The 144,179-nt window shown below is 47.6% G+C and overlaps 1 long non-coding RNA gene across 2 annotated transcripts; it reads right to left on the bottom strand.

Moving 5' to 3' along the window:
• Window positions 1-36,913: 36,913 nt before the first annotated feature.
• On the bottom strand, window positions 36,914-118,392 carry LOC144824971 (uncharacterized). 2 transcript variants are annotated; one of them, XR_013609214.1, is made up of 3 exons: window positions 118,289-118,392; window positions 117,866-117,929; window positions 36,914-39,996 (listed from the first exon to the last, which is right to left on the bottom strand). It is a non-coding gene; the product is annotated as an uncharacterized LOC144824971 (long non-coding RNA). The 2 variants fall into 2 exon arrangements; XR_013609215.1 differs by lacking the exon at window positions 36,914-39,996 and adding an exon at window positions 115,866-117,684.
• Window positions 118,393-144,179: the final 25,787 nt, after the last annotated feature.

Raw genomic sequence — 144,179 nt, 5'->3', positions numbered from 1 at the left:
ACTAAGGTTCCTATTAAGGACATGAATAAGCTCACACGTAATTGATCGAGAGAGAGGAATATGGCACACTGACTACGGGGGGTGGGTTAAAGGGTGGGACAGCTCGGCTGGGGGAATGTTATATATAAAAGGTGTCTTGTTGAAACTGTGCTGATATCCTGGCCTACTGGCTAATGCTTTGATTGATTTTGCCTTGTATTGTACCTTCTACACTGGACTGCCAATAAAAATAGTTTTTACAAAAAAAAAAAATAAGAGGCACACAATAGGCTCTTTGTAAAACTGAAAACCTACTTTTGTAAACCTAGCTTAGGAAAAAGAAGAATTCAAGCCAAAAAACCAGAGAGCTGGTATGACGGCTCCTGTCGCCAAGCTAGGAGAGAGTTGGGTCTAGCCCTAAAAACCAAAGATATGGGTTCATTAAGATTGGCTCGTTCAAACTATAGGCTCAAGCAACATATCGCTAAAAAGGCTTGGGAAGAGGGCCTGTGGCAGGATTTGAAAGTGGCGTGCTCTGCCTAGAACCCCAAACTTTTTTGGGAAATTTTTTAAATGGGATAGGGGAGGACATCGAGAGAGTCCCCATAAAAATGTTGATCGTAATTCTTGGGTTGGCTACTTTAAGCCCCAATACGCTGCTATTGCTAATGGTAATAGCAAAAAAGCTTTTGTCCATACTGTGTATAAGGATCCTATTTTTTCTCAGAGTGATGTGGACAGGGCATTGGATCAGGTCACTGAGGGCCGTGCTACCGGCATGGATTGTGTCCCCGCGGATTTATTTCTGAACAACAGAGGGCGTTGGTGATTATATATCTTGTATTTGGCAAATGCCATAGCCCAAGGGATGGAAGTACCTATCTCATGGAAAGGGGCAGAAATAGTGCTGGTGTATAAAAAGGGTGATAAGTCGCTCGCAGCCAACTATAGACCAATAAGTCTAATTGACTGTTTACAAAAAATTATGGGACGGCTAGTTTTGGAAAGAATCCAGACCTGGATGGATAATGACAATATTTTGAGTCACCTACAGTCTGGTTTCCGCCCAAAAACAAGTACCATAGACCAGGTCTTCCGGTTCAATATGTTATACTGGCGTACCGTGGTCCTGGAAAAGGGTACCTTGTATGCCGTTTTTGTCGACTTAAAAGCGGCTTTCGACCTGGTCCCTCGTAACATACTATGGAAAGTCCTAGCGGAGCTGGGGATGGCACCTGAACTGCTGAGTTTGACTGTCCGTCTGCATGAGGACACCTTCGCTCGGGTCCAGTGGGGTTGCCAGGGGGAGGTTACAGAGCCCTTTCCGGCACAGCGTGTAGTGAGGCAAGGATGCGTTATGGCACCAACCTTATTCTCGCTCTTCGTGAATGGGGTTGTGGATTTCCTCTCCCTGGTCTCGACTGATGCCCCCGCGATGTCTGGCGAGCGGGTTCCGATCCTCATGTTCGCGGACGACATGCTCATCATTTCAAAGACTCCGAGTGGACTCCAGCAAGCACTGAAGCGGTTTGAAGTTTTTTGTTTGAATAGGGGCCTAGAAATAAACACGACAAAAACCAAGAATATGGTCCTGTCTGGCCGTAAAACGTGCGGGTCCAATAGACCCTTCAAAGGGGTGATCAATATGAACGGTTCCCCGCTGGAGCGGGTAGACGCCTTCACCTACCTGGGGGTTACCCTTCAGAAAGACTTGGGGTGGTCTAGCCAATTGGATATTGCGGTGCTAAAACTCCGCCAGCAGGCAGGTATCCTTTTGAGAAAATTCACCTCCTCAACATCGAAGCCTATTAGCCCCTTAATGGAGGTATACGGGATGAAGGTTTTAGGTTCGGCCCTTTATGGAGCCGAACTTTGGGGTTTCGAAGATCTAAAAAAGTTAACGCTAGCAGAAAATGAATTTCTACGAAAAGCTACTAGCGTCCCCATAAGTACCCCGTTAAAACCACTAATGTGGGACCTCGGAAAAAAGGCAGTCCAGGATCTTGCCTTTCTGCGGCCATTACTGTATTGGCGCCGTTTATGGACCACAGAAGAATTACAGCACTATGCCCAGGGACTAAGGGAGATAATGGCTAAAGACCCATGCCATAGAGTACACTGGCTGAAGGCCAACAGATCAATACTGTTCAAATTGGGAATGAGGGAACTATGGGAGGATCCGGAAAACGCCCAATTCCCCTAAAAAAAATCACTAAAAGAAAAGTATTGGGAGATGGTCATTGCTGAAGAGAGGTCAGATGGTCTCCCCTCGCACTTAACTGGTCGTTTAATGGATATTAAAGCCCATCCTCATCTGGAACAATATTGGGACATAATTGGTAAACAACAGGACCGAAAGCTTTATTTCCAGCTTAGGGTAGGATCGCTACCAATAAGATCCTTTACAGTAAAATGGGCAGAAAAAAATGGTAACGACAGATGTCCCAAGTGTGGGGAGGAACAAGAGTCACTAAGTCATTTTTTATTCTTTTGTCCTTTGTATACTGACCCCAGAACGATGTGGATTAAGCCTATATGTAAACTGCTTGGGATACATAAACATGCTGAGGCTCTGAGAATTCTATCTACAGACCCGACGCCTAGAATTGCTGTTGCAGTGGCTAAATTCCTGAAATGGGCTTGGGTAATCCGCGCAAAATACATAGCGATAACTATATAAAGATTAAGTTGTACTCACCTATGTATAATGGGGTTAACTTCTGCGAATTTGTGTGCAATTCTCCCCTAGACAAATGTATATTGATTAAATGATTTTAGACATTTTTAAATTGTAATTCGGCAATAGTCCATTGTAGTTTAATACTCTTTTTAATATTTATTGTATGGCTTTTTAAATTGTCTTTTTTTATTAATAATTGTGTATTATATGTATACTTTTATGACTTAATTGTTGAATAAAGTTTGTGAAATGGTATTTGGGAGACCGATGAACATTTGGGGAGTTCCTTAGCCACTCACATTACACGATGTACCTTGTGTTCTGATGAATAATTACTTGGCACAGTTAACTCACAGTTTGATCTTTATCCATCATCAGGTTCGAGAAGCTCTCCCTGACAGATCTACAGGTGAGGCCCACGAACTCCGGCCCGGTGACCATGTGATGGTCAAAGTCTTCGATAGGTTGAACAGTTTGGAGCCAAAGGGGCGAGGACCGGAGCAGGTGCTCCTAGCGACAAGGACAGCGGTTCGAGTGACAAACAGAAAGAACTGGGTTCATAGCACTCACTGTAAGCGAGTGTCGCCTACCTTGGTGGAACCTGCAGTGCTGACCGACCATCGAGAGATTCTGGAAACGGAAAAAGACCACGCTATCTCACCTGACAAATCTGAGGAAGTCTTCCCCGACCACACGATTGCTGGAGTATACCAATACCAACTGAGACCAAGGAAAGAATCTGCAGTGTTGAGCTACCGTCCTGGGTTGGTAAAACGGAGTGCCGATGTGGCAAGGAGGGGGATCAGTCCTGCGTAGTGACACCCGTCTAGACCCTCGGTGAAGAAATCAACCGCTGCCCAGGGCAAAGAGCTCCATGTCATTGAAACGATTGTTTCAATGTCAAAGTGATCATGTCTGCAGAGAGATCAACGGTTGCTAAGATCTGTAATAAGAAGACCATTTGTGCTGTAGGATTTGTTGTTGCTGTGGTGGCTATAGCAGTAATAACCTGGTTTGTTAAGAAAGTGGTTCCTGCTCGACACCTTTTGATCGCCACTACTCCAGTACCAGTTGAGCATCATTATTTTACACTTCCCTACCATGAGCAGAAGAATCGACAATCCTACCTGAACAACAAATTCATTCAAATGCTACATCACACTCACAATGCCACAAATACTACCGACGGTTGGGTGTGTGGGATGATACCCGCTCACCAAAAGAAATTAGGAACACCCTTTATTCCTCTTCCTTTCTCACACAATGGTTCTTGCCAAGCCTGGTTTGCGCTTTTGTTTGCTGCTGAAAGGGCTAACTTCACACGGATGACAGTAGGACGGATTAATTATCACCTCAATAAAGTGTGTTATCCTGATGAAAATGGTTATCCTCAAGCTAAAGGCACTAAATGGGAATGGGAGGAGTACCAACCTGACAATATTTCTGCACCATATGTTTTCACAAATATGGGAACTATAAAGAACAATGGACCTTTTGTGATTTCTGTTACCAGAGCTAAAGCAGACTTGTGTATAAGTATTATTGGGAGAATTCCAGTGGGTAGAAGTGAGTGTACTCTGGTTTTGACTATTGAAGTTGCCAATAACAGCAGTTTCACAACCTCACAACCTCACATAATACATATTTTGTCTGCTATAACATGGGATATTACCAACTACCTGTTGGATGGTCGGGAGTATGTTACGTGTCTTTTTTGTTGCCCCCTGTGTTTCTGGCACCTGTGCCGTATCATCGAGATTTTAAGCTGTATAATGATATTTCCAAGAACAGAAATAAGAGGACAATAAGTATTGATGAAGTTGCCCAGACTGACACCGCTTTGCAACAATATGTTGATTTCAATTTGGGCTTGTTTTTCTTAGTGGGTGCTGCATAAGATGCAGAAAGATAAGACGATTTACTCGTGTTGTAGAAGCTGTTACCAATCAGACAGCTATGGCACTTTAGATAACAGAAGAGCTGCAAGTTGCGAGCACTCCAAAATCGTATGGTTCTTGACGTGATTTTGGCTGATCGAGGTGGTGCATGTTGCATCATCGACAGCAGTTGTTGTGTCTACATCCCATATAACTCACCTTCAGTATATGATGCAATATCAAAACTGCATAAGATTGCTGAGGAGATTCATCCAGAGACTGGTACATGGACTTTTTCAAGTTGGATGTGGACACTCTTTGTCACTTGGGGCTGGAAGCTATTGAGTATCCTATGTATACTATTGGTGGTATTATTTACATGCTGTGTATGTATACAATGTGGTCACATGCTTTGCTCCATTTGCATCACTGCTTGCACACCTGCTAAGAGAAATGTGGCAGAAGTAAAAGCCCAACAAATGCTGAGTAAAGAGGTCACTGAAATGATGAACATCAATGTACAGGATGCATATTTAGATTACCCTAGATAAACTAATGTCTTCAGCTAATGCTAAAAGGGTTGTCTGTTGTAAGTTGGCAGCGATCAGGGTTAGCATTTAGCTGAAGCCATCTTGTATTTGGGAGCCATCTTGTCTGCCATTTGCTGCCACGTGCTCACCATGTGCTCTGTCCTACCTTACTGTTGTTTGCTCTTATATTCTGCCTAGGAACAAACTATATTTAGCTTCTTCCACTTTGCACATGCTCAGTTGAGCTTGCAGCTGTCCATGCAGCTGTCTGTAGTCTGTAACTGTCAGGATGTGTTTAACTAGAACTAGCAACTTTTAGCTCCTCCCACTTGTTGACTGTACATTTTCTGTATAACCTTATATGTACCTAAAACCATCTTCTTGTACTTGTACCGCCTTCTTTTGAGCCCCTGTGTGGATATAAAAGGACCATGCTCCTTCTGTTCAGTGTGATACTTCATACACTACCGAAGGGTTTTGTGTGAATGTAGTTCCACCCAATGAGGTTAATAAATACTTTGTTTTATATTCCAGTTTCCGTGCCAACTTCTATCCTATTGGTCTGAGGACTTTGTGCAGAGAAGGGCCAATCCCTAGCACTGGTAGGAATTGCTGAGGCCCATCACCACATTATTGAAAACAAAATGCACCACATACATCCCCTCACAAATTAATAACTCACCTTTCAAATTGATTTGTAGATTAAGAAATATATCAGTCACATACCAGATGTTCTTATATAGAATCTCTGTATTATACATCTCTTAGGAAAACCAAAGAATGGCAAACTTTCCCTCTCATTCTGCACACATGTACATGTAAATATCGAATCACATTGCTTCCCACATTAATTCAAAAGCAAACATGCATTTATATTGGTTACACATTTCAAGCCTTTCCAATTGACATAAGTTTCAACCCTACCCCAATCTGCGTTCTGCCTGTTACCATAGTAACAGTTCTTGAAACACTCAACTCTGCACACAAGTCACAAGTTCAGCACACAATGTTGCTAATCAAAACAGCAATTGTTGACTTTTCAAGATATCACCTTATCCTATGTAATGTTCCTTTCTAACAGTTTTTGTTAACCAATAAGAAACATGCTTTTAAAAAACAGAAACATGCACCCTAATTTTCAGTCTTGAATGTTCTCAAACAACCAATCCTTTCTCTTCTTTTTTCAAAATTGCATCTTATCCACCCTTTTAGAAAAATCTTAGTTTTCAAACTGCCATTTCATTTTCAGAGACCATCTGAGTGCATCCAGACCTCCTTTCAAAATACTTAGAGTATGGATTGTGGGACACAGCTATAATGTTGGAGCCAAAGGTATGCAGAAAATAAAGGAATGGACAAAGACCTAGCTTTGCCAAATGAAAACATTAAATGGATTGGACAAAGAGGGTTAAAGTGGCACCAATTGATGCCATTGGTTAAATCCTTTTTACATCTCCAACACCCTGACCTCATAATTGTGCACTGTGGTGGCAATGACCAAGGCACTTTGACTGGAGTAGGTCTGGAAATGCTTATGAAGGACACCTTTGGAGAACTGATGTCAATTTTCCCCCTAACTGCCTTTGTCTATTCTAACATATGCCAAAGGCAGAAATGGAACTGGTCCAATCAATTTTATCCACAGATTGAGAAAGCTAGGAAACATGTCAATAAATCTGTTTATGCTTTTCTCCGAGAATATAGGATGGGGTCCATTTACCACAACAATCTGCGTTTCAATATGGATGGTATCTATAGGAGAGATGGTATACATTTTACAGAGGAAGGTAACAGAGTCTTCCTCATCAACTTCAGACTCTGCATAGGTACTTACTTGTAGGAACCAAAATGTCTCAATAAACAAAAGGGCTCTTTTTGGAGTCACCCAAGATCTAAACACATAAGCTTGATGTATATTTAAAAAATATTACTTTTTTTGCTTGGAGAAGCGCACCCAATGCATCAGAGTTGTGCACCCAATGCGTAGAAGTCGTGCTCCAAACGCATTTGAGTCGTGCACTCTACACGTTAGTAATCGTGCATCCAACGCGGGCACACCAGGGGGCCACACTGAGCGCCACGCTGGGTGCGTGACTCCCAATTTTACTGTAAAAAAGATAGCCCCTATCACTAATTTCTATTATCCAAGGGGACCCCATCGCCTGGGGCTTATATAAAATGTTGGGAACTGTGGGGGGAGCCCGAATGCCCCCATGGTCCCAGCCGGCTCCCCGTGTCCTTCGGGAGCCGGAATTGCTTTTCCACATGGGGAGCTGTTAACATGCAGCTCCCCGTTTGGAAAAGCAATATGGTTTGGATTTTGAAAGAGAGAGCAGGTTTCCCTGCTCTCTCTTTCAAAATCCAAACCAAGTTTGCTATCGGAGAGCGGGAGCCACAAGACTCCCGCCCTCCCATAGCAAACAGCAGTGTCCCGGGGGTGAGCACCCCAAGACACTGCAGGAGCTGGCCCTGGGGGTGGCGGTCCCCAGGGCACTCGAGGGCTCCAGGAGGGGTGCCACGCAGCCCCCCTCCCACAACACATAAAGCCCCGTGGCTTGGGAGGGCCATTGAGCCCCCCACCCACAACTTTTACTGGGAGGGGCCTTCGAGCCCCTCTCAACAATTTATTTTGTAGCCCCAGGGAGTGGCGGTCCCCGGGGAAGGGGGGGGGCCCTTTAGGCCCCCATAAAATGTAATAATTTTGCCCTCAGGATTTGCCCCCCCGGGGGCTAATTATTAAAGAAGCTCCGTTTTATTTTTATTTTTTTTACGGCAGGATCCGCGCACCCTGGGCGCACTTTGCCGTTTAAAAAAATACAGAATTGGCCCTGGGGGTCCTTGTGGGACCCCCTAAGCAGGTCTAGAGGGTCATGGTAATTATTCTACCCTGCCCCCTTTATACATTTTGCACACTTGTTCCACTGACTTCTTCAGCCTCGGTTCTACCGAGGCACAAAATGGCTGCCAACACTTCCTGGTTTCGAATGTTGACAACCACTTGACAGTCAATTAGCATTCAGCGCGTGATCGGGACAGTGCGCTTAGAGTGCGCTCAGGATGCGCGGATCCACCACTGCCATAGATATATATATGTATACTCACAAAAGGAATGGTGGTAGTGTTCCCCTAACAAAAGGGAAAACGTCAGCACATAAGATAATATCTTTCACAGAAAAAGTTTTAAACGTGTAGTACAAAATGCAGTAATTATTGCATAGCCTGCAATGGGTGCTCTTATGGCCTGATGTACACCCACCACCAGGAGTGTAAAAAGGCACAAAGTGCCTAGAGAACAAGAAAAAATGAAACCAGGCCACTCAGCACTCCACCTATTGTCTAATTAATATATATTCTAGGAAATCCTAGATCTGTGTTCAGATTCTGTCAAAACCAGTTAATCTATCTTACGTTAGTCCACAATTATAGATATGTAATGTCCAATAGTATTCCACAAAACTCCAAATTCAGAGATCCAAGCCACGTCGTATTCTTCCAAAATTTTATTATTGTAAATCCATAATTATATAACAACTTCACAGCTCACACCGCCGACACGTGTTTCGTCTCGCAGAGACTTTTTCATGGCAAAGAAGATAAAAGTGTAAGTAGAAATGTTGTCACGGATCCGCTTTGAGTAGATCGGAATATGTTCACCCAACTGTAGCTCCTCAATTATGATAGAGATGGAAAAATTGCGCCCACAATTCCTCTCCTCATGAATAAAACTGTGTGGAGTTTCTTCTAATGTTCGTTGTATTTAGCAGTTGGCAGTTGGCAAATAAATAGTGTCGAAGCTAGATACGCTTTATCCGAATAATGGGACACCTATCCACAACGGCCCTGGAGGTCGGCTGACTTTCGACACCGTAGAGACTTACCAAGGTTTCTATTCACGTACGCTTAGATATTAAAGAGGGACCCACACCCAGTACATACGTACTATATACAAAAACGGGCATATATTTCCCTACAGTACGCTGTAGTACAGTGATCCAAATCTCCCCATGAAGTCACAGTGCTGCGGCTGCAGCGGCACATAGCCTTCCTTGGATGCGGCAGTCTGGAGTCTTCCTGATACCTTTACATTTCAGAATTCGCCCATGTAGCTCCAGACAACTTGACAGGGGGTCCCCCAAGCATGCCAAGGGCTTCACATGCAAAACACACCAGGTAAGACAGCTTCTTCGGAAGGAATCAAAGGGACACGGTGGGGAATCAGGAAAGGAACTTTATTGAAGCTGTTGGCATGACGCGTTTCGACGAGTATGCCTTTATCAAATGCCGTTCAACAGCCAGGTTTCCATTCAATCTTGCTTAAAAATGTTCGTGTGCACCACGTGATTGGTCACAGTCCAGCTGCGCTGAGTTTGATGTTCGAGTCTCGCTGCAGTCCACATTGCGGAACTCCAGCTCACAGCATGCATCTTCCTTGCTAGCTGGGTGAGTGTCTCAACTCCGCTTAATCCCGCAGTGGGGGATGATAGTTGGATAGGAGCACTATTGCGAAAGGTCGAATTGATGCAAACACACAGTGCTGTGGCAAAAACAAGTCTTTCTCATTTGTCCCCATACGCTCAGCCGCATATGCCCAGGTCCGGCCAGCCCTGAGATTAGGGTACAGTGATCCAAATCACCCCATGAAGGCACGGTGCTGCGCCTGCAGCAGCACAGAGCCATCCTTGGATGCGGTGGTCTGGAATCTTCCCGATACCTCGGTATACATTTCAGAATTCGCCCATGTAGCTCCAGACAACTTGACAGGCGGGTCCCCCAAACACACCAAGGGCTTCACGTGCAAAACACACCAGGTAAGACTGCTTAATAAGAAGGAATCAGAGGGACACGGCAGGGAATCAGGAAAGGAACTTTATTGAAGCTGTTGGCATGGCACGTTTCGGCGAGTATGCCTTTATCAAATGCCGTTCAACAACCAGGTTTCCATTCAATCTTGCTTAAAAATTTTCGAGCGCACCACGTGATTGGTCACAGTCCAGCTGCGCTGATTTTGATGTTCGAGTCTCGTTGCATATATCTCCAAATGAAGGTTGCCCAAAGAAGGAATGCCACACAGGTAAGTATTTCTCCAGACATTTTACTGCAGGCTACAGACGTGCACATTGTATCCTTGGCCACACGAAGGTTCAATACGCCAGATGCATTTCAGGATTTTCCTTTCTCAAAGGCATTAAAATCTCAAGTGAGACGTCTTTGAGTTCAGTTAAATACATTCTGTCATAGTAGACGTGGCCTCCAGGGATTCTGGTACACGTAGTTTTACAGTTACCGTGCTTCAGTAAGTGTGTCTCTTTATCAATGTTTCTTACAAAGTGCTTACCACAGTGGGTTGGTGCCAAAGTTTCAATGCACTATGGCTGCTTTCTTCTGCCCGCAGCATTAGAATACCTCCCATTGCGGTGATCATCTGTCACACCGCTGGTCCATTTTGCATGGCGGGGCATTCCTGTGAGGTATTCCATTGCTGCGGGTAGAAGAAACGGGGTTGGACATCCTCTGGGGACCTACCGAAGTTTCACACCAGAGCAGGGGCTGTTAGCCCCTGCAACCGGTTTGAACTGGGCTATGCACAGGGACACCAAATGTGCCCCCAGTGCTGACTTCAAAGCACTCTCAGAGTGCACCCACCGAGCCCCAATACACAAAAGCCTGTCTGGGAGTTGGTTACACCTCCCTGTGACAGGAAACCTATTGCCCAGGCCTCCCCAGCCGGAGTTTTGTCCAGCAGCAGGAGGCCAGACTTGTGTCTGTGGCTGCAGCATCCATTTTGTGATGCCAGGGCTCTTTTAAACTATTACCAGTTAGACAAGTGTATACATGTCCCTCCCTCTAGAAGGGTGGAATTTTACCCCCGCCGCCAGGACTGGCGGGGGGGGGGGGCAGGATTACAAAGTGTTTGACACCAAACAAGACATGTTTCCATGCAGCCATTCCAAAATTAGCATTTACCGCGAGGTTATAATGCACTTAAGAGTATATGGTCTGGCTGCATCACAGAACAATATACAGGGATGCAGGCAGGAGAAGGCCTGCATGCAGTGTGCACTGTTCCAAAGAAATAACTATATTTCAATAATAAATCAACAATTTAAATGAAAAATGAACACTGTAGGAGAGTAGGGTCTGCGATCCTATGGTCACCCCATTTTTTGCTTTTTGCTTCACTGGTTTTCAACTTAATGTGGCTGTGGGCCTGCTAATCAGACCCACAGCCCTGCTGTTCTCTCTCTAAATTCACAACCATGTACTTTAGGTACATCACAAATTTGTATTGGGTCACCTTATGAGCCCCTGTACAGAGTACTATAGGTACCCAGGGCATAGGTGCATCCAAGGCCTACCAGGGGCTGCAGCATATCTTTTGCCACCCCTGGCTGCCCATCCAAACTGACACAACTGGCTGATAACTCAGCTGGGGCAAGGTCGTGTAATCACCCCTTTGCTTAGATATAGCATACCTATGTCTAACCTTATATCTGGACACATATACACCTATAAGTCACTTCCATGGCAGGCCTTAACAATCCTGGAGGCAGAGTGCTTGGTTTTATGTGACATGGTGCTCTAGCATGAGCTGAGCCTGTCTGCAGCTTTCGGAACCATATCCTTATAGCTGTTCTGAGATATTGCCATACCATATACTCTCAAGAGCATTATAATCCTCGCGGTTAGATGCTATCTTTGGTTTGGCTTTATCAAAGCATGTCGTGTAAGGTGTCATACGCTTTGGAATACTACCCCCTCGCCAGTTCTGGCAACGGGGGTAGCATTCTACCCTTCTAGAGGGAGAAGAAATGTTACTAACCTTAAACCCAGTTAAAGTTAACCAGAGCCTCAGCATCACAACATGGATGCTGCTGCCACAGACACAAGTCTGGCCTCCTACTGCTGGCCGAAACTCTGGCAGGGGAGGCCTGGACAATAGGCTTCCTGTCACAGGGAGGTGCTAGCACCACCCCAGACAGGAGATAGTGGATTGGGGCAGGGAGGGCTGAATGAAACCAGACACTGCCTGGGGCACACAAGGGGTCCCATGCATAGCCCAGTTCAAACCGGTGCTGGGGCACTCCAGCCCCAGCTCTGGCACGAAACTGGACAAAGGGAAAGGGGTGTAACCACCCACTTCCTGGGTCCCATCAATAGGAGGGACCTAGTAGGTAATCCAGTCCTTGATTTGGAATAAAGGTAGGAGCTGTGTCCATAGACTTTAGATAATCCTGACTGAAACTTTGAAATGGAACTCTGGACCCTTCAACATCCTACTTGACGTAGAAGACTGAAGAATCTCCCTTGTGGTCAAGGAGTGACCACCCTACACAAGCAGGCACCATCAGCGCTCAAAGGTTTGCTTTGTTGTTGCTCCTGCCGGAGCTCGAATGACAGAGACCAACAAGAACTGGACTTCCAGACATCCAACAGCCCGATCCACAGCCACAGCAATGCTGAGACCGGTGGAGGCGACGTGAGACGTGGGACCGGCCATTTTGGAAAGCCAGCAAAGTGCTTCCCGTGCAGCTCCCGAGGCACCCTCGAAGCTGTGCATTGGGGATTGAGAAGCCCCAGCCCCGCGCAGCTTTTGCACCTAAGATCACCTTTCCCCACTCACTGAGTGCTGCGTGGGGCACTTTTGCATTTTTTTGCACTTGACGTGTCTTTCCCGTTGGCTAGTGTAAATTTACCAAATCGGAAGATTTACTGATTCGGCAAATTTACTGAATCGGAAAATTTACCAATTCTGTAAATTTTCCGAATCAGCAAATATTCCGAATCGGTAAATTTACTGAATCGGTAAATAAGAAATGCTAAAAATTGACATTTGAGATGTAGGTACCCTCTAAAATACCGAATTTACATGAAATGTGGTATTTAAGAGTCTGTATTTACCATGGATTCAAATCAGGTGGTAACCAGGTGCAGGCTATAAAAGAGTGCCTAAAAAACAACTGTTTGACCAGGATGGCGGCATTCTACGTGATTGCGAGGCGGCTACGGCTCCAGGCAGAAGGAGAGAGGGTCCGGAGAAGGGAGGAGCAGGTCTACAGGCACAGAATCACCCTATTCCAACTGACTGAGCCAGAGATTATACAAAGGTACAGGCTACACCCCCAAACCATCCTGGAGCTGATCAGGGACCTCCACCCACTTCTGGAGCACCCAACCCCAAGGGCGCACGCCATCCCACCCCATATGCAGGTGCTGTGTAGTCTACACCTGCTTGCCTCTGGGAGTTTCCAGAGTGTGGTTGCTGCAGTAGGTGGGGTGTTCCAGAGCTGTCTGTCACGTTTTTTTAGGAAATTCTTAGAGGCCATGATGCAGATAATGCATCTTTACATCAGCTTCCCTGCAATGCACGCAGAACAGCTCAGGACCAAGACAGAGTTCTATCAAATGGCACATTTCCCCAACGTCATTGGCTGTATTGATGGCACCCATATACCAATATGTCCACCTGCGGCCACAGAGTACATTTATAGGAACAGGAAGTCTACCCACACCATAAATGTACAGGTAATCTGTGATGCAAAGTACATCATCACGGACATAGTTGCCAAGTTTCCTAGAAGTACCCACGACTCATACATCTTTCAAAATAGTGGAATTTACACACGCCTGACTGCGGGGGGATTTGGCGAAGGATACCTGCTAGGTAAAACACTGTGACACACTCCCTTGATACATATTGCAGATGTATGTGTATGTGTGGATGTGTAATATCTTTTTCTGTTACCAATAGGGGATAGTGCATATGGGGTCCGGTTTTTCATCCTTGCTCCCTACTTCAACCCTTCAACCCCCAGCCCGAGGAGATACAACAGGGCACGCAAATCTACCAGGAACATTGTGGAGTGCACCTTTGGGCTGTGGAAAAGCAGGTTCCGCTGCCTCCACAAAAGTGGAGGGGCACGCCAGTACACACCAGTGACCTGCTTCAAGATGATTGCAACCTGTGCAATGTTGCACAACCTTGCCATGAAGAAGGGCACCAAGGTGGAATTATCAGATTATGAGGACAATGATGACGAACACAGGAATACAGGAGCGGTAGTATACTGTAAAAGTAGATGGAACATTCGCAGTACCTATTAAAAGGTCATGGACTCGCATAAACTACATAACGATATCAATTAAGAACAATGTAAGCTAATACCGCGGTACTAAAATGAGAAAATATTTTATACTTGGATTCTACAAATATATGGCCATACGCTAGTGATACGTGTTACAAAAATGCACAACAAATAAACTGTTGGTAGCTATACAAGTACTACTTTTACAGTATACTACCGCTCCTGTATTCAGGAGACCTGGTAACCATGTGCCCTTCGATAAACATTGCTCCTGAATACACATATATTTAGTAAATAAATGTACGGATTACGTTTATCTTCCCTAGACACAGAACGGGTTGCACATAAACTCAAAGACATTTTGCAGAACCAGAACAGTATACTTGGACTTCACACGCAGAGGTAGATAAGTTAAATACCATGTAGAAATTCAATGCAACAGTTTAGTTGGTTCAAACAAGGTCTATTGCTTATATGATCCAAATTATATCAGATAGATGAAAGTCCCCACTTATGTTTTCTTCTCAATTGACCACTTGCTAATATCAAGTCTATCAGCTGGAATCTTATTTAGACATTGTCTCAATTTGGTCAATCTGAATTTTTTCATTTTAACTGAGGACGTTTATTATGAGTTCAGCTATAGATACCTTGACTGATTATTCCTCCAGTGTCTATCTACCTTTTACAGTGTATACATATAACTGAAATTTATACGTGTTTTTATATTTCTAGGACATTGCCCCTGACGAAGGGAATATAATTTCCCGAAATGCATTGGGCCACGCATCTCCTTAAATCATCAGTTATTTGATAACATATGATACAAAGTGTTTCTAGTTCATTTGATGTTTATGTAAACAGGATTTCATAGTTTGTCAGTAAACCATTTTTTTAAAAATTGTTTTTATTGTTGCATCCACAGAATAAAGATTGCAAGTGTATACATTCGTCGGTGCAGCGTCAACATTCAGCCACAACCAACCGCTAGCGCAACTTTTCATTTTTTCTTTTTTGCTAAACATAACTTCTAACTTTAAAGGTCATTGATTGGATATTATAGCATCGTTCAGGTTAAACATTGCTTTGCTAATCAGTAACAGTATAGCGGTTAGTGCCTCGTACCCCTCAGTTCACTTATGTATTATCTCAGCTAGGAGGGCACGGGAGATCCTGGAGCTCTCCCCGTCATATCACACTCCCACCTCCCTTCCCATTCCTACTCAATTTCATCCTCCTCCCCAGAGCTATCCATGTCTTCCTCCTCTGGCAGTGGCTCACACAGATCCCCCCTATATGTGTTCCAGGGTGACCATAGTTTGTTCCATTTACGTGGGTTGGCTCTGTGTTGATATACCGCCCTTTCTACCATCATGAGCATATCCATGTTTCTACACCACTGTGTTAGGGTTGGCGCTTCAGATGCCCCCCATTTTTGCGCTATGTCTCGCTTTGCCAACATCATTCCGATAACCACCCATTTTCGTCCGTGTGGCGTCAGGTTGTTTGGGCCCCATATATTCAACAAACAAACTCTAGGGTCAGGCGTGACTGGGATTTGTAAAGTTTGGGCGACAGTGCGCGTCACACGCCGCCAGTACTCTACCATGCTGGCACAAGACCACAGGGTATGGAACAATGTGCCCTCCTCCCCGCAGTTTCTCAAGCAGTACGGGTGGTCTGCCCTCTGGATTTTATGTAGGGTAGTGCGCGTGTAGTATACTCGGTGTAGTATTTTAAATTGCACTAGCCGAAATCTTGCCGAGATACCGGCTTCTTTGGGTGACGCCATTGCAGCGTTCCAATTCGTCTCATCCATCTCCCCTACTTCGTCCTCCCATTTCTCTTTCAGTTTCTGCAACGGGTCGGGCAGATTGTTTATCAGCTGGTCTTCCAGCGGGGCCGACTCTGGGACATTAGTACCTGGCTCTATTGCTGTCATTAATGCGTGTCGCATCTGTATGTGTCGGTATGTCTCAGTAATGCCCAGATCGTATTGCTCCCTCAGAGTCTCAAATGGAACCACTCCGTCCTTTGTCCACACATCACCCACAGTGGAAATCCCGATGTTGTCCCATTGAGTAAAACCTTTACTGTGCCTCAAATTACCCAGGGTTTTGGAGTCCCACAGGGGTGTAAGTCGTGTAATCACACCCTCCCACTTTAAACGTGTTTGGGCTTTATGCCACAGCGTCACAGTGTGTCTAGTTGGGCCGCTCAGTTTTGCCGTCAGTCCCTTGTTGTAGAGTGGGGCCAGAAGGGTGTTAGTACCTAGCTGACGTCTGTCTGCTAAATATGCCGGGTCGTCCTGTGGTCCATGTATCCATTGGTTGACCACCTTGAGGTGGGCCGCCCAGTAGTAAAGTTCCAAGTTCGGGAGTGCTATCCCCCCACTGTACCAGTCCCTAATCAGTTTAATATGCGCGATCCTAGGTGGTTTAGTCCCCCATAATAGGCCAGACAGTTGACTCGATATCTGTCGGAAGAACGACGATGGGACCATCGCTGGCGTGTTCTCCAAGACATTAGGAAACGGGGCAGCGCCATCATCTTGAATAGCGCCGCTCTGCCTAATAATGTTAACGGGAGGGTCTTCCAGTGTCGCACATCCGATTTCAACCTTTCGAGCAGCGGCCTTAGATTTAGGTCCTGAAAGGTCATGTGATCACGTGTGATTTGGATCCCTAAGTACCTGAAAGAAGCGGTCTCCAGCATCAGTGGGCATTCCTCACCTAGGACCGGCAGTGTCCCGTGCAGCATGTAAAGCACCGATTTCGTCCAGTTGATTTTGTACCCCGAGGCTATCCTGTGTCTCTCACACAACGCCAGTAACACCGGAATACCCGCTGTTAGGTCCGTTAAGTATATCAACATATCGTCGGCATATAGTGATACCCTTGTCCTCCCAGTCTTCTCCCCAATTTATGCCCCGCAGTAGCCGGGTGGTCCTAATGACAGTGGCCAAAGGTTCCAGCACTAAGGCGAACAGTAGCGGTGAAAGTGGGCAGCCTTGTCTCGTACCCCTCGCTAATGGTATTTCTCTCGAGATGTGGCCATTTGCTGTCACTCGCGCCACAGGGTTTTTATACAGTAGCCTAATCCATGTTATGAATTTCGGGCCGACTCCCATCCGTTCTAGGACCGCGAAGAGATAGCTCAATTCTACAAGGTCAAACGCCATTTTGGCGTCAAGCGAACGGATTGCTGCTGGTTCTGTCAATAACGGGGCTCGTGCCATCACCCCATACAATCGTCTGAGATTCAGCACCGTACTCCTGTGCGGCATAAATCCTGACTGGTCCGGATGTATTAAGCGCACCAGATGAGGCAACAATCTGTTGGCCAATAGTTTTGCCAGGATTTTGCTTTCGGCGTTAAGGAGGGATATCGGATGGTATGTGCCGCATTCCTCAGGTGGTTTGCCGGGTTTCGGGATTGGGATTATGGTCGCCGCACGTTGGTCGGGTGGCAATTGTCCCTGTTCCAGACTTTCCTTAAACATGTTAAGTAGGGGTGTGGAGAGCGTCTCCGACATGGTTTTGTACCATTCAATCGGTATCCCATTGGGACCTAGCGCTTTCCCCGAGTGCAGTGCTGCGATAGCTATCTGTATCTCCTCAGCGGTCAGGTCTGTTTCCAGCTCTTCCACGTCGTCCTGTGACAAGGTGCGAGTGGGTATTCCCATGAGAGATGTCTCTGCCATCTCCCGTGTAACATCGATTTCAGGGGAGTAAACTGTTTGGAAATGGTCTGCCAGGAGTTCAACTATCAGTGACGGGCGGGTTTGTAGCATACCTGCAGGATCCTTCAATTGCAATATATTCCTCTGACCACCCCGTTTCTTCTCCAGCCATGCAAGGAGCCTACCAGCTTTGTCACCTACATTGTATATCCTGTGCGCTGTGGTCGCTATGTTATCTACTACTCTGTGGCGTATATGGTCGGTATGACGCTGCTGCCACAGCCGGAGCGTGTGTAGCGTGTCCCTCGTCGGGTCAGCCTCATGGCCTTCAGTAGCCCTGGCGAGTTTGTCTTCTAGGTCTAATAGTTCCTGTTTTTGGGTGCGCTTATATCTCGTGATAGTGGAGATAGCCTGCCCTCGAAGAACCGTTTTGTAGGCCTCCCACAAAACAGAGGGAGACGCTACCGACCTTTCGTTCTCAGCGAGGTAAGACCTCGTTTCTCTTTTCAGTGTTTTAGCCACTTGCGGTACCCTAAGGCACCCCGGGTAGATCGGGTAGATGCGCTTCCGGGTCCGCTCAGGATTGGAAAGAACCAGCGTCAACGGGGAGTGATCTGAGACACCCCTTGGCTTAATTTGCACGTCATCGATAGCGAGAAGACCGTGTCCCAGTGTTAGGAAATAGTCGATCCGTGATAGGCTATCATGGACCGCCGAGTGGTATGTGTACTGCTGGTCATTCGGGTGGAACTGCCTCCAGAGATCTACCAAACCCTGTGCTTCCAGGAAGCCATGCAGCCGGGAAGGCCCGGGGGTCTGTGTTCGCACCGGGAATCTGTCACGTGTGTTGTGTACCACCGCGTTAAAGTCCCCTCCTAAGATGAGATCCCCCTCCGGGAGTTCTAACAGAAATCTCCCTAGTTCTGGGAGAGCGACTGCGTGCAGTGCCGGCGGAATATACACCGAGACCACATTTAGCGGCCTTCCCTCCCACTGTCCATGTGTCGCTGCAAAGCGTCCCTGCGTGTCTACTTTTGTGGATTGGACTATGAACCGAGAAGAGTGGTGCATGAGAATCCCTGTACCACGGGACCCCCTAGTGAATGCTGAGTGAACAATCATACGGTAGCCTTTCCTGTCTAGGGCTTGCGTTGCTGTGCTGGTCAAGTGCGTTTCCTGTAGTAGGACTAGGGCTGGACTCAATCTTTTTATGCTTTGCAACACTAATCCTCGTTTGACCTTGTCCCCCAGCCCCCTCACATTTCATGTCATGAGTTGCAACGGTGTCACCCGCCCCAGTGTAGAATCCCCCCTCCCTGCTTCAGCTCGTGTGGTGTGTGCCATAGCGTCTGTGGTAGAAAGTATGTATTTGCCGCATTGACTGCGTTCGAAGGAGTCGCCAGGTTCCAGCTATACTACGTGCATGTGTCATAGAATTCTAATCTTGACCAGTGTAACAGTCTAAAAATTGCATAACCTCCCAACCCCCAACTCCCCCCCTCCCTACCCCCCTGCTAAACGGACTTAGAACTGCCCGCCCCCCCAACTCAGCAGAGTGCCTGACCCAAGCCCAAAACACAGTACTTGCTCGCTGGGATGAAGGACTCTCCGGAGTCGGCGGCCCCCCTCCTTGGCCACGGAGGACCTCTGCCCAGTGTCCTTGGCGGCTCGCCCGGTCAGCGTTGCAATCGGCCTACGGAGGCCACATCAGGAAGTCATTGTTCTTCGTTATCTTCTGTGTCTGGTATGTCGTTTAGAGGGGAGTGCATTTCCGCTTCTCCTCCGGATGCCTGGGAGCCCGGACGGGATCCGTTGGTGCGGTGCTTGTTCGGTCTGTTAGAACAGCGAGGGTGCCCCGTTGGTCTCCAGCCTTCCAGCAAGTCCTGTGCTGCCTCCGGCGTGTCAAAGAACCATGTTTTATTGTCTGCCACTATCCTTAGTTTGGCTGGAAAGAGCATTGAATAAGGAATCTCTCTTGCCCTAAGCTCTTTTTTTACTTCAAAGAATGTCCTCCTTCTACGTGCAACCTCCGCCGTGTAGTCTGGAAAGAATGCCAAGGTGGAGTTCTGGAGTTTGATGGGGGGCGAGTTTCTTTTTTTTTTTTTTTTTTTTTGAAAAAACCTTTATTTAGCAAAGTATGGAAATACAGATTCTCGACTACAACCCCTCGGGCCGGCCAAGAAAACATCACAAGGTATAGCATATTACACAGCTCATCAGCCGACAACCAGGGGTCCGGCAGCCATGGTAAGAAAATCGTTAAGTTCCAAACGACAGGATACGAGCGGTTTCATTTTATAACATTCAAACAACAAAAGAAACAAGGCTGCACTCCGATCAGTATGGTTGTTACATATGTGGCAGGAAGAAGCGGTCAGACAACAATATAATAGACAGGAGATGGTTCAGGGAGGGAGGGACAGAACGGGAGCCCAGAGCAAGTGGAAATATTGATAAATCTGTACATGTGAGAGCCGAAGTGTACTGTCAGGGGGAACAAGGAGCATCAGGGGGATCTACGAGGGGGGGTTCACAAATGTCCCCACGGAATGCATTCCACAGGTTCCATATCCTACCCCACTTTCGGGGCCTGCCACGGGAAATGTAGACAATTTTCTCACTGAACATGCACCAGTCCATGTTATCTTCCCACCCGGAAACCAAGGGTGCCCTCTGAGACCCCCATAACTGCGCAATGTCCCTCTTCGCGATCATGTTGCCCAGAGTCACCCATTGAGTCTGAGCAACATTACAGTCGGTCGTTTCCCACACATTCAATAGACAGCGCTTAGGTTCAGGTAGTGTGATGTATTCCTATAGGTTCTGAATCGATCCCCCTATTCCTGACCCTATTCTGGTTAAACAAACCAACAAGTTAACTAACAGTCAGCCCATGAGGCAGAAAACCCCCATGATGCAGATACCGTTATCTGACGCAGTCACACTACGGCACAGGAACGTGTTATCTGATTAGGTCATAACGCTTGCGATCTAATTAGACAAGCGATATTCCTCCAGCCCCTGATAAGGCATACGGAGTTCTCATAACAAATCAAACCTATGACAACCTGGGCAAAACCCTGCGGCCATTGTTTTGATTTCACCGAGAACTTCAGCAAAAGAATGTGCTAACGAGCAAGTCGTATGACATCCTTATTGACGTATCTATGTCCATCCTTACGTCAATCTCGGCACCTTAAAGGTATAAATATTACCGATATTGCCCTATGCAAACACACACGGTGGTGACGAGACGGAGCAGCCATACTTGCCGAAGCCCAGAGCAGAGCAGACCCCGCTGGCGCAGCCCCGCCTTCCTGACGCGCTGAGAGAAGCTGCTTTCTCCTGCCGAGAAATCCAGCACCGGCGTTTCTGGGTAGCCCTCGCAGGCAGCCTGGAATATCGAGACCAGAGACCAGAGATACCATCCCTCATTCAACCTAGATTCCAGGTACAGAACTGAATAACCCCTCACAGAGAATTCTTTAGTTATTCACTTGGCAAAAACAAACTTTACTTAAACTGTAACTTTCTATTCCCGCCCACGTATTAGGCTTAGGTCAGGTACACGGAGTAGGCGTATTTAGAAACACCAGTTGAGTACGTTTAGTCAAATGTATATGTGTATATAATATATTTTATTCATTTTAAAACATCTTATGGCTTAGAAACCATATCAATGTTTTTACAGTATTATTTTATACTATTGCTTTTAATGTATGCACTTTACTTAGCTATAAGTATTGCAATAATATCGATCCATTTCTCTTGTATGAGAAAAGAGACTGATCAATAAATAACACCTTTTTATTGAACACGCCCGTCTCTTCCTTTTCTCTACAATCTGATGAGACTAAGAATGCACGTACTGACTGAGTAAAATAAATTGCCTTTTGTTCACACGACTCTCGAGATATACTCTTGATTAGGGGAGAGCAAAGTTGTCATGTTCTATGGTTGTCAGAAACTAAATCCCTTCTTGTCTAATCAGGGAAGTTAAGTCCTTCCTGAACATTCGAGAAAGTTTCTAGTGAACTCTGAGCTAGCTGGCAAACCCAAAACTTTAAGTCTAGTATCGACAGTAGTAGACCTAGTTAACGTCTGGTCTAGGCCTTTACTGCTGTAGGTATTATTCCAATGCGCAGAGCCTATTGGGATGATAGGAACTACACTACAGTAGCAGCCGAACATTCGTGACTTCATTCATCACTTCATGCACTCCCCTCCAGAAGGACTCAACCACCGGGCACTCCCATACAATATGGAGGAAAGTAGCAAGCATACCACAACCCCGCCGACACAATCCATCATCAGAAAAACCCATACGCATCAGTCGGGGACCAGTGACATAGACTCGGTGCAGGACTTTCAGTTGAACAAGTCGCAGGCGCGCCGGAATCGCAACCTCTTTAGGAGAGGACACCGCAGCCTGCCAATCCTCATCGTCTAGCTCCAGCCCATCGGCAGTCTAGGCGCCACGCAAATGGACAAGCAAGTCCGACCGAACATTAATAAGTTTTTTGTAAATAAGAGAAATAGTGCTGTCTGGAACATGACCGTCCAGCACCCTATCCTCCAGAGGGGAACTCTCCGGAACATCAGAACCGGTCGGAAAAACCGACCCAACGGCATGGCGAACCTGAAAATATCGAAAAAATTCCGAGTCATGCAGACCATACTCTTGCTGTAGTTCCGCAAAGGTCTTCACTCTATCCTTAACCCAAAGATCGCTCAATTTACTAATCCCGATGAGGTCCCATCTATCGAACCCCTTCGACGTCCATAGTTCACCCAGCCTCTCCGCAGCAAATAAAGGGGTCGCCCTGGTAAGCCTATCCGACCACCCGGTAGCCGCGGTCGCGCTGCTCCAAACCCGCACCGCCACTGCCGTGGGACCCGTCAAGTTCCTCCTAGCACTCCTAGAATAAAATGCCCTGTAGTAATCCCCCCCAGGTAAGAGCCATCGGTCCATTTCAAAAGCCGGGTTCGGGACAGGACCATGCATAGCATGATTCACAGCACTCAACTGGGATGCCCAATAATATCGTCGTATGTCAGGTAATGCAATGCCCCCGTCATACCAGGGTAGCGTGAGTTTAGCCAGTGCTATACGGGGCCGACCAGCCCACACCAGCTTCCTCTGGAGGCACTCTATTTCACGAAAATAGTGAGCCGGCACCAAATCTAGCGTGTTTTGTACGGCATACAGGAACCGGGGGAGGGACATCATTTTGAACAGCGCCACACGTCCCAAGGGGGAGAGAGGCAGATTGCACCACGCCGCAACGTCCGACCGGAGCCGAGCGAGCGGAGGCAGCAAGTTCCGATCATAACGCAGCACAGGGTCAAGTGAAATATAAATCCCCAAATATTTAAAACCATCAGTACAGACCGGGATCGGACATATTCGGGGCAGAGAAAGAGGGTCACTAGTGAGCGGAAAGATACAGGATTTAGACCAATTGATAACCAACCCGGAGTTGCGGCCAAAAGAGCGCAATACGTCAATAAGAACTCCCAGCGATTTGCGGGGGGACGTCAAATATAACAGGATGTCATCAGCATAAAGAGAGACTCGGTCTTCAAAATCCAGAGACCAACGTATACCGTTCAGAGAGGGTTCCCACCGAAGCCAGGCGGCCAGCGGTTCAAGCGCAAGCGCAAACAACAACGGCGACAAAGGACAACCCTGCCTCATGCCACAACCGAGAGCGAAGGGCGCCGAGGCTCTGCCATTAACCACCACCTGCGCAAGCGGCTGTTCATACAGGAGTTTAACCCAAGTGATGAATTTAGGGCCAAAACCGAACTTGGCGAGGGCGGCCCACAAATACGGCCACTCAACCGTGTCAAAGGCCATCGAAGCATCAAGAGAAACCAAGATGGCCGGCTCACGAAGAGATCCCGCCCTCGCGACGACGCCATGTAGACGGCGAAGATTGAGAGCAGTATTGCGCTGGGGGATAAAACCGGACTGATCTGGGTGAACCAGTCCGCTGATCACCGTGACCAGTCGATTTGCCAGTATTTTTGCCAATATCTTCGGTTCAGCGTTCAGAAGGGAGATTGGACGATACGATGAGCAACGCTTGCGGGGCTTACCATCTTTATGAATGACCACAATGGAAGCCAGCCTCTGGTCCCTGGGGCCGCAAACATACGCAGCAAATACGGCGCCATTTTGTCTGGACACAATTTATACAACTCAACCGGTATACCATTAGGGCCCGAAAGCCTTCCCCGAGCGAAGGGAGCGAATGGCAAGCGCAACCTCATCGGCGGAAAAATCAGCCTCCATTAACACCTCGTCCGACTCCGAGAGACTGGGCAACACAAGGTCACGAAGTAACAAGCACGAGTCCTCCTCCGGGAGGCCCGAAACCGGGGCATATACGACCCGAAAATGCTGAGCAAACACCTCAACTATCTCCACCGGGTCCACGACTCGCACTCCATCATCTCTCTCAATCACTGGCACCACACGATTCAATCTGTCTCTCCTGTCCAGCCACGCAAGCAATTTCCCGGCCTTATCACCCACATCATAAAGTCGCCCTTGCTGCATGCGATGCATCGCCTCAGCAGCGGCAGTCACAAGTGCCCTGTATTCAGTTTGCTTAAGAGCCAAAACATGCAGAAATCTGAGGCGTCACTGCAGCCTCCAACCGCCCCTCGAGCACCGCAATCTCAGATTCCAAACGCACCACCTCCTCTTGGTTGCGCCGTTTCTCATCGGCCACAAGGGACAAGGTCTGACCTCGGATCACCGTCTTGTAGGCCTCCCACAATGAAACCGGGGAGGAGACAGAACCCTCATTTTCTGCAAAGTAATAGTCCACACATTTGACCACCTCGGATCTGAGTCTAGGGTTCTGAAAGTGCCACGGATTGATCGGGGCGATACGGCCCCCGTCCCCAAACAAACGTCTAAGTGAAACCATATCGGGGAATGGTCCGAGATCCCCCTAGCCAAGTGTCTGATTTCACGCACCGAGGCCAACTGCACCATAGGCACGACAATATAATCAAGTCTCGAGAGACTACCGTGAGCCCCCGAATGAAAGGTATACTGAAGTTGGCCAGGGTGCAGCTGCCTCCAACAATCGGCCAACCCAAAGGCATCAAGGAATTTCCCCAACCACAACTGCGATGCAGGGAGGAGACGGGGGGGGCTACGATCACTCTCACCATTTGCCACTGAATTGAAATCGCCACCCAGCACAAGCAAGCCCTCGGGCAGGCCCAGAATGACCTTGCCCAAGTCAGCGAACGTGGTAGACTGCAGCCCAGGCGGAACATAAATAGACAGTATGGAGATCAATTTCCCCTCCCATCTCCCGGTAACGCCAGCATAGCGGCCCCTATCATCTAACAGTGTGGTATCCACCTCCAAGGGAAGGGAATTCCTGACCAGGATACCAGCCCCCCTCGTTCCCGAGGTGAAGCCGGAGTGCGCCACCAGACGATAGCCTCTCCTGTGCAAAGCGTGGCACGTGTTGCCCACCAAATGGGTCTCCTGAAGCAGGACCACATCCGGGGAGCACCTCTTCAAGTATTGCAGCACAATCCCACGTTTTATCCTGTCCCCAAGACCATTAACATTCCAGCTCAAAACCCTAAGCCCCCTACCCCCCATCCCTGAAGCAAACCGACCGCACTCCCCACCTCGAAACAGTCATGTGAAAGCAAGTGATAAACAGAGCACAGCCTCGAAACAAACAAGAAGAAAAAAGCCCCCCCCACCCCCAAGGAACCCAACAGTGTCGAACCCCCCACCCTGCACCCCTGCGGTAGACCCAAAAGCCACCCCAACTTGCAGTGTGCCTGTCGCCCCATTAAACTAACCTACAGAAAGAGAGAAAGAAATCCCCAGAGGAGGAAGACCCCTGAGACCCCTCCACACCCCCGGGCAGTCACATAATACTCAAAACACAGTCCGGCAGCCCCTGCGATGTAATCCGGCTCGCCAACGTAGACTCACTGCTCCTGGTCCTCCACTCCTCCCTCGGCCCCTCCCGAGTCTTCCGGGCCATCGGTACGCTTCGGTAAAGTGTCCAACCAGTCACTCACCACCTCAGGGCGGTCGAAGAAAAAGGCACGCTCAGCATGTTCGATCCTCAGGCGGGCCGGGAAAAGCATGGCATACTTCAGTCCCAGGTCCCTGAGGCGCCTCTTCACGCACGTAAAGCCCATCCTCTGTTTCCGGACAGCTTGCGTGAAGTCTGGATAGAAACTTATGGAAGCGTTCTCAAATTTAATGGGCCCAGTGGTTCGCGATGCCTGCAGGATAGCGTCTCTATCGCGAAAGTTAAATAGTCTAGCTATAATAGGCCGTGGAGCGGCACCCAGCTTCGGCTTGCCTCCCGGAACACGATGGGCCCTTTCGACCGCAAAAAATTTACTTAGGCCCTTCGCCGCCAGATGCTTCAACACAAGGTCCTCCACCAGGATATCAACAGGCATATCGGCAGAATTCTCCGGGACACCAACGATGCGGACGTTGTTGCGCCTGGCCCGGCCCTCAAAATCCTCCAACCGATTGGCAAATAGGTCACAAGTGGTCCGGAGATTACGGACCGTGGTCTGGAGGTCCGAGACATCCGTGGTCAGACTAGCGGTCTTAAGATCAAGAGATTTGACACGCTCATTAGTTTTCCCAAGGTCCGCTCTGATAAGGGAAACATCAACCGCCACTGTGTCTATTTTAGCAGCCAGGGTTTCATACTGCTGGCCCATGCTGGATTGAATACTCGCAATGGCGCCCATCACGTCTTCCAGAGTAGGCTCCTCGTCATCAGGAGCACCGTCCCCAGCTTCCTCCAGGGCACCACTCGATCCGCCCGGGGAGCCCTTGGGTCGAGTAAAGCGATCAATGGTCTGAGATTGGGTGGCCCCCCCTCGGGACGAACCTCTTGCGCCGCGTCTCTCGACCACTGTCCTGCCCGTCATGACCGGGGAGAAACTCCAACTGGAATTGCGAAACTCGGACAAAACAGCCTCCGTCGTGGCAGGCGCCGAATTGCGAGAGAATAAGGGCACAGCACAAGACCAGGCCAGCAGTTGCAGAGTAAGAACTCCAATCGGGAAGTGGGCTGGCACAAGGAGCAGAAACGAAACCGAAAGCTCACCAAGGGCAGAGGGCGTGGCCCACCAGCCGTTGTTGTTCGATTGCCACCTGGGTACCTCGGGGACTCGAGCCCCCGGTTGGCATACGTGGTAGGCCACAAAGTTCAGGTCGCAGTAAGTCCAGCGTGCGACGGCCAAAACAAGTCACGAAAAGAGCGCTGGCATCAGCAGGGCGTCAATGAAAAATATCCGTCGTCAGAATCAGGATAGATGACAGGATAGTCGCCGGAGGTGGAAGGGGTCCCGGGAGCTCTTAGCTCACGCGTCCATCTTGGAATCGCGCGAAGCCCCTCCCCTGGGGGCGAGTTTCTTGCTGCTTGTAGGATCGCATCCCTGTCTCTAAAATTGAAGAGTCGAGCAATGATCGGCCTAGGGTTAGCGCCCGTTTTCGGGCGTCCCCCCGGGACTCGGTGCGCCCTTTCCACTGTGAAAAAATCGGAGAGACCTTTAGGCTTCAGGTGTTGTTTGATCAGCTCCTCCACATACAGGTCCATCGCTCTTGTGTCTTCCGATTCCGGAACCCCTATTATGCGGAAGTTATTCCGTCTCAAGCGCCCCTCCTGATCATCCAGCTTGTCACGCAGTTCCTTGTTTTCCTTCGAGATCCGTTCCATGCTTATCTGCAGTTCTGAGACATCCTCCACCAAGGACTTGGTTACTACCTCCATTGTATTCACTTTTTCTGACATTTTATGGAAGTCCGCTCTTATCAATGTTATTTCCTCTGAGATCGATCCCACTGTTGCCTGCACTTGAGTTAGGGCCCGCATCACATCATCCAAGGTCGCTTTTTTCCCCCCGCCGGTTCCGCGGGTTTGCCCATTTGCATTTTAGCGTCTGTTGGCGAGGAAGTTGTTTTATCATAAGCGTATCTTTCAAGACGGGATTGCGCGGTCCCTCCCTTCGGCCCCTTACCGGCCATCTTGGTGATCACGTCCGTAGCGTCCCGCAGAATTCTGCCCATTGTGGGTATCGTCGCTAGTGGTGCTAAGGCTGTTGGGAAGCAGCCCCGGAGTGCCTGGGTCAACCAGTCACAGTGTCCACTAGTCGGCGGACTTTCCTCCCCTTCCTACCAAGCCAGTGGGTGCGACCATCGCCTTGCGCCGCGCTCAGAGTACAGACTGTTTGTGGTCTAAATCAAGTGTTTATGGCGTCTGATGGTCCGCTGCCTCCCCTCACTTACGTTTTCCTGGTGCACGTCGCCTGTGGGATTAGTGTCCGGGGTGGGGCAGCCCCGGATGCCGTCCTTGTCGTTCCTCCCCTCAGCAGCTAGTGGCAGGTGCCGCCTGTGGTCGCTTCAGTTTTAAGGCCGGTCTCACTCCGGCCACAGCCGGTAGGCGCCAATGTGTCTGCCACTGGAAATGCGTGTGCAGCGGTCCTCAAGCGTCGCGCTCGGGGGTACTGCCGCCCGCAACGTGAACCGCCGTGCAGTAGGGCTGAAGAGCTGGGTTGCTTGCGCCTTTGCCCCGGTACGGAAGTCCGTGTCACCGTTGCACACGATGGGGTGCGGGGCCCAAGGAGGCCGGGTTCGTGCTCGGAACACCGCTTCCCTCCAGCGGTGTCCGAGTCGGGGCTGTGTGCCTGCGCGCCACTTCCTGCAATGGCGCCACTGCTCGATGGGGAGCCCCGGGTTCAGTATCTTGGCTCACCCGGGAAAATGTAGCGTGTGCGGTGCCACCCTTTGATCCCTGCCGGCGGCACCGGGTCTCGTGCAGGCTTGGACGGCTCTCTCACAGTTCCATGCCCCGGGCTCTACCGTGCTCGGCGGACAAGATGGCGGCTCCGGTCCTAGAGTCGGCAGGGCCGTCCGATCCTACTGCCGGCCGGGTGCGCTCCCGCTACTCGCCGAGTCGCCGTCAGTGCTGCTAGTCCCTCCGATCCCGGGCACCTCTAGTCCGGTGTCGACGCTGATCCGCTGCTCCCTCCGTCGCCCCGAGCACCTCCACGAGCGGGCGCTTCCGGTGCTTCCTCGCTTCGCCTGCAGCACTTCCTGTCCGCTCTCCGCGCCAGGCAGCTCCCCGGCTCCAGTTCTTCTTAGCGGCCTGAGCGGGCCACCCACTTAACTTCACTTCCCTCCGTCGGATTTACGTTTCGCTTGTCTCAGTTTGTGCCGCCCGGTCCTGGGCTTCGGTACCTTCCCGCAGAGAAATATTTTGCACCGGATCAGTATTCGGATCTTCCAGGAGGCCGCTTCAACCGCGGAGCTCGCCTTCTATGCTGCCGCCATCTCCGGCTGCTAGCCAGTAAACCATTTTTGAGGATGATTTCTAATGTATAGAGACATGTACAGTGCATGATGACATTTACAGTCACAATGCTATAATTGTAAAGATAAATGTGATATGGTAACATTTAAGAGAATAACAATCTCGATACATAAAAAAATGTACTAATACTAATGAGAGTGTTCATTTTTCATTTAAATTGTTGATTCTTTATTGAAATATAGGTATTTCTTTGGAACAGTGCACACTGCATGCAGGCCTTCTCCTGCATCCCTGTATAGTATTCACATTGTGTAGCCAACACAATTTGGTAGTGTAGCACCCATTTTCAAAACTGAAAAACTAGTTAATCAAATCGACTGTGTGTGCGCCTCTTCCCAAGCTTTTTCCTGCATCACAGAACAGCCTCAGAGAATAGGCTCTGAACTCTGCAGAGGAGCCCAGCTCATGCATGGGCACCCTCTCACACAAAACCAAGCACTCTGCCTCCAGGATTGATACGGCCTGCCATAAGACTGACTGATAGGCTTTTATGTGTTAGTGTTTAAAGCTAGATATAGGTAACCTATATCTTAGTAAGGGGTGCATGCGCCACCTTACCCAGGCTGCAGTAGCAGTCCTGTTGTGTCATTTTGGAAGGCTTCCAGGGGTGGCATAATACATGCTGCAGCCACTGGTAGGCCTCTGGGGTACCTATGCCCTGAGTACATAGTGTGCCATATACTAGGGACTCACATGGGTACCCCAGTAACCTGGAGTATACCTAAAGTACATGCAAGCATTTTAGAGAGGCAGCAGCTAGGCTGGAGACCTGGATAGCAGGGCCCCAGCCAGACTAAAGTAAAAAAAACAATGAAACACCAGCAAAAAGTGGGGGTAACCATAGTAAGCAGATCCAGTCACCCCAAGCTGGATTCCTTTGGCTGTCTAATTTTAAAAATGTATAGGTTTGCTAGTTTTCCCTAGGTGCCAGCAGAGCTAGGGTTCAATATCTACAGTTAGGCACTTTGCAAAAAAAGGGTCAGTTTTCAATGTGATAATCTGATGTGTTCACGTTGCGTTTTGGGCCGTTTCGTGTCGCGGGCACTAGGCCAACCCACACAATTGAGGTACCATTTTTCTCAGAAGACTTTGCGGAATGCAGGTAGTGTAGAATGTTGTGGATCCATGCAGATACCAGAACTTTCCACCACAGAAATGTGAGGAAAATGTGTTTTTTGTTGGACAAAGTTTGAGGTTTGCAAGGGATTCTCGGTAACAGAACCTGGTGAAAGCCAGACATGTCACCCTATCCTGGATTTCCCTAGGTGTATAGTATTTAAAAATGTATAGGTTTGCTAGGTTTCCCCAGGTACCGCCAGAGCTAGGGTTCAAAATCTTCAGCTAGGCACTTTGCAAATAAAAAAGGGTCAGTTTTCACTGTGAAAATGTGATGTGTACACGTTGCGTTTTGGGCGGTTTATGGTCGTGGGCACTAGGCCTACCCACATAAGTGAGGTAAAAATTTTCTTGGAAGACTTTGGGGAATGCAGCATGGGTAGAATTGTGTGGATCCACACAGATTACAGAACTTTCCACCACTGAAATGTGAGGGGAATTGTTTTTTTTTACACATTTTGAGGGTTTGCACGAGATTCTGGGTAAGAGAACCTGGTGAGAGCCAGACAAGTCACCCCATCCTGTATTTCCCTAGCTGTCTAGTTTTCAAAAATATATAGGTTTGCTAGGTTTCCAAATGTGCCGGCAGATCTAGGGTTCAATATCTACAGCTAAGAACTTTGCCAAAAAGGGTCTGTTTTCACCGTGAAAATGTGGGTTGTCCACATTGTGATTTGGGCCGTTTTTTGTCGCAAGCCCTAGGCCTACCCACACAAGTGAGGTTCCATTTTTCTCAAAAGATTTTTGGGGATGCGGGGTGAGTGGAGTTATGTGGATCCACGCAGATTCCAGAGCTTTCCACCACGAGAATGTGAGGGAAATTTGTTTGTTTTTTTACACATTTTGAGGTTTGCAAGGGATTCTGTGTAACAGAACCTGGTGAAAGCCAGAAAAGTCACCCTATCCTGGATTCCAATAGGTGTCTAGTATTCAAAAATGTATAGGTTTGCTAGGTTTTCCCAGGTGTCGGCAGAGCTAGGGTTCAAAATCTACAGCTAGGTACTTTGCAAAAAAGAGGGTCAGTTTTCACTGTGAAAATGTGATATGTCAACGTTGCGTTTTGGGACGTTTCCTGTCGCGGGTATTAGGCCTACCCACACAAGTGAGATACCATTTTTCTTGGAAGACTTTGGGGAATGCCAGGGGGTTGAATTGTGTGGAGGCATACAGATTCCAGAACTTTCCACCACAGAAATGTGAGTTTTTTTTTTTTTTTTTTTTACAGATTCTGAGGTTTGCAAGGGATTCTGGGTAACAGACCCTGGTGAGAGCCAGACAAGTCACCCCATCTTGTATTCTCCTAGCTGTCTGGTTTTAAAAAATGTATAGGTTTGCTAGTTTTTCCTAGGTGCCAGCAGAGCTAGGGTTCAATATCTACAGTTAGGCACTTTGCAAAAAAAGGGTCAGTTTTCAATGTGATAATGTGATGTGTTCACGTTGTGTTTTGGGCCGTTTCATCGCGGGAACTAGGCCAACCCACACAATTGAGGTACCATTTTTCCCAGAAGACTTTGTTGATGCAGGGAGTGTATAATGTTGTGGATCCATGCAGATCCCAGAACTTTCCACTACAGAAATGTAAGGGAAAATGTGTTTTTGTAGGACAAAGTTCGAGGTTTGCAACGGATTCTCGGTAACAGAACCTGGTGAGAGCAGAACAAGTCACCCTATCCTGGATTTCCCTAGCTGTATAGTATTTAAAAACGTATAGGTTTGCTAGGTTTCCCTAGGTACCGGCAGAGCTAGGGTTCAAAATCTTCAGTTAAGCACTTTGCAAAAAAAAGGGTCAGTTTTCAATGTGAAAATGTGATGTGTCCACGTTGCGTTTTGGGCGGTTTCCTGTCGTGGGCACTAGGCCTACCCACACAAGTGAGGTATAATTTTTCTTGGAAGACTTTGGGGAATGCGGGGTGGGTGAAATATTGTGGATCCACGTTGATTCCAGAACTTTCAACACAGAAATGTGAGGAAAATTGTTTTTTTACACATTTTGAGGTTTGCAAGAGATTCTGGGTAACAGAACCTGGTCAGAGCCAGACAAGTCACCCCGTCCTGTATTTCCCTGGCTGTCTAGTTTTAAAAATGTATAGGTTTGCTAGGTTTCCAAATGTGCAGGTAGATCTAGGGTTCAATATCTACAGCTAGGCATTTTGCAAAAAAGGGTATGTTTTCACAGTGAAAATGTGGCGTGTCCACGTTGTGTTTTGGGCCGTTTCCTGTCGCAAGCACTAGGCCTACCCACACAAGTGATTAACCATTTTTCTCAAAAGACTTTTTGGGATGCGGGGTGGGTGGAGTTATGTGGATCCACGCAGAATCCAGAGCTTTCCACCACCGAAATGTGAGGGGAATTTGTTTTTTTTTTACACATTTTGAGGTTTGCAAGTGATTCTTGGTAACAGAACATTGTGAGAGTCAGACAATTAACCCCACCCTGGATTCCCCTGGCTGTCTAGTTTTAAAGAAATGCATAGGTTTTCTAGGTTTCCCCAGGTGTCGGCAGAGCTTGGGTTCAATATCTACAGCTAGGCACTTTGCAAAAAAAAAGGTCAGTTTTAACTGTGAAAATGTGGTGTGTGCCCACGTTGCGTTTTGGGCCATTTTCTGTCGCAGGCACTAGGCCTTCCCACACAAGTGAGGTACCATTTTTCTCGGAAGACTTTGGGGAATGTGGGGTACATAGAATTTTGTGGATCCACGCAGATTCCAGAATTTTCCACCACAGAAATGTAAGGAATTCTTTTTTTCTTCGAAATGTTGAGGTTTGCAAGGGATTCTGGGTAACAGGACCTGGTGAGAGCCAGACAAGTCACCCAATCCTAGATTCCCTTGGTTGTATAGTATTCAAAAATATATAGGTTTGCTAGTTTTCCTAGGTGCCGGCAGAGCTAGGCTTCAAAATCTATAGCTAGGCACAGCTATTCCCAGCTATTCCCCAATGTCTTGGAAGACTGGGTGGGTAGAATTTTGTGGATCCACGCAGATTACGGGAGTTTCCACCACAGAAATGTGAGGAAAATTTGTTTTTTTTTTACAAAGTTTGAGGATTGCAAGGGATTCTGGGTAACAGATCCTGGTGGGAGCCAGACAAGTCACCCCATCCTAGAATCCCCTGGATGTATAGTTTTAAAAAATGTATAGGTTTGTTAGTTTCCCTAGGTGCCGGCAGAGCTAGGGTTCAAAATCTACAGGTAGGCACTTTGCAAAAAAAGGGACAGTTTTCACTGTTAAAATGTGATGTGTCCACGTTGTGTTTTTGGACTTTTCCTGTTGCGGGCGCTAGGCCTACCCACACAAGTGAGGTACCATTTTTCTTAGAAGACTTTGGGGAATGCGGTGTGGGTGGAAATTTGTGGATCCTGGCACAGGTATGCAATAAATACTTTACAGTAGTAATGCAATTTGCAAATAGTTTGAATTGCAATTGTAAATGTAAATTGATGTGATTACAGTAGTGTTACTGATAAAGCAATGCTTTTCAGAATACAGTACATATACTTTGTATAGGATTTTTATAAAAATTACAGGTAAGTTACTTTAAAAAAAAAAAAAAAGATTTATTGACAGATCGCACACAAGGCGCAGCACTCCGCACTCCGCACTCCGGAGAAACTGCAAACAGGTTGACATCAGCAAATGAGAAGCAATCTATACATTATTTTAAACAGAATATGTACCCCACCCCCCCACTCCCAACTCCCCCCGCCCGGATTCCACCCTATCCCTCTGTACAATTTCGTCTCGTTCTTGAAAGAAGTCACATGAATAGAACAATGTACATAATGCCGCACCCGTGGCCCCTTCACACCAGTCCCGTGCAATCCTCCTGTTGCACTGGTGGCTCTAACCACAGACCCCTGTAATCTGCCCATCTCTTCCATATTTTATAATGTTTCCTAGAGCAGCCCCTGGCCTCAAAGATAGGACGCTTCAGCCCCATACAAAAATCTAGTCCTTTCTTTCAAACCACAACCGGAGGAGCCCGGGGGTCTTTCCAGGCCTGAGCCACGTCTCTCTTGGCAACAGTAAGGCCCAGCAACAACAGATGCCTTTTATATAAATTACCACCCACCCCTTCCAAGACATGCAGGAGGCCTAATTGTGGAGTATGAGGAAGGTCCCAACCCAACACTTCAGACAAACAGTCCCATACCTCTGTCCAGAACCCAGCCAAAGCTCCACAGTTCCATACCCTGTGAAGGAAGATGCCCACCTCTTGGCCGCATCTCAGACATTCGGGGTACTCAATCAGACCAGCCCGCCACAGTCTCTCTCTAGTGTAATAGGCTCTATGTAGGTATTTGAATTGGATGAGTCTTAGGCGCATTGCAATAGCTGCACCTCTTGGGGCTTCAAGGGCTTCCCGCCAATCTTCATCTTCCAGCTCTCCCACATCCCTTTCCCAGGATTCCGGTAATTTGTGAAGAGAGGAGGAGCAATGTGTAACCAGGGTCTGGTAAATGCGGGTTATTTTCTTTTCTTCCAAGTCTCCCATAAATACCTTTGCTTCTAGCAGGATAAATTCGGGCAAGGAGTCCAGTCTCTCCAAGCTAGGTGCAATGGCGTGGCGGAACTGCAAACATTTAAAGAACTGGGTTTGAGGCATGCTAAACTCCTCACTAAGCTCTTGAAACGATTTAAGGGCCGTGCCATTCAGAACATGTCCCAACGTTGAAATTCCTATAGAATCCCAGCCTCGGAAGCCCTGCAAGGACGCCAGTGCCGGCAGCCGACCATTTTGCCATAAAGGGGTCTCCTCAGTTAGCTTACCCCACCATCCCATGTGACGTAACGCCTGCCTCCAGATGTGGAAGGATACCTGGGTGGCCTTGGGCAACCTCTTCCTTAACCTTGCAGAGTATAAAATTGTGTGTAGAGTATCAGGCTCCATTAGGTATCTCTCAAGGGCATACGCCGGGTTCCCCTATCCCCATACCACCATTCGTTCAAGATCAGGAGATGAGACGCCTGATAGTAAGACAGAATATCGGACAATGCCAACCCTCCACAATATGTTGATAAAAAGGAGGTGCGCAGCGCAACTCGCACGGCACCCCCCGCCCAAAGGAATTGTCCCAGCACCAAATTAACTTGCCGAAACCACTGAGGTGAAATCAGGTACGGGTGATTCTGCAATTGGTACAGCAGGCGTGGGAGGGCAACCATCTTGAAAATAGCCGACCGGCCATAGATAGTAAGGGGCATACGGGACCATGTTTTTATCTCTGTCCATACCCGGTCCCAGACTGGCACTATGTTGCGCTCCCAGGAGACCGCGGAGGAGTCTGTTAAAAACACTCCCAAATACTTAAGGCCCCCGGTCGCCTCCTGCAGCGCAGACGCCCATGATCTGAGTCCTGTGCGGTCTCCCAGCACCCATAAGGTAGATTTACGCAGGTTCAGGTAGAGCCCCGACGCTTCGCCAAATATTCGCATTATCTCCAAGACCCTTGGCCCGACCTATTCAGATTAGTAAGGAAAAACAGGACATCATCCGCGTAAAGCGCGATTCTATCCGACGGTCCTGTCTCCCATTCAAAACCTCACAATTGTGCGTCTATGCCAGCGGCTCCACAGCAAGGGCAAACAAATACGGCGAGAGGGGGCACCCCTGTTGAGTACCTCGTCTGATGGGAAATGCAGTAGATGTGACCCCTGCCACCCTCACAGAGGCCGTCAAGTCTGAGTATAACAGCCTCTGGTACGACATAAAGCGGGGCCCAAAGTTAAGACATGGGAGGAGTGCAAACAGGAAGACCCAACTCAAGGAGTCAAAAGCCCTGTCTATATCTGCCAGCAGGAGCGCCGCCTGTTCCCCAACGCCCCTAATTGCCTCCACCGCAACTTGCGCGCGTCTAATATTGTGTCTCGTCGCCCTACGGGGCATAAACCCAGCCTGATCCGGGTGGATCAGCTACGCTATATGGGGAAGGAGGCGGTTTGCGAGCGCTTTGGCCAGTATCTTAGCTTCGACGTTTAGAAGAGAAATGGGTCGATAGGACTCATGTCTGTCTGGGGGCCGTCTGGTTTGCAGAACACCACTATTTCGGCATGTCTCCAGTCCGCCGGTAGGCATCCCTGCTCCCTAGCCGCCTCTAACGCCACCCTATAGTGCGTACCTAATTGAAGGTGGCATTTCTTAAAAATTTACTCCGGAACCCATTAGGCCCGGGGGCCTTTCCGGTATTAAGCTCCCCGAGGGCCGTGCCAGCTCTTCAGCGGACAAGGCAAGTTCGAGGCGCTCAGGTACCTCCTCCGATAATGCACGTGGCGGACGGTCCGCGATAAATTTATCAACCACTGCCACAGGGAGGCACTCCCGCCGGGCATACTGAGCGGCATAATATTGTGCGAAACTGTCCGCTAGCTCCTTTGGAGCTGAGATCAAAACCCCAGCCTCATCTCTGAGTCCCGGCAATGTCTGCGCCTGAAATGTGTTTTGGCAGAGCCTATGAAGCATTGTACCCGACTTGTCACCCCTGAAGTACCGAAAAAGTAAATAAAACCATATAGAGCTATACTTACTAATAGTCCCCAATACCAATTACCAATAACCAGTCAGTTGGCAGTGAAGAAGGTTCAATCGTTTATTAAACAACAACTCTGCCAGAGGAGCCTCTTGCGACCTAACCCCTCGAGATCCGCCGAGAAGACTGCTGGCACATTATCAAGAGATCACATATATACTGTTACATTTCGAAACCGTTACCTAAGAAGGAAAAATACAAGTTGGTACAGGTTGTTGCAAAGGAAAGACCATATATGGCACACAAAGCATCCTCAGTTTAGCTCAGCTCGTTATAGCAAGGTCGATGAGGGTAACTCCTTTCTGCCAGCTTTAGGAGGGTTCGCACAGCGCCTCCTGGAATGTGCTTATCCAACCTACCCCCACCTATAACCTTGACAGGCCTAACATGCAGAAGCAGCAGTTTGTTACAGTTGTCATGCTATTTCTCGAGAGAACGACTCTCACTAAATATAATGGTCGGATTCCGCTAATGCTACGAGCAGACTAGGCCACAAAATGGCACTGGTCGGGTTAAACTATGATACTGTCAGAAGGCGGAAAGTAATATAAGGTGTGTAGCAATCCCTAAGTTATCACGTATTCAAGTTTACTAACGCACAAACGGTCCTACTGAACGAGATAGGCACATCACGCTAATTTCTAACTAATACTGTGTGTCTTCGGTTTACTCACAAGGCCTAATTCAGATTTCAGTTCCTCAAACCCTCCTTTTAGCATGATGTAGCTAACTAATTAGGGATTAATCCTGGAAAACCTCCTCATTGATGGCCATTAACTCACGAATCTTCTGTTGGAGCATCTGAGACTTGGACGGGATAGGAGAAGGGACGATCAAAGCTGTTATTTTAGTAGCACAGTAAGAGCAACAGGCCGGACCACATTGCATACAAAGGCAACAAGTGAAGAGAATGCCTGCAGCCCCAGCCACTATCGTCAATAATTTCCATCCCCAGGTTGATAGAAGTCCCCAGAACCAGCTAGAAAGTGACCAGGACCCATTGTCAGTATGTAGTCCTCCTCGATCAGCTAAGATAATGTCTAAAACCATTCGGTTTTGAAGCAAAACGAGTCTCGTGGCCTGAAGCTCTTCCGTCATGTTTGTCATAATATCAGTAGTGATATTGATGACATTTTCTACCACCCTGGACAATCGTCTAACTTCTCTACTTGTGAATATTGGACCCCAGAACGGGAATAATCCTTTAGCAACATCATAGAACTGTTGTAAGGAAGTATCAGTCTGATCAACTTCAGTCATCCCGAGCTGCCTCCGGTGTCTATTGGGAACCACCTTAGCGTCATATAGTTGGTGAGTCTTGTGATAGTCTGAAGGTGCTATTCGCACCGGGGGGGTACAAGAAAGACAAATAACATTGGCCTGCCCATCCCCGTGATAGCTAGGTGTAAGCTTTTTCCCCACATACAAAATAAACATTTGGGGGAGTTAATAGTGGCGGACTGCTAAAAATGTTCATTCTATAATTATAATTACAAACATTATTCCTGACCTGCACATGCCCCATTCCTTGTACACAAAAAGCAGAGGAGGTATTCAAAAGGGGGATGGGCATAATCCGCTCACTAGTGACATTCCTAGTGATAACTGCTGAAAATACTGTGAATGATTGAAGTTAGCGAAATCATAAAGTTCATTTTTCAACAAGGTACTGTTTTCATTAGTAGTGTATAAGTTCATACAGGCATTTGGATCCAATGATCCCTCCCCTTCATTTCCTGCTGGATCAAAACCCTGGTGTGTCTCTATATAAGCTAAGATCATGTTATAATCTTTCTCCGTGTACTGTTTAGGGCTCTCCACATAATGGTTATACATAGCTGATAACATCTGGAACCATGCTTCACAGCTTCCTAAATATGATAAAGGCAGGGAGAGGAATAAATCATGTTTATGCATGACTGATGGCAAAAGCCCGCAAACCCAACAATCTGTAATGTTAGTGGTGCTTTGCGTTTGGTGAAGCATTTCTACAAATACATTTTTAGCATAAGTCTGACGATGTCTTTCCTTATGGGGAGCTAAGGAAAACAGCAAATGCTCTGGAGGAGCAACAGTAGTTTTCATCATTGTTTGCATTGGATGCTGATACTCTAAATATATGAATACACTCATAAAAGTTACTACTATAACTGTTATCACCACCACAAAGGCTATTTTTACACGCATGGTCCAAGCAGAAAACATTGGTTCATAAAAGGGTAAATATCATGGAGCAAAAGGGCGTTCTTCTTTAGGTACAATACGACCAAAAGGGTACATTCCTAGCTAAAAGTCCAATACTATACTGGGCCAAAGCAGACCTTCCTGCCAGAGGGTTCTTCTTCCCTGTGTCCGTCTAGAGTCTCACAGGCAGACTCCTATCGTTCATCTCAAGAAAACAAAAATCATCAATTGATGTTCCACTTCGTGATGCCTTCGAGGAAATCAGACATACAACCTGGCCTTAATATGCAAAAGTCTTTCTTTCTGAACAGAGCTCAATATCAAAGTTCCAGCTCTCAACAAGTTCAGTCCAGTGTCTCGCTCAGTACCTCAGACAAGAATCTAGCAAACCCTATTTATTCAAGTCTTTCCTTATCTCCTTGCTGTTTCGTCTGAGGTACCGTGATGTTTTCTTGGCCGCAGGTTGTAACGGACATGACCCGGGACTTCCTGATCAGAAAATAACACAAGGGAAGGTGCGTTTCCTTCATCAGAGCCACTGCTAACAGGAGTATCAGTGACAGGGTCAGGGGCGATTGCGGATTCCACTGTTGCTGCCTCGCCCAATCCCGTCACTCCTTCTTCTTGCCTCTGCTCTATTTCACAGGCGTCGAAAAAAGGAACAAATCCGGTGGCTCTCTCACTTTCCTGTGTCAGAATTCCATCGGGATTCTGCTGATCATAAGGAAGCGGGAGGGGTAGCTTTTTCAGGTAAGACCCATGGATCCAGTGTTTCTTCCTGTCCACCTTTTCTGCCGTCCGTGTCGCCAGGAGGATCTGGTATGGTTTAGACCACCTTGGTGCCAGGCTGGTGTCTCAATCGTATTTCTTAACCAGTACCCATTGACCAGGTTCCAATCGATGTCCGGGGCACTCTGGCAGGGGCTGCAATATAGATGCTACCTGCTGATGAATAGAATGGAGATCCTTAGTCAGAGTATACAGGTAATCTATCAACATAGGATATTCAACATCGGTAAATGATCTCGGCCTAGGTACTCCCCATACATTAGCGGGCCGCCCAAAAATTACTTCATAAGGCGAGAGTCCAGAGCGTGAATGGGGGGTGACTCGTAATGACATGAGGGCCAACGGTAGGGTGTCAGGCCACTTTAAGCTAGTACTCTCTTGGATTTTAGCATTCTTGAGTTTCAGGATTCCGTTATATTTCTCCACTAATCCTACTGACTGGGGGTGTCGAGCTGCATGGAATTTCTGTTGCATTTGCAGCCCATTACAGATATGTTTAACAAGGGTCCCATGGAAATGTCCCCCGTTGTCCGACCAAATCAAACGGGGCAATCCATATCTAGGGATAAATTCCTTGATGAGAGCTTTTGCTGTTGCCAAAGCAGTGTTCTCCTTAGTCGGGTAAGCCTCAACCCATTTGCTGAAGGCACAAACCACCACCAAAACGTATTTCAAATTGTTGACGCGCTCCATATGGATGTCATCCATTTGGAGTACTTCAAACGGTAAGGTCGGGGGGTGCAAAGTTCCCACTCAAAACAGTTTCCCCTTTTCCTGGATTATGTTACAAATAGACCATACAATATTGGACTAAATAGACATCCGTCCTTTGGATGTTGGGGTTATTCCATACTGGGTCCAATAAAGCACAAATACCTTTAGCCCCAATATGAGCTGGACCATGGGCCATAGTTACAACAGCCTGTACCAGAGCATTGGGCAACAACCATCGTTATTTTTCAGTTAAATCAACCCAACAGTTATTCTCATCCAACCTTCCCACCTCCTGTTCCCATCGCACCAACTCAACTGGGGTAGCCTCTTTCTGTATTTCTTGCACACTTTCTATGGTATTATTAAACAAATCAGATTCCTCCACCCATCTTGCAGAGGATGTTACAAACATAGACGACAGTGTGGACTGGGCTGTCTGTTTAGCGACTTGATCAGCAAAAGCATTCCCCTCTCCCACTTCATCTACCACTGCCTTATGTGCACTGCATTTTATTATTGCTACTTTCTTGGGTAAAGTCAGAGCAGCAAGTAATTGCAACACCAAGGGACCATTCTGTATCTTCTGACTATGAGAGGTGAGGAAACCCCGTTCTCTCCACAGCCGCCCGAAGCTATGGGCCACGCCAAAGGCGTATTGGCTGTCAGTATAGATGTTAACCTCGAGCCCCTTGCTCAATTCACAGGCTCGTAATAATGCCACACTAGCTCAGCAGCCTGGGCTGATCGATAGGGAACTCGAGAAGTCTCAACTACTGTTTTCAGCGCTGTGATTGCATATGCAGCTGTTGTTGTGCCATCTGTTAACTTGAAACAAGACCTATCCACATACAATTCCCCTTGGGGGTCAGATAGAGGAATGTCGGTGAGGTCAATTCTCCGCTTTGTTTATTCTTCTGTCCAAAATATACAATCATGTACATCATTTTTAGTTTCACCCGAAGGGAGAGGTAGCAATGTGGCAGGATTTAAAGTGGCACATTGCTTAATCGTGATATGGGGGGCAAACAGAGTTAATTCATAACCAGTAAGGCGTGCACTTGTAAGATGCTGTGTTTTTGTTTAATTTAACAATGCATCCACAGGGTGAGGCACCATTACCGTTAGACTAGAATTTAGAACGAGCCCCTCCGACTGTCGGATGGCCACCGCCATAGCCGCGGTGGCCCTCAGACAGCTAGGAAGCGCTCTGGCAACATTATCCAATGTGGCCGAGAAATAAGCACAAGGTCTTTGCTTACCACCAAATCCTTGCGTTAACACTGAAAGCGAGCAACCGTTGACCTCATGCACATATAGTACAAAAGGTTTACGGTAATCAGGAGTACCCAAGACGGGTGCAGAACAAAGAGCAGATTTCAGGGAGTCAAAAGAATGCTGACATTCATCAGTCAACGGAAGAGGTTCATGCACATCTTTAGTGGTGAAATATAACAAAGGTTTAGCAAGGAGAGAAAAATTAGGAATCCGTTGGCAACAGTAGGAGGTAATGCCAAGGAAAGCACAAACTTCACGCTGGGTGCAAGGCACGGACATGTTAGACATAGTAGTAATACGTTCTGGAGTCAGACGCCTCCCCTCCTTCGACAGCAGATGACCTAAGTAGGTCACCTCCTGTCGACAATATTGGAACTTAGACAGGGTTACCTTATTACCCTTTGCAGCTAGATGGTGCAACAATTTGACAGTGGCGTCTAAACACCCCTCTTCGCTGTCCGACGCAATCAACAAATCGTCTACATACTGCAAGAGTACATTACCTTCAGGCAAAATCAAGTCGTCTAGAACTGCTTTAAGGGCTTGACGATAGATGCTGGGACTCTCAGTATAGCCTTGAGGTGCACAACAGAATCTAAAGCTTCGGCCAGATAACGAGAAGCCGAAGATCTGACGGCTATCGGGGTAGATTGGGATGCTGAAGAAAGCATTCTTCAGGTCAATGACCGAAAAATACTTAGCAGTTGGTGGGATCATTGTAAGTATGGTAGTTAGTTTTATAATAGACACCACAGGATACTGAGGCACTACAATTTTACTAACCTCCCACAAGTCGATTACAAAACAATATGTGTCGACATTTTCTGAATTCCCAGAATCAGAAGTCTTTTTCAAAATCAGGAGAATAGGGCTGTTACAAACATTTGCAGCTGTTTCCTCAACTACACCTTTATCAATTAAATCCTGTATAATGGAAAATAAAGCTCGCTCACCAGCCGGCGAAATCTTACATTGAGGTATCCGTGGCAATTTTACACCAGGTTTCAGCGTAATATGGACGGGAGGAATGTCTAACTTACCGACATCCGCTTCCCCTGTTGCCCACAACGTAGTAGGGATGGTGTCAAATTCAGGTGGAAGAGGTTCCTTTTTAGCAAATTACTGTTTCATATCTTCATTAGGGGGTTGTATTGTCAAGTAAACACCATCTGGGGAACAGTGAATTTTCGGATTCAATTTCTTCAACATATCTAGACCCAATAGATTTTTACCACAATGCGAAGTCAACAGGAAGGGGGAGTCAATAGTAACTGAACCAATAGTGAATGGGAGTGGTCTAGAGATAGGGCTTACCACCAAAACTCCTGAAAATCCCACTGAAACATTATTTTGCCCGGGACCAATGATCGAGCAACAGAACTATTCATTGCTCCTGTGTCAATTAGAAAATTCTCGGAAGTCCCCATCAATTCCCCTTTCACATAGGGTCCTTGTTGATTGTCTGGTATCGACACTTGACCCCCACTCTGTCCTTGGTTGTCGTATGTATAAACATACCCATCTTGGTCTCCGAATGCATAGTCCTCATTAAAGTATTGCCTACCTTGAGGATTATCAAAATGATTCCGTTCAAATTTTCCTTGCGCTGCCTCTTCTCTACGCATATCGCTTTGGTCTGGGCCACCTCGACCACGTCCCCGCCCTCGGACAGCCCCGTTTTGTGCTAACAGTAGCGGACACTGGGCTCTCCAATGTCCTTCCTGTTTACAATAGGCGCACTGATTTATCCCCAATGACGGGGCTGGGCCTCCACCCCTTCCTGTCCCCACCCCTCTGGATACGGGCCCTCGGGCGCCTCTTCCTCCTCCTCGTCCTCTAACAACTTGCTGTAATAACACCCGAGTCTTGAGGTCCTTAGCCTTCTTTTCTATTTTATCCTTACTCTCATTTTCCCTATGCTCATAGTACTGGGCCATACTCAATATAACAGAAGGGGTGGAGGTAGTCCAAGTGCTCTCGGCGGCTTGTAGCCGGGTAGAGACTTCCGGTAACAAATTGGTCACGAAATGATTTACAAACAACCGGATCCCACCCTCTGTGGCAAGGTCCTGTCTGCTAAAATCAATAAATGTACCTTCAAATCTAGTAAAGAAATCGGAAACACTTTCGTCTTTCTTTTGCTTACAGGCGGTCAGTTTATCCCAGTCAACCTTACGAGGGGGAATGAAGGTGTGCATGTAAGCAATAATTTTGGCTGGAAGGGTAGTAATTTCATTCCTTGGCTTGTCCCCGGGTTTGCGATCCTGATCCCATTCTTTCAGCTGTTCCCAGGTCCCCCCTAACTCCGCTGCATGATCAGTGTCATGAACCTGTCGCCATATATCCACAGGAACCAACAACCCGAAAAACAATTCAACATTAGCTACGGTCATTACGGCTGAGGCTGCAGCTTCAGTTAATTCCTTATAGTAAGCTGTGGTATTCTTACGGGGGTCAGGAGGCTGCGATTTTAGAGCTAGGACTTCACTTCTTTTCCATGGAGTGTATACCCATTGTTCCTGAAACTGAGCCTCTACTCTGTCTCTTGTAACTATATTTTGATAATTGCATATTTCAGGTATTTCAGGATGAAAAATGGGATGCACTTCCCTCATGGGATGTTGAGAATCCCAATTGGAACATTAAACAAACATTCTACCTCAATATTTTACCAACGTCTCCACGTTCTTATACACTTCTCCCGGACTTAAATCGAACTTGTGAGTTCAATCCAAAATGTCATACAGTATCTGAGGAGCCAACCCATCTCGAAAGCATTTCTCCCAAATTTCAATATGGTAACAAGACATTTGATGCAAGGCATGCTGTTGCATAACTGGTTCAAGGTCCCTTATGGTACTCCATAAGTCAACCACAGTATACACATCTTTCCGTATCCATTTAACTGCTTGTTCTGCTATGGCTTCCTTTTCACTATACCCCAATGCTGCTCTTGTGAATAGTCGCCTTGCGTTTAGCCCACTTGGATCCCCTAATGGAGTACAATCCCTTATTTCAGGTGTCGCACCAGCCGATTGAGATGTCCATATGGGACTCGGAGTTGCCAAAATTACATGAGAATTCCCCAGGGGTTGCCGTGTATCAGGGATTAGGGTAGTCGTGTCTCTTAGTGAGGTAGGTGTGGCACGAGATGTACCTGCAGGTGCTAGAGACATATCTACCTCTGGGGCCGAGGCTAAGGGGGCAGTGGCCGACTGGAGGGGTACAGCGGGGTATATACGTTGCGGTGCATACGGTGGGGAAGGTCAAACGTCCAATAAATCCTCTATTTCATCTTCAGCTTCATTTCGAGTAACATAACTTTTGTCTACCTGCAATCTAAACTGTCTATCCAAACAATCAATATTCTGTTCAGTCTGATTTTTATCATAGGCAATGGCTTTCTGAGTAACAGTCTGTCCTTGTTTTATCTTTATTAATTTCTCTGCTCTAGTATGTCTTCGCTTTGCTTCTTTCTACCATGTATTGAGGGAGTCAAACATGGCCTGCCTGCTGCATTTAGCAAACAGACGATCTTTTTTTTTTATCCTCATTTGCGAGTATAGCTCCAATCTATCAAAACAAGAAAATGCCACAGAGCAGGAAATCAGGCTGTGCTTCTGTACTGTCTCAGCGTTAGCTGGCAGGGATATCGAAGGAGGATAGGGGGGGTGGCCGGTTCCCAACAGCACATTCGCATAAGCCTTGAAAGATCCAGCTTAGGGCTATTCGTTGGTAGATAGTGCCCGAGATACCGAGGCCCCATATGCACCATGGCTCCTCGCCATAGAGACAAAGGTGAGCAATACCCGCATTAATCATAGGATCCTGGGAAAAAAAAAAAAACCCAGGCTCAATACGACTGCTCTAACTGTGTCCAAAAAGTTCTCCTGCTCGGATTTCCACCCCTGGCTAGGTCAATTTTTGACATCTGGAGGACCGAAGACCGCCATTCATGTATGGTAGGCGGCTGGGCGTCTTTCCAATGTCTACAGATCTCCCTACGCGCCGCCAGAATAGAATAAAACATCAGGTTAGAAGCAGCATTACGGGCTTTGCCCCTCAGGCCGAAAATAACAAGGGCGAGATCAATGGAGATGTGAGAGCCCAATGACAAGGATAGTTTGTTTCCTATAGAGTCCCAAAATGAAGCTATTTTTGGGCATTCGTAAAACATATGGATGTCAGATGCAGCGACAAGTCCGCACCGTGGGCACGAGACCGGGCCTGTCGAAGAAAACGTTGACAGCCTCTGCGGGGAATAGTAAGCCCTGTGTATTGTAAAAAGATGGTTCCTGCGGAGCCAAGCAGGTTTGACCAAGTCCCACAGTACCACACAAGAAGCTGACCAAAGCTCCTCCACGTCTATTCCTGGCATTGAATCAGCCCATAATGATGTTGGAAGGCAAAATTTACCGTCTGTTTCCTCTATGATCTTATTGTACCAGAGTGATATTTCCTTCTTTGCAGGGGGACTGTGCAGCAGGCACGTCACTAGTTCACTATTGCCATCTATAGGTGAGCTGCTGATCCGGGTTGGCTGTGCGTTATATGACTGAAACCAGCTTGATATTTGTATATATTTGAATCTCGACAGGCTTGGCCCGACCTTGTTCGTTAAATAGTCCCAAGGAAGTAGAGATCCATCCATGAAAAGGTCACCCCAGGTGATGATTACGGCCTCTTTTAGTGGTTGAGTTAGTGCGTCATCTGCCCAAGCTGGGGGAGCGGGTAGGTTCCACATAGGAGCTTTCTCTGAGTAATATCCCAATTTGATTGCGTGCCTCACTCTATACCACGTGGAAGCTATCCCCTGCAATACCTTAAATTTTATTTTTTTTAAATACTTTGGGTCTCCGAATTTAAACAGAAAGCTATCCTGTCCTACTCCCTCACAATTCAGTAAGGTAGAGAACATATGTCCTACCCCTGTTACTACTGGTGTTTTTAATAACATGCGTGAGTGCGAGAGCTGAAACGCCCATGCGTAGACCTGAAGAGCTGGTCCCGCCAGCCCTCCCTTCTCCCTGCGGCGTCTTATTTTCTTCCAAGAGATTCTTGGACTCTTACTATTCCAAATGAAAGTAGAAATCGCGCTTTGCAGCTTTGAAATTAACTTAGGGTAAAAAAAAAAGTGGAATAGAATTGAATAAAAACGAAATCTTTGGCAGAATACACGTCTTTACTAAATTAACCTTGCCTAAAATGGTAAGCGGAAGGTGTGACCAATCTCTCATGTGTTTTCGGCACTGTGCTGCTATTTTAGCAAAATTTAGAGAAGCAATCAGGCCAATGTCTTTGACTATATTTATCCCCAGGTATCGTAGTTGAGGTCTTGATGTTTCATTATGTGTAGGTGAATTGATATTCCAAGACATTGACTCTGTTTTAGAGGCGTTCACTTCGTATCCTGAGATTTTGCCAAATTTGAGAGCTAAATCTATGACCTCTGGATATGCTGCATTAATATCTGTCGTGAAGATCATTATATCGTCAGCATAAAGTGCCACTTTTTTTCCCAATCTCCAAAAATAAAAGGTTTAATAAGCACGCTGTCTCTTAGTGTTTGTGCGAAGGGCTCTATATATACATCAAAAAGGAGGGGAGACAGGGGACAGCCCTGTCGGGTTCCTCTGGTTACTCTAAATGGCGCGGTAAGGCCCCTGTTGATCAAGATTGAAGCTGCAGGACTACGATATAGCAAGTCTATTGCCCTTCGAAATTTATCACCAACGTTACATTTTTTCAAGGCCTCCGACAGGTATAACCAGTTCACCCTGTCGAAGGCCTTGGTAGCATCCAACGTGAGAATAGATAGGGGAAGAACTTCTTTTATGGCCACATCTATGGATCCTACTAGTTCGTAAGTAAGCTCATATAACTGACGCCCTCTTATAAAGCCTTTTTGGTTAGAGTGTAGTATGTCAGGGGCAACCTGGCCAAGCCGTTTGGCCAGTATAGTGGCAAAAATTTTATAATCGGCGTTTAAGATTGAGATAGGCCGATACGAGCCACAATCAGAGGGAGGCTTCCCTGGCTTCAAAATGAGGTTTATTGAGGCATTATCCCAAGAAGCAGGTGGTATTTCTCCTTCCCTCAATATTTGATTAAACAAAGCCGCTAAAATTGGGGACACCTCTGATAACAAATGTTTATATATTTCGCTCGGTAAGCCGTCAGTTCCTGCCGCCTTACCTCCTTTTGCTCCCCTTATTGCCTGCTCAACTTCAGCAATACTTATTTCCTCTTCTAGAAACCTACTCTGCCCAAGTGACAAAGATGGAAGGGAGATATCCTCTAACCAGCTCGTTACGTCATTAGGTGTGACTTTGAGATCTTCATGATAGATTGATTGAAAGAATGTTTTGAAAGTCTCCCTGATTTCTGCATCACTAGAAAAGGTGCCCTTTTCTGACGTGACGGAGGTAATGTTGTTTCGAACCCGGTCTGATTTAATTTTCCAGGCCAGCAATCTTCCTGCCCCTTCCCCATACTGGAAGTGAGAAAGTTTGCTAGCCTCCCATTTCTGCAAGACACGCTTCTCTAGGACCGATGACAAGCTACTCTTAAGCCCGCCTAACTCTGCAAGTTTCAGAGATAAGTCGCGGCTATCTAAAGTTCTGTTGGTGTCGATGTCAGACTGAATATCAGAGATGCTATTCTCGATAGAAGATATCTCTTCCATATACTGCCTTCTTCTATGAGCGGCCCTATTCTTAACGATACCTCTTAGTGTGCACTTAAAAGCATCCCAAACATTGCCAGCTGGGGCTGTGTCCATATTGGTAATAAAAAACTCACGCGCTTCTAATTGGAGAAACTCTATATCATCCGTTGATGTGAGAAGTGATCTATCAAAGGACCACAGTCTAGTGGGCGGCTTACAGCCCCACTCCAATACCAGCTTCATCGCGGAATGGTCTGATAAGTGCGATGGAATGTAGTCTACTAAGATAATGGAATCGACCAAAGCTCTACTAGTTAGGATGAAATCTATTCTTGAACTGTGTCTGTATTTGAGATTTCTAAACGAAAAACCCTGTCTCTGGCCCTCTCTAAGTCTCTAAATATCGACGTATCCGTATTGGTTCATTAGACCTAATAGACAATTTCTAGATTTGGTGGAAGCTTGTTGTCTGCTATTAGGAGATTTATCCAGTAGAGGGTTAATGGTGATGTTAAAATCGTCAGTTATAATCACGGGCTCTGGAAAACTCAAAAGATGTTGGAATAGAGATTCTAGTGCAGAAGGATTGTCGCAGTTAGGCCCATAATAGCCTGCTAATGTTATTGCCGCTCCTCCTATCTCTACTGCTGCAATGGCCCATCTCCCTCCAGTATCTACTTTCTGCTGTAAAATTTTTAGATTCGAAAGTTTTTTAAATAGAATAGAAACCCCCCGCGTGTTTAGTGATTGGGATGTTGAGATAGAGGATTCTATCCACCTATTTCTCTTAGCTAGCTCAAGCATTTCGCTTTCGATTAAGTGCGTCTCCTGGAGTATAATAATCTCGGCATCAGCGTCTTGAAGGTACTGCATAATTTTATTAGCACGAGGTCTGGTGCGGAGACCATTAACATTCCAGGATAGAATCCTAGGCCTACTCATAATTCTGAGAATAGGTACTAATAATAAAGGGAGTCTTATCGTGCGCAAACTTAGCCCAATGGGCGTCAAGGCGCCTAATTCCAGAACCAGCTCATAGCAATAACCCTGCGGTTCAGCCTGTGTAGGCCCTTGAAAAGCACCACGTTTTTAAGGCCTTTTTAAACAACGCTAGAGAAGGTAGAGTATTGATCTCCATAGGCAGGATGTTCCAGAGCTGGGGGGCAGCGACAGAGAAGGCCCTGGCTCCCCATCTGGTGAGCTTGAAACGAGGGACAACAAGCTGGAATAGTCCCGAAGAACGAAGACACCTTGTAGGATGGTAGCGAGTAAGCAGGGAGCTGATAGCGCCTTTAGGTCCATCCTCGAGAGCTCTGTAGGTCAGACAAAGAATTTTAAAATAAATTCTGTGCTGAATAGGCAGCCAATGTAGGTCTCTCCTCGCAGTAGTAGCAGAAGAAGCCCTAGACAGGTCTAGGACAAAACGTGCAGCAGCATTCTGCACGATTTGCAGCCGATGTATGAGGCCCTTGTTGGACTCCATGTAGAGAGAGTTGCAATAATCTAACCTGGAACCAACAAGGGCGACTGCAATCTGCTTACGTGCTTGAAGAGACAAATAGCTGCGAATTCTATTGAGCGTCCTGATCACGCCCCAACAGGTTGCGACAGTCCGATTCACCTGAAGAGACATCGAGAGTGAAGTATCAAACACCACACCCAGATTTCTGGCAGATTGAGAGGGAGTGGGGCAGGTACCAAGAGAGGAAGGCCACCACTCACTCGACCAGACATCCTGGTCCTTCCCAAGACCAAGACCTCAGTCTTGTCGCCATTTAGCCTCAGGGAGTTGATAACCATCCAGTCTGCAACATGTTGCATACAGGACCTGAAGCTAGAGGCAGATGTTATGACAGAGGACTGAGTGAGTGACACCATAATCTGGGTGTCATCGGCGTATGATACCACCTCCATCCCCTGCGATCTTACAAGCCTAGCAAGGGGGGCCACGTAGATGTTGAATAGGGTCGGACTTAATGCCGACCCCTGTGGCACCCCACATTGCAAAGACTTCGCTGGGGAGAGGTGGTTACCAAGCATCACTCTCTGTTCCCTATCGAGGAGAAAGGAGTTGAGGAGACTCAGGGCCGAACCAGTGACACCTGCCTCCCTAAGCTGAGATGTTAAAATGGCAGGAGACAAGGTGTCAAATGCGGCCGTGAGGTCCAATAGCACTAGAACAGTAGTTTGTCCAGCATCAACTTTGCGTCGGATGTTATCGACTACAAAGGTGAGAGCAGATTCTGTGCTGTGATGTTTTCGAAAACCATGTTGGGTGGTGTCTAGATACTCAGAGGCCTCAAGAAAAGAGGATAAATGGTGATTCAAATGTGCTTCCAGAATTTTCGCAGGTGCGGGAAGCAAGGAAATGGGTCTAAAATTTTTCAGGAGGCCGGGGTCAAGTGAAGGCTTCTTGAGGAGCGACTTCACAATGGCCTTCTTCCATACCAATGGAAAAGAGCCTTGGGCAATCGCCTTATTTATCACCTCAAGCAAGGAGGGAAGGAGACTGCTCCTACACTCTTTTAGCTTTTTAAGAGGCAATGGGTCCAATGGAGAGGAGGATTTCATCCTGTCGAGAAGAAGATTCAGTCCTTCCAAAGACAGAGATGGAAAATCCGAAAGAAGGCTAGAAGGAGCTATATCCAGTGACTCAAGAGCGCTTATGCCTGAAAGAATATTTTCGCCCAGGGAGAGACGTTGTACTTCTAGAGAAGTATGAATGTCAAAGATTTTTTTGTGAAAAAAGTCTGCAATGTCGTCACAAAGACGTTGAGAACTGACTACGGGATCTGGAAGCTGAAGGGAGCATAGCGAGTCCGCAATTTTAAAAAGCTCCCTAGAGGAAGTGAGTGAGCTAGTAAGATTGGAAAAGTATTCCTGCTTCTCCATTATCACTTTCTGCTTATACTCCCGTAGAGCAGACTTATGCGCCTCCCGATCCATAGGATCCCAAGATTTCCTCCACCTCCTCTCACTGCTTCTGCAACCCTGTCTTAGTAATCTAAGATGGTCCGAAAACCATGGTGCTGATGGTTTACGTCGGGCTACATATTGCAGGGATGCTGGAGCAAGTTTTTCTACAGCATTGGTGATGGAATCCTTCAGATCTTGGGCTGCTTCGTCCGCATCTTTTGGGAAGAGAGCCTCAGGTGAAGGAACAAAAGGGGCAAGGGCCTCATCCGTAAGATTTCTAAGATTTCGTCTAGAAACAAAAGGGGTAGTCCCCTTCTTAGTAGAATAAGAAGTGGAGAAGACTAAATGAAGAGTAACTGCAAAATGATCTGTCCAGACCAATGGCAGAGGTAAGCCGCTGGAAAGTCTCAGATCATTAGAAAATACCCCGTCGAGGATGTGACCTGCCGTATGAGTGGAACTGGTAACAAGCTGAACAAGGTCACATGCTCCGAGAGATTCGACTAATGACAAAGTGTCCTTAGAATTGACCTCATCAAGATGGAAATTGGGGTCGCCCAAAATGGTGAAGCAAGGCTTTCCAAAGTAGGGTTCGAGAATTCTCAGTATTTCAGAGGCAAAGTTAGCTCTGTGACCAGGCAGCCTGTAGATCAATATCCCCGTGAACGAGACCGATGGAGCACATGTAATACAAAAATATAAGGCTTCAAAACGATCTTGAGGCGAGGAAAGTGGGTTAACCGTGCATTGAAAGGAGGATTTAAAAAGAATGGCAATACCTCCTCCTCTACGTTTAGGTCTATCGAGCCTATGTAGAGAATAGCCCTCTGGGATAGCTAACAGAAGGTCATGACCGGAGGAGTCAGTAACCCAGGTCTCTGTAATGAAGACCCAGTCCGGCTGTCTTTCATCAACAAAGTCATGAAAGGCTAAGTTATGTTTAATTAGCGAACGCACATTTAATAGAAACCCATTTTTATACGAGATAGTGGACATTGGAGAGGAAGGACAAAAACTAATAGGACAAGAAACGAAAGGATGGAAGGAGGAAGAACAAGCCATACAGCAGCGAGAATGTAATAGCTCTAACGGTGTGAAACAATGTAAACAAGGGCATGCGGGTGGTCTAAGAGCCAGAAGCGCAGATGGAGCATAGCACCTCATTGTCTTACCAGATAGCAAGGGTGCAGAGACCAGGTCCAGCCCAGCCAGCAGCCCGTCCTCAGCGCGGACAGGCGCAGACGGGCTGCACTCTGGCGTAACTCCGGCGTCAATCTGGCGTCCCCGCAGCGCGTCACCGCTGCGCGTAAGCATGGCTGTAATTTATGTACTGCTCGCCTCCTAGATAGAGGACTAGAGCGTGCAAGCTACCCCCCAAACAAAGATGGCCGCCAACGAGACGTGGGCTCCGGACCCGCAAAGTGCGGTGATATAGCCAATTAAAGTGCGGGAGAGGGGGCAAAGATGCAAGTATGCGTGGCCGGCAGTTTTTAAAAACAAGGTAAAAGCTAAAACTAGCAATGTAACTAAATGGCCAAAAACAGGAGTTTTAAAATCTCAGTTAGCTGCTTGCAGGTCGCGCTGCGAGAAGAGCGCTGCTGTTAATGCGCTAGGCTAGGCTACATTTCAAGACTGCCTGCTTGTAAAATTCCATGCATATGCTTATCTGCCAGCAAAAGGTAAGAAAAATTGGGAGAAAATCCCTACAAAAATATAATGATTGGAGCTCTATCAAGAATGGGTATTTTTTTCTATTTTTGGTGCCCCCCTCCCCCCCCAGTGACCCCCGAAGCCCCCCCCCCCCACCCATGGGAAACCCTTGAACTCACTACCCGGAAGATTCCGGAAGTAAGTGCCCCTAGCTCTTCCCCGTCCCCACCTCATGTGCCTCTCAATATATCGTAATAACTCGCCTTACGAATATTACGAATATGGATTGTGATTTGTATATTTTTCTTTTTTTTTTTCTACCTTATTAAAAAGATTGTTAATTTTATCACCTCAAAAGGAAAGGACAACACCTATGTTATTGTTTTCTTTTTTTAAATATTTATTTATGTTTGTGTGTGATTTTTTCTTTTTTTCTTTTTTTTTCTTCCTTCCTCTACTGCTCGGTGGATTAAGCCAGAGCCTAAAGCCTATGTTAATGGAGATTTACATTAGGGAGAGAATTTATCGGTTGAAGAATAAAGCATCTTTTACCCCTTCAGATAGCGCCCTTCTCCTTCCTGCTACCTAAAGACATTAGAAGTTCATCTGCGGCCTGCACTGTTCGAATATTGTGCATTTTATTGTCCAGCATAATCTTAAGGGATGCGGGGAAGCCCATCTGCACCGTTGCACCTAGTTTACGAAAGGCATCCATTCTTCTGCCTAGCTCCCACTGTTTATCAAGGGTGAATCTAGACAGGTCGGAACGTATTTGGAAGTTAAAGCCTTTACATGTTAATGATTTGTGTTTTAAGGCTAGGTTCAAGATATGCTCCTTCAAGGAGTAAGTATGGAAGTTAACAAGAATTTTTCTCGGCTTAACCCTCTGCGGATTGCGCCTAAATGGGTCTCTATGAATTCGTTGAATATCAGTTGCTAAATCCTCAGGAGTATGAAGGAGGTTAAGAGAGTCTTTTAGTAGCGAGATTAGGAAGCTCTTGATGTCAGTACCTTCGCTACCTTCAGGAACGTTCAAGATGCGTATATTGCTGCGCCTGGCATTATTTTCCAAAACCTCCATTCTCTCTGATATGGCCAGATCTTCCCTCTTTAATTTCAGAATGTCTTCCTGGGTGCCCTCAGCTCGCATAGAGATTTGACCCACTGTTTCTTCCAAGGCTTGAGTTCTTACCGACAGATTAACTATCTTTTCATCCAGTGACTCACAAAAATTCCTTATATCTCTTTGATTTGAAGCCGACTCTGCAAAGCCTTCCTTAATCTCGGCAGATAGTGATGCAAACATCTGTTGCAATGAGGCGATCGAAATGGGCGCTAAGGCTCCATTTTCTTCCAAACAAGGTGAAGGATCGCCATCAGAAGAATTGGAAGCAGGATTGGAAGCCGAAACAGGCCCTGAAAGTGCTCTAACTTCTGAAACTGTATTGCTGGGAGGGTCCTCACAGCTGTTCTCTAAACGTGATGGCGCATCAAGCGATGTTGTAGAAAAAACTTTCTCTGATCTCGCAGTGGTGACTTCATAAACTGGACCTGCTTGCCCGGTCTGATTGATGTATGGATCTCCGCCCCCCCCCCCCCAAACAGGAATGTACTGCAGAATATGATGCAAAATCAGAGTCAAATACATCCGGCTGGGCTATGTTATCTATAGGGTTAATGAGCGCTGAAGCAGAGACTGAGACTGAGTCTTGTTCAAGCGACGCCATATCTCTAGCCCCTGGATTGTATTCGTTAGGAGAACTACCCCCCTGTTGGTATTCCTGTCCAATTTCCAGCACTTGTGGGATAGCCTTGAAGTAAGATAGCAGGGAAGGGGTAATTTTAGGGATAGGGGTAGGAAGAGGCTTTGTCTTACTACGCTTTCTTCCCCTCTTAGCTTTAACTTCAGTAGAAAGATACGAGGATGTACTCTCTGAAGCTTCTGGTAACTCCCTTAACTCCCTTACCAGCTTCTCCCCTGAGGTTAACAGTATGCCTTTACCCCTTCTTTTGCGGGAAGTGCTAGCCTTCTCCAAGCTCTTCGCTGCACTTTTACCTTTATAGTTCTTATCAACCTCTGCAGCATTCATGCAGCCGTGGAGTAAGTTTACGGCTCTCAATTCACATCTACCACTCTTGCCTTTTATCTCATAGACGCTGTCGCTGTCGCTGCAAACTCCATCCTCCTCCTCGAGCGAAGCACTTACGTGTGAACTGGTGAAGAAATCAGTTGAAGAAAGGCACTGTGTAATGCTGGGAGCAAGCGCATTCCTACTGCCTCGACTCGTGTAGCTCGAATAGGAGTTTCCACGGAGGCTCCGTAACCGCCTGCTCCTACGGAGCTCCAGGGCGGCCTGTCTCCAGTGCAGCAGCTCTGGTGCGCACAGCTCGCTCGTAGGGCGTTTACCACTGCCGGTCGCGGGACTGCAGGTCTCGGAACTCCCTCCTCCAATGCCGCGGTGCACGCCTTCATCGACACACATCTGAGCGCTGTAATGAGGTCCGTCGATCGTAAGTAACAGCAGTGAAATGTGCACACAGATTACACACAAACTGCTCGAAGTTATTTCCTTTGGCTACGGTGTAGTTATTTAGCTGTTCGTAGTGGTGCTAACGATTCATGTTAGCGAGCCATACGTAATAAGCTAGGCACTTGAGAAAAGCGACCGGAGCGGAGCACTGCAGCAGTCAGCCGACTGCCGCCATGTTTCCCCAAGCAAACAGACGATCTTGTAAATACTGGATCTTCTTTTCATCAAAGGACCCAGTCAACGGCCACTGTAATTCTACATTATCTTTGGTATATTTATGCCATAAGGTATTAAACAAAAGTGGTGCAATCCCGTGCTTGCAATACATATCATGACTAGCGCTCCCTTCTGGAGGGGCCGGTTGGCTTTCGTCCAGTCTTGTACCTTTCCGGCAAATGCAGCCGATACATAGCTTACTGAAGCACGGCATTATCTTTCTGTAGTCTGATTTCTTTAGCTGGAAAGACAAGGGTTATTTACAATACTCTCATACACATGGCCATGTTCAAAAACGACTTCAATTATGCACGTACAATAAACAGACAACAATCTTCAGACAACATAAAGGACGAAACAAATCCGTACTAAACAAAAGGCAGAGCCGTCGACTCCTGCCTATGGCGAACTCGTGTACTTTTCCAAGTTTTTAAAAGCCCAAAATCAAGTAGTCTTGTCCTTAGACTACCTAGAGATAGCCACACAGGTTCTCAAACCACAGACCGACCTACGGACCATCCGGCAGCCTTCCTGGTTCACCTCCCGGACTATTATGGCTCAGCCCGCTTTTCAAGCGTTGCTCCAGATCTGTCCAAGGGCTACCCAATCGTGACTGCCAGCATTCCCGAGAGCAGTCCGGCCGGATGTGAACTCTTCCACAAGTCACACCTAGGCGTCTGGTTCATATCTCTATTACTCACCAAGTTTGCCCAAAACAGGAGCGTCTGTCCGTGCAGTCTCAGTACTGCCCCGTCAGACCCCCTTCAAGTTCTCCGTGGTCTCAAACCACCAAATACTTCAAACCAAAATCAAAAGGATATCCAACACAAAACAAGACGAATCACTCCCCTGGTGCACTCAGGTTCGATTGCAAGTTTCTCCACTGCCAACTCCTGAAGACCAACACGATCTGCTTCTGGGTTACACCCATAGGACACCGGCGTGAGGTCACTAGCAGCTGAGGCTCTCTTGATCGGGAGAGCGGAGTAACCCTCAAACTTCGGTCAGTCTTCCCCCTCGACCAAGATTACCCTTCCCAATGTCCCGTTCTTTTCCGATTACGGAGGGACGACCCCAACGCGGAGTCCCGGTGGAGTCGCCACCTGAAGTACCGAAAAAATAAATAAATCCATATAGAGCTATACTTACTAATAGCCCCCAATACGAATTACCAATAACCAGTCAGTTGGCAGTGAAGAAGGTTCAATCGTTTATTAAACAACAACTCTGCCAGAGGAGCCTCTCACAACCTACCCCTCGAGGTCCGCAGAGAAGACTGCTGGCACATTATCAAGAGATCACATAGATACTTTTACATTTCGAAACGTTACCTAAGAAGGAAAAATACAAGTTGGTACAGGTTGTTGCAAAGGAAAGACCATATATGGCACACAAAGCATCCTCAGTTTAGCTCAGCTCGTTATAGCAAGGTCGATGAAGGTAACTCCCTTCTGCCAGCTTTAGGAGGGTTTGCACAGCGCCTCCTGGAATATGTTTAACCAGCCTACCCCCACCTATAACCTTGACAGGCCTAACATGCAGAAGCAGCAGTTTGTTACAGTTGTCATGCTATTTCTCGAGAGAACGACTCTCACTAAATATAATGGTCGGATTCCGCTAATGCTACGAGCAGACTAGGCCACAAAATGGCGCTGGTCGGGTTAAACTATGATACCGGTCAAAAGGCGAAAAGTAATATAAGGTGTGTAGCAATCCCTAAGTTATCATGTATGCAAGTTTACTAACGCACAAACACTCCTACTGAATGAAATAGGTACATCACGCTAATTTCTAACTAATACTGTGTGTCTTCGGTTTACTCACAGGGCCTAATTCAGATTTCCATTCCCTCACCCCATTGATGTATTCTGCTCCGCGTCGCCAACCACACCTGCCTCATCAAGTAGCAAAGACGCATAAGAGTGCTGTGCTAATAGTAGCTGCCCCACTTCTCTACCCTCCCTAGCTACACTGCATCGTTCTTCTAGCGTCTCTACATGCGTCGCTGCCTTCACTAAGTCCTCCCTACGCTTCCTACGGGCCACCGCACACCAGGCGATGTCTACCCCACGTAGTGTGGGCTTCAGAGCCTCCCAGAGTGTCACGACGTCTGCCACCGATCCAACATTGTCCTCCCAATAGTGAGCTATGGCCTCCCCCATGTGCTTCTTATAGTCTTCCTGCTGCAGATGCCATGTGGAAAGGCGCCATCTGAAAGGCTGCCGCCCCTTGTCTAGCAAAAAGTCTACTGCGACTGGAGAATGGTCCGAAAGCCCCCGTGGCAATATAGACGCTGAGTCCACTCTTCCTACAGCTGCAAGGGGGATGAATATATAGTCGAGTCTAGAAAATGATTTATGGACCACCGAAACATATGTATATTCCAGGCTATGTGTGTGTAGGTATCGCCACGTGTCCACCCAGCCCATCCCCCGCACCATATCACCAAGTTTAGTGGGCGTGTCCGCAACCTGTCCTCCCCCGGGTCTACACCGACCTATTCAGCAATTCATGACATCATTCCAGTCGCCCCCAACCACTGCCATCACCTCAGGAATTTCCGCCTACACCGCAAACAACTTCTCCACCAGCGACCACTGTAATGGGGTGGGGCATACACACTCCCAAACACCAGTGGTTCCTCACCAATCATCCCCTTGATAAACACATAACTGCCTTTTGGAACAACCCACTGTGACGAGTGGACATAGGACAACCTGCGGTGCACCAATATGGCCACCCCCCCGGGACCCCCTCGCAAACCCAGCATGATAAACCTGTTGATATCCGTAGCGCTGCAGACTAAGTGTTTTGTTGCCTAGCAGATGCGTTTCCTGCAGTAGTAGGACATCCGCTCTTTCCCTTTTCCCCAACCGCAGGACTGCACCCGTCTTTATCTTGTCGAGCATTCCCCTTACATTCCAGCTCAGAATCCGTATAGACGCCCTAGGAGTCATCGGTCTGGGACCTTCAACCACCATCCAAGAGCATGCAATCAAGTGCCCAAGTGACGAGCATAACAGACGTGTACACACCAACTGTGGAGACCTCAATATCATTGTGCAGTGCAAACCAAACACTCCCTCCCCAATTCCCACTCCACCCCCCACTCCCCCCCAAACCCCCACTCCCATACCTCACCTCCAACTGCCCGCCTTCCCCCAATCCCCGCCCCCCCCAATACCTCATCAACATTGAAGTACCTGTTGCGGCATAGAGTGTTGCCGACCCCCAACGGGAGGCCGGAAACCATCTACCCCAATGGATCCCCATCAACTACCCGCCCAATCACCCAACTACCCCCCCCCCCCCCAAGAAATGAACTCTTCTGAACTCGGGGAATGCGTCCGCCCTTAATACAGCACCCCCCACCCACATTCGCCCCGTGTCAACAAAATCACTATAGCTCAAATGTCTCTGATGGTCGTTCCCTGTAGTCTCAAGAACACTCAGTAGGGAGTCCCCATCCTACCAGTAACCACAGATGTATACGTGCGTAAAAGTTCTGCCTCCTACAGGTCCAATGTTCAAGGATCCACCGTCGGAGGGTGGGGGGCAGCCGCCTTCCCATCCACCGCCCCTCCGGAGGTAGAGAGTCTCCTAGATCTGGATCTCCAGTTGCTTTTGCTCCGTGATCGTCGGGAGGTCAGCGTCGGTGCACCATTGGATGAAGAATCCGAGTCTCGGCACGGCGGAGTATGCACCCTCACTTTTACTGTCTCGTCCGTCCCGTTGAACACCTCCTCTGGGGTTTTAAAGAAAAGAGTACAGGACTGATAGACCACTCACAGGGGGGCCGGATAGAGTAAGGCATAGGGGAGCTTAAGATCACGCAGGCGTGCCTTGGCCACTGTAAATGATTGCCTCTGTTGCTGCACGAGTCTGGTGTAGTCTGGGAAGATCTGGATTTTCTGATTGTCGCACATGAGAGGCTCCTTTTCCCGCGCCTGTCGCAGGATAGTGTCCCGATCGTGATAATTCAGCAGCTTGGCTATCACTGGCCGGGGGCGAGATCCGACTGGTGGCTTTTGTATAAGAGCTCTATGTAAACATCAACGGGGTTTGGAGGGTCTATGGGAAGTTTAAAGACCTACCCAGGTTGTTATCCCTAAATATACAATCTATAAATACACAAAAACCTGGGTGTCTGATAGGAAACAAATGTGTTCCAAGGACCGTACACTATATCGGGTCTGTAAAATTTCTAACTAGATGACCGAGTGGTCTTGATATAAAGTTTAATAATCCAACGCATGTAACCACCAGCAAGAGTAGGTGAGACCCAAGATCCAGAGATGGATTACCATCAAAATCTTGTTGGTGATCTGATTTTTCTCATCTGGTCATCCACAGGACCGGGCTGGTGTGTCTCTAAGTCAATGAGACTACTTCCAGAACCGCCTGGTAGGACTGGGATCAAGCCCACAATCGCTTGTCTGACCATGCGTGGGATCACCAAATGGACCAAAGTGCAGTGCAAAGGGTGAAAGTGTAAGCAACGTGAAGTTAAAAAGGAATAGAGGGCTCACAGTAAGGAAACTTTAATAACTGTAAGTCTCTTTCTATTTAAAAACCAGAACAGCGCAAAACCGCAGTATAAACAAATGACTGCTTAAGGGCCAACATGTTTCTGCCAGACAGGGGAAATACTCCCTTGGCTTTCATCAGGGCCTCATGCACTTATACCACTTTGCATTTTTGTGGGTGATTTATACACCAGCTGACATGGAGGAATAAGCAATATATCCCTTAAAGTTGTCACTGTTATTTCTTTTTTTGTTTATGAGTGTGGTTTACACTAGCAGTAGCAAAAGTCCTTAAGAACAGAGGCCCTGATGAAAGCCAAGGGAGTATTTCCCCTGTCTGTCAGAAACATGTTGGCCCTTAAGCAGTCATTTGTTTATACTGCGGTTTTGCGCTGTTCTGGTTTTTAAATAGAAAGAGACTTACAGTTATTAAAGTTTCCTTACTGTGAGCCCTCTATTCCTTTTTTACTTCACTTTGCTTACACTTTCACCCTTTGCACTGCACTTTGTTCCATTTGGTGATCCCACGCATGGTCAGACAAGCGATTGTGGGCTTGATCCCAGTCCTACCAGGCGGTTCTGGAAGTAGTCTCATTGACTTAGAGACACACCAGCCCGGTCCTGTGGATGACCAGATGAGAAAAATCAGATCACCAACAAGATTTTGATGGTAATCCATCTCTGGATCTTGGGTCTCACCTACTCTTGCTGGTGATTACATGCGTCGGATTATTAAACTTTATATCAAGACCACTCGGTCATCTAGTTAGAAATTTTACAGACCCGATATAGTGTACGGTCCTTGGAACACATTTGTTTCCTATCAGACACCCAGGTTTTTGTATAAGAGCTCTATGTGCCCGCTCTATTACGAAGCATCGTGAGAGGGAATCTGGCGGGTGCCAGTTCTCCAGCCACTGGGTCAAGAAACTCTCCATGTTGCCCTTCTCGCAACCCTCTGGGAACCCCACGAATCTCAGGTTGTTCCGCCGAGCCCTCCCTTCCGCATCTTCTGCCCGGAGTGCTAGGCCTTTCTGGATCCCTTCCATACTGGCCACCTTCCGCTTCAGGATCGCCACGTCGTCCTCCACCCCCGATATTCTGGTCTCGGCCTCCATGATGCGGGCCACGGCATTTCGCAGGTCCTGGCATAGTAGCGTGACATCTGCCTCCACCGCCCCTTTCTTCGCATCCAACATATCCCTGGATTGTGTTATCGCCGCCATAAGTGCTGCGCTGTCTGGTCCTGGGGCCTGATGGCCCCCTGAGGCCCAAGCGCCTCCACTCGGCCCCGTGTATTTGTCTATGGGCCCCTGCTTCGAGGTCCCTCCGCCACTCCCGCCTCTGGTCTTGGTGGGCTGTGTCCATGGGCACTCGCCCTGGGACCTGCTGCTTGTGCCACGGGACGTCTTATCCAGTGCCGCTGGGGGAAGGTCACGCACGGGATATCACTACGTCTCCAAGTCCGTAGCTGTACCTGTTCTGTCCAGATGCCACGCGGGGGGCCGTCCAGGGACCAGCCAGCAGCCGTCTCAATATTCTGCTCAGTGTTGCTCCGCTGCTCCTCTCAGCTCTTGGCCCCCTGCTGTATCCACGGATGACCCCACCCAGCTCTCTTCCCAATCGTCCGTGCAGGCTACAGCTCCTCCTCAGGCCCAGCTCTGTGCACCCCCCATGGCCTTGCGTGTCCAGGACCGATAGGGGTCAGGGGCAAATCGCTGCCCCACTGCAGTCTCTACTCCACCAACGCCCGTGCCAACCACATGAATCAGGCCTCCACCTGGACGGACCCCGAGTCTATGTTAACGCCCTTGGTCGCCTTCACCAATCCGACTGCCACAGCGTGCAGTCTCCACACCCCCAGGCCTATGCCGCGGCCCGGTCCAACCGCCGAATGGGGATGCTGCTGGCCTTATCGTCCCATACAGCTGCGACGGCCCAGTGTAGGATCCCTGGGGCAAGGGCAGTGTCTCAACTGCCACCGCCTGATTGTCCCGCTGTTAAGTACCCCGTATTTTGATGTGGGTAGCCCCTTCAGACCTCATGAATCAGGGAGGGAGGGCCCGAAACGGCCGGGTCAGCTCTTGCCAACCACTTCTGCACTGCTGAGCATGGGGCCTACTGTTTTCCCCGAGGGGGGCTCCCTGCCCGCCCTTCGTCGCCGCCGCGGCCCGATCTGACCGTCGGAGGAGCCGCCGCCCGCCCCACTGATCTTGCCGCTCCACTGGGCCCCCACTTGGCACCCCCGGGGGAGCACACCTCCTTACTTTTGCCCCTTCGGGACAGCTGCAGCCAGGGAAGGCCGCCTCAAACGCCGGTGCCCAGGTCTCCAAAATCTAGTCTCCACGTTTTATTCCAGGCCGCACCGCAGCTTTGCTCCCCAGGGCCGGTCATTCGGCCGTTGTCCTCTGCAGCTCCCCGTCGCCTGATGACAGTGGAGGGCCGGTCAGTGCCGTCGGAGCGCCGTTTGCGCTAACTCGGACCGGTGCTACTCGCCCCTCACCGTCCGCTCCGTCGCTGCAACCGCCGCCGGGACCCGCGAAACTCAAGATCCCCGGCGTCACTTCGCGGCATAGGCGCCACTGCCTCGGATCCCGATCTCCGGTCCCAGGCTCACCTTGTCTGCTGAAACTTCGCACAGGGCCTGCTACTGACTTCCGCTACCAGAACACCCCTCCGGGACGCCGCAGGGTGGGGGAGAATAAGGATAAATCAGCGGATATTTGGCGGCGGGACAGAGCTCTTCTAGGCTGCGTCCGCCATGTTGGCTTCCTTAGCCACGCCCCCCAGGTAAGTTACTTTTGAGATTACTTTTCTTACTCAATGCAGCATTTTTGGAAACTGCACTGGGACATTTCCTGTAAACAGGTAAGTAAAAAGGTTTTTGTTCGTTAGTACAATTTTAAAGAATTTCTTTAGGTTTTCCAACTAGAAACTTTTTATAGAAAAACAGACAATGTTACCCTATGGAGGAAAATAGTGTTATTGGTTTTAAAGTAAGTACTTTGTTGTGAGAGTTGGTGTCCTGGGGTTAGACTCAGGTGTCCCCCATGGTCAAGTATGCACTCATGTTACACCTCAAGCGGCTGTACGGCGGCCGGGGTGCTGTGTGCTGATGCCCAATGTTATCCAATGGGGGATAGGGAACCTCCGGTTGGTGGCTTCTGACTAGCAGACCACTGGGTTGTGGGAGCAAAGCTCCTGGACTTAAGCTCAGGGCAAATTGGGGGTTTAGGCCAGCACAAAAGATGCACCTTCAGCGGCACTGGGGCAGCCTGGTGCAGAGTGCTGTTTTGGCGTCGGAAGCACTGTAGCTTTCAATAAGGAGTCTCCGGTTTGCAAAAGCACTGCAGGCTTGGGAACAAAGGTCTTCTGGGTAAGTTGGGATCTTGGGGGTTGGTTCGGCACCGTCGGTTGGGCCACCCAAGAAAGTGGGGCATCGGGGCAGGGGTGCCTTTTAGAGTCAGATTTTCTTACCGGCTCCTGGTTGCTGTTCAGGGGACCTTCTGGTTTGAGGCTGCAGGCATCGGCTGGAGAGTTAAGGCAGGTCAGGGGTCACCAGATTCCTGGTCAGGATTGCCGGGGGACCTCCACTTGGTGTTGGGCCACTCATACTCAGGCTGTGGGCGTCTGGTGCAGAGCGGTGCAGACCCGTGGATCCTTGCGTAACCGGAGTCTGTTGCTTGAACAAATCCGGTGTTCACGTGAGACAGAGTCTCTGGGATGGCAGGCAGGTCCTCTGGGTTTGTCGAGGGTGCTGGCTGCGGGACACACTGGGATTTCGCTGCAGCAGGTTCGAGGTGGGGACAGGCCGGTTGGGCTGGGGCCAAGTAAGTGGGTATCCTCCTCTTGTTAGCTTCGGCACAGCTGTTCAGTGCTTCTTCTTTCTTCTTCCAGGTTCTTGCCAACGGAAGCAAGGTTCAGGGGTGCCCCTAAATACTAGATTTAGGGGTGTTCCAGGTAGGTAAAAAGGTTGGGGCCAATGGGCCCCTTCCCTGGGGTGGGTACACCCCCTATTATGCCACCCTCCAGTGGGAGGGGGCATAAGCCTTTCCCTGGTTGGCTGGGTTCCCCCATGTGCAAGATGGCGGGGACTGAGAGTTGTGCTTTACCTCGCTTCCCCTGTGAGAAGTTGGCCTGGCATATGCTGTCCACTATTCTAGTGGGCAGTTTGCACCAGTCCAAACTACCCTTATTGATGGTAGGTTTAAAGACAACCTATATACAAAGCTATCCTCGTGGTAGCTGTGGAGAGCAGCCTTCAGGCTAAGTCTTGAAGGAATGTAAAGCAGCTTGTTTTACCAGTCTATAATATCATGAATGACCAATTGAAAGGAGAACCACACCAGGTATATATATAAAATATAAAATATATGTATTTAATCTAAACACACCCCTCTCGTCTCTTTATAAGGCTAGAGGCAAAAATACATACAGGAAACTTATTTAGCACACAGTAAATACGCACAGTATACCTTTTGCCCTAGGGGCCTCACAAACTATATACTAAGAAAGTGAGACAAAGAAAACAGGTGAATGAGTGTTAATTGCGCTAGGAAGAAACACAAGTATAGGTCAATATCTGTTAAGCTCCAAGGATAAGGTCCTGGTCACCCACCATGGACCAAACAGTGTCTAAACACAGCCGCGAATCACCATAGACTTCTATGGAGAAAGTTGCGATTAGAGTTTTAAAGATGAGGGACACTTAGGAGTGGACTAGGAACAAACCTCTTCAGCACTGGACAGTTCGAGAGTCAAGACCCACGGGAGCACCAAAGTACTCCCGTTACCTTACCCAGGGAAGCTGGGTGCATAGGTGTCTTTTCGTGTTGGGTTTCGTCATCGTTTCCTATGGAGAGCTGCAAAGAAGTGCTGCAGGCGACCAGGTGAAAAGTGCCTGGATGAATCCAAGGGTGTATCGGGGATCTGAACAACCTGAAAGCAGAGGGTACAGAGTCTGGGTCACTTGCCAGTGACCAGGGAGGCGAGGAGAATATGCCAACGGGTGATTTCAGGTGCAGAAGGTGAAGCTTGACTCTTCAGACAGGAGGCATCGATGATAACCAGGAGCTGGATTTGAGCTTTCCTACGTCGGATGCCGAGTGCTGCGGTGTCGGTATCCAGATTGGACCCAACAAGCCTTGGCAACAGCAACCCACGCAGAATGCAAAGATTGGCTTCGGAATAGACCAGAAAGGTCTGAGGACTCACCCTTTGGAGAGAAGTCAGGGCATGTCTGGAGCAACCAGGAAAGCCCAAGAAACAAAAGAGTTACCTTCATGGGGACGCACCAGTCGACGGACCAGGGATCGCAAAGGTGCTTCGAGCAGGAATGCTAGAAGTAGGCCCATGGAACACTCGTGGAGTGTAGGCCCACCATCTTTAGTGCAGATGGTGCTCAGGGCTTGGAATACAAGTAGTCCAATGCACAACTTTGGGAAAGCTTGGGAAGTAGGTGCAATGCAAATATGCACAGTGTCCAGGAGTTCCGGTACCACGTCTCTCGAGATGGCTGCAGGTCTCAGCTTTGCTGGGATCTCGTGTCGGCCTCGGAGATGTCTGGAAGTCTGTGTCCTGTGTCGCAAATCCTTCAGGAACTGGCGGTAGCCTTGGAAATGCCGATCTGCAAGATGCTTCTTTGGTGCCTGTGTGAACAGGGAAGTCACTCCTTGACCCCAAGGGAGATTCTTCCGTCTTCTAGTCAGAATAGAATGTCAATGTCGAAGTTCCAAGATTTATGTTGCAGAGTTTAGTCCAGGATAATCTAAAGTACTAAGGACTGGGTTCCTTCACTTATTCTAAGTTTAGGGGATGGACTAACTCTAAGGTCCCACCTATGGGAGGACCTGGGAAGGGGGTGGTTACACCCCTTCCCCTTTGTTCAGTTTAACACCAGAGCTGGGGCTGAGTGCCCCAGCAACCGGTTTGAACTGGGGTATGCACAGGGACACCTTGTGTGCCCAAGGCACTGTCTGAAAAGTACTCTTTTTTGTTGGCAACCAGGCCGAAGATCAGGCGCACAGCTGTGGTTGAAAATGTACCAAGAAAATAATAATCACAGTGAACTCTAAGAGAGAAAGGGACAGGCTACCATGCAGTCCCTGAAAAACCCTGAATGAATCCAGAGGTCGTCAAAACATGAATAAGTATCCCTCTGAGCTCCACTCCAAGAAAGATGATCCACAAATTCAATATGACGAAATTCCAATGTCTTTTAATAGGACATTCTTCAAATATAATATTCGCACGGCCACAGCCAACACGTGTTTCGTCAAATGCTAGTTAATGCATCGCTTGACTTCATCAGGGCTCAAGTCCATCAATTGGACAATAAATCAAAGTAATCCAATTCTGAGACAAGTGTGGAATTACCTCATTTCATACTCTTCTTATACTCTACGCGTTTTGCTAGGTGAAAGTTCATCCAAAATACAGGATACACGGGTACATGTACCTGTCCTGTTCAATAGCGTGCTTTCTCGTGTATCTCGTGGCTCTCATCTTTCTTCAACGAATACATCTTCCATCAAAAAAGACATTACTTCTGCACTTGATTTGAACTATTCCCTATAATAATTCGTGAAAGTTTGCATTACTATGGTTTTTTTTTTTATTATTTTATTTTGTTCACCAGGAAGTCACAGAGAGATCACATTCAAAAGCCTTAGTTTACACATACTTGTACATATAAAGCAAAGTGAAATAAATGATTTTAGGGCATACGGTTGTTCAATCACAGTACAGTAACTTCACACATTGCGGCATCTTATCTAGGCGCCTTGTAGTCCTCCCCTTCTCTGTAAAAAAAAAGATCAGAAACATTGATACAGCAGGTTGTCTCATACTACCTTATTACAGCCGATCTCAAGCACCCAACCTACGTATCATATAGTACTGGGTGGAGATTGAATCGAGGTCTATGCACTCTCCCTGCGTGCGTTCAGCTATGTATCCCACTCAAGGACTTCGGTGTTCACGTGTCTTCTTCCTGCGCTTTCAGATAGTCCACTAGCGGCTGCCAGAAGTCCCTTGGTCTGGAGGCCATGGGTAATCCCTCCTCGTAAGTCCCCAGAGTCTCTTTACAGTACAGCATATCGGATATCCATTGTTTGAATCTGGGCGGCCTTCTACTCCCCCATTTAATGGCTACCCGTCTTTTGGCTAGCAAGAGTACCACCGCCAGTAATTTCCTTCTTCTGACTTGTTTGAGTCTGTGTATGCCCAACAGGCAGGTTAGTGGGGTGTTTGGGACAGTATCAGCTAGCATTTTCGAGAGGGCTTCTGTCACCTGCTTCCAGTAGGCTTCCATATCTGGGCAGGCCCAGGCCACATGGACAAAATCTTCACCCTGCATCTGGCATCTCTGACACCTGTCATCATCCCTCAGTCCGAATTTGTGTAACTTTACTGGAGTATAGTATGATTGGTGCAAAAATTTTAAATGTATTATGCGCAGGTTGCAGTTCGATGTTAGCAAGTGAAGCTGGGCGCAGCTGTAATCCCAGTCAGCCTCAGAGACAGGCGTCCCTGTCTGGTCCGCCCATCTGGATAGTGACCTATTTTCGTCAGCAGGCTGTTCGTGTTGTGATGTGGTGTATAGTTTGGTGACCAGTTTGGTGCGGGTGGGTGTCGTCAGTAGGATCTGCAAGGCTTGCAGAGTCGGCGGTTCTTGTGGGAACGTGGAATATAGATCTTTGATGGCCGCCCTGAGTCTGTGGTATGCAAACAGTTTCAGTGGCGTTCTGTGCGCACTTAGTTCTGGCTCTTGTATGGATATGAACTTGTTGTGGGGAAAAAAAACGCACTCATTGTCCGGAGGCCCATGGCATCTAGCTCCCCCATCATCTTTTTCCCGCATGTGACGGACAGTTTGGGGTGATTTGCCAGTGGGAGCACTGGTGCGTATAGAGGCAGTTTGTGTGCTCTGGACGCCAGCGTGTACCACGCCTTGGATGTGCACTTCACCGGGTGTATGGTGTCATTTGGGTAGTAGCTCACCGCTTCCGAAAGATATTGTGTGAGCTGCTTGGGGCGTACACTGTCTGTCTCTACGGCGATGTGTGGTATGTGACTGTGTGGGTGTAACCAGTAATGTGCATGTTGCGCTTGGGCACAGTAGTAATACAATTGCAAATCGGGGGCCGCAAAGCCTCCTCGGTGGTATGGTTGTGTGAGCGTTTTCCACCCAATCCGTGGTTGTTTCCCCGCCCAGGTCAGACGTTGTAGCACAGTGCGTAGCCTCGTAAAGAAAGCTTTTGATAGCCACACTGGAATGTTCCAGAACAAATAAAGGAATCTGGGTAGTATTACCATTTTTTGTAATGCGATCCTGTCTGCCAGGGACAGTGGGAGTTTAATCCATTTGTCCACCGATTCCTCCAGCTTTGTCAATGCCACTCCGTAGTTTCGCCTTATTACCTCATCGGGGTCGCGGTGGACCCAGATGCCTAGGTATTTTACAGGATCTGTTTCCCATTTTAGGGGGTACTCCAGTGTAGGTTGCTTGGTCGCCTCTGTCAGCGGAATCACCACTGATTTCCCCCAGTTTATGCTTAGGCCTGCGAACTGTTCATATTTAATATATTCCCTTATCAAGGGGTTCAAGTGCGTGTCTGGATCTCGTGTGTAGAGAACCATGTCGTCCGCGTATAGCGATATACCGAACGGACGTAGCTCGAACTGAAGGGCAGAGGCAGGGTGGTTCTGTCTAATCTTACACGCCAGAGGCTCGACTATGAGCGTGAACAATATGGGTGACAGAGGGCACCCCTGTCTAGTGCCACGGCCTATGGCGAATCCTCTGGAGGTGTTTCCGTTTATGCGTACTCTCGCAGTGGGGGCAGTGTACAGCATGGTTATCCATTTCACAAAGTTAGGAGGGAATCCCATTCGGACAAGGACTGTGAGCAGAAAGTCCCATTCGACTGAGTCGAAGGCTTTGGCTGCGTCCAGGAGCGCCGCTGTGGCGGGTAGTTCAGGGTCCAGACTACGATACATCGTGAATATTGTCCTGATGTTCTGCGTGGTAGACCTTGTGGGAATAAATCCCGCTTGGTCGGGGAGTACCAGTTGCTGGAGCAATAATTGTATTCTGGTAGCTATCACTTTGGCTAAAATTTTTACATCTACATTTATTAGGGAGAGGGGCCGGTATGCGTCACATGTAGTGAGGTCTTTCCCGGGTTTTGGCAGTGCGATCAACAGAGCCTCTCTAAGAGTTTCCGGGAGAATCCCTTCCTCATAGGAGACATCGTACATTAGAGCTAGGTGTGGGAGCAGCAGGTCTCGATATTCCTTGTAAAATTCACCTGGTAGGCCATCGAGCCCTGGGGCCTTATTGTTCGGAAGCGAGTTTATTGCATCTTTAAACTCGTCCTCCATTATTGTGTGACCTAAGAACTGCCTTTGAGCGTCTGAGAGCCAGGCCAGCCCAACATCGTCCAGATAATCATGTATCTCCTGAATCGTGTTCTTGGTTTTAGGTGTGTACAGCTTTGAGTAAAATTTATGGAAGCATTTCAGGATACCCGGAGTGTCATAGATCAGCTCATCGTCTACGTTTCTAATTTGCGTTATGTAAGTGTTAGTCTGTCTGGCTTTGATTTTCTGTGCTAGTGATCTACCTGGTCTTCCTCCCTCACCAAACGCCCTAGCTCGGTATTGTGATGTCATGTACTTCGCCTCCGTGTCTGCATATTCGTGGAAGTCGGTAATCTTCTGCCTAATTGCAGCCTGCGTCTCCGTGCTCGGAGAAGTGGTATTTGCTGCCTCCAGATCTCTAATGTCCCGTTCTAACATAGCCATTTGCTGCCGGATATCTTTAAGTATGCCTGCTTGCTTCCCTATGCAGTGCCCTCTAATTGTGACCTTGAAAGCCTCCCATAGTGTGCAGGCGCTATCCACCGTCCCCACATTTGTACGAAGGAAATCTTCTATGGCTTGTTTCAGCTCCCCGTGGAAAACTTGATCCCGCAATGCGTTGTGTGGGAGGCGCCATGTGTATTCACGGGGGGTATGTGTCGGTAGTGTAAGGTGCAGTTTCACCGGTGAGTGGTCAGATAGCGTTTTGGGCAAGTGTTCTATCTTCTGGACCCAAGTGCTCAACTCCCTTGTAATCAGCCAATAATCCAGCCTGGACCATGTATTATGTGTCTGTGACGTGCATGTGCCCTCTCTCGCACCTGGGTGCCTCTCCCTCCAGATGTCCACCAGCTGCCATTCGTCCATACCATCTCTGACTACCTTGGCTAAGTGTCTGTCCGTTCTGTGCTGACCAGTTGACCTATCTATGGTGGGATCTAAGCAGGTGTTAAAATCGCCCCCCAGCAAGATATGCGACGGCTGCAGATCGCGTAGTGTCGCGTATATATAGGCAAAAAACTGAGGGTCGTCTACGTTCGGGCCATAAACAGTAAGGATGGTGAGGGTCACCCCTCCGAAGTTCCCTCGAATCCACCCGAATCTACCTTGGTCATCCGTGGCTGAGTCAATAAGGATGAAAGGGATGCCGCGTTTGACCAGTATCAGGACTCCTCTCGCATATGTCGAATACGACGACGCGACAGCGGCCTGCGCCCACCTGTGTCCTATTTTCAGTTCTCTAGCAGGATTTAGGTGAGTCTCCTGTAAACAGGCCACATCGATGCCATGCCTATCTAAATATGCCATCACTTTACGTATTTTACGTGGATCTTGGAGCCCTCTTACATTCCACGTCAGTAGGGACAAGGGCCTATTTTGTGTCAGGACATTATGCCTAGTGTGCTGAATAAGCGACATCTGTGTTTAGTGGTGAGTAAAATGTGACGAACATCCGCATCTCCAATGCATACATCAAATTTCCTCTCATCCTTCCGGTGAATTTTACATTTTCCTCCCCTCCCCACCCCCCACCCACTCCGCTCACCCCAACTGAACGAAGCCATAATCCCCAACCCCCCCAACTTTTCTCTGTAGAGAAGAAACAGAAGTTCGGTGTGCTACCTCGTGGGCAGGAGCAGCCTTGACCCAACCCCCACTGTGAAAAGTAGGGGGGGGAGGCCACGTATGCGTTCAAATCTCAACAGTAGCTAGATTTAGGCACAGGTAAACAGCAATTTACACACCTATAACTAACACCCCCGTAGCAGTACATTACCAACAGTCGTTCGATGGCGGGGTGAGCCTAGACAAACAGTAGAAGTCTTGAGGGCGGCCACCTGTAGGGACTAATTTGACAATCATAGTTTTCAAAAACATGGCGACCGTCCATATTCATGATGCCCTGTCAGGGTTGTCGTTGCAGTCTGTTCGTCGATATCCTACTCCAATCGAAACTTCTCTGCGGTGTCTATTCCACATCTGACATGTTTTCGTTGTCCGCAGGTTGCTCCCTCGGGGATTTTCGGCGCCCCCCATTCGATTTTCGCGCATGTAGATACTTTTGAACGTCTTTGGGGTCATTGAATACTTTTATCGTGCCATTGTCCGTGATCTTCAGCCTCGCCGGGTACAGCATTGCGTACAGGATTTGCAGCTCTCGTAGCTTTTGTTTTGTCGAATTGAACTTTTTCCTCGCCTCTTGCACAGGTTGGGTAAAGTCCGGGTATAGGGCTATGCTCATGCCATCGTGCTGCAGTGATTGTAGAACCCTCGCCTTTCGTAGCGCCGCATCTCTGTCGCGATAATTTAACAGTTTTGCTATGATCGGCCTTGGTTTGTCCCCAACTGGCGGTTTTTGGGTGAGGGTTCTGTGGGCCCTTTCGACAATGAAAACTTCCGAGAATGTGTCTCTTCCCAGGAGCGCTATCAGCAGTTTTTCAACATACTGTTCCATCGGACCAGTGTTCGTCGTTTCTGCAACACCCATTATTCGTATATTGGATCGTCGCAACCTGGCTTCCAAATCGTCCGCCTTCACCTGCAGTACCGCCAATTGTTTGTTCACATCGGTTTGTTTGCTGGACTGTTGGTTGGTGGCGTCTTCCACGTCCGAGATCCTCCTTTCCGCCATGTCCAGCCTCTCCGTGTGTCGGTCCAGCCTTTCCGACATGCGGTCCACTCTGTAGGTGAGCGTATCCAGTTTTCCATCCATGTTTGTTAATGTCGTCTGTATGGACAAAAACATTGAGTGGACGCTTTCGGTCGGCAGGTCACTGGGCTGATTCCCGGGTGGGTTGCATGGTTGTTGGTCCAAGTCTGGCTGGCCCTGTTGTTTCTTCTGGGCTTCGAAGGTAAGTTTGGCCTGATTCCTGTCCGGTTTACCCATGGTGACCGGCCACGTGCCAGCCAAGGTGTATCCCTGTACAGTCATGCTGTCAAAGTGGGCTGTGTGGAAAAAAAACAACGGTTATTCTCACTGCGTAGGCAATGGCCGACCGTTTCCCGCCTTGTCTGCTGCAGTTTTTTCCCGGTCGTTGCGCCGCACTTGGCCCACGGTTGCCACCGCTCGTACCCCCGGCTTGGTTCGGATAATCGGCACTGTCTCCCGCGGCTTGTTGTCTGTTAGGCCTCCGCCGCAGGTACACCTCCGAGACTTCGTTCGATCTCCGGGCCGGTGTGCGTGCTGTGCGTCGCGGTCGTCAGTGGTACGGCGGGGCGGTGCTTCAGATCGTTCTCCGCTCCGCAGGCCTCAGTATGGCAATTGCTCGAAAAATCACCTTCCCGGCCACTTTTTCGATCACTGTTTTCTGTCGAATGTGTAGCTTCAGATCAGCTGTCGATAAATGCTATTTGTAGATAGAAATCGTCTAGCTACATGCAGGATAAGGATGATTTATATCAGCCTCCCCGAGGAGCTCGCGCACTACGCGGCCATTCCTTGTCGCGGCTAGCTCTGCCCCCCTTGCATTACTATGGTTTAGTGGAGCTCAGAGGGATACTTAATCACTGTCTGAAAAGCATTCACTGAATGCACCCACCCTGCTCCAATACACTAAAGCCTGTCTGGGGAGGTGGTTACACCTCTCTGGACAGGAAACCTATTGTCCCTGCCGGTGTTTCGTCCAGCAGCAGGAGGACAGACCCGGTTCCGTGGCAGCAGCATCCATTTTGTGATGTTGGGGCTCTTTTAAACTATTACCGGGTAAGTAAGTGTGTACATGTCGTCTCCCTCTAGAAGGGTGGAATTCTACCCCTGCCGCCAGAACTGGTGGGGTGGTAGGATTCCAAAGTGTTTGTCACCAAACACGACATGTTTTGATGTAGCCATTCCAAAGTTAGCATTTACCGCTAGGTTTTAATGCACTTAAGAGTATATGACCATGTCACCAGGCAGGTCGCTCCCCCCAACCGCCACACAGCCCCCTGTGTGATTGGACCCACTGCCGCTGCCTACACCCGTGTCTGCCGCCTGCATCCCAGCTGTGTGCGGTGCTGCCTGTCACCTCCGTTTTTGCCGTTTTGCCGACCTGACTGTATTTTTATTTCCCTCTTATTTTCTGTACCCCTGTGCTCTCACCCTTCTTGTGCCCCCTTTTTTCTTCTGTTATCCCCCCTCCCTCCGTGACCCTTGCCGCTTCTCCCGCCGTCTTTTCCCGCCGCTTTTCTCCTGCCGCTGAGCCCTGCGGCCCGCCCCCTTCACTCCCATTGGCTGCCCCGCTCTCACCTCCCAGCTGCTCCTACCTCCCTCTGTCCCTCATATGGAGGCCGCGAAGCGGCCGTGCAGCGGCCGCACGCAGCGGGCACGCCGCTGGCGTGCTGCTGGCGCGCTGCTGGCACACCTAAGGCAAGCCCGTCTGCGCCCGTCCACGCCTGGACCGCGCCCAGCGCCAGAACCCCTGGATCCCGCACCCCCCGCAACGCCATACTACACTACGACGCAAGCACCCTCCACGCACTCAACACCGAACGAGACCACCCCTGCTAGTCCACCCCGAAGCGCACCCAAGGGCCCTTCACCTGCCGGAACTGCAGATTCTCCAGCATCCAACCCTCCAAACCACCAGCCAGAGAACCCAACCACCTCCGCTGCATCCTCCTCAACACCCGCTCTGCTCGCAAGCACGCCATCGAACTCTGGGACCTCCTAGACTCCACCGCCCCCGACATCGCCTTCCTGACGGAGACCTGGCTGAACGCCACCTCAGCACCAGACATCGCGATAGCCATCCCACCGGGCTACAAGATCTCCCGCAGAGACCGCAGCAACGGAGTGGGAGGAGGAATCGCCATCATCCACAAAGACTCCATCAAAATCTTAATGAACACCGACGACACCCTCACCACAGCCGAGCACATGCACTTCCAGATCCACACCGACCCCAACACCACCCTCAGAGGAACACTCGTCTACAGACCCCCCGGACCAGGCCCACAGTTCAGCGACACCATCGCAGACCTCATCAGCACCCACGCCCTCGCTTCCACGGACTACATCCTCCTCGAGGACCTGAACTTCCACCTCGAGAACAACAACGACGCCAACACCACCGCCCTGATCGACAACCTCGCCAACCTCGGACTCAAACAGCTCGTAACGACACCTACTCACGCCGCTGGACACACGCTCGACCCCATCTTCTCTGCAAGCCCCCATGTCTCCTTCAACCACACCACTGAACCTCACTGGACCGACCACAGATGCGCCCACTTAACCTTCAGGGAACCCCCTACTCACCACCGCACCCAACAGCTACCGCGCCTCTGCTGGGGCAAGGTCACCGAGGACCAACTGACCACCGCCGTCGCCCTGAGACCACCCCACCGACCCAGACACCGCCACGACCAACCTCACACAGTAGATCAACGACTGCCCAAACACCCTCGCCCCTCTCAAGACCCCCACAACCAACCACACCAACAAGAAAGCCTCCTGGTTCACCGAGGACCTCCGGATCTCCAAGCACACCTGTCGGAAGCTGGAGAAGAAATGGCTCCACGACCGAACTCCAGACAACCACACAGCCCTCAAGAACGTCACCCGCAGACACCACCAACTCATCAGGACTGCCAAGAAGACCGCCTTCAAGGAGCGCCTAGACAACAACGCACACAACACCAAAGAGCTCTTCAGCATCGTGAAAGAACTCTCCAACCCCAGTGTGAGTAGTTGGCCTGGTATATGATGTTCACTATTCCAGTGAGCACCTTGCACCAGTCCAAACAACCCTTATGGTGATGGTTGTAAAGTCAACCTTATAGACCAGCTATCCTAGTGGTAGCATGGACAAAAGCAGTCTTAGGCTAAACCCACCACACAGGTTATATATTCAAAATATATATGTATTTATTTCTAAACAACCCCCTGAACTCTTTATGAGCACAGGAGCACAAGCGCATAACAAGTAACTTAATATAACATACAAAAGTTGCACAAATATGGATAGGCCCTGGTGACCCGTAAAACCATATACTAAAATAGTGGTATAAGAACCACGTCACGAACAATGGTAAGGCCTAGGGCCTTGGGAATCACTGGGGCTACACTGGACTAACAGTAGTTAGGGAGCAGGAGGCCCACAGGATGCGGGTGCAGTGTCTAAATGCACACATGTGCACACATAGAAGTCAATGGGTGTGTAAAGTTAGAAAGTTAGAGTTTTAGGAGTCTTCCAACTGGACTAGGAACTAACCACTTGAAACTAGGACACTAGGAGTGTAAACCTCTACAGGAGCACTGCAATACGCGCGTTACCTCACCCAGAGGAAGCGGATGCATAGGTGTCAAAGTGCATCCGGTTTCGTCGTGGAGTTCTATGGAGCCTTGGAGAAAAGATGCTGCAGGCGACCAGGAGAGAAGAGTCCGGTTGTATCCAAGGGCGGATCAAGGATGAAGAGTACCTGAAAGCAGAGGGGACAGAGTCTGGGTCACTAGCCAGTGACCAGGATGGAACTAGGAAGGAACCAGGCGATGTCGGGATGCGATCAGGTACTGTTGTGAAGTTTGTCTCCGCTGCCACGTGGACCAGGAGGTGTTGATGATGACCAGGTGCTGGACACGGACTGTCCCATGAAGGCTCTTGCTGTCGGTTCTCGATTCGGAGTCAACAGGCCTTGGCAAATGCAAAACCCATGCAGGAATCAAAGATGGCTTCTGGATCAGACCAGCAAGGTCTGATGGGCTGCTCCTTTTCAGGGGAGCACAGGCCAGTCTGGAGCAACCAGACCAGCATTGGAAAATTGAATGTTCATCGTCACAGAGGCCACTAGCCAACGGGCAAGTCACCGGACAGACGCGTTGAGCAGGAAAATGCAAATGGGCCCCACGCAGCACTTGGTGAGTGTGGAGAGGTGATCTTTGAGGAAATGAATGCTCAGGGCTGGGGCTTCTAAATCCCCAATGCACAGCTTCGAGGGTGCCTCAGAAGCTGCACGGAATGCACTTCACTGGCTTTCCAAGATGGCCGGTCCCTCGTCTCTCGTCGCCTCCACAGGTCTCAACTTTGCTGTGGCTGTGGATCGGGCTGTTGGATGTCTGGAAGTCCAGTTCTTGCCAGGCTCTGTCATTCGAGCTCCAGCGTGAGCAATGTCAAAGCAAACCATTGAGCGCTTGATGGTGCCTGCTTGCACAGGGTGGTGACTCCTTGACCACAAGGGAGATTCTTCAGTCTTCTACGTCGAGTAGGATGTCGAAGGGTCCAGAGTTTTGTATCAGAGTTTCAGTCAGGATTATCTAAAGTCTTGGGACTCAGCTCCTACCTATATACCAAATCTAGGGGCTGGATTACCTGCTAGGTCCCTCCTATGGGTGGGACTCAGGAAGGGGGTGGTTACACCCCTTTCCCTTTGTCCAGTTTCGTGCCAGAGCTGGGGCTGGAGTGCCCCAGGACCGGTTTGAACTGGGCTATGCATGGGACACCTTGTGTGCCCCAGTCAGTGTCTCGTTTCATTCAGCCCTCCCTGCCCCAATCCACTATCTCCTGTCTGGGGTGGTGCTAGCACCTCCCTGTGACAGGAAACCTATTGTACAAGCCTCCCTCTATGGAAGGACTCCCAGCAGCAGGAGGTCAGACTTGTGTCTGTGGCAGCAGCATCCATTTTGGGATGCTGAGGCTCTAGTTAACTTTAACCGGGATTAATGGAAGTAACATGTCTTCTCCCTCTAGAAAGGTGGAATGCTACCCCCGTCACCAGAATTGGCGAGGGGGTAGTATTCCAAAGCATATGACACCTTACATGACATGTTTTGATAAAGCCAAACCAAAGTTAGCATCTGACCACGAGGTTCATAATGCACTTAAGAGTATATGGTATGGCAATATCCTAGAACAGCTATAAGGACATGGTTCTGAAAGCTGCAGACAGGCTCAGCTCATGCTAGAGCACCATCTCACACAAAACCAAGCACTCTGCCTTCAGGATTGTTAAGGCCTGCCATAGGAGTGACTTATAGGTTTATATGTGTCTGTATGTAAAGGTAGATATAGGTAACCTATATCTTAGTAAGCACCTTACCCAGGCTACAGAAGCAGACCTGTGGTGCTATTTTGGAAGGCTCCCAGAGGTGGCATAATACATGCTTCAGCCCCTGGTAGGTCTCTGGGTACCTATACCCTTGGTACCTAAGGTACCATATACTAGGGACTCACGAGAGTAACCCAGTAACCAATCTGGAGTGTACCTAATGTACATGCAATCAATTTAGAGCGAGAGCAGCTAGGCTGGGGTCCTGGTTAGCAGGGCCCCAGCCATATTAAAGTCAATAAACCAGTGAAACACAGTCAAAACGGGGGGTAACCATAGTAAGCAGATCCGACTCTCCTATACTAGGGACTCACAAGGGTAACCCAGTAACCAATCTGGAGTGTACCTAAAGTACTTGCAATCAATTTAGAGAGAAAGCAGCTAGGCTGGGGTCATGGTTAGCAGGGCCCCATCCAGACTAAAGTCGATAAATCAGTGAAACACAGCAAAAAGTGGGGGTGACCATAGTTATCAGATCCTACTCTCCTATATCCCCCACCTGAGGGGTGGATTTGGCAGAGGTGGGCACACCTCGCTTGCTCACTTGTTTTTCCCGCCGGTTCTTCTGCCCAAAGTGGGGGTCAGAACAAGTGGGGATCAGTTTCTGAAAGCAGCAAGTGGTCTGGGAAAGCTCACATAGGCGGCAAGCCTTTGAAGCTTTCCCTTCGTGGACCCTGCCCATCCTGAGGAAGGAGGCTTGCCACCTCGTCCCAGCATGTGCATTGTTTCAGGCCACTGGGAGCAGTAGGGCTCTCGACTCAGGGATTCAGAAACATTTCAGGTGGTGGGAGCTGAAAGCAGCCACCCAGCCTGGACAGTAGTGGTGGGTCGTTTTTCAGGGGGCATCTCTAAGATGCCCTCTGCGTGTATTTTTCATTGAATCCCACACTGGCATCAGTGTGGGTTTAATGTGCTGAGAAATTTGATACCAAACTTTTCAGTTTTCAGTGTAGCCATTATGGTGCTGTGAGTTCGTAATGACAAACTCCCAGCACCATCTACTCTTAATGGTAGCACTGCACTTACTATGTCTAAGAATGGACTTGGACAATGTAGGGGTACAGGGCTCATGCACCTGTACCCTCACCACTGGATCACTGACAAAATATCGACCAAGAAAATATCGACCTACAGGAATATCAATGCAGAAATATCGAGGGCAAGAATATCGACATCCTATCTACAACATGGTAAGTACAAAAATATAAAAAAAATATATAGATGTTAAAAATATCGATGTTAAAAATATAGTTTTTTTTCTGTAAAAATATAAATGTAAAATAAAGTAAATAACACAAATAAATAAAATAAACATAGTTAAAAATATCTAATAATGTTTAAAATTAATAAATAATACATATATAATAATAATACATTAATTAAACATACAGAAAACATATAATATATACATACTTAACAATATGTTGTAATAATTATTTTAATAATTTATAAATTAATACAAAATATTATAAATTACAAATACATTTACAAACATAAAACAAAAACATAAATAAAAAATAAAGAATTATGTTTAATAATTTTTTTTTTTTTTTTTTTTTTTTTTTTTTAAGACCTTTATTACACGTAGTCAGATATACACAGCCATGTGCCTACAACCCTGGGGCCGGCTGCTAAAACATCTTATACACGTTCCCAAGAGATGGAACAATCATAATCAGCCCAGTGCATAGAAACTCATCAGTCAGTTTGCAGGTCTTAAGGTCATAATTTTCCAGTTTCAATAGTAACCCGACAGTTGTGGACTTAGTACTATCCACAATAGGAACAAAAGAACATTGAGACGTCTACATTTCTGTCAATTTAGTAACAACATGTTGTGGAGTGATGCTGGACCATGCACCGGGGGTCCCACTGCTGAACTGAGTCTCACCGTCAAAACCACCTCACAATCAACCCTCTTCGTCTGTGTTCCGCGACAGTAAATATGCTGTAAGATAGCACCAGAAGTCTTTGGGCCTAGATCTTGCCGGTAACTCTTCCTCATAAGTCTGTAGCTTGTCTCTGCAGCTGGTCATATCCAGTATCCACCTGCTCGTTGTGGGTTTGTGTTTGCTATGCCAGCATTGTGCGATCTGCCTCTTGGCCAATAACAGCGCTATCGCACAAAATTTACGCTTTGTGGCCCTTAAATGTGGGATAATTCCCAGTAAACAAACCCGTACAGTGCATTCCATCTCCACTCCCAACATGGCAGCCAGCGTAGTAGTGACTTCCCCCCAATAGGTTTGTATCGCTGCACAGTCCCATGCCAGGTGTGTGAACCCTGCCTCCCCTACATTACACCGTTTACATCTGTCATTATCCTGAAGGCCAAATCTATACATACGCGCCGGCGTGTAGTATGCCTGGTGAATAAATTTATAATGAATAATACGTAAATTACCGTTTGGTGTCAGGATTTGTGTTAGCGCGCATGTTTGTTGCCATTCCTCCTCCGTTAGTGATGTCTCCAGTACCTTGTCCCATCTTTCCTTTGCTCTGTCCCCCGCCCCCGGTATTTCAGCCTGCGCTGTTGTGTATAATCTAGACACCAGGTGTGAGGTGTCTTGAGAAGTGAGGATCATTTGGAGGGAGTCCAGGCTCTCCGGTTCCTCCGGAAATGTGGGGAAGAATGTTTGCATGGCCCGTTTTAACCGGTAATGTGTGAATAGGAACAGTAGTGTTTTATTCCGAATATACTCCATGTCGTCTGTTTCTACAAAGTGCCCCTCATGGAACATGTCTCCCATCGTCCCAATTCCGACCTGTTGCAACAACGACATTCCTACCCTCTCCCCCGTGACTGATAGTTCCTGGTGGTAAGGCAGTGGCATCGCTGGTGCGTATAATGGCACTTTGTGCGCCAATCTTGCCAGTTTCCTCCAAGCCTTAACAGTGGTGTCAATTGTGTTAATATCGCGATTGTGCAGAGGCGGGCGCGTGTGGGAGAGCATCGATGACAGCGGGATGGGCGCCGCATCTCCTTGTTCAATGGCCGTGTGTGTTAAATATGGTACTTCGTGGAACCAGTATGCCGCGTATTGTGCTTGAGCACATAAATAATACAACAGAAAATCAGGTACTCCGAAACCTCCCCTGTTGTATGGCAATGTGAGTGTCTGTAAGGGCACGCGTGCTTGTTTTCCCGCCCAGATCAGTTTTAAAACCAGGGACTTGATGTTGTTAAAAACTGCCGTAGGTGGTTCAATAGGGATATTATTGAAGAGGTACAGTAACTTCGGCAGGATATTCATTTTTACGATTGCTATTCGATCCGCTAATGACAAAGGCAGTTGTATCCAGCGCGACACTTTATCATCCAATTTGGACACAGCCGTGCCGTAGTTCGATCTAATCACCACCTCAGGATCTCTGTGGTACATTACGCCCAGATACCTCACCGGCTCTGACTGCCACTCCAATGGGTAGTCCGTATCGTGCGAGGTCGTCGTGTCTGTTAAAGGAATAATAGAGGATTTGGTCCAGTTGATCGTCAAACCAGAGTGTCCTCCGAATTTTATATATTCTCGCATAATTGGATTTAAGTGGGTGTTAGGGTCGCGTATGTACAAAAGCATGTCATCCGCATACAAGGAGATATGCAGAGGTCTGGATGGGAATTGCAAGGCCGAGGTCTTGTAGTTTTGCCGTATTATGCAAGCTAGAGGTTCTAGTGCTAGTGCAAAAAGTAGTGGTGAGAGCGGGCACCCTTGTCTAGTGCCCCGTTGAATCTTAAAGACTTCCGAGACATACCCATTAACTCGCACCCTTGCACATGGATTAGTGTATATTAGTGTGATCCATTGTACAAATCGCTTGGGGAACCCCATTCTGAGCAGAATAGTGAGTAAATAATCCCATTCGATGGAATCGAAAGCCTTGGCAGCATCTAACATGACCGCCACAGCTTTGGTTGATGGCTGGAGATAATGAGATAATGCAAATAACGACCTAGTGTTGTGGGTAGTGGATCGTGTAGGTATAAAACCCGCCTGATCTGGCAAGACCAAGCTCGTCATAAGTGGCTTCAGACGTGTCGCTAATAACTTCGCCAGTATTTTAGAGTCAGTATTTATAAGTGAGAGTGGCCTGTAAGACTCACAGATCTCCGAGTCCTTACCGGGTTTAAGGAGCGCTATGATAGCCGCCTCACGCAATGTTGGTGGGAGTTCCGAGTTCTCGAACGCTGCACCATACATGCTCACCATGTGTGGAGCAAGGAGGTCAGCATACTTTTTGTAGAACTCATTAGTAAACCCGTCTGGGCCCGGTGCTTTACCGTTAGGAAGAGAAGTGATTATGTCCGTTACTTCCTCAATTGTTATTGGTGATGCCAACATTTCCCTCTGCCCATCCGAGAGCCATCCTATCGCCACTTCATCTAAATAGGTAAACGTGTCTTCTCTGGATGCGATCGGCCTTGATTTGTACAGTTCCTCGTACTCTCCAGCGAAGCACTCCACAATGGCCGTAGCCTGTGTGTGTGTCGACCCATCCTTTGCCTTAACACGTAAAACAGGTTTATGGCCCTTACCCTCACAGATTTTGGCTGCCAACCTATTGCCTGGTCTGCCACCTTCCCCATACGATCTGGCTGAAATCTTCCTATCAAGGTATTTGATTTCGTCCTCTACAAATGACTGATGTTCGGAATGTAGAGTTCTTAATTCGCCCAGGTGTGCGACATTGTGTGTGGTTTCATAAGCCTGTTCTAGCTCCCTCATGCGTGTTTCACATCGTGCAATTTGTCGTCGGATATCTTTTAGGATGCCAATCGTCGTGCTCATGCACACCCCACGTAATGTGGCCTTGAATGCTTCCCACAAAAGACCCGGGTCTTCCACTGTAGGCCCGTTGATTAGGAAATACTCTTTGATCGCTTTGAGGATAGTGTCTGTATAGACCGTGTCTGTGAGTGCGCGTGAGTTGAATCTCCAGTGAAAGGGAGGAGCGATATAGTTCGGCAGTGCCAGTGTCAGCCTCACAGGATTGTGATCCGACAGAGTTCTTGGCAGTACTTTAATCTCTGTCGTCCACAATGCAATGGCATTCGACCCCAGCCAGTAGTCCAAACGTGACCAGCTGTTATGAGCTGCAGAAACGTGTGTTGCGCCCGGCTCAGCTGTGTATTTGAGCCTCCATATGTCTGTCAGTGACAGGTCTGAAATCATGTGAAGCAGCTTAGCCCTGGCATGTTTATGTGGTTCTAGGGAGTTCGAGGAGCGGTCTACCCCTTCCATCAATGTTACGTTCCAGTCCCCACCACAGATTATGTGAGTATCTGGCAATGTTTGAATGTGTGACCATAGTTCCTGATAAAAGCCCGGGGTGTCAGTGTTGGGGCCATATACATTTAGAAGTGTTATCTTTTGACCCCTAAGTGTGCCTGTCAGAATGACATATCTACCACATGCGTCGCAGATCACCTTATCTACTGTGAAGTTCACTCCTTTCCGTATCAGTGTGATCACCCCCCTCGCATAGGTGGAGTAGTTAGCCATGTAGGAGGATTCCGCCCACCTACCTCCAATCTGAGTACGTGTGTGTGGCGCAATATGTGTCTCTTGTAGTATCGCTATATCTATTTCCCACCTCTTCAGGTAAGCGAAGACTTGTCGAATTTTTTTCGGTAGAGTCAGCCCCCGTACATTCCATGTCAAGAGGTTAATGTGATTCTTGTTGTGGCCTCCTGTTACCTGCGCCATGAGTGAGAGTGAATTGTCAATCCTGACATTGGAAGAACATCTCGCACCACATGGCACCGCAATACCCATCCGCAAACTAGGGGTACCACCCCGGTTCCCAGCCCATCACCACACCATAAATACACTCGTGTTATCCGTCTCAGTCTCAAAACTTCAACAACCCCCCTCATCCCCCCTCCCCCACCCACTCCAGCAACCCAATTCTGCCGAAGCCATTGACCCATTTATAAACTTTAACAACTAACCGTACTCTGTGAACAACTTTGGTGGGGTTTACCCTTTTGGAGGACCGCCAGGGGCACAACTCTACACCCACCTTAGTGGATGCAGACGACTCACATTGTGATTATAGTACCATGTGTAATATTCGTGTCCTTCTCATCCCCCCCCCGCTGACCCCGGACAACAACATACAATACTTGGCAGTATTCGACTTCATACTCGTTACCCTCCTTCGATGCCAGTCCTCGCCCACTTGGCCGGGTCGGCAATGTCTATTCAGCCAGCACCGTTGTGCTTGGTCTCGTGCCGTCGTTGCACCTCCACAGCGCGACTCAACATAAGCAGGTTCAATGTCTCACCTCCAACTTTTCAGGTGTCCTGCATGCTCATATCAGTAAATATCATTATCCGGGCCTGAGAGGAGAAGTGCCTTCAGGCGCATGCGATGTTTATCCCGTCCTCCTCAAGGCCTGTCCCGTTCACCTGCCCTTGCACCAACAGAGCACAAGGCTGCAACTATCCTATGCTGCGGAGATGAAATCAACGGATTAGGAAGAGAGAAAAAAAAAGAAAAAGAAAAAAAAAAAAAAAAAAAAAACTGCATGGCTGTTTACATGGCAGGGCCATTGTCCGTGCAGAGTCACTCCGCCACGTCCGAGTCCTCGTGTTGCTCCTCGCGTACACGTTGTTTGTTGTGTTGTATGATTTTTTTGACGAAGTCTTGCGCTGCTTTCGGTGTCTGTAGTATCACTATCTTGTCCTTCCATGTCACTCGGAGCCTCGCTGGATACAGCATGGAGTACTTCACGTTCAGGTCCCTGAGTTTAGTTTTTACAGATGCAAATTCCTTCCTCGCCTGTTGGACCGCCATGGTGTGATCTGGGTAGAACTCTAGATTGTTGCCTTGGTGCGTGATTTTGCCCTTTTCGCGCGCAAGACGCAGTATCGTGTCCCTATCGCGGTAGTTGAGTATTCTCGCCACAATTGGCCTTGGTGTCGCTCCAGCTTTAGGTTTGGGTGCCAACGATCTGTGGGCTCTTTCCACTATGAAGATATGGGATAGGGCTTCTGTCCCGAAAATGTCTCTGCATAGCTGCTCAATGTAGGTCTCCATTTTGCCCGTGTTGGTCGTCTCCGGCAGGCCAGCTATGCGTACATTATTACGTCTGGAGCGGGCTTCCAAATCCTCCTCCCGTGCCTTGATCACCTCCAGAATACGCTCCATACCCGTGCACTTGCTAGTCGTGGCGCGTGATTCGTCCTCCACCGCTGATATTCTCGATTCGGCCTCATCCAGTCTTTCATCATGTTTTTCCAGTTTGCTCGACATCCCGTCCATTCTACAAGTAAGATTGTCTAATTTACCGTTAATGTCCTGCACATTAGCTTGTATGGACAGCAATATTTTTTCCATGGTGGACGTAGTTTCCGCCATCATTGCTCCCTCCCCTTCTGGCGCTTGTTCCGTGCCTTTCGACGTTTTCCTGTTTTCAAAGGAGATTTTCGGCTGTTGCCTATCTGGTTTCCCCATTACTGGTGGTGTCGGGGGATTCTTATACTGCGGTGTCGTCGTTTGCGCTGTGGGCTTGATGAACGCTGCTGCGGCTGTACTCCTTGTATTTATTCTTGTGGAAGACCTCGTTGTTCCTTGGGCTTCCAGCTTCCCTGTACCTCTCACACTCGCTCTCAGATGTGTGACTTCTCGCTTGAGGGCTGCTTCTCATACCCGTGTGTGATATGGGAATACCTCCATCGTGTACCCCGGCAGGGCTATTGTACTCTTGTGGCCACTGATGCGTGTGGTAGGACCTCTCCTCCGTGTAGTGCTGGGGGTGATTATTTCCAAATGTTAGAGGGCATCCTACTTGCCAGAGATCTTGGGCCACGTTAGGTAACGCCTCCACATGGCACGATGACTTGATTCACCACGTGACATTGAGAGGGCTGCGCTGAAATCTCCTATGGTGTACTGGGCAACGACCACCCGTCTATCTCTCTGGACCTCGGGTACTGGCTGTTGATTGCCCTGTTCTCACTGTCCCTTCCGACCTCTCCCCTCGTTATGGCCGCGGAGACACCTCACTACACGTCCAGACCAGGACCGCCGGAATCCTCAACACGCCAGCAGGGGGGGAGGGGTCATTCACCCGCGTCTTCCATGCGTGTCTTAGCCTGCCTGGTGTATCACGCTCTCCTCCCACTGCATACCGCAATTGCAGGCAGTCTCTATGGGCGCGCGGTAGTCCTCCTCCCTGGCAGATATGTGCGATCGCACTCCGCTGCTTATTACCGCTTCACGCACCCCGTCTGGTAAATGGGCGCCGCCATCTTGAGCGCGACCGGTCCGTCTCAATTAAAGGGGCCGTGTCGAAATGTGAGTCAGCGGAGCACAGGTATTTTACCCTATTGTCCCCAAATGTCCATCCGGGTCGCACCTTCACGGATACTTCTCACCTGGCGATGATGGTAAATGCCGTCGCCAGGGCTGTGGGGGCCCTAACGGTGCATAGATCGTTCAGCGCGCTTGGCGCCCGCCGCCATCTTGCGGGATCCTGTCCGGGGCTCCCGCGATCTTCACCGTTTTTATAAGCGAGGAAGCACCGCTCCGCAGTCGGTGTCCGCGCTAGTCGGTGCCCAGGATCTTCATACCACCAATTTTGCGTCTGCTAGCATTAGGGGTGGCCAACTCGGACACTTAACATGTGTGTCCGTGAGTCGCCTGGCGGAGCTGTGTAGCTACCCAGCCATTCCGCCGTGCGCCCCCTAGCGCCTAATTATGTTTAATAAATAAAAAAATATATATATACTTTCAATATTTTTAAAATTAATTATATACTACATTATCTAAATTTATACAAAAAAAAAAATTAATTAGCTAAATAAATAAAAATACTATTCAAAATCCATAAGTTAAAAAAATACAGTAATAAAAATGTTGGATAGCATAGAACTTAAAATTACCATTCCCTTTCCACAGAGTGCAACAGTATAGAAACCGTAGGATAGCATAGAGGTGAAAATTACTATTCCCACTCCAGAGAGTGCAGCAATAAGGAAAGCGTTGGATAGCGTAGGGGTAGAATTTACTATTCCCACTCCAGAGAGTGAAGCAGTAGGGAAAGCGTTGGATCGCGTAGGGGTGAAAATTACTATTCCCACTCCAGAGAGTGCAACAGTAAGCAAAGCGTTGGATAGCGTAGGGGTAAAAAATACTATTCCCACTCCAGAGAGTACAGCAGTAGGGAAAGCGTTGGGTAGCGTAGGGGTAAAAATTACTATTCCAACTCCAGAGAGTGCAACAGTAGGGAAAACGTTGGATAGCGTAGGGGTTAAAATTACTATTCCAACTCCAAACAGTGCAACAGTAGGGAAAGCGTTGGATAGCGTAGGGGTAAAAATTACTATTCCAACTCCAGAGAGGGCAACAGTAGGGAAAGCGTTGAATAGCGTGGGGGTAAAAATAACCATTTCCACTCCAGAGAGTGCAACAGTAAGGAAAGCGTTGGATAGCGTAGGGGTAAAACATACTATTTCCACTCCAGAGAGTGAAACGGTAGGGAAAGCGTTGGATCGCGTAGGGGTGAAAATTACTATTCCCACTCCAGTGAGTGCAACAGTAGGGAAAGCGTTGTATAGCGTAGGGGTAAAAATTAGTATTCACAGCTCCAGAGAGCGCAAAAGTAAGGGAAGCGTTGGATAACGTAGGGGTAAAAATTACTATTACCACTCCAGAGAGTGCAACAGTAGGGAAAGCATTGGATAGTGTTGAAGTTAAATATAACATACTTATAAATAAATGTTGTAAATAAAATAATTAAAAATTTAATTTTTAAATAACTCTACATCATTTGCAAATACCCATTAATAATTACTAAAAACATAATTACAATTGAATAATTAACTAACAATAAAATAACAATAAATACATATAAATATTAATTGATAAATATAAATTACCAAATAATTAACTATTAAAAATATCAATTACCAATTAAAAAAACATTAATAACCAATCAAAAAAAATTAATTACCAATTAAAAAATGTAATTGCCAATTACAAACCTTAATAACCAATTAAAAATGTAATTGCCAAATTCAAAATTTAATTACCAATTACAAAATTTAATTACCAATTAAAATAATTAATTACCAATTAAAATAATTAATTACCAATTAAAATAATTAATTGCCAATTAATTAGAAATAAAATAATTATCAATACCAATAACAAATAATTAATTACTTAATTACAATTAAATTACTTCCCAACCAATTCCCCTATAAACCTACAACCTGCTACAGAACTTAAACGCAAAAATTAATTAAAATTAATTTACAATTACTAAAAATTAATAATTAATTTACTATAAATAAATTACTTCCCACCCTATTCCCCTATAAACCCACAACCCGCTCCAGTACTAAAACATAAAATTCAATTAAAAATAAAAATTTTAATATATAAAAAATAGTACACATATAATTTAAAACAAATAAAATACTTAACAAAAACATTTAACACATACATAAAAAAATACATAATAAAATACATAACAACAGACTAATATCGATATTAGTACCATCGAAATTAGTGACAACGATATATTTGATATCGATATTACTAACTTCGATATTACTTACATCGATATAAAAAAAATCGATATTACTTACCTTAGGGTCGATATTCTGTCCAACGATATTCTTCACCTTGATATTCTTCCCCTTCGATATTTTTGACTTGATATTACTGTAGGTCGATAATAGGGAATCGATATTTTGACTGTGCACCCTCACCACTTGTATAGTGCACGCAGCTAGAGGGGTGACTGATTTATCCAAGGGCAGTGGGTTGTAGGCATGGCACACAGGGATGTGTTTTGAATGAAGCGAGATGCACACCTCTTTATTCATGTTCTTTGCTACATTATATACTTTTATCCAATGTTGCGTGCTGCACTGGTGTGGGTGCCATACCCCATAGGCCCCTAGTTACAAAGCACATAGAGTTTGGGGTGACACATCACCCCAAAACCAGTGGCACAGCTATGAGCGTATCGCGCCTTTTTCTTATTTCTTCATGGCACACATATTTCTTCATCATTGTTATCCTTTTTTTTATCATAATTATCTCTTCTAAATTCATCTTTTATCTTTTATCTCCACACGTATGGTATCATGCAAATTTCCTATATTTTCTCATGTTCCTTTCATGTGAAGCAGTGATTTATTAAACCCAATGCATTTCGGGCCCTCTCAGCCCTTCATCGGGGGAAACTGAAAAAATCAATAAAACAGGCTTTAATTTACAATACCCTTTTGCTTAATACATTCAAAAACATCTGGATCCTAAAATGACACACATAACTCCAGCCCCTTACTCTCGACCCATTCTTATGTACAACAGTTTTCTAATCTAATTTAAACGTGTCTGTTGTCTACTTCTTGCATCGATGTGGTTACATTTAACTGTCTGGCTCAAGTCATTCCCTGCTACATTTCCAACGGGTTTATCTTAAAACTATCTTCTTTCCTTTGAACTAATACTTTCAACCTATCTATAAGTGTAACAAAATTTCAAAGCCACGCTACATCCATCTGAAAAGCACTGATTATAAGTCTAACACACTCGTGTTCACCCCATGCTTGCGCTTGAACCCCCTTCTATCATAACACATGAAACATTATTCGTATCCCCTCTTTATTCCTGTTTAACCATGCCTATATTCCGTTCTTCAAACAGCGGTGTTTCTCACTTAAATCTTCCATCCTTAACTTGCATTCCTGCATGCTCTTATCCTAAGAATCTTTCCGTCTGCTACCAATGTGCAGAATCAACCTGATAACGATCGTGCCCCCCAAGCATACCTGCTTCATCTCTGTGGCATTTCACTTCTACCTCCCTTCGCGCCAGAAAAGTTACACAAACATTATAGAACCGGTGCTTTTTAAACTCGCTCTTAATTAGTGGCTCCACCTATCCCCATGACTCGTGAGACAACGGTCCCTCCTCCCTGAAACCACATCCTCTCTGCCTGATTCCTACATTACCCATAATGCCTCAGAATCAGTTCTTAACATTCGAATGAAGTTTATCCAACAGCAGAAAACCACATATACAAGCTTATTCTATTGCGTGAACATTCTTTTGCACTTTTAAAAGTCGGTAGCAGAAACACTCGTTGCTGGGGGCTTGTTGGACGTGAGGGAGGCTTGGAACATCATTGCCCACAAGCCATCTGGGCTTGGAGCACCTCCCCGCCACGCCCCCCTCACCTGGCTCAAATTGCGCAGCAGCGCCCTTGGAGAGTGTAAAACATTGTGGCTGTTTGAAACGGAGTGACTGCTGTGCTATCCGCTGAGGGAATCCTTTTTCGTGCCCTGCAGAAGCGGTGAAGAAAAGCGCTCCTGTCATCCGCAGCGCTTGTGCACCGCTGCTCGCGTTTCCCGCTTCGCGGGAAACACTCGTTGCTGGGGGCTTGTTGGACGTGAGGGAGGCCAGGAACATCATTGCCCACAAGCCATCTGGGCTTGGAGCACCTCCCCGCCACGCCCCCCTCACCTGGCTCAAATTGCGCAGCAGCGCCCTTGGAGAGTGTAAAACTTTGTGGCTGTTTGAAACGGAGTGACTGCTGTGCTATCCGCTGAGGGAATCCTTTTTCGTGCCCTGCAGAAGCGGTGAAGAAAAGCGCTCCTGTCATCCGCAGCGCTTGTGCACCGCTGCTCGCGTTTCCCGCTTCGCGGGAAACACTCGTTGCTGGGGGCTTGTTGGACGTGAGGGAGGCCAGGAACATCATTGCCCACAAGCCATCTGGGCTTGGAGCACCTCCCCGCCACGCCCCCCTCACCTGGTGCAAATTGTGAAACAGTAACGCGCATCGCGGGACGCGCGCGGGCGGCGCCGGGCTAAGCCCGGGCAAAGGGCGGGCCCTCTTAGCCCTCATAGGCCGAAGTAGGCCGGGCTGGGCCCACTCCCTTTCATCTTATTAGTGGCAATTTGTATTTTACTTGTACCATCTCTGGTAGAACATTGTTAATGCAAGGCCATTGGTTTACTATATATTTTGTTGTTCTGTTTACGTGGTTTTAACTATTGTGGTGCGTCGCACTTTTAAAAAAAACATTTTTTTTAATTTATTTACCCCTTGCTAGTTATAGGTATTATATTTGTATTTATATTTATCGTCGATTTCTCCCTCTACTTGGTGTATAAAAAAAATAAATATTACCGCCAAAAAGCTGCGGTCGGGGAGATTGTTGATGGGAAGATCTTGTAGTAAGACCAAATCGAATCCACTAAGAAATAGGAACGGTCAATTATCCCTTGTTAAGGGACAGTTTAAATTATTTGATCTATGGGAAAAACCCCAAAACAAATTGGGTCCAAATGAGGCTGCTCCTTCTGTCAATGATGCAAGTAGAGATACCTGTGTGTTCCACACATCTGAGAGAATCTCTCCTCTATTGGCAGTTGATGGTCGTTCTGATTTTAACTCAATTGGTATCCATCCTCTTACTGAGGCTGTTCAGAAGCCATCTTCTTCCATAGGTGCCTCTCCTCCTATGTTAGTTAGCCATATCCAATCCAACTTTAAGGTTATAACGGGGAATCTCCCGACAACTAACTCTGTTGGGAGTGCACCGGTAGTTTCAGAGGGAAATTCTATATTACCTGACATCGACATGGAGCTCTGCAAGAGGTATCTCCCTGATACCCTCTTTGAATCGTGGGATCCACTAAAACGCCAGAAGTTGTAGGTCCCTCTGGTTTGTTGCTCTATAGTAGTACGTCCTCTGTGAAATCCTTCGATATGTCGAACTTCTCTAAAAGCCCTGAGTTGGAGCTATCAGGCATTGATCCAATTAATCCTGATAGACAGGACAGACCAATCTCTGAGTCAATACTAGCTGTTGAACAACTGCTGTCCTCAAGTTTGTTTTTATTAGGCAAATTTGTTGGAAGTTCAGATTGCATATTGGAGTCAGTTACTCAGATATTGAAGGAGCTTGTTAATAGAAATGTGGAGAAGGTCCCTAGCATGGCTCCGCAAACTGGTTTAAATATGCCTTCCTCTCCAAATGTCCTTTTTGCTGGAGATATAATACCTGTGGCCACGGATGTTAATGCTTTGTTAGGGGTTAAGGTTGATGTGACCCCAATTCCATTATCCGCAGCCTATAACTGCGTTATTGACAATGACTTAAAAATTGATGAGTCAGAGGCAGTTGAGGGAGTGGAAGGTACAAATGCAAATAAAGAACTATTCCCAATTTTTCTATCTGAGGAAAATATTGGAGTGGAAGAAAATAAAAAGTTAAAACCCAAAACTAACAGAGGTAAAAAGAGGAAAGTTATCCGTAGACATAAGCAAAAAAGACAGAGAAGAATTGTTTTTGGTTGCATGGAGAATTCTCCTATAAAAGATGTGGGTAATAATTCCTCTGTAAAGTTGGATGTGGAAGTGGCTGTCCCGATAGCACAGGGACAAAATGTTCTTGTAACTAAAAAACCTATTATTTTTTCGGAGTGTGTGAATTCTGTTCCTGATGGGGAGATATCTGTACCAGGTGGTTATGTTGACATATCTGGAAAGCTCTTGTTACCGGTGCCTGTAGAAGATATGAAAACAGCTACATTCTCTATACAAAATACCCTTAACCCGGAGGCTCTACCCTTTGTGGCTAGTGACGGAGAATTTAAAAACCCTGTTGCCTTGCCTAAAAAAGAAGGGGTAGATACTCTCACACTAGATTTCTTCCCTCTTTTCGATTCTGGTTTAATATTAAACAGATCTCTGTTACTTAAATGTTTTCAAGAGTTAGAAGGATTAAAATTATTACAATCCAACGATATTGATCTGGTTTCGATTTTGAAAAGTAAGGATGGGACATATGCTAGGGTAAAATTCTATTCCAAATTAATTGTGAATCTCATTCTCCTTCAGGCCGAGAACTTTCAATGTAGGGGGATGGATGTTATGCCTTTTGTATTAAATAGGAAAGAGGGCTCTCTAATTAAAAAATGTCCCCCGTCTTTATTGGGATCAAGTGGTTTCCCCCAGGGCTTTGAAGATTTAAAGATTAGCCTAACCAAAAACAACCGTCAAGTGTCACATATAATCCCTTTCTCCCCGGCCTCAAATAGGTTTACGGTTGAGGATAGCCATCAGTGGAATTGGTTGCCTGGAGTGCTTGCGAGTAAATCTACCAGTAACCCTACACTATTTTCTCATCTTTAACAGCGGATTGAAAATAATTACATGGAATGCTGCTGGTATAAAAAACTGCCCGGAGAAGTTGCAGTACCTTTCCTCTTTAAATGCTAACGTTATTTGTTTACAAGAAACGTGGTGTGTGGACAGAATGCCTGTAGTAAAGGATTACTTTTCCCTAGAGGGGGGAGCCACACCTTCAAAGAGAGGCCATGCTAAGGGGGGTATAGCATGTCTATTCTCAAATCATATAAGGTGGAATTTTTCTCACCACTTGGACTCGAGTAAGCTTTTTCAAGCGGTAACATTGTTTAGTGCGGACAACGTTACAAACTTGAATCCTTTAGTAATAATTAACGCTTACATCCCTCCTGAAGCTTGTTTCGATACTGTTCTAAAACAGGCTTTTGCTTATATAAAGACAATCATAGATAAAACCCCTGCTCCCCATGTAATATTGATGGGAGACTTTAATTGTCTAGTCTCTAACCTAAGTTTGGAACTCTTTAGAAACAAGCTAAAAGAGGAATCTCTCCATATTCCCCGGGCCGTTTTCCCGGATAAGATTAAAACAAACAAGAGAGGGAAACAGTTTTTAACCGAACTCTCCGAGATGGAGGGGATTATAGTAAACGGAAGATTCCCTTGCGATTCTCCCGCAAATTGCACTCATAGATCCAAGCAGGGCGGGTCTATTTTAGACTATGTGATTATAGATATAAATAGCTTTTATATTATAAGTGACCTGTCGGTACTAAATACCACACTTAGTGATCACAATATGATATTGCTATCAGTGTTAATAAATCCGCCTATGACTGATCCATGGACTCTTAATGGCGACTTGGTCAATTTTTCCAACAAGTCCGGAAGATGTTTTTGGAACTCTACGGCTATTATGGGCCTAGCGCCTATTATAGATAGTAAATTAAAAAATCTACAAAATTGGAATAGCTTGTCCCTATCCCTTTTTGATGACTTCATGAAGGAGGTAACATCTGTTGCTAGAAAATCTACTCGCCATAGAATGAGGAAAATAATTCCTAGTTCCATCTTGTGTCTCAACAGGGAAATTAATAAACTAGTCAGGGAGCAATATTTATGCAGATCCCTTGATAGAAATAATAAAATAACCCTTCTGAAAAGAAGGAGGCATAGGGCAAAAATAAAAATAAAGAAGGATAAAGAGGACAGATTATGGATCAACCTGCGTGAGGCTGCAGTATGCGGGCAGGCAAGGTTGTTTTGGTTCTTTATTAGTGAGGGTTGTGGGACAAGGTCTTCCCCTGCTCCAATCCCCATTGCTGAGGCAACTTGGATTAATTACATCTCTAGTCTTTATGCGAGTAATGGTGATATGAATGTCTTCAGGGATTGTAAAGAAGATAGCCCTCCTTTAGATCCACCTTCTGAGAAGGTTATCGAACGGGCCATAAAAGAATTACGCTCCTCTGGCGCAATGGGCCCTGATGAGCTTCCAATTGTGGTCTTGAAGCAGGATCCTGATTCTTGGAGCAAGATATTATTTCCATTATTTAGTCTCTGCTTTAGGAATAAAACTGTCCCGCCGTCATGGAAGGGCAGTATACTGGTGCCGTTGTTCAAGAAGGGCGATAGGAATGCCCCCAAAAACTATCGCCTTATCGCCCTTCTTGATGCAATCGGTAAGGTCTTTGCTAAATGCCTGCTGTTCCTGATAGATGAGTGGGTGTCTAATAACAACATATTGCCCCTTGAACAGACAGGCTTCCGCAGGGGTCATGGTACCCTTGATAATCTTACGGCCTTACAAATAATCACTGACAAATATGTGAGGGTTCGCGGTGGTAGGGTGTACGCAGCGTTTATAGACTTCTCCACGGCGTTCGATAAAGTGGATCGTCCGCTGCTTTGGAGAAAGCTATCAGCGCTGGGTATGCCTTCCAGCTTGTTGGAGCTGGTGTGTGCTCTTCACACAGATACATGGTGTAAAGTTCTTTTAGGGGGAGAAAGAGGGCTATCCAGGGTCATTCACTCTGTTAATGGTCTTAAGCAGGGTTGTCTGTTGGCCCCCATTCTCTTCTCTCTATATATTTCTAATCTTCCTTTGACACTTGCCTCCTGTGAAGGAATAGCTCCAATGTTAGGGGGCTCTGCGATTTCTAGTTTACTTTACGCCGATGATATCTTAATATTGGATCTAACCCCTAAGGGCTTAAATAACCGCTTACATGCCCTCCATTTATTTGCTGAATCTCATTTCCTTAAAATAAACATTTCTAAGAGTAAAATAATGTGTATTGCTGGCAACAAAAAAAAACCCAAAATTGGATGGACTGTTGGGGGACAAATGTTGGAAATTGTACCTAGTTATGTATTTTTGGGGAAAATAATAAGTAGTAATTCTAGTGAGAAACCCCATATTGATAATATGCGGAAGGCTGTGGCCCAAGGCAAAAGTTTACTATCCCTTTACACTGCCACTGGGAGGCGACATTTTTCCTACCTACTGGAGGTATTTCGTGCAAAAATCCCGTCCTCCCTACTCTATGGACTGGAAACAGTGGATTTGGGGCAATGGGGTTTTTTGCAGCAGGCCGAGGGGAAGATTTTTCGATATCTAACTACTACTAATAACGCATGTACAGCAGCGGCCTTCAGACTTGAGTTTGGAGTATGTAGTAGTTGGTCCCAGGGCCTGGTGGGATTGGTGCGATGGGTTGTCTGTTTGGCCAAGGGGGAAGTGGGGACCCTACGATGTCTTATGAAAAGCGAATTATTGGGGTCTTTTAATGAATTCTCCCTTCTCGTAAAAAACTTTAGAAAGGCGGTGTCGTTTTTAAAATTAGATGAGACCTCCCTTCTTTCACTATCCCAGGGCCAATTGAAATCAGTCCTGAAACGGGCCTCGTGGGAACTTAGTTTCTGTTTAGATAGGGAGTATATCGTGACAAGGAAAGGAGTCACTCCATTCATTTCATCTTGTGCAATCAAATACAGGCAACCCTATATATCCTGGAACCTATCTCATGGTGTCCGGCGGTTCTGGTTCCTGCTAAGACAGGATCTCCTACCTTTAAACATACTTTTGGCCAAATGGTACGGTACTTCCGCAGCTTGTAATTTTTGCAACTTCCCTATGCAAGATTTGACACATGTATTATTTGTATGTCCCTCTCTGCTTCCTTCCCGACGCAAATGGTTGCGTCACATCTGTTTGAAATTGAGTATTCTAACCGTCAATGCTTTTGTACTTGCTCTTAATAACCCTCCCAACGAGATGTTCTGTTTTAACGTTTTTAATTTTTTAAAATGTTTTTTAGATATTTATTGACGGGTCTTTCTTTGCAATGTATGAACTAAGGTATTATGATTATGAAATCCGTATTGGTCTTTCTGCACAGATAAATGGTACTTTGTAATTGTGTCCTTCTATTATATAACCTGTAATTTTGTGACTATGTACTTTCATTTTGTGGATCTCTTCGGAGTTCCAAATCCAATAAAATAAACTTGAAACTTGAGTTATGTGTGTCATTTTAGGATCCAGATGTTTTTGAATGTATTAAGCAAAAGGGTATTGTAAATTAAAGCCTGTTTTATTGATTTTTTCAGTTTCCCCGACGAAGGGCTGAGAGGGCCCGAAATGCATTGGGTTTAATAAATCACTGCTTCACATGAACTGGATGCGTTTGTACTTGTTCTTAAATGAGGTCCGGATGTACGACTTGAAACATGAGAAAATATGGGAAATTTGCATGATACCATACGTGTGGAGATAAAAGATAAAAGATGAATTTAGAAGAGATAATTATGATAAAAAGAAGGATAACTAATGAAGAAATATGTGTGCCATGAAGAAATAAGAAAAAGGCGCGATTCGCTCTTAGCTGTTCCACTGGTTCTGGGGTGATGTGTCACCCCAAACTCTATGTGCTTTGTAACACAGGGATGTGTGCCATGTTGGCTCTTCACTTTGTTCTGCACCAAAACACGCAGCCTGCAAAGGCAGTGTGTGAGTGTAATGGTTCAGGGCCTCTAAGGGTGGCACAAAAAGTGCTGCAGCCCTTAGAGGTCTTCCCTGGTCACAGTGCCCAGGGTATGACTTGTGGCCAGAGATGCCAATTGGGTTTTGTTTTCAATGCAGGTTTAGGGCAAGCACATGTGCCCTGGCCATCTGATTGGCAGGAGCCCAGGGTGCACTCAGTCGAAGCATATCAGCAGTTCAGCAAAAAGTGGGGACTACCATGCAGAAAGAGAGCACTGTCTCACAACGGGTTCCAGGGAAAATTATGTATTTTAGTGCTCGTGGAAAATAGGAAAAATTTGACATGTCAAAATGTTATGACTGCCTATAGAAAGACTCTCGGAGAGATAAATGTATTTGACGACAAAGACTTCTGAAGCTTTCTGATATCAGTGGACCTTTCAGCTGCCATAGACACAGTGTATAACCCTACACTCATTCATACCCTGAAGTCTAGAAGGTGATATCCTTCTACCTATCCAACCTATACAAGTTCGTTTACATGGACACCTCAAGGATCTAGAAGACCCTGATCACCTGCAGAGTTCCCCAGGGTCCCATTTTGTACTCTGACAACATTCTACTCTACAAATAGCCTGTTGAGTCTCTACTCACAAGTAACTTAAAATTTCAGCAAAACGACAAACAATTGAATTTTATAGTCTTCTGTGCTCTAGACATCCGGCTCAAAACATCCAGTTCCTCAAACACTGCATGAGCGTCATCCAACGTTAAATTTCCGGCAAATACCTGAAGCTTAACCCCACCTAAACAAAAATTCTGATGTTCAGAAGAACAAGCAACAACTAATTCAAAACAGTCTCAAAAACATGAACCTGGATGGACTGGAACCGCAACTTGGACCCAATGCCAAGTCTTTTTTCACATTCATGCAGGTCTCCAATCTCACATTCAATGAACACTTGCCCAATAAAACTAATACAGGTTGGTACCAGCTCTCACTACTTAAGAACGTAAAACCATGTTAGAATTGGAATTTCTGGTTGGCCGAGGTACTCCTCTAGGCCAGGCATGAACCACCACTCTAGTCTGGGTAAGCTAAATAGACACTAAAGGATAACCTGTGCTCATACTCTGGTAGCTTGGCACAGAGGAGTCAGTCTTATCTAAAGGGATAAAGTCTAAAGTTTCTGTGCAACACACACACAGTAACATAATGAATACACCAGAAAACGACTCTTCTCAGGTTTCGAAAAATAGATTTTTATATTCTGAACAAATTAAGACCAAAACAATCAATATCCAATGTATAAAAGTTGAATTTTTTTTTTAATTAATGCAGTAGAGCAAGTAGCTCTAAAAAGGTTACTGTAGGTCTCTGTGGACTGGGACAAAGTCAAAGTGCAGGCTCACCCCGATGGAGCGCCGCCGGCTACAGGACCCACGCAGGCCCATTAAACAAAGTACCGTTCCTAGTTGCAAACAGCAAGATGCCTCAGTGTCAAGGCCCACAGGTGCAGCATGCGTCAATCTTCTCCACACAGTGAAGGCGGTGCATCAGTTCCATAGATGGGTACTAGATTTGATAGGCATCAAGCGATACACTGTATTTGGCCACACAGTTGAGAGGATGCGACAATCTCACCAAGCTGCAGTGGCGACGATACACTGTCCGATGTATCAATCTCTGGAGGCTTGCACCACCTACATTAGATAAACGTTCAATATATCCAGTGGTCACTACACTTAAAACTTATAAATCATCCCTATAGCAGGCCTTAACAATCCTGAAGGCAGGTGCTGGGTTTTATGTGAGAGGGTGCCCCTCCATGAGCAGAGCCCCTCTGCAGCCTTCGGAGACCATTCTCCCAGGTTGTCTGTGACTCAGCCAGACATATAGGTAGAGATGCATAATAACCTCACGGTAAATGCTACCTCAAAAACGTTGCATCGAAACATATTGTGTTTGGTATTAAACACCTTGGAATCATACCTATGATTCCACCCTTCAGAAACAAGCTTTGTGTGGTCACTGGTCTAACCGATGCCAGCCTTCCCGATCCGGACAGCACAAAATGGATGCTGCAGACCAGAGACACTTTTCTGTCCTCCTGGTGCTGATCCAAGCTCGAGCAGAGGAAGGCAGCCCAATAGGTGTGACCACCTCCCAGATAGTATTTGGTGAATTGGGGATGGGTGGGTGCACCTGAGAGTGCCTGAAAGTCTGCACTAGGGGCATATTTGGTGTCCCTGTGCATAGTCGAGCTCAAACCAGCTCTGGGAGCCATTGGCTCCTGCTCTCGTGCAAAACTGGACAAATGACATGGGTGTAGGTACCCCTCTGTCCTGGCCCTCCCCTAGGAGGGTCAGCTGAATCTGTCCAGTCCTCTCCCCTGAGTACAAAAGGGCTTACCTGGCTGTAAGAATTTAGAATTTACGTGGACAAGATTCTACAAGAAGAAACCACTGACCTTCGACCGTATGGACACTCTGGACTTCGCTGGACCTCGACTGGGCTCGACTTCATCCCCCTTTCCATCTGAAGCTTAGTTTGTGCCTTTGCTCCATATAGGCTCCGTGCGGGACCTGGGATGCATTAAAGACAACTGAAGAATCTCCCTTGGAGTGAAGGAGTCATTCCCCTGCATTCGCAGGCACCTAACCACAACTGACCAGTTTGCTGCTCCTGAGCTCCTACGGACTCCGAAGATTTCAGCAACATAGTAGGTGGGTTTTCAAAGGTCCCTGAGGTCGATCTGCCCTCTCACCAAGTTTGAGGCCAATATCCCTCGTGGGGTCTGCTTAAACCGTACCCCTGTGCACTGCGTCCATTTGTAGTTACATATGCTTGTTGCCGATTCCTGAGCTTGTGCATTGGACTCCGTGTGGTCCTGACCCTGCACTATTTGCACCAAAGAACTCTGGCCTCCTTGCACCGAGTGCTCTGTGGGCTGGTGCTTTGCAATCTTGCTCGAGGTCCCCTTGCCACTCCAGGTCATTCGGCCTGTGGGTCTTCCTGAGTGTCATCTTGATTTCTTGTTGGCTGTCCTGGTTGCTCCAGATGTGCCCTGACTCTCCATTGCTTGGTGAGTCCCCTGGACCTTGCTGGTCTACACTGTAACTTGCTTGACCTTACTGCATTGGGTGCTTTTGCCAAGGCTTGTTGGTGCTCCCACCAGACACCGAACTCTCAGCACTCGACATCCGTTGTGGGACAGCTCGCATCTGGCTCCTGTACATCCTTTTTAAAAAAAAAATATGTTTATTTGCATTTTATCATAACTCAACAGTACAGTCATGTAATTAGCAGTACTCACACCCCTACTCCCACGCCCACCCTTGCACAATCGTACATCGCTGTTACATTTCATAACATACTTGTTCAATGTCCATAAGTTCGATGTGCCGTCATCTATTAGTGTCCCCCCCAAAACCGTCCTGGAGGTGCTCACGTAGTCTTGTAGCCAAATACTTAACTCACCTCCCTCACATCCCCCCATCCAAACCATGATAATGGCGCTACCTGGTCCAGACCCTACGGAATTTCTTCGGGCACCCCCTAGCTTTATAAGTCACTCTCTCAGCTGCCATGTAAATATCCAACCCTCTTCTCCATTCCTCCATTTCCGGCGGTGCCGGTGACCCCCAGTGCTTCGCTATGTCTCTTTTTGCTACCACCAGAGCCAGCACCAGGAAGGATAGGAGAGGGTGTGGTAGATCCGCGTCATTAGTCATTCCCAACAGAGCCAGCTTGAGCTCCTGGTTGAGTGGGACCCCCAATACCTCTCTCAGTTCCGTGAAGATGTGGGTCCAATAGTTTTGTATCAAGTCGCATGTCCACATAATGTGATAAAAGTCTCCGTCGTCTAGGCGACATCAATGGCATTTAGTGTCACCTATTTTCCCCATTCTATGGAGTCTCACCCTATCGTAATAGGTTCTGTGGAGTACATTAAATTGGATGAGGCGCAGCCTTGATTTAATCGCCACCTCCCGGGGATACATCAGTACTATGTCCCAGTCTAAGTCATCCAAGTCTCCCACCTCCGTTTCCCATGTCTGTCTGAGTTTCGCCAGGTCCCCTAACATGTTGTTGGTTAAGGTTTTATAGGTGAGGGAGACTGCCTTCCCCTGGATCTGTTCCTGTAGGAGCCGACCCTCCAATGGTGCATACTCTGGGAGCTCAGTTAATTGGATGTTTTGTGCCCGCCAAGCATCGCGCAGCTGCGTGTATTTGAAGAGCTGTGAGTGATGAAGCCCAAATTCCGTCTTTAGGGCCAAAAAGGATTTCAGTTCCCCCTTGGCGATCACATACCCTATGGTGGAGATACCAATGTCGTCCCATCTTTGGAAGCCTTTAAGTTTATGTAGTTCCGTCAGCCACCTACAGTGCCATAGCGGTGTCTGCCGGGTGGGTTTCTTCTCCCAACCCGTGCGTTTTGTAGCCTTGTTTCATGCAAGTAATGTAATAACAGTCGCAGGGAGGAGCGGTTCCCGTCTAGGACTCCCATACAGATAGTACAGTAAATTTTGCGGGGACATTTTGTGTCGTTCTAGGGCATAAGTGGAATGGTCTGCCTGAGTATGCAGCCAATCATTAATCGGGGTCATGTGTTCCACCCAGTAGTAGGCTTCTAAATTAGGAAGCGAGATCCCTCCACTGTATTGGTGTCTCTGGTGAGTAGTCAATGCTACTCTAGGTTGCTTACCCAACCAGAGAAAAGCCCTCAGATCCGAGTGGATTCTGGGCAATATCATTGCCTGGAGCGGATAGTATTCGTTCTGTAGGGCGTACAAATATTTGGGGAGGATAATCATCTTGTACATAGCCGCTCGCCCTAAAAGTGTAAGTGGAAGCTGTCTCCAGCGGTCCATATCTGCAATGGAGTTCAGTATGATCCTCTCCAAGTTTTTTTGGAGCGATAGTTTCCTATCAAGGGTGATGTATATCCTGAGATACTGAAAACCCTCCATCGTTGTAATTAGTTGCCCTGGCAGTGTCACCCAGCGTTCTCGGCCCCCTGGGTCGTACAGGATCGATTTATGCCAGTTTATTTTGTATCCGGAGTGTCTACCATAGCGCTCCATTTCTAGGAATAGCTCCGGGATAGTAGTCTCCGGGTTGGTAATATATAGGAGTATATCATCCGCGTAGAGGGATATTTTCTCTTGTGTGGGGTCTGTATCTGCTCTTTGAAAAGCAGTGATTCCTGCATTTTGTCGGATCCTAGCTGTTAATATCTCGATAGTAAGTGTAAAGAGGAGGGGGGACAGAGGGCATCCTTGGCGGGTCCCTCTCTGGATCTGGAATTCACGTGACAGCCTCCCATTCACCCTCACTCTAGCCCTCGGCGTAGTGTAGAGGAGCCAGACCCACGTCTGAAACTTAGGTCCGAAGCCGAATTTTTGCAAGACACCCTCCAGAAACGGCCAGTGAACCGCGTCGAAGGCTTTCTCAGCGTCAAGGGAGAGAAACCAGTGTGGTAGCTCTCTTTCCCGCACTTCCTGCAACCAATTGTGAGTACGTCTAAGGTTCAGCTTGGTGGCTCTGTCTGGCAAAAAGCCCGTCTTGTCCAAGTGTATGAGGTCTGGGATCACCGACCTCAATCGGAGCGCCAAGATAGTCGCCAGGAGTTTCACCTCCATGTTCAGGAGGGAAATGGGGCGGTAGGACGAACAGTCCTCTCGTGGTTTGCCCTCCTTATGTATTGGGATGATTGTCACCATGGAGAGGTCTGGAGGGAGCCTCCCTTCCTGATAGGCCCCCATGAAGAGGCCCTTCAGATGAGAAGCCAGAAGGTCCGCCGTACGCTTGAAAAATTCAGCCGGGAAACCGTTTGGTCCTGGTGTTTTACCAGGTTTTAGGCGAGCAATGGCTCCAGAGATGTCTTCCACTGTGATGTCAGCCTCCAGTGCCTTAAGGGCCTCAGGAGACAACGAGGGAAGGTCAGTCTGCTCCATATACTGTAGAGCTTCCTCGCAAGTCCCCAGGTCTCTGGCTGTGTAGAGGAGTTCATAATGTGTAGCAAATGTCTCAGGAATTTGTGCATCAGCACTAACAAGCATCCCTTCTGCATCTCTAATGTGGTCCACCCATCTAGCTGCCCGTTCCTTTTTACTGAGCCATGCCAGTAGTTTGCCCGACTTATCCCCCACGTCATAAAGGTGATGGAGGGTGGCCAGGGCTTGAGTCCTAGCCTCATCCGTCACTAGTTCTCTATAGTGTTTCTGATTGTCAATCAGTCTCCTAAGAGTCCCAACATTTCTCGAACTCAGGTATTCTCTCTCTAGGTCCAGGATAGTCCGTTCCACTGCAACTACTTCAGATTGGAGTTTTCTCCTTTCCTCCCCCGGTCTATTCTGTATCCTGTCCCGCATTACTGGCTTCAAGGCTTCCCAAAGGGTCACCCCATAATCAACTGATCCTTCATTTTCAGTGATATAGACCTGCACTTCTGCTCTCAAGCCTCTCAGTATATTTGCGTTTTGAAGATCCCATGCTGCAAGGCGCCTGGAGGCCCCCCCATTACCCCGAGTCCGTCCCATTCTCACTAACAGTGGTGAGTGGTCGGAGATTCCCCTCGCATTATATTCCGCAGTGGCTTCCACTGTCAAGTGCTGTCTGGACATGAATATGTAGTCTAATCTCGAGAATACCTTATGTGCGGCCGAATAAAATGAATAGACTGTCTGGCCAGGGTGCAACCGACTCCTGGCCATCCTTGACGTCTCCTGGTCCTCATGGCTGCAGAGTCAAGCATCCCTTCTTCACACCTGAAGCACCCAGCATCGGTGGGAATTCGTCTCCCGAGCCCCTGGTCACTCTGAAGTGACCCAGACTCTGTTCCCTCTGATTTCAGGTTCCTTCCTTTCAGAATCCAGGCTGGGATTCCCCCAGACCCTTTTCACCTTCACAGCAGCATTACTGCTTCACAGCCTTCCACTGAGAACAACAAGAGTTTCCGACGCCAATTAAGACCTGTGCACCCGGCTCGTCTAGGATAGGTAACTCAGGTACTATAGTATCCACAGGTGGGGTGGCTCTATAACCTCTTAAGTTCCAAAGGGTTTGCTTGAAGTCCTCCTAGAAGGGTCCTTAAACTTTAACTTTCCAACCGGAACTCTCAAATAGAGTTGTATGGACCACGCAGTCGTGTTTCCTCACTGCACCTGTTCTCCCAGCGATTCTACATGCACTAGGCACTGTGTCTAGTGAAGTTGTGATTGTTATACCACTATTTTAGTATATGGTTTGGATACCCCGTGGTGTCCACTTCGTATGGTGCTACTTTTAATTGTTCTATTGTTCTTGTATTGTGTGCTTTGTGTTCTATCCTCGTGTAGAGGATAGTAGAAAGTGTTAAATTAATAAATACATATTTTTATATAACTACTGTGTGGTTCTCCTTCATTTAGTCATTAAGGAGGCGATATTCTGGTAAAACAAGCTGCTTTTCATTCTTTCAAGATTAAGCCTGAAGGCTGCTCTATACAGCTACCACTAGGATACCTTTCTAAAGGTTATCTTTGACCTCATCCATCATAAGGGTTGTTTGGACTGGTGCAAGGTGCCCACTTTGATTAGTGGGCAGCATATACCAGGCAAAATTCTCACATTGGTGTGCAGCAGTTGGGATTCAAGCTTGCTATTGTTTTACCAGATACATCACATTGAGTGATTAACTGAAAACCACTAAAGTATTAGGCACATATAATACTTCAAGATTAGAATAAGTATGTTCTACTGAACTTGGGGTTTGGTAAGTTAAGGATCTAGCACACTCTTACTCCAACCTAAGAGAGTTTGGTTCCCAGTAGGTTAGGTAGGTGAATACACCACACCACACTTGGTATGTCTGAAAAGCCAGTGGCTCACTGCCTCTAGATACAATGGCCTCTCATTTCGGGATTTGAAAGCCATGTGTGCTTCTAGGAAGCTGAAGACAGGGAGAAATGCCAACACCTAACGTTTCATTGAGGTGTTACTCTTAGATGAACTTAGGAAGACGTCAACACAAAAGGCTACCGGTATAATTTCCAGTGGTCAGGGGGTTGGAGAGCCGATTAACCGGAGTATGTCCTCCCTGGGGATTATACTTCACAAAAAATACTCCAAGAACACTGTACCAGGACAAAGTGTCTGGTGATGTGTAATTTAAGGTAGACTACGCTATAGATGGTAGTGAGGATTATGCAATTACCCACTAAAGATATGAGGGCCATGCTAGTCATGTCCGTGTGTTAGGGGGGAGGAAACTAGTTCTTTTTAATTACCCCCACCCACCCTAGCGGTGTCATGCTTCATCATTGGGTTACCCCGACCCCTAAAAGTCGGGGTGGGCTCAACCACATTGTTGGGTAGCTCTTTAGATAGATGAGAGAAGGGGGACTTAATGATAAAAAACCTCAGTTAGACCCCTGGTTTCCCTTTAATCTTGGGTTTGGCTGGGTCAATAAAATTCTAAAAAACGGGTCTCTTTTGGATTTTAATAGTCCTAAGACCCTAGTGCCGACATGTTTCAGTCCAATGGGGGCGTAAAGGTCCAGGACTTTCTTCAGGGCTGGAGATTAACCCCCTTCTATGTGTAGGGAATTAAAGGATGGAGGATCCCTATCCTATTCATGTAGAGAGGGAAGAGTATCTTTTCCTCGTGTATGTAAAAAGTGTCTCTGTGTTGCCAGGCTCCGTCTGTGGGGCAAAATCACAAGAGGACAACATTATCAACATAAACAACTTATGCTTGGAACTGTAAGTGCTTAATCCATGGTGATGCATACCAAATTCAGTGTGCATGCCGTAATTGTGGAGAATTACCCCACTAGGTGCCACTCATACAGATCGTGCTGTGACAAGCTTCCAATATGCGGTAACTGCAAACACAACAATGATGGACAGAATGTGGATCAATGTCACACATTCACCCCAGTCCAAAGATCTGGGCCCAAATCCATCGTTTTTCCACTCCACACCACCCTGGGTTAGACAATGGCGATATGCAAATCAGCGCTGACCCTGTGCCCCATGGGAACAGTCCAGTCCGAACTACAAAAGCCATGTCCTTCCCAGAACGGAAACAAGCATCCGAGGACCGGCCCGGTTTCGAGGTAACACCTCTCTTCAGCCCGGCTAGCTTGATTCCAGTGGTGTGGAGTGCCTGGGACTCACGTCTGAGCATCCCCAGTACACTTAGAGCGGAAACTGCAAACACAACAATGATGGACAGAATGTGGATCAATGTCACACATTCACCCCAGTCCAAAGATCTGGGCCCAAATCCATCATTTTTCCACTCCACACCACCCTGGGTTAGACAATGGCGATATGCAAATCAGCGCTGACCCTGTGCCCCATGGGAACAGTCCAGTCCGAACTACAAAAGCCATGTCCTTCCCAGAACGGAAACAAGCATCCGAGGACCGGCCCGGTTTCGAGGTAACACCTCTCTTCAGCCCGGCTAGCTTGATTCCAGTGGTGTGGAGTGCCTGGGACTCACGTCTGAGCATCCCCAGTACACTTAGAGCGGTAACTGCAAACACAACAATGATGGACAGAATGTGGATCAATGTCACACATTCACCCCAGTCCAAAGATCTGGGCCCAAATCCATTGTTTTTCCACTCCACACCACCCTGGGTTAGACAATGGCGATATGCAAATCAGCGCTGACCCTGTGCCCCATGGGAACAGTCCAGTCCGAACTACAAAAGCCATGTCCTTCCCAGAACGGAAACAAGCATCCGAGGACCGGCCCAGTTTCGAGGTAACACCTCTCTTCAGCCCCAGTACACTTAGAGCATGGCTTTTGTAGTTCGGACTGGACTGTTCCCATGGGGCACAGGGTCAGCGCTGATTTGCATATCGCCATTGTCTAACCCAGGGTGGTGTGGAGTGGAAAAACGATGGATTTGGGCCCAGATCTTTGGACTGGGGTGAATGTGTGACATTGATCCACATTCTGTCCATCATTGTTGTGTTTGCAGTTACCGCTCTAAGTGTACTGGGGATGCTCAGAAGTGAGTCCCAGGCACTCCACACCACTGGAATCAAGCTAGCCGGGCTGAAGAGAGGTGTTACCTCGAAACCGGGCCGGTCCTCGGATGCTTGTTTCCGTTCTGGGAAGGACATGGCTTTTGTAGTTCGGACTGGACTGTTCCCATGGGGCACAGGGTCAGCGCTGACTTGCATATCGCCATTGTCTAACCCAGGGTGGTGTGGAGTGGAAAAACAATGGATTTGGGCCCAGATCTTTGGACTGGGGTGAATGTGTGACATTGATCCACATTCTGTCCATCATTGTTGTGTTTGCAGTTACCGCTCTAAGTGTACTGGGGATGCTCAGACGTGAATCCCAGGCACTCCACACCACTGGAATCAAGCTAGCCGGGCTAAAGAGAGGTGTTACCTCGAAACCGGGCCGGTCCTCGGATGCTTGTTTCCGTTCTGGGAAGGACATGGCTTTTGTAGTTCGGACTGGACTGTTCCCATGGGGCACAGGGTCAGCGCTGATTTGCATATTGCCATTGTCTAACCCAGGGTGGTGTGGAGTGGAAAACGATGGATTTGGGCCCAGATCTTTGGACTGGGGTGAATGTGTGACATTGATCCACATTCTGTCCATCATTGTTGTGTTTGCAGTTAAGCTTCCAATATGCGACATGCCCGTTGGGTCGCTATGTACATTCTAATGCCATCTCAGTATTAGAATTGTAAGAGGCAGATGTTAAAAACCAGTAAAAGTAGTCTCAATTGCAAAGTTGTAGACACGTTTCAGAGTATTTAAACAATCGGTGTTTCATACATTCAACAAAGCACTCATACATACATACCAAATGCACGTTAGTATTCACATTAGCACTAACCCAATATATGGGGGCTTTGTGCTTCTCACAGGACCGAGATATGCGGTTATTTGGTCCCAGTGATGTTGTAAAAAACTAGAGGTGCAGCGGTAGTCATTATATTATAACGGGAGGTTGTATCTCCAAGGAGTAGGATATGGTAGTTTACATAGAAGAGGGTTCATCTCCAGCCCTGAAGAAAGTCCTGGACCTTTACGGCCCCAATGGACTGAAACATGTCGGCACCGGGGTCTTAGGACCATTAAAATTCAAAAAAGACCAGTTTTTTAGAATTTTATTGACCCAGCCAGACCCAAGAATAAAGGGAAAAAACAGGGGTCTAACTGAGGTTTTTTATCTTCCCCTTCTCTCGTCTATCTGAAGAGCTACCCAACACTGTGGTTGAGCCCATCCCGACTTTTAGGGGTCGGGGTGACCCGATGATGGAGCATGACACCACTTGTGTGTGTGAGGGTAATTAAAAAGAACTAGTTTCCTCCCCCCTAACACACGGACATGACTAGCATGGCCCTCATATCTTAAGTGAGCAATCGCATAATCCTCACTACCATCTATAGTGTAGTCTTCCTTAAATTACACATCACCAGACACTTTGTCCTGGTACAGTGTTATTGGACCTTAGGAAGACCCCAGGGTCTGATGAGGTAGATAGAGTGGGTTGGGCAGGGAATGAGGACAGGCCAGGAAATGGAACCTTCTTTGACCTAGAATCAAACCCTGGCCAGGAGGATCAAAACAAACCCCCTGGACAACCTAGATCTTCCAGGAGGTGGGGAAGAACGCCCCAGTGGCCCTCTCTTTACTCCTCAATCAATCGATCAATCAATCAGGACATTTCTAGAGCGCACTACACACCCGCGAGGGTCTGAAGGCACTGGGGGAGGGTGGCCGCAGCTAGCGGTCGAAGAACCAGGTCTTGAGTAGACTCCTGAAGGTCTGTGGGTCTTCTGTTCGTCGTAGGTAGAGAGGGAGGGTGTTCCATGTCTTGGCGGCTAGGTGAGAGAAGGATCTTCCCCCGGAGGTGGTTCTGTGGATGCGAGGGACTGTGGCCAGTGAGAGGTCGCGGAGCGGAGTTCTCTGTTGGGTACCTAGAATGACAGTCGGTTGTTGAGGTATTCTGGGCCGGTGTTGTGGAGTGCTTTGTGTGCGTGGGTCAGGAGTTTGAAGGTGATTCTTTTGTCGACGGGGAGGAGTGCAGGTCTCTCAGGTGGGGTTTGATGTGGTCTCGGCAGGGAACGCCGTGGACCAGGCGTGCCGAGGCGTTCTGGATTCTTTGAAGTCTGCTGATGAGCTTGGACGGGGCTCCGGCGTAGAGGGCGTTTCCGTAGTCAAGTCTGCTGCTGATGAGGGCGTGGGTGACGGTTTTCCGTGTGTCTGTAGGGATCCATCTGTAGATCTTGCGGAGCATGCGGAGGGTGTAAAAGCAGGTTGAGGAGACTGCTTTGATTTGGTTGGACATGGTGAGTTTTGAGTCTAAGATGACTCCCAGGTTGCGTGTGTGGTTGGTTGGTGTCGGGGAGGTGCCCAGGGCGGAGGGCCACCAGGAGTCATCCAAGGCGGAGGGGTTGGGTCTGAGGAGGAGGACCTCTGTCTTGTCCGTGTTCAGTTTGAGTCGGCTGTCTTCGATCCAGTTGGGAGAGCCTTCATGCCACGGTGGAGGTTGGTTTTGGCGGGGAGGGGGTCCTTGGTGAGGGAGAGGATCAGCTGGGTGTCGTTGGCATACAAGATAATGTTGAGGTCGTGGAGTCTGGCGATGCGTGCGAGTGAAGCCATGAAGATGTTGAAGAGTGTCGGGCTGAGTGATGATCCTTGGGGTACGCCGCAGATGGTCTTGGTGACTCCTGAGTGGTACGGGCGGAGGCGAACTCTTTGGGTTCTGTCAGAGAGGAAGGAGGTGATCCAGTCCAGGGCCTTGTCGCGGATCCCTGCGTCGTAGAGGCGTGTGCATAGCGTGTGATGGCAGACGGTGTCGAAGGCGGCGGAGAGGTCCAGGAGGATGAGGGCTGCTGTCTCGCCGCAGTCGAGTAGGATTCTGATGTCGTCTGTGGCGGCGATGAGAGTGGTCTCAGTGCTGTGGTTCTTGCGGAAACCTGACTGGGAGGGGTCGAGGATCTTGTTCTCTTCCAGGTAGCGGGTGAGCTGGGTGTTGACGATCCTTTTGATGACCTTTGCCGGGAACAGGAGCAGGGAGATGGGCCGGACGTTTTTGAGGTCGCTCGGATCCGCCTTGGGTTTCTTGAGTAGGGTGTTGATTTCGGCGTGCTTCCAGCATGCAGGGAAGGTTGCGGTCTTGAATGAGAGGTTGATGATGTTGCACAGGTGGTGTGCGTTGGAGCTGTTGGCCTTGTTGATGATGTGGTGGGGAAGAGGGTCGGATGGGGCGCCGGAGTGGATGGTGCTCATAGTTGTTACGGTGTCTTCGGTGGTCACGTTGGTACATGCGGTGAGGTGGTCGTGATTGGTTGGTGGTCGTGGTGCGGTGGGGTTGTTGGGTCAAGTTCGGGGATTGAGGCTGACGTGGATGTCGGTGATCTTGCGGTGGAAAAATGCCGCGAGGGCGTCGCAGAGGGCTTGTGATGGTGGGATGTCGTTGGTGCAGGAGCCAGGGTTTGAGAGTTCCTTCACGATGTCGAAGAGCTCCTTGCTGTTGTGTGTGTTGTTGTTGAGGCGGTCCTTGAAGGAGGCCTTCTTGGTGGTCCTGATGAGGTGGTGGTGGTTGCGGATGGTGTCCTTGAGGGCTGCGTGGCTATCGGGCATTTTCTCGTCGCACCAGGTGTTCTCCAGTCTCCGACAGGCACGCTTGAAGGTAAGGAGTTCCGGGGTGAACCAGCTGGCACACTGGCTGGTGTCCCTGTTGTTGTGTTGTCTCAATGTGGCTAAGGTGTTGGTGCAGTCTTCCATCCAGTGTCTGAGGGCGTGGGCCCCCTCCTCGAGGTCGGTAGTGTTGGTCGGGGGTTGAGTGCAAGGTGAGCTTGTATTAGATCCTTGGTGACTTTGCCCCGGCGGCGTCTAAGGATCTGTGGGGTGCGGCGATGTGAGACGGGTTTCTGGAAGCTGAAGTGGACGCAGTGGTGGTCGGTTCAGGTGAGTTCGGAGGCATTACCGAAGGCAACGTGGGGGCTGGAGGTGAAGATGGCATTGAGCGTGTGGCCGGCGATGTGGGTGGGTGTCGTGACGATCTGTGTTAGCCCGAGCGTGGTGAGGTTGTCGATCAGGGTGGATGAGTTGTTGTCATTGTTGTTTTCCAGGTGGTAGTTCAGGTCGCCAAGGAGGATGTAGTGGGTGGAGGTCAGTGCGTGCGTGGTTATGAAGTCGGCGATGGAGTTGCAGAATTGGGGGCGGGGTCCGGGTGGTCTGTAGACGAGGGTGCCTCTTAAGGTGGTCATGGGGTCCGTGTGAATCTGGAACTGCATGTGTTCGGCGGTGTTGAGGGTGTCTGCGGTGCTTGTGGAGTCCCTGATGGTGCTCTTGTGAATGATGGCGATGCCTCCGCCGATTCCGTTGGTGCAGTCTCTGAGGGTGATCTTGTATCCGTCGGGGATGGCTACTGCGATGTCTGGGGCGGAGGCTTCGTTCAACCAGGTCTAGGTCAGGAAGGCGATGTCAGGTGATGTGGAGTCGAGCAGGTCCCAGAACTCGACAGCCTGTTTGCGTGTGGAGCGAGTGTTGAGCAGGATGCAGCGGAGCTGGTTGGGTTCCGTCGTGGTCGGTGACTCTGCGTCTTTGGTGCAGGAGACTCCTCCATGAAGAGTACGGAGTTTACTCAGGAGATCTAGATCTCCCTCTGTAGTATCTCACCATTCAGGAACGTCTATAGGGACCTCCATATCCCATAAGAGAGATAGCTCTTATGATTGAGAGTGCCAATTTCTAGAGCTTGAGAAAGTCAAACTTAGACTTAAGCAAGAGCAAACTGGCACTAGATAAGGAATCCTTAGAACTCCAGAAGGCTAGAAGGAGACTGGGACTAGAGTCCCATGGCAGCAGCAACAGTATCCCTAGGTTTAAGGAGTACACTTATTGTGAGATGTTGACCTGGCATATGCTGTCCAGTATTCTAGTGGGCACCTTGCACCAGTCCAAATGACCCTTATTGATAGTAGGTTTAAAGTCAACCTTATAGAAAGCTATTCTAGTAGTAGCAGTGGAGAGCAGCCTTCAGGTTAAGTCTTAAAGGAATATAAAGCAGCTTGTTTTACCAGTCTATAACCTCATGAATGATCAAATGAAAGGATCATCACACCAGGTATATATATAAAATATATGTATTTATTCTAAACACACCCCTCTAGTCTCTTTATGAGGCAAGAGGCAAAAGTACAATACAAGAACTTAAATAGCACACAGTAAATTAGCACAGTATACTTTTTGCCCTAGGGGCCTCACAAATCATATACTAAGAAAGTGGTATAAGTACCGCTGTGAATATAGAGACAAGGCCTAGGGCCTGTAGAACCGCTGGGGCAACCAGGAACCACCCAAGGTAGGGACACAGGAGACCCACGGGGAAGCGTGCAGCGTCTAAACACAGCCGCGAATCACCATTGACTTCTATGGAGAAAGTTAAAGTTACAAGTTTAAAGAATAAGGACACTTGGGAGTGGACTACGGTAAAACCCCTTCAGTACTGGACACTTCAAGAGTCAAGACCCACGGGAGCACTGAAGTACTCGTGTTACCTCACCAAGGGAAGCCGGGTACATAGGTGTCTTTTCGTGTCGGGTTTCGTCATCGTTTTCTATGGAGAGCTGCAAAGAAGTGCTACAGGTGACCAGGTGAAAAGTGTCTGGATGGATCCAAGAGTGGATCAGAGATCTGAAGAACCTGAAAGCAGAGGGGACAGAGTCTGGGTCACTTGCCAGTGACCAGGAAGGCAACAAGAAGATGCCAGCCGATGTCGGGTGATTTCAGGTGATGCAGGTGAAGCTTGACTCTTCAGCCACGAGGACCAGGAGGTGTTGATGACAACCAGGAGCTGGATTTGAGCTGTCCCACATCAGATTTCGACACATTGTTGGGTAGCTCTTCAGATAGATGAGAGAAGGGGGACTTAAAGATAAAAAACCTCAGTTAGACCCCTGGTTTCCCTTTAATCTTGGGTCTGGCTGGGTCAATAAAATTCTAAAAAATGGGTCTCTTTTGGATTTTAATGGTCCTAGAACCTAGTGCCGACATGCTTCAGTCCAATGGGGCCGTAAAGGTCCAGGACTTTCTTCAGGGCTGGAGATGAACCCCCTTCTATGTGTAGGGAATTAAAGGATGGAGGATCCCTATCCTATTCGTGTAGCGATGGAAGAGTAGCTTCTCCTCGTGTATGTAAAAAGTGTCTCTGTGTTGCCAGGCTCCGTCTGTGGGGCAAAATCACAAGGGGACAACATTATCAACATAAACAACTTATGCTTGTAACTGTAAGTGCCTAATCCATGGTGATGCATGCCAAATTCAGTGTGCATGCCGTAATTGTGGAGAATTACCCCACTAGGTGCCACTCATACAGATCGTGCTGTGACAAGCTTCCAATATGCGACATGCCCGTTGGGTCGCTATGTACATTCTAATGCCATCTCAGTATTAGAATAGTAAGAGGCAGATGTTAAAAACCAGTAAAAGTAGTCTCAATTGCAAAGTTGTAGACACGTTTCAGAGTATTTAAACAATCGGTGTTTCATACATTCAACAAAGCACTCATGCATACATACATACCAAATGCACGTTAGTATTCACATTAGCACTTACCCAATATATGGGGGCTTTGTCACAGGACCGAGATATGCGGTTATTTGGTCTTAGTGATGTTGTAAAAAACGAGAGGTGCAGCAGTAGTCATTATATTATAACAGGAGGTTGTATCTACAAGGAGTAGGATATGGTAGTTTACATAGAAGGGGGTTCATCTCCAGCCCTGAAGAAAGTCCTGGACCTTTACAGCCCCATTGGACTGAAACATGTTGGCACTAGGGTCTTAGGACCATTAAAATCCGAAAGAGACCAGTTTTTTAGAATTTTATTGACCCAGCCAGACCCAAGAATAAAGGGTAACCAGGGGTCTAACTGAGGTTTTTTATCTTCCCCCTTCTCTCATCTATCTGAAGAGCTGCCCAACACAGTGGTTGAGCCCGCCCCGACTTTTGGGGGTCGGGGTGACCCGATGATGGAGCATGACACCACTTGTGTGTGTGAGGGTAATTAAAAAGAACTAGTTTCCTCCCCCCTAACACACGGACATGACTAGCATGGCCCTCATATTAAGTGAGTAATTGCATAAACCTCACTACCATCTATAGTGTAGTCTTCCTTAAATTAAATTACACATCACCAGACACTTTGTCCTGGTACAGTGTTATTGGACCTTAGGAAGACCCCAGGGTCTGATGAGGTAGATAGAGTGGGTTGGGCAGGGAATGAGGACAGGCCAGAAAGTGAAACCTTCTTTGACCTAGACTCAAACCCTGGCCAGGAGGATCAAAACAAACCCCCCTGGACAACCTAGATCTTCCAGGAGGTGGGGAAGAACGCCCCAGTGGCCCTCTCTTTACTCCTCCAGGAAGAGTACAGAGTTTACCTAGGAGGTCTAGATCTCCCTCTATAGAATCTCACCATTCAGGAACTTCTATAGGGACCTCCATATACCATAAGAGAGATAGCTCTTATGATTGAGAGTGCCAATTGCTAGAGGTTGAGAAAGTCAAACTTGGGGGGTCATTAGGATGATGGGCGGACTTTGTCCGCCCGCCATCCTGTCGGAATTCGGGACCACCCACCATTAGGGAGGGGGTCCCTTGGGGGGTATTAGGATGTGCCGGGCACATCCTGCATTTATAGCATTGTGGCGGGCGGTGCTATTTATAGCATTGTGGCGGGGGTGCTCTCAGCACTGCCCGCCACAATGCTATACATGCATCAATGCATTTGCATAAACAAACGCGGCAGGCACCGCGGGGTGCCTGCTGCTATGTTCATGCAAATAATGGGGGGTACCACAGGTACCCCCGTGTGCAGACCCCACCTCTTCCTTCACTCTGGGGGCCCGCAGGGAGGCCCACAGAGTGAAGACCGCATGCCTTTTCGTGGCGGCATCGCCACCACGGAAAGGCCTCTCTTTGGGCCCATCATAATATGCCTGGCGGTGTCTATGAGACACCGTCACCATATTAATCCTTTTCCGCCCCGGCCGCAAGGCGACCGGGGCGGAGAAGCGGCGGGCGGTCTTGCCGTCCGCTGCGGTTCCCCCCGCCATTCTAATATGGCGGGGGGAATTCAGGAGAGGATGTCGGGCGGATTACCCCCCCCAGGCCGGCAGTGGCTACCGCCAGCCTGGCGGGGGCAATCCACCCGACATGCTAATGGGCCCCTTAAACTTAAGCAAGAGCAAACTGGCACTAGATAAGGAATCCTTAGAACCCCAGAAGGCTAGAAGGAGACTGGGACTAGAGTCCCATGGTAGCAGCAACAGTATCCCTAGGTTTAAGGAGTACACTTATTGAGAGAAGTTGGCCTGGCATATTATGTCCAGTATTCTAGTGGGCACCTTGCACCAGTCCAAACGACCCTTATTGATGGTAGGTTTAAAGTCAACCTTATAGAAAGCTATTCTAGTAGTAGCTGTGGAGAGCACCCTTCAGGCTAAGTCTTAAAGGAATATAAAGCAGCTTGTTTTACCAGTCTATAACCTCATGAATGATCAAATGAAAGGATCACCACACCAGGTATATATATATAAAATATATGTATTTATTCTAAACACACCCCTCTAGTCTCTTTATGAGGCTAGAGGCAAAAGTAAAATACACGAACTTAAATAGCACACAGTAAATTAGCACAGTATACGTTTTGCCCTAGCGGCCTCACAAATCATATACTAAGAAAGTGGTAGAAGTACCGCTGTGAATATAGAGACAAGGCCTAGGGCCTGTAGAACCGCTGGGGCAACCAGAAACCACCCAAGGTAGGGACACAGGAGGCCCACGGGGGAAGCGTGCAGTGTCTAAAACAGCCTCGAATCACCATTGACTTCTATGGAGAAAGTTAAAGTTACAAGTTTAAAGAATAAGGACACTTGGGAGTGGACTACGGTAAAACTCCTTCAGTACTGGACACTTCAAGAGTCAAGACCCACGGGAGCACCGAAGTACTCGTGTTACCTCACCAAGGGAAGCCGGGTGCATAGATGTCTTTTCGTGTCGGGTTTCGTTATCGTTTTCTATGGAGAGCTGCAAAGAAGTGCTGCAGGCGACCAGGTGAAAAGTGTCTGGATGGATCCAAGAGTGGATCAGGGATCTGAAGAACCTGAAAGCAGAGGGGACAGAGTTTGGGTCACTTGCCAGTGACCAGGGAGGCAACAAGAAGATGCCAGCCGATGTCGGGTGATTTCAGGTGATGCAGGTGAAGCTTGACTCTTCAGCCACGAGGACCAGGAGGTTTTGATGACAACCAGGAGCTGGATTTGAGCTGTCCCACATCAGATTTCGAGTGCTGCAGCGTAGATATCTGGGTTAGGCCCAACAAGTCTTGGCAACAGCAACCCACACAAGATGAAAAGATTGGCTTCAGAGCGGACCAGCAATATCTGAGGGACTCACCATTTGGAGGGGAGTCAGGGCACTTTTGGAGCAACCAGAGAAACCCAAGAAACAAAGGATTTACCTTCTTGGGGGCCCACCAGTCTATGGACCAGGGATCACGAAGGAGCCTCGAGCAGGAATGCTAAAAGCGTGCCCACGAAACACTTGTGGAGTGTAGGCCCACAATCTTCAATGCAAAAGATGCTCATGGCTTGGACTACAAGTAGCCCAATGCACAACTTTGGGAAAGCTCGGGAAGTTGATGCACTAGCACATGTGCTGGATGTCCAGGAGTTCTGGTCCCACATCTCTCGTGATGGCTACAGGTCTCAGCTTTGCTGGGGACTCATGTCAGCTCAGAGATGTCTGGCAGTCCATGTCCTGTGTCGCAGATTCTTCGGTATCCAGCGGGAGCCTTGAAAATGCAGTCTGGCAAGATGCTTCTTTGGTACCTGTTTGAACAGGGAGTCACTCCTTGACCCCAAGGGAAATTTCTTCCGTCTTCCAGTCGATATGGAATGTCGAAGGTCCAAGATGTATGTTGCAGAGTTTCATCCAGTGTAATCTAAAGTCCTAGGGACTGGGTTCCTATACTTATGCTAAGTTTAAGAGTTGGACTAACTCTAAGGTCCCACCTATGGGAGGACCTGGGGAGGGGGTTGTTACACCCCTTCCACTTTGTCCAGTTTCGCGCCAGAGCAGGGGCTGAGCGCCCCTGCAACCAGTTTGAACTGGGGTATGCACAGGTGTAAGAAAGTGGCTCTATATATACTGGACCAAAGTAAGGTACAGTGTGTATAGAGTCCATAGTCTCCAGAGGTATGGCAGAGGCTAAAGTTAGATTTAGGTCTAAAACGATATACCTGTGTTCTCTGTGCATGTAAAACCTATACTGTGTGTATCCTATGTGTAATATGGAATACAACAGGATATTTCACAATGTGAAAAGATTCCATCAGTTAACGTTCTGTACCGCCCTTTTCATCATCTGGGCCACTTCACACTGTGAAGAGTCCATGCTGTGACCACTTGTCAAGGTTCTGACAATGAAGTGTGTAACCCAGTGTGAGCTAAAACGTTATCAATTTATGAGTGGCATGTACTGGTAACTGAAAGCAGTGCATAGAAAAAAAGTGTGTGAAAGTGATCAGAGTGAACTGTAGTAAAATTGGAGAGTCAAGGGAAAAAAACTTTATTCAGTAACCCTCAACTTCCAATGGCTAACAAATCAGTGCAAGAATATCTATCAGTAGTTTAAACAAATAGCTACTGGTTGGAATATTCAGGTCAACATGTTTCTGCAGTTTTTGCGATCCAAATAGGTATCTACTGCTCTCATCAGGACCGTGGTTTATTTGCTACTGCTTTATATATCGAGGTGCAAAACAGAATGAAATATTTACTATATCACCTGATTTGTCTTTACAGTCCTCCTTCGTGCTGAAGAAATGTCCAAAACGGGAGGAATCAGGTCAAAACAGGACACAGGGAACACAATGGTAGAAATAACATTATTCATCTTGTTAGATTACCAACAAGCAGCCATTCTCGTAGTAACAGCTCATGTGTTAATTTAATAATCACTACCCATCTAAGTCTATTGGGCTACCCTCCAGCTCACCTTTGGTGTCGGAGGAACGTGCTTCTCCTCACCTGGCCAAGTCTCAGGTTTCTGGGGCACCGCTCTGTTTACAGAAAGACACATGTATAAGGAAAAAACGTGATTACTGAGTTCTGATTGTTCCCTCTTTAAAAAGAAGAATATAGGACAGTGAGCCTTTTCGTGAAATACACTATGGCTAATAATTATTCATGCAGGACTTAGAGATAGGAAAGAGTTCTTTTCTGCCCGTGTACCCAAGGTCTCCATAGCGGTACACGTTTGTGCATGTAGACAAACAACTCTATTCTTATCAATAGCGCTGTACGAGTGTTGTTCAGCGAATTGCTCGCCCATTTCAAGAGCCAGCAAAATGGCTGGTTCTACCGCGCGAGCCAGTATTTAGAGGCAAAACGATCCTACGAAGAATGAGGCAGCACTCACCTGTCCGTCGGTCCTCCTCACGTCCATCTGGGCCGTTTGGGGAGGTACCCAGAGGGTGGGAGCCGCCATTCTTGTAGCTCGTCGTTTACGCCCGAGCGGCATCTGACGTCATCATAAGGCATCTTAAACTGAAACCCATGGAATCATGGGACGTGTAGTCAGACCCGAATGTTATCAATATTCACCGGTGTTGATATAGCCACAGCCGTATATGTTGCGATAGTAAGGTCATGTGTCATAATACACTGTATGACAGTCTTGTGTGTGCAAAAAAGACTTATAAAGATTGTTAGTGTTCGAAGTTGTTTATATTTTACGGGCTAACAAGTAATGGGAAAGGAGGTCTTTTAAAGGCAAAGTGGTTACAGACCAAGCTACCATTTCGGCATGGAGATGTTACATGCCCACAGCTTATAACTAATACGGCACCTCTTATTTGTTGTGGTTTTTTAGGGAGACACTGTCGGAAACAAGTTTAATAGATATGTTTCTGTATAGATATCATGTTGAGAAAGGAGGTCCCTTAAAGGCAAAGTGGTTACAGACCAAGCTACCATTTCGGCATGGAGATGTTACATGCCCACGGCTTATAACTAATATGACACCTCTTATTTGTTGTAGTCTTTTAGGAAGACACTGTAGGGAACAAGTTAAATAGATATGTTTCTATATTGATATCATGTTGATCTACATAAGATATCTCAATTGGTTTTATAAACCCAAGAGGATATACCATGTGTCACCAGCATCAAAGGAACATCAAAGCGACATCCAAGGGATGTCTTCATTGAGACCTGCTTTGTCCAAGTTTAGCTTATAAACCCACTTCTCTTCAAGCCCGAACAGGTATTTCGAGATGTCTGTGACGTGTTCCGGAATCCAAGGTTGTTCAAACACAGTCCATGTGAAATCAATGGGTTTGTGACCTACTTCTAGGAAGTGATTTGTGAGCCGAGTTGCCTGTTTTCTGCACCGAATGGTGCTTTTATGCTCTGAGATTCTGGTCTTAATCTTTCTAGTCATCATCCCGACATATTTCAAATGGCATGGACAAATGATCAAATATATCAGGTTATGACTATTACAATTTGTGAACCGCCTTTGTTGCCATGGGCAGCTACTCCCAATGTCGATGCTCATGGAGCGGGTAGTCTGTGGACATGCTGCACAGTTACCGCAAGGGTGATGTCCTTCTACTGCAGGCATGTCCCACAGTGTCCCTACTTGGAGGGTCATTCTGGTCTGCGGTCTAGTATGTACGAGTCGATCTTTTATACTGGTGCCCCGTTTGAATGCAAATAACGGTTGTTGTAAACTGTCTGTACCAGTATTCAAAATGCTCCAGTGTTTTTTTATAATGCGTTGGATGGCATTGGACTGGGTGCTGAACGTGTTGACACATGTAATTCTCTGTTTTTTTGCTTTAGGATGGGCAGGTTCTAGCAGCGCTTCTCGATTGTTGTTTGTTGCCCTTTTCATAGACTGCCGTACTAATTTCTTAGGATATTTTCAATGGCACAGTTGTTTTTCCAAAGTGTTGGCATGTGCCTGAAAGGTCTCCTTAGTGGAACAATTGCGTTGAATACGCAAAAATTGCCCAAATGGCAAATTGTCTCACAGGGCTTTTGGATGACAACTATCATATCGAAGTAGTGAGTTCCGAGCCATAGGTTTTTTATATAGCTCGGATCTCAGTCCTGCTGGTGTCACTGTGATTAAAAGGTCTAGAAAGGCTAAGGATTGTTTGTCATGTTCCACAGTAAAGCGTAAAAAGTTGTTTTGGCTATTGAGCCACTCATGGAAAGCCAGTAGGTCTTCTGATGTACCGCGCCAGACCACCAGAATGTCGTCAATGTAACGCTTCCAGACTCGCACGGAAGCGTAGTAGGGATTGATCGATGTCAGCACATAGTCCTGCTCAAATTTGTGTACATATAAGTAAGCTAGACTTAGGGCAAAAACACTGCCCATGCTGGTCCCAGATGTTTGTAAAAAAATTGTCTCTTCAAACGGAATTTTTTTTCTTTCATCGCTAAAGTGGCCAGATTCATTATTAAAGATACCGGAGTGATGGAGTCAAGATCTTTTTCTCGCAATAGTTCCTCTATCACTTCCAAGGTCTCATTCTGGGGGATAGAAGTATAAAGGGACTCGAAATCGAAGGATACTAACAAATCAGTCGAGGCATTGAATTCGATTTCAGGAAGAATCCTTAATAGGTCTTTGGTGTCTTGAAGGTATGTTGGCATATCCTTCACCATTGGTCTCAAAAAGATGTCAACAAAAGTCGATAGAGGTTCTAACAAAGAACTAATTCCCGATATTATGGGGCGTCCAGGTGGGGGTTGCTGTTTCTTGTGCACTTTTGGGAGCACATAAAAATATGGCATCACCGAATGTGTGGTGCGTAAATAGGCTGCTTCATTAGAAGTGATCCATCCCTCCGATAGAGCTTCTTCTACAATATGGCCAATGATTGTAGAAAGCCTCTCTGTGGGGTTTTCGGTCAATGGAATATAGGATCTGGTGTCCTTTAGTTGTCGCAGGCACTCCTCTCGATAAGTGATGATGTCCATCAACACAATGGCCCCACCCTTATCGGCAGGTTTTATTATCAGGGAGGCATCCTCCGTGAGCTTTTTAGGGCCTCCTGTTCCGCTTTCGTGAGGTTGACAAACGGCTTATGTTCCTGCCGAAAGAGTGTCTGGATATCATGCTGCACCGCTTCTTCAAAAAGTTGATACTTTGGCCGGTACTGTTGTAGCAAGCAGGGTGAAGGTGGAGGGTCTATTTAAGCCAGCATTCTGCTCTGTAATGGTCTCCTCATTGTTCTTAGAAAAGAAAAAATGAAGCCGTATTTTTCTAAAGAACTTTGCCATTTCTATCTGTGTCAGAAACGGATCTCCAGTATTTGTAGTTACAAAACCTAGACCCCGATTCAGCACTTTCTCTTCATTCAAAGTTAGGTTTCGAGAGCTGAGATTGATTATGAGGCTGTCCCTGTGCTCGATCCCGCTTAGTCCTGTGGGATCTTCTTCCCACTCCTCAAGTCCATCGATTGAGGTGGAAGGTTCCACTGTACCTGCCCCTGTGGTGTCCGTCTCTTCCCTCGCGACCTCCCTCTGCCGAAGCCTAAAAAAGGCTGCATATTGGGGCCCTGTTGGCAATGTTGTGGACCAAATGGACCCATATGCTGTGGGAAGGGTGCGACTCCTTGTACCCAGGGATTAGGTTGCCACCAAGGATTAAATTGGCTCTGATTGTGATTGTACCCTCTCCAATTCCTGCGATTACCTCTCCCTCGATTGTTATGAGTGGGATTGCCCGGATTGGATGAATCGGAATCACTCGAGAGATCATCAGAACTGGATGTTCTGTATGTTGACCCACCTCTGCGCCCATTCCTGTTGAAGGGGGTCGGGACATATGTTTCACTAGTATACGGATAGATTTTCTCTGAGGAGAATTTCGTCAAATACTTCTTGAATTTTTCCAATTTGGAAAACAGGATGGAATCCTTAAATTCTTTATTTGTTTTATTCCCCTCCTCTTGATTTTTCGTGAAGACTTTCCCTGAGATGGTCGTTTTGATTTGACCCTCCTGTACCTGTATTTCTATAAGGATCTTATCTGCAACTTTTTTAGCAGTCTTTATTATCAGGACAAGCCAATCTCGTGTACATCTCCACGCAATTAGGGACCAATCTTTTAAGAATTCTTTGTCATCCAGAAAAAGTCTGGGTGCATTGGTAACTATAAGTCCAGTTGGTGCACAATTTCCTCTTAAGTATTCGGCCATAGTGATACCGTGTATACAAGTGCGTGAGTGGCTTTTCTTAAGCACTAAGATCTTTGCCCAACCATCTTCACTGTTGCCTGGGTTCACTGGCATAAGGTCTTGCATAATGGGGTTTTCTATTAGAATTGACTGTATCTCAGCCTCATCAAAGGCTAAGCCCCAATTAGTTGCCATTTTCACAGGATGTTCAAGTGATAGCTCAGGGTTGGCTGCTAAAGAGAATCCCGAATAGGGGTCCAAAGAACAAAAATAAAAACAACTATCAAGCGGAGAATTCCTTATTTATTTTATGCTGTGCCACCAATTTGTGGGGGCCTATGAAGACTTTTCTTCACAAGATCGAACACGGACCCGCCGCCTTGGCTGCACAAGAACGATACAAACACACACGATGAGAATAGGGTCCAAGGGAATATTTAGAGACCCTAGCACAGTTACAGCTCCCTATACAGAACATTTATTAACAGAAAAATAACTGTGGGTCTAAAACGATCTACCTGTGTTCTCTGTGCATGTACAACCTATATGTGTGTATCCTATGTGTAATATGGAATACAACAGGATATTTCACAATGTGAAAAGATTCCATCAGTTAACGTTCTGTACCGCCCTTTTTATCAACTGGGCCACTTCACACTGTGCTCAAATTTGAGCAGGACTATGTGCTGACATCGATCAATCCCTACTACGCTTCCGTGCGAGTCTGGAAGCGTTACATTGATGACATTCTGGTGGTCTGGCACGGTACATCAGAAGACCTACTGGCTTTCCATGAGTGGCTCAATAGCCAAAACAACTTTTTACGCTTTACTGTGGAACATGACAAACAATCCTTAGCCTTTCTAGACCTTTTAATCACAGTGACACCAGCAGGACTGAGATCCGAGCTATATAAACAAGCATTTGCAATGCAATAGGTCTCGTATTAGGAAAGTTTGAGCTATTGGTCTTGTAAATGACACATTTTTCATTTAGGTTTTGTTTTTGAAAATAGCGAAATTAATAGCTTTGTCATTTACCATGCCAATAGTTATAACTTTCGCAAATGTGACACCTATAGCATTTGTAATGCAATATGTGTTGTATTTACGTGACTAACATGTATTGATATTACAAATAACAATGTTATGCTATGCTATATTTTGTTATGCTATGTTTTGTTGTGTTTAATTATGCTATGCTTTGTTTTGTTATGCTATGTTTTGTTATGCTATGTTTAGTTATGCTATGTTTTGTTATGCTATGTTTTGTTATGCTATGCTAAGCTTTGTTTTGCTATGCTATGTTGTGTTTTGTTATGCTATGCTATGCTTTGTTGTGTTTTGTTATGCTATGCTATGCTTTGTTATATATGCTATGGTTTGTTGTGTTTTGCTATGTTTTGTTTTGCTATGTTTTGTTCTGCTATGTTTTGTTATGCTATGTTTTGTTATGCTATGCTTTGTTGTGTTTTGCTATGCTATGCTTTGTTATACTATTCTATGCTTTGTTTTGCTATGCTTTGTTTTGTTATGCTATGTTTTGTTATGCTATGGTATGTTTTGTTGTGTTTTGTTATGCTATGCTTTGTTATGCTATGCTATGTTTTCCTATCCTATGCTTTATTTTGTTATGCTATGTTTTGTTATGCTATGCTGGTGAGGGTGAGTGAGGGTGGGTGGGTGAGGGTGGGTGAGGGAGGGTGGGTGAGGGAGGGTGGGTGAGGGAGGGTGAGGGAGGGTGGGTGAGTGAGGGTGGGTGAGTGAGGGAGGGTGGATGGGTGAGTGAGGGAGGGTGGGTGGGTGAGTGAGGGTGAGTGTGTTAGAGCGAGGGTGAGAGGTTGTGTATCCTATGCTTTTTTTATTATGGCATGCTATGTTTTGTTATGCTATGCTGATGAGGGTGTATGAGGGTGAGTGAGGGTGAGTGAGGGGGTGTGAGGGTGAGGGCGAGGGTGTGATGGTGTGTGAGGGTGAGAGGGTTGGGAGGGTGAGGGGGTGTGAGGGTGAGGGTGTGAGGGTGTGTGAGGGTGTGTGCGGGTGAGGGGGTGTAAGGGTGAGGGGGGTGAGGGGGTGTGAGGGTGAGGGGGGTTTGAGGGGGGTTTGAGGGGGGTGTGAGGGTGAGGGGGTGTGAGGGTGAGGGTGTAAGGGGGTGTGTGGGTGTGTGAGGGTGTGTGAGGGAGTGTGGGTGTGTGAGACAAATAGAGGAAGAGTGGAAAGGTCAAGACAGTGAAGGGGCAGGAGGGAGTGAGGCGGAAACTGAGGAAGAGTGGAGAGGCCAAGACAGTGAAGGGGCAGGAGAGAGTGAGGCGGAAACTGAGGAAGAGTGGAGAGGCCAAGACAGTAAAGGGGCAGGAGAGAGTGAGGCGGAAACTGAGGAAGAGTGGAGAGGCCAAGACAGGGAAGGGGCAGGAGAGAGTGAGACAGAAATAGAGGAAGAGTGGAGAGGCCAAGACAGTGAAGGGGCAGGAGAGAGTGAGACAGAAATAGAGGAAGAGTGGAGAGGCCAAGGCAGTGAAGGGGCAGGAGAGAGTGAGACAGAAATAGAGGAAGAGTGGAGAGGCCAAGACAGGGAAGGGGCAGGAGAGAGTGAGACAGAAATAGAGGAAGAGTGGAGAGGCCAAGACAGGGAAGGGACAGGAGAGAGTGAGACAGAAATAGAGGAAGAGTAGAGAGGCCAAGACAGTGAAGGTGCAGGAGAGTTTGAGACAGAAATAGAGGAAGAGTGGAGAGGCCAAGACAGTGAGGGGGCAGGAGAGAGTGAGACAGAAATAGAGGAAGAGTGGAGAGGCCAAGACAGTGAAGGGGCAGGAGAGAGTGAGACAAATAGAGGAAGAGTGGAGAGGCCAAGACAGTGAAGGGGCAGGAGAGAGTGAGACAGAAATAGAGGAAGAGTGGAGAGGCCAAGACAGTGAAGGGGCAGGAGAGAGTGAGGCGGAAACTGAGGTAGAGTGGAGAGGCCAAGACAGTGAAGGGGCAGGAGAGAGTGAGGCGGAAACTGAGGAAGAGTGGAGAGGTCAAGACAGTGAAGGGGCAGGAGAGAGTGACACAGAAATAGAGGAAGAGTGGAGAGGCCAAGACAGTGAAGGGTAGGAGAGTGAGACAGAAACGAAAGGCACATGGCGCATTGCGAACAAATGTGAACATTAACAATGCAAAAATACAACAAAGCAAGGCGAAGTTGTGGTGTGCATGGACCTAAGAACAAACTGCAGGAAGAAGCTGCCTCAGCCATGTCTGGAGGATGTAAGAAGGGGTCGACAGAAGGCCATTCCTGGTCAGGCAGCCATTGTTCCAGTGTCGTCCCCTTTAGATGGTCAGTAGGAGCAAGTGGGAGGAGGGAGTGGGAGAGGGGTGTGAGATAGATCAAAGCCTTTACTGTTGTCAGTGGCCGCAGGCTGCCAGTGGGAGGGAAGGAGCATATGGCGAGCGGCGGGGGAGTCTGGTGCGAGGCGTGGGGGGCAGGGGAGGGGGAGCAGGCATATGGGGTGTGAGTGAGGCCAAGCGCGCGCCTGGGAAAACTTGCGTATTACCATGAAGGTTTATGCGACAGACCAAACCTTAGCTAGCCTCTTTGCAGGTCTCTTTAGCAGAGGCGGTGCTATGCACGAGACCTGACAACAAAGGGTTTCTGAGGGGGACAGATTGCAATCTTGGAAAATTGGACAATCTGCCCACGAGCATCGGCAGGCATGAGAGAAGAAACTGAACACAAAATTGACAGTTGTCTAAAAACACAAAACGGCTTTCTAGGTGTAGTGTATGAACACAAAAAAGGTAGAGTGTCTAAAAACACGGAAAACAAACGGTTCTGTAGTTCTAGTCCCCAAAGGGTTCAATTCTTATTGAGGGTGAGAAAACATAACACACATGCCTCAGTGGAGACAGGAGACATGCCAGTCTAAAAACACAAAAGGTAGAAGCTTCTATAGACAAAATATGGGTCTAAGCAGACAGATGCGAACGGACCACACTTAAAATGGCTTGTTAAAACGTGCAGCATTTTAGTTTATGAAGACTATGGTGTTTTTTTTTTTTTTTACAAAGCTTGACAACAAAAAAACGCAGCATATACGCACAGCATGTGTGTTGAATGGGGTGTGAAAGCACCGACTGCGCATCTGTTTAAAGGTAACGCTGCTGCATTTGTGTCCGAGGGTGGTAGAGGCCGGAAGCAACTATGGGCTATTGTGCCTGAGACTTCCCACGCGATGAGAAGTGAAAGAAACCAAGCTACATTCTCGGAGAGCAGCGGGGACTAGTCTGGAAAGCCCCTGGATGCACAGAGTGCACATTCAGTGCTTGCTGCACGCAGACGTCAGGCTGTTAAATTAAAAGCCACATTTTCTATTAACTCGCATGGAAGACTAGAGAGAATGCCATACCTGCTGCAAACTGTGTGCATCCCGCCAGGCTCAAAATAAAAGCGGCTGCCAAGTACAGTGGCGAACATTGTATGTTTAAATCAACTAATACAACAAGTGGCAATGCCGTGGTAACGTGAGCACTTGTGTGGTGGTACAAACAATAGTTGAAAAGCTGCAAGGAGACAGATGCGAACGGACCACACTTAAAATGGCTTGTTAAAACGTGCAGCATTTTAGTTTATGAAGACTATGGTGATTTTTTTTTTTTTTACAAAGCTTGACAACAAAAAAACGCAGCATATACGCACAGCATGTGTGTTGAATGGGGTGTGAAAGCACCGACTGCGCATCTGTTTAAAGGTAACGCTGCTGCATTTGTGTCCGAGGGTGGTAGAGGCCGGAAGCAACTATGGGCTATTGTGCCTGAGACTTCCCACGCGATGAGAAGTAAAAGAAACCAAGCTACATTCTCGGAGAGCAGCGGGGACTAGTCTGGAAAGCCCCTGGATGCACAGAGTGCACATTCAGTGCTTGCTGCACGCAGACGTCAGGCTGTTAAATTAAAAGTCACATTTTCTATTAACTCGCATGGAAGACTAGAGAGAATGCCATACCTGCTGCAAACTGTGTGCATCCCGCCAGGCTCAAAATAAAAGCGGCTGCCAAGTACAGTGGAGAACATTGTATGTTTACATCAACTAATACAACAAGTGGCAATGCCGTGGTAATGTGAGCACTTGTGTGGTGGTACAAACAATAGTTGAAAAGCTACAAGGACGCTTTTTCAAAGCAATTACGGCAACATTTTACCACAATAAAAGCGGAGAAAAAGGCACACGATCACAGCGGGCTTTGAGTGTGATGGACGAAACGCATTCTCCAACTCTGTTGCGGATGGCAGGGCAAGAATTGTTAAAGTACGGCCGGCCACATAATTAGGGGAGGAGAAGCCGCACAGCACACGCTGGGAGAAGCCCTTTGATGTGCTGTGCGGCCGCGATGCGCGCTCTGTGCCGCGATGCGCGCTCTGTGCTGGGGGAGGGCCATTAGGAACAGGAACAGATGGCCATGAAAGTGTATGGGCCAAATGCGCGTGCCTGTACGTGCACTCGAAGAAAACACCACGGAAAAAAGTGGTGGTTTGACTATCTGATGGAGCACATGAATTCTCCCCCATTTCCCATTGCTTCGCAATGGAAAAGGACGAGACCTAAAAACCTATGGCTCGGAACTCACTACTTCGATATGATAGTTGTCATCCAAAAGCCCTGCGAGACAATTTGCCATTTGGGCAATTTTTGTGTGTTAAACGCAATTATTCCACTAAGGAGACCTTTCAGGCACTTGCCAACACTTTGGAAAAACAACTGTGCCATAGAAAATATCCTAAGAAATTAGTATGGCAGTCTATGAAAAGGGCAACAAACAACAATCGAGAAGCGCTGCTAGAACCTGCCCATCCTAAAGCAAAAAACCATGCGAATTACGTGTGTCAACACGTTCAGCACCCAGTCCAATGCCATCCAACGCATTATAAAAAAACACCGGAGCATTTTGAATACTGGTACAGACAGTTTACAACAACCGTTATTTGCATTCAAACGGGGCACCAGTATAAAAGATCGACTGGTACATACTAGACCGCAGACCAGAATGACCCGCCAAGTAGGGACACTGTGGGACATGCCTGCAGTAGAAGGACATCACCCTTGCGGTAACTGTGCAGCATGTCCACAGACTACCCGCTCCATGAACATCAACATTGGGAGCAGCCGCCCATGGCAACAAAGGCGGTTCACAAATTGTAATAGTCATAATCTGATATATTTGATCATTTGTCCATGCCATTTGAAATATGTCGGGATGACGACTAGAAAGATTAAGACCAGAATCTCAGAGCATAAAAGCACCATTTGGTGCAGGAAACAGGCAACTCGGCTCACAAATCACTTCCTAGAAGTAGGTCACAAACCCATTGATTTCACATGGACTGTGTTAGAACAACCTTGGATTCCGGCACACGTCACAGACATCTCGAAATACCTGTTCAGGCTTGAACAGAAGTGGGTTTATAAGCTAAACTCGGACAAAGCAGGTCTCAACGAAGACATCCCTTGGATGTCGCTTTGATGTTCCTTTGATGCTGGTGACACATGGTATATCCTCTTGGGTTTATAAAACCAATTGAGATATCTTATGTAGATCAACATGATATCAATATAGAAACATATCTATTTAACTTGTTCCCCTCGGTGTCTTCCATAAAGACTACAACAAATAAGAGGTGTCATATTAGTTATAAGCCGTGGGCATGTAACATCTCCATGCCGAAATGGTAGCTTGGTCTGTAACCACTTTGCCTTTAAAGGACCTCCTTTCTCAACATGATATCAATACAGAAACATATCAATTAAACTTGTTTCCCTCAGGGTCTCCCTAAAAAACCACAACAAATAAGAGGTGCCGTATTAGTTATAAGCTGTGGGCGTGTAACATCTCCATGCCGAAATTGTAGCTTGGTCTGTAACCACTGTGCCTTTATAAGACCTCCTTTCCCATTACTTGTTAGCCCGTAAAATATAAACAACTTCGAACACTAACAATCTTTATAAGTCTTTTCTGCACACACAAGACTGTCATACAGTGTATTATGACACATGACCTTACTATCGCAACATATGCGGCTGTGGCTATATCAACACCGGTGAATATTGATAACATTCGGGTCTGACTACACTTCCCATGATTCCATGGGTTTCAGTTTGAGACGCCTTATGATGACGTCAGATGCTGCTCGGACATACATGACGAGCTACAAGAAGGGCGGCTCCCACCCTCCGGGTACCTCCCCAAACGGCCCAGATGGATGTGAGGCGTACCGACGAACAGGTGAGTGCTGTCCCATTCTTCGTAGGATCGTTTTGCCTCTAAATACTGGCTTGCGCGGTAGAACCAGCCGTTTTGCTGGCTCTTGAAACGGGCGAGCAATTCTCTGAACAACACTTGTGTGTATTCATGCACTCTAAGTGCGCAGGTGCCCGAGGCTTCATATTCTGGCCATCGAGACAACAATAGCGATATTCCACCGCTTGTGAGATACAGCACTATTGATAACAATAGAGTTGTTTGTCTACATGCACAAACGTGTACCGCTATGGAGACCATGGGTACACGGGCAGAAAAGAACTCTTTCCTATCTCTAAGTCCCGCATGAATAATTATTAGCCATAGTGCATTTAACGAAAAGGCTCACTGTCCTATATTCTTCTTTTTAAAGAGAGAACAATCAGTACTCAGTTATCGCGTTTTTTCCTTATACATGTGTCTTTCTGTAAACAGAGCGGTGCCCCAGAAACCTGATCCGTGGCCAGGTGAGGAGAAGCACGTTCCTCCGACACCAAAGATGAGCTGGAGGGTAGCCCAATAGACTTAGATGGGTAGTGTATATTAAATTAACACACGAGTTGTTACTACGAGAACGGCTGCTTGTTGGTAATCTAACAAGATGAATAATGTTATTTCTACCATTGTGTTCCCTGTGTCCTGTTTTGACCTGATTCCTCCCGTTTTGGACATTTCTTCTGCACGAAGGAGGACTGTAAAGACAAATCAGGTGATATAGTAAATATTTCATTCTGTTTTGCACCTCGATATATAAAGCAGTAGCAAATAAACCACGGTCCTGATGAAAGCAGTAGATACCTATTTGGATCGCTAAAACTGCAGAAACATGTTGACCTGAATATTCCAACCAGTAGCTATTTATTTAAACTACTGATAGATATTCTTGCACTGATTTTTTAGCCATTGGAAGTTGAGGGTTACTGAATAAAGTTTTTTCCCTTGATATCAGGCCGGCAACTGTATGGAGGAGGCTTATCTGGATATCCAGTTTATCGGCATGCATAATGGCGGCATTTACCATTGAGGTCAAGACATCATTGATTAAAACAAGGTGGTGATCCAGTTTGACCGGCTGCCGCTCCGGTGATTGATCCCCCCCTGACCCTGTAGGCTGTGTCTGGTGGCATTTTGGTGGTGTGTTGCTGATGTTTGGAGTGGTTTTGCGTATGCACTGATGGTGAAAGTGTTGATTGTGTTGACCCCCTTGATGGAGGTCGGCCCTGTTGCCAGGTGGTCTTCGGTCTCGCCGTCGGCCCGGGTGGCCGTTTGAATATCCCGGATGTATTGGGTTGTTAATGCTGGAGGGCTAGCTTGGCCGGCATTGTAGCTAAGCAAGGTCGATGTTGTTTTTATTTGAGCTATTGAGCCACCCGGATCTATAATTATTTTTGGTGATAGCGGGACTGCCGGGCTCGAAGAGGAGTTGTTTTCCACAGATTTAAGAGAGGCCACTGTGTCCAAAGTGTTTATGGCTTCCTCATGGTCTGCATTCTGATGCACATGTTTGGGCGTTATGTGGAGGAAAAAGTCTCTTATATCTCTATTGCTGACCGTGTTAGTAGATGTTTTTCTGTAGCTGCTTGAAGGTGAGCCCTTGTCTAGCGTTGGCACGTGTGAAGGAGTAGTCTGTCCATGTTGGGGTTTGTTTGACCGAGGTGGTGCTAATGGTGGTGCTAATGGCGGATCACCAACATAATTCTCCTCTACCTCCACCTCTACCTCCTCCTCCACTAGTTCTTCTCTACAGTTCGTCCCCATATTTGAACCGGGGGGTAAAGCATTTTTTCCTTAAGGCGTTTTACTGTCCTATGTGGGCGAGGTTTTTCTTGGCGATATAAAAGATTAGAGTTTCTTGTCCTCATCTTTGTCTTTCCTCCAAGAGGGGGTCCCGGGTTAAGAGAAGACCTGAGCTGATTATGCTTAGTTGCGCTTGGTTGCGCTTGGTCGCTCCTATTCCCGGCTAGCTTGCTCTACACCAAAGCCCCAGGACCGAGGAACCAGGTCCAGGTCCTGCTTGTCCCTGAACCTGCTCTGCCCCACAATTCACAGTTCACAGGTTGGTTCGGTGGTGGTATACGAATTCTGTGGGGAGATTTGACTGCCCATAACTCCCGCTGAGCAGTTAGCGGGGCTGTTGGTGAGTTGGTAGCTTCTTGTGGGGTTCCTTGGGCTTCCTTGAAGGGGTAAGTGGCAGCAGTGGGTGTTGATTGGGCCCCCCCCTCCCCTGCAGCTACTGGCGAAAAGGCTGTGAGGGGGGTACTGATAAGCAACTGATAGACAGACAAGAACAGAGAAGAGAGCTGGGGGCTGGGGGCTGGACACGAGCGGAGCGCTCAGGGATTGCCACGGGCAAGATCGGACCTAGTCAGGTCTGCCTTGACAACCCCCCGGGCTCTTACTTTGCGGCTGCCTCTATCGGCAGCCGCGCTCGTGCCTTGATCCCACCCCTCACTCACTCAAAGCTCATTCAAGGCTCGGGGCTGGCGTCGGCCTCACCTCCTTTGCTGCTTTCCTCGATTTGCAGTTTGCCGTTTGCAGTGGAAGCGGGTTGAGGCTCGCTCGCTTTCTCGACACCTCTGAAGCTTGTGCTGACAGGTCGCCGCACGCCGCCTGCTTCAGCCTGCGCCTGCCGCCTGCCTTCTTGGAGTTTAGCAGACTCACGGTGGAATTGCAGAGTCGCGGTTTCGGTCACGGTTTCGGTCACAACTGGTCAGTGAGGCGGTTGACTCGGGCGGCTCAGGTTTGGGCTCGGGCGGCTCGGCTGGCTCAGGACCGCGGCTCCGCGGCGGGCCACAGCTGTGTGCCGTTACTCTGAGCACACTCTGCACTCTGCACTCACTCCTCCGGCCACTGGGATCGCTAGCTCTGAATTAAGCATCAACTGCACATACGTCTGCACAGTGTGAAGTGGCCCAGATGATGTAAAAGGCGGTACAGAACGTTAACTGATGGAATCTTTTCACATTGTGAAATATCCTGTTGTATTCCATATTACACATAGGATACACACAGTATAGGTTTTACATGCACAGAGAACACAGGTAGATCGTTTTAGACCCACAGTTATTTTTCTGTTAATAAATGTTCTGTATAGGGGGCTGTAACTGTGCTAGGGTCTCTAAATATTCCCTTGGACCCCATCCTCATCGTGTGTGTTTGTATTAAAGTTAGATATAACCTTACTCTCTAAAGTGGTAGCTTGGTCGAGCAGTAAGTCAGTATCAGAGGACAGTGTGAAGCATTTGTTGTACACACTCAGTTAGCAAGTGGTCTCACACACTCAAGAACTGAACTCTAAGCCAATTGTTTTGTATCAAAAGATATCGTTGTTTTATTCTAGAACCAACAAGGTATTAAAATATACTTTTCTCAATATAAGTGACTTCAGGTATTTCTTTTTCAAAAAGGTAATAGACTTTTCATGTACAATAGCTACAGTGGTTGCATTAGGCAACACAATCTCAAACACAATTTAACATTGAGCTCAATGGATTTTTCTACATAAATGCAGTTGATTACTTTCTAGATTTCTTGTGTAACTCCAGGACTGGATCCTAGATTCAGTCCCGGGACCTAAGCTGAAAACAGTTTAGTAAAAGTGTTTTGGTTACAGTAGTGATTTTTAAAGAATATAAATGTATTTTCAAAGTTGACACTTAGAAACTTTGCAGTGAAAACCAAGCAATGTTATCCTACGGGAGGAAATTCAAGTCACAGGTAAAGTACATTCTCGTTACTTTTGTAATTCAGTACTGGGCTCCTAAGTCCAGCACTGGGATCTCTACCTAAGACAGGTAAGTAATTACGTTTTAGTAGTTGCTACGATTTTGAAGGAATATTTGTAGTTTACAAAAATCGACACAGAAGAAATTTCACAGAAAAACAGTTAATGGTTTCCTATGGAAGAAAATTCATGTTACTGGTAAGTACAGTTATAGTTACTTTTACGGTTCAGTACTGAGCTACAAGGTACAGTACTGGCTTCTCTCCTGACCACAGGTGAGTAATTCAGAATTCATTATTCAGCTGATTTTAGATGAATATTTTAATGTTTAAAAACTTCACACTTAGAAGATTTTTCGAGTCAAACCAGTCAATGTTATCCTATGGAAGGAAAGTGAGTTTTCAGGTAAGTACTCAACTGGTGAAGTTAAGGTACTGGGCATAGACTCAGGGGTTTCCCAGGGTCAGAAAGGTACAGTAGTTATACCCTCAGCGGCACAGGGGCAGCCGGGTGCAGAGAGAGTAGCCTCAATGCAATCCAATGGAGGGTAGGGGGCCTTCGGTTGGTGGCTGCAAGCAAGCAGGCCACGCGGCTGTGGGAGCTGAGCTCCTGGTCACTTACTCATGGCAAGTGGGGAAGTAGAGTAGGGTGGTAGTTGTACTTCCAGTGGCACTCGGGCGGCTGGGTGCAGGGTGCTTTTGAGCCGTCGGGCGCACAATGTTATCCAATGGAAAAGTTAAAAAGTGAACAAAGGCTGTAGACTCGGGGACGGAGATTCTTCAGGTGCGACCACCACTTCGAGAGGTAAGTTGGGATCTTGGAGAACGGGTAGGTACCCCAAAGGAAGGCACATGGAGCTGCAGGGCGTCGGGTGCAGGGGTGTCTTTTGATGTCGGGAAATCTTACCCTCAGCTGGTCGCGGATGGAGGGGTCCATGGTTCTGAGGCTGCAGGTGTCATCTGGTTCGTCGAGGAGGGTCTTTGGGCACTGGACTTCGGGTCCCAGTCACTGGGGAGACGTCCTCGTGGTCCTGGATCATTTGGGCATGAGCCGGGCTCGGCGGATGCAGAGTGGGCTGGATTCGCTTGCTGGCACCAGGGGTATTGCTGTTGGAGCAGAACCACTGCTCGTGAGAGTCCAAGTCTTTTGGAAGGTTCATTGCAGGCAGGTCCTCCGGTGATTTCGAGGTTGCTGTCTGCAGGAGACGCCAGAGTTTTGCAGGAGCAGGTTCAAGGATCTACAGGCCTGTAAGGTTCTGGGTCCAAGTCAGCGGGCGTCGTCGTTTTTGTTAGCAGCTGCACGGCAGGTCTTCTTGCTTTTTGTTCTTCTTCTTGTTGCAATCGGGCTCTAAGGAAGGAAGGTTCAGGGTGCCCCTAAATACTAAATTTAGGGGCCTTACAGGTAGGGCAAGGGCAGGGACCAATGGGTTCCTGTCCTGCAGTGGGTATACTCCCTAGCCTGCTCCTCTCCTGTGAGAGGGGGGCAGGAGCCTAGCTGTGATTGGGCAGGGCTCCCCATCTTCAAGCTGGCTGGGGCCCGGGGTCGTGCTTCACCCTGCCTCTCCCACCTGAGGGGTGGAGTTGGCGCAGGCTGGCACACCCCCCTTCCTGACGTAGGGTTTCCCCCGAGTCTTCCTGCCAGAGTGGGGATCAGAACTGGTGGGGGCCAGTTGCTGAGTACAGCCAGTGGTATGGAGAAGCTCACAAAGGCGAAATGCCTTTAAAGCTTCCCCTGCCCATCCTGGGGGAGGAGGCTTGGCACATAGTCCCAGGATGTGCATTGTTGCAAGTCCAGGAGAGCGGGGGCTCTCCACCCAGAGGTCCAGCAACATGTCTGCTGTGTGGCAGCCTGGGCAGCCTCTCACACAAGACATGGATTGTAGGTTAGGTTTCAGGGGGCATCTCCAAGATGTCCTCTGTAGTGCATTTTACATTACATCCTACACTGGCATCAGTGTGGGTTTAATGTGCTGAGAAGTTTGATATCAACTTCTCAGTCTTCAGTGTAGCCATTATGGTGCTGTGGAGTTGGTAATGACAACCTCCCAGCACCATATACTCTTAATGGCATCACTGCACTTACATTGCCCAGGAATGGCCCTGGGTACTGTAGGGGCACAGGGCTCATGTACCTGTGCCCACACCACTGGCATAGAGCACCCAGCTAGAGGGGTGGCTGATGTAGGCCAGGGGAGTGGGTTTGTGGGCATGGCACACAGGGATGTGTGCCATGTCGACTCTTTGTTTAGTTCTGCACCAGGACACTCAGCCTGAAAAGGCAGTGTGTGTGTGTCAGGGTACAGGGACCCTAAGGGTGGAACAATAAGAGCTGCAGCCCTTAGGGGTATTCTCTGGTCACAATGTCCTGGGTACGTAGGGCACCATTTTCTAGGTGCTGACATGTGGAAAGAGATGCCAATTGGGTTTAGGCTTTAGTACAGCTTTTAGGAAAGGAACACAGGCCCTGGGTACCTGATTGGCAGGGACCCAGGGCACACCAAGGAAAAGTGCATCAGGTATCAGGCAAAAAGTGGGGAGGTACTCCAACAGAAACTCACTTTCTTACAATAGGGATACCTAGTGTGCCCCAGGCAGTGTCTGAAAAGCATTCTGTGAATACAGCCATGTTGCCCCAATACACTAAAGCCTGTCTGGGGAGGTGCCCTCCCTGGACAGGAAACCTATTGTCCAGGCCTCCAGGGCCAGACTGGGAACTGAAAGCAGCCCTGGCAAATTTTGCCAGACCAGCCCCCGTCCGGAGAATAGCGAGCGAGCGCAAAGAGCGAGCCGACTACACCTAGGGGGGTTTTTCTCCCCCCAAGAAATGTTTGGAAAAAGACAGACCAAAATGGTGAATTTTACTGCACATTTATCATTACATATTCAATTGTATCAACTTTCAAAGCACAGTAAATAGTAGATGATCTTAAAGAGCACCAGGTTACCCACCCAGTCAAATGTACCCATAGACATTCTTTCAGAGAGCATAAAAAATAGACAGAGTAGTGAATCAGAGATAACAAAGTAAAATTGAGACCAGCCCCCACGTGGTGTGTATAATATTTGCATTATTGATGGTGGTTGTAAAGTCAACCTTATGGACAAGCTATCCTAGTGGTAGCATGGACCAGCAGTCTTAGGCTAAAACTTCAGAGAGCATGTGAAGCCAGCTGTTTTACCATATAGAATCCCTTGAATACCAAATGAAAGGACACCACACAAGGTATATATCAAATATATATGTATGTATTACTAACACAACCCCTCTGCACTCTTTATGAGGTCAGAGTTCGAGATACGTTACAAGTTACTCATTAAGCATACTATAAATTGCACAAATACAATTCTGCCCTAGGGGCCTCACGAACCATATACTAAGTAAGTGGTATAAGAACCACTTAAGGAATGGTGAAAAGGCCTAGGCCTAGGGAATCACTGGGGCTACACTAAAGAACTAAAGGTTAGGAAGTAGGAGACCCACAGGAGACGCGTGCAGTGTGGGAACAAGTCGCGAGTTACCATTGACTTACAATGGAGAACGAAGAAGTCACAAAGTTACTGATTAAGGACACTTCCGGGTGGACTACGGTGAAACCCCTTTAAACTAGGACACTGGGATAGTCAATACCCACGGTAGCACTGGAGTACTCAAGTTACCTCACCCAGGGAAGCCGGGTGCATAGGTGTCTTTTCGTGTCGGGTTTCGTCAATGCTTTCAATGGAGACCTGCATGAGAAGTGCTGCAGGCGGCCGAAGGAAGAGTGTCCGGGTGGATCCAAGGGTGGATCGAAGAACTGAAGAACCTAAAAGCAGAGGGGACTGAGTCTGGGTCACTAGCCAGTGACCAGGAAGGAACCAGGATGGAACCAGGTGATGTCGTGATGCAAACAGGTGAAGAGGTGAAGCTTGTCTCTGCAGCCACGAGGACCAGGAGATGTCAACGACAACCAGGAGCTGGATTCGAGCTGTCCCACAAAGGATCTAGTTGACTGCTGTATTGGTATCCGGATTGGACTCATAAAGTCTTGGCAACTGCAACCCACGCAGGAAGTGAAGATTGGCTTCAGGTCAGACCATCAAGGTCTGAGAGGCTTCTCCTTTGCAGGAAAGCTAGAGTAAGCCTGGAGCAACCAGGAAAGCAAGATGATTTCAAAATTTCGACTTCAGGGGGCTCACTAGCCAACAGGCTAGTAACCGGGAGGACGCATCAAGCTGAAATGCAGGAGCGGGTCCCACGCGGCACTCGTGCAGTGTGGAGGGCTGAGCTTTGGTGCAAATGGTACTTGGGTCTGGGGCTTCTTGTACCCCAATGCACAACTGCGAGTTACCTCAGGAGTCGATGCAGTTAGCAATTTGCAGGATGTCCAGGGAGTCTGGTCCCACATCTCTCAAGTCTGCCATGAGTCTCCGCTTTGCTGTGGATGTGGGTCCAAGTCCAAGAAGTCTGGAAGTCCAGTCCTGAGTAGCTGAGTCTTCGTGTTCCATCGGGAGCGTCAACAAAGCAAGCCGGCAAGTTACTGGTGGGGCCTGTTTGAACAGGGTGGTCACTCCTTGACCACAAGGGAGATGTCTTCCATCTTCTAGTTGATGTAGAAAGTCGAAGGTCCAAGAGTTTGTTTCAGAGTTTCAGTCCAGGATAATCTAATGTCTCTAGACACAGCTCCTATCTTTATACTAATCTAAGGGGCTGGATTACCTGGTAGGTCCCTTCTATGGGTGGCCCCTGAGAAGGGGGTGATTACACCCCTTTCTCTTTGTCCAGTTTCATGCCAGAGTGGGGCTGGAGTGCCCCAGCAGCTGGTTTGAACTGGGCTATGCATGGAGAACCTTGTGTGCCCCTGGCAGTGTCTCATTTTGCAGCCCTCTCTGCCCCAATACACTAAAAGCCTGTCTGGGGAGGTGCTAGCACCTCCCAAGGCAGGAAACATATTGTCCAGGCCTCCCCCGCTGGAGTTTCATCCAGCAGCAGAAGGTGAGACTCATGTCTGTGGCAGCAGCATCCATTTTGTGATGCTGAGGCTCTGTTTAACTTTATCCGGGTAAAGCAGTAACCAACATGTCTTCTCCCTCTAGAAGGGTGGAATGCTACCCCCGCCACCAGAATTGGCAGAGGGGTAGTATTCCAAAGTGTTTGACACCTTACACAACATGTTTTGATGAAGCCAAACCAAAGTTAGCATTAACCACAAGGATTATAATGCACTTAAGAGTATATGGTATGCTATATCATTGAACAGCTATAAGGACATGGTTCCGAAAGCTACAGAGGGGCTCAGCTCATGCTAGGGCATCCTCTCACATAAAACCAAGCACTCTGCCTCCAGGATTGTTAAGGCCTGCCATAGGAGTGACTTATAGGTTACTATGTGTCTATATATAAAGTAGATATTGATATACTATATCTAAGTAAGGGGTGATTACACCACCTTACCCAAGCTGAGTGATCAGCCCCTGGTGTCAGTTTGGATGGCCAGCCAGGGGTGGCATAACAAATGCTGCAGCCTCTGGTAGGCCTTGGATGCACCTATGCCCTGGGTACCTATGGTACACTATACAGGTGCTTACAAAGGTGACCCAATACCCAATCAGGTATGTACCTAAAGTACATAGTATCAATTTAGAGAGAGAATAGCTGGGCTGTGGGTCTGATTAGCAGGCCCACAGCCACACTAAAGTCGAAAAAAAAGAAAATCCCAGCAAAAAGTGGGGCTGACCATAGGAAGCAGACCCTACTCTTCTACACCCTCCCCCCCCCAAACACAGGGACATTAAACTAACCTTGACCAGTTGAGTCTTCCTGTTCTAAGTGGAAATATCTGGAGAGTCCATCTGCATTGGCATGGTTACTTCCAGGTCTATGTCCACTGCATTGGCCATCCCCTGTAGGGAAATGGACCACCTTAGCAGTTTGGGATTTCACCCTTCATCTGATTTAGCCACAAGAGGGGCTTATGGTCTGTCTGAATCCTGAAGTGAGTACCAAACAAGTATGGCCTCAGCTTCTTCAGGGCCCAAACCACAGCAAAGGCCCACCTCTCAATACCTGACCAACGTTTCTCTCTAGGGGTCAGCCTTCTGTTAGTAAAAGCTATTGGCTGGTCTTGACCATCTTTATTCAATTGTGAAAGAACAGCTCCCACACCCAACTCAGAAGCATCTGTTTGGACAATGAATTCTTTGAAGTAATCTGGACTTAGGAAGTAGACACTACTTTCCTACAGCCCGAACACCACTGCACTACCCTAAACCCTAAACCACCACACCCTGCACGACCCCCTACACAGCCCGAACACCACTGCAATGCCCTAAACCCTGAAACACCACCCAGCACGACCCCCTACGCTACCCGAACACCACTGCACTACCTTAAACACTAACAGCTAGATTCATCAATGTCCCAACCTGCGATTCCTTAATTGCGAGAAAAAGCGAATCGCAATTAAGAAATCGCAGATTGGCATTCATGAAAAATTGCGTGAAAAAAAGCGAATCGCAATCGGCCGCAATCGCCGATTGCGATTTGCCAAAAATCGGTAAATTATCGCATAATCGCCCGATACCCGTTTAGAAATTGCGATTTCGCAAATTGCGAGATCGCAAATTGCGATCTCGCTAAGTGCGAGATCGCAAAAACAGGAAGTCGCATCTTGAGCCAAGTGATGACATCACAACCAGGAAGTAGGCAGGTTCCACCCTCATTCAGCAGTGTGAACCTGAACAGAAAGCATCACCATCAGAGATCCCCTCCAGTGTGCTTACAGGAGTTGTGCAGGAGACACGCCAGTGGCAAGCATGCCTGAGGAAGCTGCAGCTGGATCTGCTAGTGGCAGGAAAAGAAAAATCTAATTTTCGGAGCAAGAGCTTGAATTCTTAATATAAGGAGTCTGCAAGGACTATAATCGCCTGTTTGGGAAAGATTCGAGGAGGGTGGCCGAGGCGGATAAAAGGCGGCTATGGTTGCGCATCCGCGCGATAGTTAACTCTGTGGGGGTGACCCAGAGCTCCGTGGACGAACTTAAAAAACGCTGGTATGACCTCAGAGGGAGGTCAAAGGAGAAGATAGCGGAGAGGCTGGGGGAGCGTGTGGTGACAGGTGGAGGGGAGCCCACTGTCCCACCGAATACACCACTGGAGAACCGAGTGGAGGACACAATTAATCCACAGGCATGCATGGGTGTGACACAGCTTGACTCCTCCCGACCCACACAAGACACACCAGGTAAGTGCCATGCGACTGCGACCCCCTGTCCCCTAACAATGTCCATGACTCCAGATCCTCCCATATCAAAACCCAGTCATGCAGCCAAAGCACACCACTAAAGCGCTAATGCATTGTGGGACATGTAGTCTGACCAGAATTACCATCTTGCCCCATTAAGCCAGACATGTTTAGTGAGAGTCAATCCTGCAGCCAGTCAGGGAATGGTAGTCTGCATGCATGTAGGAAGCCTAAATGGGTAAGAAACATGTCACTAATCAACGTCCACTTTACATCACAGGTGGCGCAGAAGTCCCAAGCACTGACAGCGATGGCCTGGTCATGGACATCACGGAGGACACAGAGGGAGACACAAATCTCTCCCCACAGCCCGGACCATCTGTGCAAGCTCCCGCACCAGCGCTCATCACACCACCTGCCCCTGTGGCCAGTGCCACCCCTGTGCCAGCACGCGCTGCAGTAGCACTGCCCGTCACACAGTCCCCAGTGGGACAAGCTACACCAGCTCCAGTTCGCCAACCAACCCGCCGCCCTGCGGCTGTGAGGAGCCAGTCCAGCGGACTGGTGAGGGGTCAGCGCGCCAACATTTCCCGTGCTGGTAGGGGGCTAAATGTGCAAGCAGGTGGGCTATCCATCGAGCGCAGGATGCTCCATTTGCATCAGACACAGGCACGTCATCTCGGGGCCATCCACCTGCAACTGGACAAGACCGCCCGAAATGTTGCATTGATGTCTGAGTGGATGACAGCTGCTATGGAGGCCAACACACAGGCCATTAACAGGGAGCGGGAAATCAATCGCCGCAGACACCGCCAACTGCTGACCCGCCTGTCGGCATACACGCGCTCGAACTACATAATAGGTAAAGCTACCTCCCAGCTCTCGCGACCTCCTTGGCAATGCAGGTCCAAATGGTCCAGTGCTGCCAGGACGTCGCGACAGCTCTGGAGCATGTGGCTACTGCAGTCCAGGCCATGCAGGCTGCCAACCATGGCCGGGGGGGGGGGGCTGACGACACAAGTGAGGCTACATCCTGCCATAGCAGCCATTCCATGCCTCCGGTGGTAGCACCCCGCCGCAGCAGCAGGCCCTCTGCTGCCTCACGTCCTAATCAGGAGGACGATGGGGAAAGGAGGCTGGGAGCATCTGCCCGGAGGCGGCATTGAACATTGACATTGACATGAGGGGTCATGCTGCTGCTAGAAGCATGCCCTCCTGAAGGACAGACATTTGACGCAATATGTCAGTGATGTACAAGTTAGCTGAATGCCAAGTTTATTGTGCTTTTACAAATACAAATGTTTTGACTACCTTAATCTGACTCATGTCATTATTAATGTCCTCATGCATGAGTCAAGTAATGGGTGTGTGGAGTTCTGGACTTTTTGGTTCCGTCCAGAGGTGTCAGGGATAACACCCGAAGACCCCGGAGTTCAACCTGCCTCGGTGCACAAACAAACAGAAACACGGGCTTCTCGATGGTGGCGTCAAAGACCAAAGGTTTATTACTGCAGGGACACAGAAGTCACAGAAACTACACATGGGCAGTATCTAGGAGCCTGTTCAATTTGTACAAAGAGGGTTGCTCCTTATATACTGAATATTGGGCTTCAGGCAAATTTCTTTACATGTTAGCACATTCCAAAACCTTTGTATCTTAAACAATAAATATTTGGCGTTGCACAGGAATCGTCAACAATATCTGATGTCAAAACATTACGAACGAGGGGTTCCCACTATTCCATCATAATCCCATGTCAACTTTCCATTCAAGACCCGGACCGCCTCATCGTAAATTTCGTTACCTCCCCCTAATAAAGGCCCAGAAGGAAAGGAGCAGAGCCAGGTGCAGAAGATAGAAAAGTAGGATAAGAGATGTTTGTGGGTCGTAAATGGGCACGGTTACCAGCTTCGGCCGCCTAATCATGATCAGACCAACGAACACGAGAACCGGTATAGCAGGACTGGCCTCAGGCTGGGGAGGCAGCTCTTGCTGAGTCATGCTGCCACAGCGTTGCTGGCCTAAGGTGCACGTGTCACTAGCAAGGTGAATTGCCGGCTAAAGCCTACGTGTCCTTAAATGAAAAGAGGTCATTGCGTGTCCATTGACTATGTGAGGGCAAGGAATACAAAATGGCTTCCTTGTTCTAAGATGGATGCCACGGGTAGAACAGAAATGTGTTTGTAACAGGAGTGCTCTTGCTCGTAGCATAGCGAAAACACCAGGATATACTAAATGGATCATTTGCGGTTCACTGATACCAAAATTATGCATTTGCGACAATGTTACAAACACGGGTAAAATCGTCACGGAACCTCAGACCCTCCTTTTGCCCTTACATAGGCAATTACTCAGTCTATGTCTGAATCTAACTCTATGCTCATTAGGTCAGTGACATGTTGTTGCATCATCATTCTGTCTCGTGTCTTTTCTCCTAATGCAGGTGGTTTTCTGAAACAGGTTGCAGCACAGAGGCTACACAAAGCGGGACCACATTGGATAATAAGGCAGCATGAGAACAGAAATACTAGGATGACACCAATGACCATCAGAACCTTCCATCCCCACGCTGATACCAGAGTCCAAAACCACTCCATGAAGGACCAGTTTCCCTTGTCTACGTGTATAGAGTCGGAAATCTTGTGTAGCTTAGAGATCGCTTCATAGACGGTTGGAGCATTATTGGGAATAAAAACACAGCAGCTCGATTGGATCATTCTGCATACCCCACCTCGATCTGCAAGTATTACGTCTAGAACCATACGGTTCTGCAACGTCATGAGACGATCCGCCTGAAACTCAGCTGTTAAGTTACTATGGGCACCAGCAGTTTCTGTAATAGTAGATTCAACTACCCGTGTTAGTTGACGTAGATTTCTACTATTGGCCATAGGCCCCCAAAACGGAAGGAAACCTTTGAAGAAGTCTCCAGCTTCCTGACCAGCGGTATCTTCCTTGCTGAAGACACCTCTTGCTACTCTGGTCTTGTGATAATCTGAAGAAGCAGTGTATGTCGGAGGTAACAATCGAGCAATATAACATGAACCTGAGAAGTCAGCAGGCAGCCATGTATACGCTCTGTCTTGACAGATGAAGTAAGTACCCCTAGCAGTAAGGAAGGCAGGGGAGGAGTTAGACGGAAATACGTAAGTCTCAACGCACTCACTCCTCCCTAGCTGAGCTCTCAGATTTCTCCCATTTCCTTGCAAACAGACCTGACCTCGGTGAGGCACGACCCAGACTGAAGTGGAGCTTTTACGCTTGCTTTCTCCCAAACTAAGGCGATACTCGGTAGAGTTCCAACTCAAATACAACCGTAATTCATCTCTAGGGTAAGATGGAGTATTATTGACGTCTTTAATCATGTCAATTATTCCCTGGACTAAAGCTTTGTTGGCTGAGTTGTATTTAGTGGACCGTGGTGGACGCGGAGGATAGGTCTCAAGGGCATAGGAAAAAATGGTCTGAAAGGCCTGAAATGATCCATTATAGCTAAAAGGCAAGACTAGATAGGGAATGCCTTTATCCATAGTGTGAGGTATCAAGCCACACACCCAGCAGTCTGTAGTATTAACTACCAGTTGGTGTTGATGCAAGAGCTGTACAAATGTATTGTTAATAAATTCAGAGCGTCGAGCTTGTTCGTGTTCAGGAAACGAGTGAAAAGAATGCATAGAAGAAACCGTAGAAGTAGTAGGATCAAGGGGAGGTACTGTAGTTACCGGCATAAAAATCAAATGCACACCAAAGATGATTCCACCCACCAACGTTATCAAAACAATTAAAAATGTAACTGCACATTGCATTAGAAAGCATTTGCTGTGAAGTATTCGGTACAGTCTATTTCTGCGAACATAAATTACATTCTTTCGTTGCAGCTCAGGAAGCTCCATCTTCTAC

The sequence above is a fragment of the Lissotriton helveticus genome, chromosome 3_1 (assembly GCF_964261635.1).
Source record: "Lissotriton helveticus chromosome 3_1, aLisHel1.1, whole genome shotgun sequence".
In the NCBI taxonomy this organism is placed as follows: Eukaryota; Metazoa; Chordata; class Amphibia; order Caudata; family Salamandridae; genus Lissotriton; species Lissotriton helveticus.
This window is presented reverse-complemented; position numbering and strand designations above follow the sequence as displayed.